Source organism: Sebastes umbrosus, chromosome 9 (genome assembly GCF_015220745.1).
Source record: "Sebastes umbrosus isolate fSebUmb1 chromosome 9, fSebUmb1.pri, whole genome shotgun sequence".
Lineage (NCBI taxonomy): Eukaryota > Metazoa > Chordata > Actinopteri > Perciformes > Sebastidae > Sebastes > Sebastes umbrosus.
The window spans coordinates 24,128,487-24,269,625 of NC_051277.1; the positions used below are offsets into that span (position 1 = coordinate 24,128,487).

Consider the following 141,139-nt stretch of genomic DNA (forward strand, 5'->3'; position numbering starts at 1 on the left):
TATGTTAGAGCCAACCCCTCATTATTTTGAACAAAGGCGAAGAAAATTGACCATTTTGCCTGTATTTATAGCACATCCATCATTCATAGATTAGATAACCTTTCAGCCAACTTCCTGCATTTCCACTGCTCAAGTGTGTAAAGCGCCGGCGGTTAGAGTCATATAGTTTTTTATCAAAAATGTTTCTGCTCGATTGGAAACACTGGAAATTCACCATAAGCTTCTTATCTTCTAAATTTCATTTTCAGGGAGAAATGTGTTAATGGCTGCCGTTGTGTTGTGGAAACAATAAGTGGGGAAAGTGATTTTAACTAAAGAAAGAACCCTGTCTTGGTCTGATAAGTGAGCTCATCCCTATAATCCTAATTGTGTCAAAGGCAGGATTTACCACTTCATTTTCTAAACAAGCACGGGGGCATCGCACCATAGTGTGGCTTGCTATCAATCTCATGTGAATATCGGCAGCGTTGATTAATTTTTCAGTGTGTACAAAAGCACGGGGGCTTGTACCTTTTCTTTGGGAAATAATTGGCTGTAGCTGTCTGTAAATACATGGTTTAAATCATAACCCTCCTTATCAGCTGCTCGCCAGTCCTGTGCTGTGTGAGAGGGAGGGGGAGCGTGCAAAGCAAAAGCAAAACGTCCTCTTTCACATTCAGAATTCTAAATTTTTATATCAAACCTGCCAGTTTAAAAATATAAATCCTGGCAATATTAAGCCCATTACATCCCCATTCTAAAACTTCTGATTTTTTTTTTTTACTTGCAATGCAAAATGGCCATGTGCCTTTAGCTCCCGGTGATATCAAAGTGCAGTAATCCCATGGTGGAGATGCTTCCAACCATCTATTGTTTTTATTTTCTAATCATATTACCGACCAAGCAAAGGCAAGAATGACTCATCTAAGCTTCCTCATGCTAGGTCTTAGAACCAAGAGCAGATTTTAAAAACAGGAAAATCATATTTGGTCTTTCTGATCTCATAAAAACATAAATAAATAGATATACATTAAAATGGTGTACAGTAACCTGTCAATCACCATAGCTTTAAGTATTTGGATGTAAATAATTGTACATAAGCCTCCCTTGATGCTAGAAATGCTAAATTAAAGCCGTCCTGTTGAAAATTATGCAGAGAATTTGCATCAAATGTTTTCCAATGCAACAAAGATTAGACTTTGTTCTCTTTGCAATGGGAGATAAAAAAATTGATGTTCAAAGGTTACTTTTGATTTTGGAAACAGCAGTTGAAAAAACAGTCTCACCTGAGGGGTTGTGGCTAGAAGGGCGCCAGCAAACTGGGGAAACTCTTGCGAGATTGTTAAGGTTAGGCATTGATCTGTAATAGTTAAAGGGACTACTTGTAAGAATCAGAAATTGCTTGTTAACAGCGACACCTGTGGCCATTAAGTCAACGAAAGTCAGCGTCCTGTTGATCGCGCTCGTGCTTGTGTTCGCTCTACACAGACATGAACGAGCATCGCTCAAAACAGTGAGGCGACACACGTCAGCTAAAACCACAATATCACTCTATATTTCACCTGCTTGGCAGTAATGTTACGTCCTCCGACCGCGGCCAACACTGTTTTGCAAGACGGGCTTCACGAGATATAACTTTGCGGTTTTGGTGCTTCTGTGTTGTTTGTGTTGCAGTCGTGTCTGAACAGCGTAGCCACACACGAGCACGCATGGGACACCGACACGGATTGATTTATACGTGTAAGAAGTTACAAACAGTCTCTTTACAGTTAGGCATTGATCTTGAATAGTTAAGGTTAGGATAGGTCGTCTGGCGAGAGTTTTTGCAAGTTTTTGCAGATCAGATCAGATTTCGCAATTTGTGGGCTAATTTCTAGACACAACCCACCAGAGGGTCCATTTTAGTAGCTCTTCTGGAGCTTTCAGTCATGTCACATGATCTTGATCAGCAGATGGATTTTGCCCAGTTATCGTGGAATTGTCTGTGAATAAAATTGTCCATTTTCTCCCAACTGAACATTAAGAATCTCCCATCCATGTTGGCTTGAAAAGGGAGGTTCAAAAATTCTTTCTTGACCTTGAAAACATCTGGAAACTTTTTTAAAAAATTGATTTGTTTAAGATCATGTAATGAAATTTGGGAATTTACATCTGGATTACAACAACTTTGCACCGCTGCTCTATACCCATAGTTGTACCACTTGTTTTAGCTACAGGGGGGTGGTTTTAATTGTTTCAATATTTATTTATAATATTTCCACTATGCAAGATAGTACAAAACCTATATTTACCTACATTGTATCCTTGAAATCACTTCTGGGTAATTGTGTCACTGTTAGAACAGATTCAAAATGCAGGATACAGGCAAAAATTGAACACCTTTTTTCTTTTGAATTATTTGAAAAATGCAAAAAAATAATTCACTAGAAAATAAAAGCGCATTAGAATATAGATAGAAAGGTGACTAGTTTTGCAGTGCAGGAAAGTGAATGGATATCCATGAAATCCTGTGTGCGTCTCTCCAGAGGGACCTGTGGGTGCGCTCTGAGGGTGCACACTGCAAAAAATATCAACCCCCGCAAGTCAATTAGTGACATATTGAATGTGAAAGTGTTATTTTGTTGTGTTTTTAGAGGTGAATACATCCTTCATTAAGGTGACATAATGTTTTCTGTGCAAAATTGAGGATGTTTGTCATTTTGTCGATATGTCATTTCCTTTATGAGCGATCTGTTGCATTGACGCGTAAAACAAGAAACAAGTGAAATCATCTCTGCGCATTGTGGGGGGAAAAAATCCTCTGTTTTTAACAAAAAATACATTGAAATCATCATCTTTTTCCATATTTTTTGCAGTGCATCTCCTGCTGAAGTCATTCTCCTTCTCATACAACAGCAGCAGCCGAGGACGAGAGAGCATCAGCAGAGAGAGAGAAGGAAGGAAGGAAGGAAGCAGAGGAAGGAGAGGAGAGAGAAAAAGGTGCCCCCCCATCATCATCATCATCCTCTCTCTCTCTCTCTCTCGCCATTTGCGATCACCGTCTCGGTGTTGAATCCATGTCGGTGTGCTGCTGCTGCTGCTGCTCTAACGGAGAGCCGATCACATAGAAACAGGAGGATTTAACTTCACACACACACACACGGACAAACACCAACCCTATGCTTGGATATTTCGGCTCTTTTTCCCCTTCGCCAATGCAAACGGAAATATGCAGCGAAGCTTCACCATCCTCTACACCAGTTTACTGGGGATGTGCTTGGGATCCAGCTCAAGTTTCCCAAGTAACATTAATATAGGTGAGAAGAAGAAGAAGACCCTTTTGTCTGAAAACATGTCTTTTTTTTTTTTTGATGTGTGTTTTTTCAACTGTGTGTCCGACATTATTAACTCCTGCTTCTTCTTCTTCTTCTTCTTCTTCTTCTTTCTGCTGCTCAACAGGAGGATTGTTCCCCACAGAATCGCACGAATATGAGGTTTTTCGCTTCGCCCTCTCTCACCACCAGGACATCCCCAAACTGGTGCCGCAGGTGGATCAGGTCAAGGTGGGGAATAGCTTCTCCATGACATATGCCTGTAAGTATAGCCCATTATCTCACTGTGATGCAGATCAGACTATTGTGCTCCACATTATGCCTGTTTTTTTCCATCATCAACCTGTTCACCCACTTCCTAAAAGAGCGCTTGGAACTCCACGGGTATAAAAAAACCTGCGCATGTTATAATCGCATACATTATTATAGGGCCTATAATAAAGACTCGTAGGTTATATTATAGTAACTGTTGCGTGGGACTGAGAAGGACTTCTTTTCTGCATGATTGCAGTGTGATTTTGCGCTCTGGAGAAGCCACGATGGGGATTTAAAAAACCAACCTCTGCAGCAGCAGCAGCAGCAGCATTAGAGATCCTACAGTCATATATATATATATATATATATATATAGCATCAGGTTTTTACAGCTATATGCATTTGGAAAAAAACACTGATCCCTGTTGTGCGCATTTCCTTCTTTAGAAAACAAAGAGCCAGAGCGCATAGATCAGGCGATGTGAACAAAAGAGGAAAAAACGACTCTATAAGTGCATTTCTAATTAGCCACAAATCACAATCTGATTATGTTTTTTTCTGGCAGAACACACACTATTATACCCTCCCTCTAAAAATCTTAACAAAGACATGCACACACTGTACGCACAATGGTTATTTGAACTTTTAGGACTTAAGGATTACCTGCCTGTGTTTTTGATTGCTATTAATTTTGTAACAGAGAGAGCTGGGAGTATATTTAATTAGTTTAAGTGAGGAATAAGTGTTGAATTTTAGATAAAGATAATAACACGCTGTCCACAAGGAAGTTAAAAAAAAAAAATCATTACTCTGAGTCCTTGGTCAGAGCAGCACCATTCTCCTTTAGGTGATAATGTGTACCATTATGCCAGCCAAACAAAAACTCCATGTCTTAGCTTGACAAAAGAGATGGCAGTCTAAATTGTTTCCTCTTTGTTAACCCTGCACTTATCCCTCCTTTGTATTCTGACAAGATTTCGTCGCCCTTGAGGCTTTTCAGCCATGCTTTTTTCCTCATTCCATCATCGACTCCTCTGAATTTGCCTGTGGCTCATTCACACTCGCTGTTGAGCGAAGTTGCACGCTTCCAGGAGAGGTACCCTTTTGACAACTGCGCCTTCCTGACTGTGCCAGGTGTGTGCCTCGGTGACAGACATTTGATTACTTCTTTCAGACACTGATTTTAGCATTTCCACTTTGAAACGTGTCTGGAATTTTAGAAATAAAAAAGGTCTTTATTCCATTTCCGCTGGCTTGGATGGCAGTCGCAGATATCAGTCGTATAGCTCAGAGAATAAACAAAGGAGTGGAAAAAAAACATGATGCAGTTTTTTATAAAGACACAAAATAAGAGCGTGATGACGTTCTGACTCAGAGTGAAGGGAAGTCTCAGGAACGGACTCTATAACCTTTTACATTTTCTGGTTCGGTATGTTGAATAGTCACAGATGTCTGATCATGGACGAGAATAGTTTTCTAGTATTGTCAATACTGTCAACACACCAGTCTCAACACACTCCACTTGTGCACTGGTTGGTTAGTTTAGGGTTATATATCAAAGAACAGATAAGCAAAGCTATTTTTTTGAGTTTTCAGCCTTAATTGTGAGCAAATCCCTATAACTACATACTAAATAAACATTATCAGTAGCAAATTAATGGACAATATGGAATATTAAAATGGAATAAATGCAGCATTTGGTAATCTACACATGCTCTAACAGATCGCTATATAAGTTCTTATTTAAACTACTATACTAAACTGCGAGGAACAGCATGCTGGTGGACACCATAGAAGGTAGGTTGCTTGAGTTGGGCATTATGGGTATTATAGGCATTGCTGGCCACTCCTCAGGTGACTGCCAGAGAAACTTGGACCTGTGTGACCACCTACATGGAATTGACAGCTCGTCTCTTGCCGTGAGTGATGTCGTCCGCAGGGTTGTTCTTTTGCCTCCATGTAATGCCAGTCCTCGTGATTCGTCAGCTCCTGGATCTCGGCCAACCGGGTGTCAACAAACAACTCGTTAAGCTCTGTCTTCAGCACCTGAGCCAACCGGGCGCCAGTTATAACGTCACACCGTTCTAGCCGCGGAATTGACTGCTGCTTTTTTTGGGTGCCACCCTAGGCCTTCCTGCAAGGAATGCGACCTCAATCCGTCCATCAGGGCTCTCTGTGACTGGAAAAGCAACTGAGCACTCTCTGATGCAATGCAAAAGACACAAATGTCTCTCTTGTTCTCTGACGTGTCATGTCGTGTTTGGGCTCAAATAGCATCGTGGCAGTGATGTATTCTCGGGGTCAGGTGACCCTGCTCGCTGGGTCTGCCGTGCATGTAGGAGGAAGAGCCTTGGATATGGATAGTCCCACTCTCTTTTCTTGTCCCACAGATGTTGGATCAAGATCTTAGCCTGGTTGGTAAAGGGGACAATATACCCTAAGGGGTCATATTAGCTAGCTAAAGTCTTGTTCTTGTTGATACTCTGCATGGTAAGATAACATGTCCGTTGGACAATGCCAATGCGAGCTGAGTGTGGATTCATGGTTCTGCTGGTGGTCCCAAATGGGACCCTCATCCTAGCCCTCTGCAGTGGCTTCAGGACTGAAACCTGTGTTGGGTTTAATTCCTGCTCTGTCGGTTTTGAAACCCTCAGCTGATCATCAGCCTTGCTTCCATAATCTCTCTCCTCATGTCATCGTTGCTCCTATACAAGTCATCCCTGTCGCTGGTCAGCTGTCCGATGGCATGGCGATGATTCTCAAGGCATAAAAACATTTTCTCTTTGAACGTCCTGGATGGGATCCCGCTGATCCACCACTGATGGGTGCACTGGAAACTGAAGGGTCCTCATCATCTGATTCACTAGCTTCACAATGTAGAGTGTGTGACCTGGTGGGTGACGAACTGCATTACCTCTCAATAAGGCCATAGTTTGCTAAATAACTGGGATATCTACAGATATTGGGTCTTGGACAGACTGTAGGCTCCTCTGCAGGCTCATCTTGATTATTCTGATTACTAGGAAACATCTTCACTGTGATAATCCCCAATATGTGACTTAAAGGACCAATCCAAAGAAAGACGGAGGAGCTCTATAACCTTTACATTATCTGGTTTAGTATATTGAATAGCCAACATGATTTGTATTGAATACTGTCACCACACCACCACCACCAAAAGAACAGCTAAGCAAAGCTATAAACCAAGAATATTCAGTCTAAAGTAAATAAACCCTAATAATAAGTAAATCTACATATCTACAAAATGACTACATAAACATTATCAGCAGCAAATTAATTGACAACTCAAAATTTTTATATTTAAATATATGACAGCAATTACTCTCATTAACAGCATTTGGAAAATGTGAAATATTAGAATGGAATAAATGCAGTATTTGTTAAACTACACAACAGATCACAAACTATACTACTACTGGTGTGACAGCATACTAAACATTGTTAGCCTTCCAAAAACAGATAATAAAACATATAGTTAGTAAAAGAAAGGTTTGGCACTTACAAACTGCACGTACAAAAAGCAACAACTAAGAGTCACGGAATTGCTCCAACCTGATTGGTAGACACTGAAAGGTGATTATTTAGACTGACGGAGGCTAGTGAACATTCGCATCAGGGAATCTAAGAGCTTTTTTATGAGATTTAGTTATTATTGGAAATAAAGCATTATGTACAACAGCACTCGCGCAGATTTATTGACATTCAGTGCTGGCTGCTGCCGAATGTTTAACACTATCACAAAAAAGGAAATTAGCTGTCCTCTGGCAGAGTATAGGGACGATATCCCTACACTTTACACACAATACACATGATTTAGTATATAATTCTCCTACCTGTTCATAAAAACAGACTTTATGAAGTTCATTCTGTACACAGTTGGCTTCATATTGTGTGTATATTTTTGCAGAGATGCATTTAAAAACCACAGCAAGAGGGACATTTAAAAACCACAGCAAGAGGGACATTTAAAAACCACAGTAAGAGCTGCAGAAAATATTTGGAAACCTGAACAATCCCCCCCCCCCAGCCATTTAGGTCCAGGGAGCCAGGCAGAGCTGTGTAATGAAATGTAAACACACCCAAGATGCCCTCATTAATGAGATGGTCCTGTGCTCAGAAGGGAATGTGATGTGAATATGAGGGTCAGACTGCAGCTGAACATTTCCAGGGATGTTGCTAGTGGAAAAAACATGGCGCCTTTAGCAGTGGAGAGGGATGAGGGGGTACAATAATGTCTTAGGCTACATCCACACTAATAGATTTTCATTTTAAAACAAGAACGACGTCCGTACATGCGAGCGTTTTTGCACCGTTTTAGAATTACATCTTTGTGAACTTCACAATAGTTGTGCAGAACAAACCCACAAACCGAGCCCGTAGGACTGATAACACCGCTCGCAAATTGCTCGAATAATAGCTTGCCTCCTGCGCATGCAGGCAGTAGTAGCATTATAAAATGCAGGATTTAACACAACAGTTGCTAGCATAGACAACAAGGTCAGCTATGCCTGTAATTAATTATCCATGTTGAATTAACCACTGGTAGTCGCACGCTAATCCCGACTGATGTTTGTTTTCTTCCGGAAAAGTGCCACGTGATAGGGGTGTGGTGAATCATGCTCGCGCTCGTTTTGGAACGATGTCGAATGTCCGCTTGGCGTTACGCCTCACTATATCTGTTTTTCCGGTGCTGTCTCCGTCATTTCCGTAGCTTCCTCTTGGAATGCGCGCTTACAATCTGGCACCTAGTTGTTTTTATAGAGGTTGACGCCCAGAAACGGCCTGAACACAGCAGAATGAGAAAATCCAGGCAGAGGGCTGCTGGGTCTCTGCAGATACAGACACCGTCGCACACTTCTAGTGTGGCATAAGTGATGATTGAGAGGGATTTTTTTGTTTGTATGAGTCTATACATTGTTTTTTTAGGAAAATCCTACTCAGTCTGCCTTTAAAGAACAATATGGCGATTTGGACTCAAATGGCTAAAATGCAGCATGGCGTACCTTCTGTTGTGTCTTTTTTCTACTGTCTTTTTATTCAGTTAATCCATTTAAATATTAGTTAAAGTGTAAAAAAGCATATCTTTTGCAAAATAAATACTTGAATTAAATACCCTTAGAGATCAAATATCCTGGTCTGAAATATCTCAGGGAACTACTTGAAACTGATTATTTGATCAAGGCTCACCGCCAATATTCAGGTTTTACAAGAGCTTAACTAGATCCAGGCGCTGTCAGCAGCACTACAGGATATCCACACATTTCTCCCTCCATCCAGTCACCCCTCTCAGTCTTCCGCGCGATGCCATCAAATATGACATCTTTTCTTCAATGTGTCACGCGTATCACTGCGGTCCATGGGTATGATGGTGGGCCGTGGAACAAGCGTGTCAGAAAGATTCACAGTGGAGGGAGACGGCAAAAATGAAAGTGACACCTCTTCCTGCTGTGTGTCACTCGTTCTGAAAGAGATTTGGGATGTGGAGGCTGTGGAGACGTGTTTGTTACGGGGAGAAAAAAAAAAGAAAAGCAGGGCTCCGGGGCCTGCTTATAATGAGTCAGATGAGAAAAGCAGCCTATTCCTGGCTTTCTATTTAGTATGCCTGTGTGTAGGAGTGCGTATGTACATGTGTATGTATATGTATGCATTTGCATCTGGGTGCCCATGCTGGCATCTGTGTAGGATGTCTTGAGTTGAGTGACAGTTCACCTCTGTAAGCGCATGTGAGTGTGGGAACGTGCCCGGGGGCTCTTGGGGTCCGCGAGTGTGAAAAGCAGCGGGTGAATGGGCCCTTGTGCACGGAGATGAATGGAGCTCCGGATGAGGGTGATACTCATCAGCTGGCTCTTATGACTTGCCACTTCCTCCAGAAGCAAGCCCTCCCACCACTCACACATACAAACACACACACACACACACACACTTGCTGGCACCTGCCTAAAGAGCAGGAGAACAGGGGCAGGAGGTTGGGGGAGGTTGTGTGGACTAGGGCAAAGGTGAAAAAAGAGAAAACAAAGAGGAGAGAGACGGAAAAAACATAATGGAGACATTGAATGTTAATGGCGAAGTGATTCATTTTCTTTCCCGCCTGTGGAGTCATTGGGGAAGTAATGACGGTGGCAACGCTGTCGGCATAATGTGAGACAGGATACTGGAGCTAATTTGCATTTCTGTGTCTTCTCTCTTCCGCTCACATACACAAACCATCATGGAGTGGTAGAACACCTGTATTTTTAGCTTTTATTATTATGCATCATGGCTCTTTTTCTACACGTGCCCTTGTTTTCACATTCTAAGCGAAAACGCTTGCTGGACCGGCTCATTTTACATGTTTCCAGTGGTTAAAAATAACTGCCAGGGATTCTGTGTGTGTGTACATGGAGAATATTAGTCACTGTTCCCCCTCAGTTAGATATCACATTACCATAATCTGCCATTGACTTGGTTTGTAATAAGGACGTCACCGAATCGCTAGCTTCATGTCAAATCCCCCGCAGGCTCACGCCTATATTATCTACTTTTCTCTTTGATATCCTCCGTGTGTGTGTGGTGAGATTTAGGTTAAGCTTTTGGCTATTTTTGGTCTGCGGGATATTGCACCTAGCAACAAAATGTAACATTTCAGACTGTGGAATTGTTGAATTAGATGCACATTTAGCTTCACGAGTCACTAACTCGCATTTGATTTTGTGTCCAGTTCAGCCGTCCTGATAATAAACCTTTCATTAAGACTAATTAGTGTTCATGGAAAAGACGATTTGGGTTGTCACTGGGATGTATAGGCGGCAGTATCTCCCCCAGTCTCTGTGGGTCGGTTAAAGAGGACTGGAAGAGGATCTATGAGGCAGCCATGATCAATGAACTGAGCACCGCACAGAGGCCTGCCCAGCCGATCAATACTGCACAGATGAGAGGAGGAGGGGAGGGGGTGCTTCCTTCCCTTCAGGCAGGCCTAGAGGACAGATATGAATTGCTGTTGGGTGATGACTATAGGTCTATGTCACAGAGAGAGTTCACAGGTAGAGGTCAAGTACAGGGGTGGTCGAACGTTTATCATAAATCAAGACTATAATGTCAGTGGTGCCAGTGATATTCACTGTCAATAATGAGTATAAACTAAGGCTGTCAAAGTTAACATGCTAATAATGCGTTAACGTAAATTTGTTTTAATGCCACTAGTTTCTTTAACACATTAACGCAACTTTCAATTTTTAGGTAATAGCAGGTTCAGCGAGCTGATATCAAATGAAACTAGAAAACCTAAAGAATCCATTGGTTCCAACCGTGTCATACTAGCCTGTTGTCAAGGAGGTTAAATAACGCTCCAAACTCACACTAAATTTTGGGGAGGAAAAACTGTCATGGCCATTTTCAAAGGGGTCCCTTGACCTCTGACCTCAAGATATGTGAATGAAAATGGGTTCTATGGGTACCCACGAGTCTCCCCTTTACAGACATGCCCACTTTATGATAATCACATGCAGTTTGGGGCAAGTCATAGTCAAGTCAGCACACTGACACACTGACAGCTGCTGTTGCCTGTTGGGCTTGAGTTTGCCATGTTATGATTTGAGCATATTTCTTTATGCTAAATGCAGTACCTGTGAGGGTTTCCGGGCAATTTGTCATTGTTTTGTATTGTTAATTGATTTCCAGTAACAAATATATACATACATTTGCTTAAAGCAGCATATTTGTCATTTTAAACCAATAAAAAATGTGTGATTAATTTGCACTTAATCAAGATTAATCATGGACAATCATGTAATTAATCATGATTAAATATTTAATCGATTGACAGCCCTACTATAAATGTTATAGTTATAGCAATATTTTTATGGTGCTGGATGTATTTATTAAATAATTTATGAAATTGGATGGTGCAAGGCTGCAAGTTTTGCTTTAAGATCCCAACGAAACAGGATGTGATGTCACAGGTCTGATGTAGATCATCAGGAAATGAGCAAAGCAATACTGTAGGTTTTAGTCTGATAGGGTAACGTTCTATTTGTTATTGACACCGGTAGAATAAATCACTCAATAAGAAACATCAGGACAGAAAGCTTGGTGTTTGCAATGGAAGTAAGTGTGTGGATGTTTTATTTTCGCGCACCATGCCAAGTTGCAAGTCAGAGTTTCTGAAATACATTTTTAAATGTATCACTAGCAGTGGCTTCAGTGGCTATGACTGAGAGGCAGAGTGAATATTTACAGACTGGTGCAAGGGTGACTCAACATGAAAGGGTAATTGCGGGTTATTACAATTTATTTTTGTAGTTTTGCCAATCGTTCTTATCAGTAATAATATCATTGTACTCATCAAGTTAATTGCAAATTTAATCTGGGAACGCTGTGTCATCCATAAAAAGAAGTCCGACAGCAAAAAAACATGACCAGCCAGGTTAACCAAACAGATTTGAAAGAGTAAATTAATGAAAATTGTAAACACTATTCCCCAAACTGACTCCCTGATTCAACTTTGACATACCATACACCAGGTGTATTCACCTCAATGGTGGGTTATGACCACGTCAACCAAAGAGGGATATTTTTTTCCTGCTTTAATCAAATTGTTTGAGTCCGTCTACTGCAACATTCACCTGGCTTTTTTTCCCTCATCAGAATACTTTTTCGCTCTGACTGCTAAACAGAAATGTGTGCGAGCATGTGAGACTGCTTTGTGAAGTTCTGTGGTCACACACTTGCACTCGCACAATAGCTAACAAGAGACAGAGCTCGAGCAGATGCATTTTAATGTATTATTCAGTGCGGCACATCCAATGCTATCACTTCACGGAGTTATGAGCATAAATATGTAATAATAACTCAGCAGGAGAGAAAAAGACAATTGAACTGACTCTGTTAAGCACTGTAATGCTTAAAAATACTTCTCTGCCAGGAGAAACCAAAAAAGTATTTCTCATATTCACCCTTTTTGCTCCAATCTTTCCCCACCCTATCGGGGCAAACAACACCCCAGAAAGGAGAGTCTCAGCTGGGGTGTGAGTGTTAAGAAGAAGAGGGTGGGGGGTTGGAGGTTAAGCTGTAATTTCAGACACGCTGGCTCGTGTCACCGAGGCTCTGGGGTGTTGTATTCTATTGTGTAGCTACTGTGTCAGTCATTGAGGTACAGCTGTGGTGACTGACTTCCACAGTGCATGCATGTTCAGAGGGATTACCCAGCGTTCAATGCGTTATTGAAAAAGGCGGACGAATAGCAGATCACCGCTCCCTCCTGACTGTCCGCGACATGACAGTTATTTGTCGAGGAGAAAAACGAAGAGAATGGGGGGTAGAAGAAAAAGTAAAAAAAAGAAAAGAAACTGATGGTTGTTCTCTTGGGCTAGAGTCTGGCAGGTGCTGGTTTGATGAATGAGAAGGCTTGGATTTTTTTGCTCCGGAGCGCCAGGGATAGAGAATGGCCCATAGCAATCAATGTAGATCAGCCAAAACTGCTCCCCGAGCAGCCGAGTGATAGAGTGAGGGAGCAGAAGGGGGATAGAGATTGTTTCTGTGTGTTGTGTGCGCCTTGCAAAAAGAAAGGAAGAGGAATGGGCCAAGGGGTGAGGGGAAGAGAGAAAATGGTTAGGAAGGAGAAAAATAAGCAACCTGTCATTTAATCTCCTCACCCACCATATGATCGTTTTCTAAGAACCACATAAAAGTTACCCCAACGGCCATCCAGTGCCCTGAGGTTTGAGAATTCGTTTGTCCTCATCACACATCCACTATTCATTCACCACAAAAACACGCACACTTCACTGACGACTGCGTCTGCTCCGTTTTCTATTTGCTCCCCTCATTTGTCTTTCTAAGCCTGCTCCGAATCCTTCTCTGTATTCATACTGGCCTCACCAAGTATTTAAAACAAATCTGTCGTCTCTGAAGGTAATGGCAGCTGGGACGTGGAGGTCTGAGCCGAGACGTGTGGGGCTGGCAATTAGAAAACAATGTGTTCGCCGATGAGGACCAGGAATCGGTGCTGCGGGGTGGAGGGGACGAGCGGCGGATGGTGGCAGCTGTCATGTTTTCGCGGCGAAGACAGAAGCGAGACCCTCTTTTGTCACGCAGTACATCTCAGGAGCTTCTGTGTACTTTAATGAGGAACAAAGCCTACAAGCATATTAAACACTGTGACATAGTGTAACTGCTCTTACAATGACAGCACGAGACTGCTGTTTGTGCGCGTGATGCTTGCAGTAATAAGTGACTTGCCTTGCCGTGACACCAGACCTGTAACAGTTGCTGAAAGTTGTGGAAGCAAACTAAACAAAAAACAATTGATTAGAGAATGAGAAAATGTATATTATGAGACAATATAAATGTGTCTATCACAACAGACTTTAATATCTGTGGGTCTATTAGACTTTTGAGGCTAATGTTACAAATCAGTGAGCAGCACTAATGCAAGAAGATATTGGGTTTATGCTGCATATAATTGACTGTTCACTAAGTTAGCCACTTAGTTACTGTTGCTATGCCTGTCAAGCTTTTTTGTTCTTGCACAGGACATAGTTTACAATAATAACTGGCAGATTTACTTGAAATTTACCCTTTCCTAAGCCCCGCCCCCCCGTTGCTACTCCGTCAAGCTGTCAGAGCTACCACGGAGCCCACACTGTCACGAACTGCATAAATATCTTGCTAATTTTTGGAAAAAGGGAAAAATGATTTTGGAGAGAAGCAGACAGAAGGGTTTACAGTATGTGTTTGAAGGATACAGTATATTAAGATGTTGAACTGACTCAGCAGCAAAAACAGGTTCAAAAGATAAAGATAGAAGCTAAAGCCTACAGATCACAGTGTATAAGTGAACCATCATCACGTGGCGATCGAGACAGTACTAATCCTAATGTTAGCTCCACCGGTTCTACGTCGAAACGTAACGTTTTAGAAACGTATATCTCTTTTTAACCCCTCCGGGTAACGAGTATCACTATTACACGTGCCACAGGCACAACGTTAAACCATGACTATAGCTCCAAATCCACAAAACCATCCTGAAAATGAAGAAAATCTGAAACGATGGAGCAGAGCCGGATAGTTGTCGGATCCTGGTCAGAGCTAGCCGATGATTGGCCAGTCTGCGTTGAAGGGGCGGGACTAAACAAAGGGTCAATTCTAGGACATTTTTGAAAGAAAAAGGTCCTTGACTTCAGACAAAGGTGGACAAAAGCAGGCTGCTCAATTCTAGCTGGTGACCGTCAATTTTTTTTCCCCTGAAATGACATTTTCCCGATTATTGTTAGCTCCATGAGAGCTTTTGACTCGTTTTGAAAGGAGAACTCTATAAGAGACTTAAATCCTCTAACTTAGTAATGCTACTTGGCTTTGGAAATAATGATGTGTTGCATTACTAGGTAGTAAGCTAGGTAGCCGTACAACTTATATTATAGCAGATAAACACACTGTTTAATTAATTTTGTACACTTTTGCTCTTGTGTTTTTGGTTTTGGAAAGGCTAAAAAAAAAAAAGACAACACCCTTGCACACCATTTCAACCTGAAAAGCAATCCAGAGATTGGCAGGCCTGCAGTTCCTGGTTAAGCTATGATTGGACATTTGCTGCTCAGGGGGAGGGTTTTAGCAAACTGTCAATTCTTACATGAATAGGATGAAGTACCTTTGTCAAATGTTTAATTCACTGTGTTAACCAAAAGATACTCCTGTCTGGTCATTGCATCTATACACAGTTTCTCAAGTGACTGAACATAAATTGACAACAATAATCAATTATTCATTCATCAAGCAAAAGTGATAAATGTTCGCTTCTCAAAAGAAAGCTGCTTTTAGTTAAAGACGTTTAATTATGATGAAATTTTGATGATCATTTTTCAGTATTCTATTACATTGGATAGATTTTTCGGATTAGTTGCCAAAAGAATCAGCAGATTATCAGCAATAACAGTAATTGTTACTTGCAGCTCTAGTTAGTTGTTGTAAGAACATGAATACAACATTTTTCTGGTTGTATTCATAGATTCTGCTCAAGTCTATTATGAAAACTTCATTTCCCAGCGGCTCGGCAGGAATTTGTTGAAGCAGTTCCTAATGAATTAGCATGCCGGTTGTGTGTTTGCCTCTTCTTGCTCCAACATATCTACCTCCATCACTTCGTCTGTCAGAGGAAGTGTGTGAGCGGGACTGTCCCCCTGCACCTGTCGACACTGATACACAGATGGGGAGATAATTGCTAGGGGATGATTGTTAAGGAGATAATTGGAGTTTCCATACCCCCTGACAGGAGTTGGTCTGGGCTGGGTTTCTGACCCGCTGCCCAGGTAAGCATTTATTCAGCGGGCGGCAGGGCTCTGCAGCAAACCAGATTGGAAACGTGGCGAGAAACAGCAAGGAGGAAGAGACAATGGCCTAGCGTGAAAGAGGTTAGAGACTGAGACACAGGAAGCGAGAGAGATGTGCTCGGAGCTGAGGGGAGTGCTCTCACACCCTCGATTACCCATTTAATGAGGCGACGCGGCGCCATTGTTTTATTACTTAGAGGAAATAGGAGAAATCTAGATTTCGCCGTGTGGTCCCTGTGTTTCCCACTGCTAGGCTGGCATCTGTTCCCTGTGTTCGCAGCAGTCTCCCTATCATCTCCTCTCTCAGACACTAATGCTTCTGTTTCTTCTCCTCTCCTGATCTGCCTTCTGTCTGCCCTCACCTACATTTTCAAGACACGCTTGCTTTTTGGCTCATCCTTATTAACCTTCCATTACCCCCATTTCGACTAATGTAATCTCTCATGAGTATCCAACGCTTCCCGCCATTAATCTAAGATCTATTTGGCTGGTCAGCCGCTCTGATCACTGCTATTCCCAGCGGTGGAAGCTTAAGAGTTTAAAGTGGTCCTGTCTGCCATCTTTCTCTATTTTCTTTCCATCTTCACTTCACCTCCTCATCTGTCTTTTCTTTCCTTTTCTCTATTATTGTGCCTCATTTTTTTTTTTCCACACACACCACCAGTAACAACAGTGACATAAACACAATTTTATTGCTCTAGCAGAGGCAGTAAATCTCCCTTAAGCTTGAGGAGCTAAAGCTGTTTATACCGGGGGATAGCAAGCGCACCTCTCTGGGGCGTAACTCTCCATGGGGCACATGGATGCTCTAGAGAGGTAGGAAGGCAGTGAGCCAAAGCCCACCCCCGTCCTAAAAAAAACCTTAAACCTGTTTTGCATTTCTTGACATGGTATTACAGAGTATGCATGGATGAAATAATCTCTTAGGTAGTAGCCTACATTGACACATTATCATGGAATGAATCATTTTCCGAGCAGATTTCAAGTCGTTTATAGGAGATCTCAGAGAAAAATGTCCTTCCAGTAAAACCCTCCTACTCAGTCATGTGTGGAGATATTCATACAGATCCATGTCGGTGCTGCGTTTCGGTCCCCTGGGTCCCCATCCTCTGAATAGAAAGAGATGTATTGCGCTGTGTAGGGCTGAACGATTTATCGCATTCAAATCGACACCGCCTAACGCTCCACGCGACATTTGGGAATGAGAGTAGAAGAAAACAACTTGTAAAATACCACGCCATGCACAAGCTTAGATGCAATCCACATGTCTGCATATTACATCGCTATAAGAGTAGCGTAGCTCCTTTGGGGAACAGCTCATTACGTCGCGAGTGTGTGGTCGAGCGAGAGAGAGAGTGTGACGTGAATGCGCTGAGAGCAGACTGGTGTTACCGATCGGAGCAGAAGAAAAATTAGCAGTAAAGTTGTCAAGTGGTAGTTAATGTAGAGTGTGGGTTTCAGTTTGTTTTCAGTCCTCGAGATCCGATTAAAGTCCCCATGTCTTGCTTCCCTGTTTCTGGGTGAAGTGGCGACAGTCTTGGCCGGAGGTATTATGTTGTCCATCCGTTTATCCCATTCTGTGGAACGTGATATCTCAGAACGCCTGGAGGAAGGTCGACTTGGATGAACTGATTAGATTTCGGTGGTCAAAGGTCACTGTGACATCACAAAACATGTGGCCATAATCCAATAATTCATATGCTAATTATAACAATATCACACAAATGTCTAATTGGATAAAATTGATGGCAGTTTGGACAGACATTAATTTAAACTGCAACTTGGATCTTTAAAAAAAAAAAAAAAAAAATCACATACTGAGTCACAATCTCAATAATGGTCTAAAAAAAGTCACAATTAGTCGCAATAAATTTAGGCATTTTGTGATTCTCGCAATGTCATTAGATCACGCGAGATTACGTGACCATATATCACACGGAAATCCATCTTGTCAGGCTTCAAGTAATGCGGTTGTGTCCGACCAACCAGATCACGGCGTTCTGTGAGGAGCTGCTGGCAGCTACGGTCGTGGCTTAGGTGTGCGAGACCATAGTGTGAGATGACACTGAGCGACTGTTCATTCTATACAACAATGGCAGCTCCTGAAGAGGTCAGTGTAGATGCTGCAATAGCATCAGTTATATCAGAACTGGAGAGTATATCTTCATTGAAAGAAGAGCAAAGAACGGCACTGAAGGCGACGTTTTCGCTCTTCTCCTGACTGGCATCGGCAGGAGTTTGATTGACAGATGGTTCATCCAATCACCTGCTAAGTATTTTTTTGAAAGAGCCTGCCCTTTTTCCAAACAGTATCCGATGACGGCTTCTCAGATGGTTCTGTGTAACAAACCATCTGGCGAATCGGGTTACCCCCACCCAACACCTGAGGGATTCTTCACAAGCTGTGTGCGAGACGCGAGACATATTTTTTGGGTTGAGGGGTGCAGCAGGGAGCATGTGCAGGTCCTGAATGCATGCGTAGGTGCCCGCGTGTGAATCGGATATCGACTTCCTTTGCCCTGCCTCTCATTAAGGTAGCTGATTAGCTCTCCAGAAGATGGATGGGACGAGAGGGACCACAACATGCTCTCTGTTTTTATTACACACATCATCTGACAGTTATTAGCCATGGGTGGCTGAGTGGAGGATGATTGTGTGCGTCTTCCAGTGTCTAGTGTCAGATGTGTTTATCTCCCCTCAAGTGCTCTATGGTTGATTTAGCGACCCTTCACCCTTATGTAGGTGGTGTATATCACCGCCTGATGTGACAGACACCTCCCTGCTCCTGTCATCCCTCTCATCTTTCGAAAGGATACTTTAAACCAAGTATGGAAATGATAGTATAGCGTACCTTGCGAATATATGACTCTTAACCAGTCGAGTAAAGGAAATGGGGAATGACATGCAACAAAGGTGCCCAAGCAGATACGATCCAAGGACCTTCAGGTTTCACAGTCAGCACCATAACCCTTTAGGCCCACAGCTGCAATGGTTAATATAAACACCTATAAGAGTAGTTTGGCAGCACAGGGATGGGCTTCATGCTGAAAAGCCTTTTGTGCTGAAAGATTTGTGATAAAACATTTTTACATCATGGTGTACCTTGATAAAATATATTTCATCAACAAACAATTGATTAATATTCAAGAAGTTGATTGATAGTTATTTTTGATAATCAATTATCAAGCAACAGGACTAAAAGTCCACAGCCATGCTAGCTGCTCTGTGAGGCTGCACTTAGATAAAACAATTATTTTGAGCAGAATGATAATGCAAGGCCAGTGTTGATATTAAGGTATAATGTTTACCATGTTCACCATCTTAGATGAGCATATTAGAATGCTAACATCAGTTGATTAGCACCAAACACAAAGTACAGCTGAGGCTGATGGGAATGTCATTTGTTTTGCACATAATTGGTGAGGATAAGTGGAAACTTTGACCTGCTGGTGGCGCTACAGGAAAAGTCAGATGGCTTCATCGGCTGAGCACCATGAATGTCTCTCTACTACGTTTGTACAGTGAAAATGACACTGAATGTTGTGAACATGGGACACAAACAACGGCTTCCTAGATGAAAGCCTTGTGTTTGTTGGACCCATCCACCTCCCCTACCGCCCGCCTGATGTGTGTCTTTTCACTCTTTAAGCTACACTCCTGGCGAACTTTCTCAGAGCGTTTAATGTTGCCACTACTTTACATTAGAGTTAATGTAACTCCCGGGCTCGTTTCATACCGGCGCTAAAGGGTGCCCTGTGCAGCGGTACCGAACGCCGACAGCCGTGACGAAGCCTAGGTATTTAACACCCTGGGAATGAGAACGGGCTGCCATGCCGCTAGCATGGCTAAACAACAAAATGTTATGAATTCTCTGGTTCTAGCCTCTCAGACGTGAGGATTTGCTGTTTTCCTCTCTTATATATCATGATTATATCTCTGGGTTTTGGACTGGTGGTCGGAAAAAAGCATTTTATTGACTAAGTGTTTAATTGAACACACAAAAAAATCGGATTAACTGATGATGGATAATAATATAATAATAATGATAGAAAATATGTTTTATATGATATAGTGTCTTCGCTTATCTTTGTTGTTTCCCATTTTGCTATCATTTTAGAGCGAAAAAGCAAACAGACTTGACCTCCTCAGGCATCAGTGTGAAATCTGCGGTCTCGTGGTGTTAAGGTGACATTGGATGAACAACATAAACCCGGGTGTAGTAGTAGGATTGAGGCTCACTGAATGAAGGTGGTGTGTGTGACTCTGGGAGTCAATCTGGCAGGGTTATGCTGAGGTGGAGGAAAGCTGAGCTGGATTCAGCTGCTCACTCTTCCATTCCACGCTCTTTGTTCATCGATGCCCAGAGGGGGGAGAAAAAACAACAACATGATTTCTTTGGACTGTCACGGTACAAAATACACGGAACAGAGAATGGTATATAGTTGATCAGTGGATAAGATGGGCTACTTAATTGGATGTCCTATTTTGTGGAGTCCCCTGACATGTCAGTCTTCAGTAGTGAGGCTCTTTTTTTTTTTTAAAAAGGACCTTTACGGATGGCTGAACATGAACCCTCCAATCAGTACGCTCTCTCCAGCTGAACCCAGCTTCCTGCTGTGAAATTCCTTCTGTACCGCTGACCTTAATGTTGCACAGGATAATGGCATGCAAGTCCCAGGGGAGGAAAATAGTAGAAGCCCCGCGTTCCTTCTGTGTGGGTTTGTGGAGGCGTATAATGTATGTAACATCCTTATCAGAATTTGTGGTTTGCATGCGGTCACGGTAAACCCATGAGTCCGGGGAACATGTGTTTACCGAGCCAACGCGCTCGAAAGACGTTCCTCATATTGATTCTGGCAAACCTGGTTGTGGCTTCCCCTAAAAATACATTTGAAGAATTGTTTTGCAACTGCACCCGGTACAATTCAATTCAACCGTATTGATTTTTTTGACATATCGAGCAATGCAGAGCGATTGAAAAAAGAATCACACACACCCACACAAAGGAGCTGCTCTGCAATACCACAATCCTACACGGGTTAGTGTGCAGCTCCAGTGGAGCAGCTGGGAGGCAGGTACCATGCACAAGGGCACCTTGACAACAGTTTTCCATCAACGAATTACCTGTGTTTACATTAGGGCTGTCAATGGATTTAAATATTTAATCGTGATTAATCGCATGATGTCTATAGTTAATCGTGATTAATCGCACATTTTTTTATCTGTTCAAAATGTACCTTAAAGGAAGATTTGTCAAGTATTTAATACTCTAAATATGCTTGCTTTTTACAAATGTATGTATATATTTATTAATATGCTCAAATCATAACATGGCAAACTCAAGCCCAACAGGCAAAAACAGCTGTCAGTGTGTCAGTGTGCTGACTTGACTTCATTCACATATCTTGAGGTCAGAGGTCAGAGGTCAAGGGACCCCTTTGAAAATAGCCAGGCGAGTTTTTCCTTGCCGAAATTTAGCATGGGCTTGGAGCATTATTTAGCCGCCTTCTTGACAAGCTAGTATGACATGGTTTGTACAAATGGATTCCTTATGTTATCATATATCATACAACCTAAAAATTGCAAGTTGCGTTAATGCGTTAAAGACATTAGTGGCGTAAAAACTAATGTGCGTTGACATGTTATTATCGCGTTAACTTTGACATCCATAGTTTACATAGTGTCCATTCAAATGGTCTCATTTTGATATCAGGATAATTTCCCCATCAACAACTTTAAAAAAATCCGTCTTTATTTCATAGATTCTATTTCTTTTATGTCTGAACATCCGTCACATGATGTTCAGGCTGCAAACTAAGCGGGGCCGTCTGAAGGATGCAGCGTTGCCTACCTCCCTCTAGCATCACCCATCCCCATCATCCACAACTTCAGATGCAGAAACAACTGTCACTAACACGCCCTCTTTGTGCAGCCGGCGCAGACACATCTGTCATTTGATATTTGGCTCATGCTAAGCAGAGGAACAGCTGCAGGGCACAGGAAACAGAGAACAGGGAAGACAGTAGCTGCGTGAGTCGTCTCTGACAGCTCCTCCTGTTGTGCGAGTACCAGTCCCTTCAGGATTTGAGTTTTTCCCTCTCTTTTCCTGCGGCTCAAAACTCTTTGACCACGCCAAATGCAAATCAGCTTATTGTTCATTCATAGGAAAAGTTTAGAAGGGGTGAAAATATAACATCAGCAGACAGTTCCAGCGAGCTTTTCCTGCATCATCTGTATGCGTAATGCTGAGGAGTTCTGTTGACTCGGTTTGTTTTGAGCGTAAATAGAAATGCGATGCTGTGGAAAATGGGCTGCAAATCTTCCATTATTTCAGAAATTATCTGAGGATTCTGCAAAGCCAAGTCAGTTTTGCAAATTTGCTAATTCCTTGAGGGGGGAACCTAATTATGACAAAATGTCCAAACACTCACAATTCCCACTTCATCTTCCAAAAGTCCTTTAGCGACTCTGAGCTATACTGTAATCCCTGCCAGAGAAACAGACCGTTGCCTGGGCAACCTCAGCTCTGCCGCCATGGCAGCTGTAACTGTGGCGAGGAGACACGGAGTGCCAGGGTGGACAGGTGTTGCTGGGGTCTTCGAGATCACTTTGGGTCTCTCGGCCCTGCCTCCAATGTCGTTACACATGTGGAGCGGCGCTAACAAGCCCCTCGTACACAAACACTCAATACGCCGCTCCTCTATACTGCTATCAGAACAGGACCGCTGAGTTACACTAATATTCTGTGTCATGCTCTTGTCGAATTAGACGAGCACATGCTTCTCTTGCCAGCTCGGAGCAGGAGGTCCGTGCCACATGGCTGTTTCCTTTTTGTCAGACACGCATACTGTAGGTATGAGAAATGACTCATATTCAGTGAAACATGGTAACCTGCTGCAGGGCAGCGTAATGGGACACTGCACAAAAAGTCAAACAAGCTCTCATTACCTTTCATCCAGGCAGAACATGGAGGCCACCGCTGAAATTGGTCCTAGAAAATTGTAAGGGGGGAAATTTAATGTGTGCTAGTGGAAAGCAATAGCTGGGAGAGTGTCGATTTAATAGCGACGGCGTGTGCAGACCATGAAGGAAAGATAGTTCTGTTACTGAGTCAGTCAGTGTGGCGAGGCTCAAAATGTCTATTTCAGGGCTTGCTTTAAGTAGGGTGACTCACCAGGCTTTTGGAGCACCAGAGACTACATATGTGTGTGTGTGTTCATGCGTGCGTGCACATGTATTTTTATGTGATACCGCTGAATTTCTCACTCTCCCTTCTATCTCCGTCACACACACGTGCTTGCCCGGCGGGTGCAGGTCTGTGACGGGTTAGGCGTTTTGGGTACGGGCCATCCTCTCGCTGTCTTGCCCTCAGCTCCTAGCGGCGAGCTGGCCCTCGCGTGAGGACAAGCAGCAATCTGTTTGGTAAATACTGAGATAAGTAAGGCCCGGGCCACCGCCGTGGCAGAAAATAGCCCAGGCCAGACCTGCGAGGGCAAAGATAGCCCGCTATGCTGCAAGCATGGAGAGGACATACCTTCCAAAAGACAAGGCTGTGAACATAAATTAGCTATTTTAAGATATTAGAGGGTGTGAAGGAAGTCAGAGTGACAAACAGACAATGGAGAGACTGGGGGGAAAGCAAATGAGAGATGCAAACCGCCTCCTGTTGCCAGTAAAATGTCAATGGAACCCTGGGGATGCATTGATTAACCTCTCTCCTCCTAATCTGCCTTCACCCGCTGCACCTCTCACTGAAGGCTAACACACAGACTGGTGGTGTACAGACGGACAAACTGGCCAGCTCTGCAAAAATATGCCACAGAGTAGTTGAAAGGAGGCAAGGACAAGGCTATTAGAGCTATTTTCAATTGGAAATTCAAAAGCACTCTGCGGTGACTCAGGTTTTAATTGCGACCAATGACAAATATCTCTTATTCTCTCTCTTTTCAGATTTTTTTCCCCTTTCTTAACGTCAGACATAGCTTCTTTTCATGCATTTGGGTATTTAGGTGATACAATGAAAACAAAAGCGCGACGAGAGCTTCCATACTAACTAGAATTTAGTTTAATTCAGTTTAGCTCGATTCAGTTCATTAAATAATTAATTCAGTACAGGGCTGCACGATTATGAAAAAATATGTAATTGCGATTATTTTGACTGATATTGCAATTGCGATATGATTTGCGATATTAGATGGAATGATCATTTTTACATCCTTTTTTCCTATTTTCATTGATAAACATATTAAACTGATTATGGTGTAATTTTTGCGGGGATCTGTACCAAACAAAGATGTTTTCTTAAGTCTGTAGAATATGATGAGTGGGCCAGGACATCTCTGCAGCACGACACATTTCACCTTTAACAAATACTGCACATTTAACAAATACTGCTTTTTGAAAATTACTGTAGGCCACTTTGCGATTTCAATAAAATCTTGATTAATTGTGCAGCCTTAGCTGCCACTACCGACTATTTCCATTATCAGTTAATTGATTAATTATAATAAAAAAATAGTGGAACTGAACATTGTAATTTCCCAGAGGCAACGGGGATGTCTTCAAATAACTTTTTTCTGTTTGACCAAAAGTCCAAAACTCAAAAGTGTTCAATTCACTGTAATGTAAGACGGGGAAAAGCAGCAAATGTCCATATTGGAAAAGCTTGAATCGATTGTCTAATTGATTATTTGACTAATCGTTTTAGCTTTAATTCAATATGTCTTTTGTGTTTCCCACATGAGGAAACCTGTAGAACATAATTTAAAGTACAAACAGTACAAGACTACATCGAATGTAGGTGTCATGTAGCAATAAGAGACAAGATGGTACAGATAATCAGATCATTTGAGTGTAAATTGGTTTATGCAGTTTATGTTTTTTATGCAATCAGAACAGTGGGTTCTGCATTTGCAGTTATTACAGTCTCTGTAACATCCAACATCATAGCACTACTTTGAGAGGGCACATCTCTTTGCAAATAAAATAAAATATTGACTGAGTTAATATTTGCATGTAAACTATTAATTAAAAACAAATACAGTGTTTTTGAGAATTGATACAATATCACAAAACATAATATCGCAATGCTCGGTATTTCAGATATTTTCTTACACCCCTATTACTTTCAGGGGTTCTTCTCAGTTTAATACAAATATTCCATAATCCTCTAATTGGTCCAGAGTCTAATTCTCTCCATGTCCCATCTCCCTGTTTTCTCTTTTTCTCTCTGGCAGTTTGTTCCCAGTTCTCCAAAGGTGTGTACGCCATCATCGGCCTGTACGACAGGAAGACGGTCAACATGCTCATGTCCTTCTGCGGAGCGCTGCACGTCTGCTTCGTCACGCCGTCCTTCCCCATCGAGACGGCCAACCAGTTTGTCATCCAGCTGAGGCCCGAGCTCCAGGACGCTCTGGTGGGAGTGATCGACCACTACAAATGGAACAAGTTTGTCTACATGTACAGCTCTGACTCCGGTAGGAACTATTTAATTTCACACACACCATAATATATATTTGGCATAATCATTTTTGGTGGACACCTTTTTTTTGCTACATCATTATAAAAAAACAACAACATGTGACTGTGAATCGGGCTAAGACACTTGGAGTATACATGTAGGTCATTCTCTAAAATATTTCATATAAAGGTTTTCAGTTATGTACAGATACTTATCTTAAATGGGTTATCATCCTCATTCATGTTTGAATACCAACATTTTTCACCACAGGACTTTTTTTAAAAAATGCAGTTAAAGTACACACACATGGTTAGAGGCAAAACCAGTCGTTAAACCAACTACCATTAGTCGTCTTCATATTGCCATGGCGACAGCAATGGGGTCAATCGTAGCCATTATGCAGCAATGAGCAGCCATCAGAAGATGTTTTTTCAGTCCACCGTCTTTGTGCAGACGGAGAACGCTGAAAAGAGACATTGACCTGCACAAATGAGCAGATAAATGGAACAAAAGATTAAGCTTCTTATTGAGCGGTCCTCAGCAGTAACCCGTGTTGCAACAGTGCCTTTGTCAGTAGCATGCGAAAGTGCTGTAGCATACAATTTAAACATCTTAATAACATTCCTGCAGAAATAAAGTGGCCCACCTGTCCCCCTCCTCCTCTCCCTCCCCTCTCTAGTCAATCAGCTATACCCTTCCCATAATGCCGTGCCATCTGTCCCAGGTGTTGTGGGTTTTAGAGCATGACTATGAAGGGTGTAATTTCTTTTACTTTTCTTTTTATCGGTGTTTTCAGGTTAAAGAAAGTAAAGAAAAGAACAAGGGTTGGTATGAGCTACACGTTGGTACAGAGCAGGGTTTTTCAACTATCCAGACAATAGGTTACATCCCTTACACTAAGTAGTCAATTCTTTCAGTATTTTATTGTATTGATCAAATCGTAGTCTTAAGGAGAAGGTCAATTTCTCCATACAGTGTATTTCATTGACAATTGCAATCGGATCGACCTTTCATGGTGGGTTTGCCTGCAGCAAACACTTCCGTGTAATGGCTTTATTGCTCGCAACTAACAGTACTTTGTAGAGATATTCATTCGGAGTATGTGAAGGATTTTTCCCAGGTATAATATAACAAAAGAGAAATCAACTTCTATCCCAAAAAATGTTCCTTATTTCTTTGGCAACATGAATGGATTTGACAGCAGCCCCAAAATATAAAAAAAAGTATCTGCCATTGGTTTACCTACCACACTACTTCCAACATTCATCCTTTTCCCGAGAATCCGACTGCATGAATTTCAATTTCTGAGTCACAGAATATCGAACTGTATTATATTCTTCAAGCTGAATTCCCGCCAGGATCTTGAGTTGCTAGTTCTAGCCTGACACTCCCAAATATCACTCCAACCATCCTCAGATATCTCCAAGCCTGATTCCCTCTCCCATTTCTGTTTCACCTGGACAGTAGAATAATTAGGGCTGTCAATTAACTGTCAATTAAAATCGCGAAATTTGTATCTGTACAAAATGTACCTTAAAGGGAGATTTGTCAAGTATTTAATACTCTTATCGACATGGGAGTGGTCAAATATGCTTGTTTTATGCAAATGTATGTGTATATTTATTATTGGATATCAATTAACAACACAAAACAATGAAAAATATTGTCCAGAAACCCTCACAGGTACTACATTTAGCATAAAAATATGGTCAAATAATAACATGGCAAACTGCAGCTCAACAGGCAACAACATCTGTCAGTGTGTCAGTGTGCTGACTTGACTATGACTTGCCCCAAACTGCATGCGATTATCATAAAGTGGGCATGTCTGTAAAGGGGAGACTCGTGGGTACCCATAGAACTCATTTTCATTCACATATCTTGAGGTCAGAGGTCAAAGAACCCCTTTGAAAATGGCCATGCCAGTTTTTCCTCACCAAAATTTTGCGTAAGTTTGTAGCGTTATTTAACCTCCTTCGCGACAAGCTAGTATGACATGGATTCCTTAGGTTTTCTGTTTCATATGATACCAGTATCATCGGTCAAGCTTTAAAACTGAGCCCGGTACAACCTCTGAAAGATTGATTGCGTTAATGTGTTAAAGAAATTAGTGGCGCTAAAACAAATTTGTGTTAACGTGTTATTATCACGTTAAATTGGCACATGTTGTACATGCAAATCATTGCAACTTTTATCCGCCCACGTTTTTGAGTTGTGTCGGAGACATGAGCAGGATTAAGTCAGCTTTAAGAGACAGATGCCATCATGTCACTCTGCAGAGCACACTACTATCAAGCAGTGACAGGGGGGATTTCACAGTGGTCTCTTAGCTCTATTGATTCATGATGGCCGTAGCAACACACATGTCCAACAGATTTTTTTTTATCTTCTGTGATCCCTTCATTACAGTACCAACCCACAAACTGTTGGGTATTGCATGAGTGTATGTATGTGTGTGTGTGCAGGGTCACCCCTTTGATTGAGTGGTGGGATGGAGCCAGTGGTATCCATATCAGTAGTCCTCTGTTGCCTGGATACGACGCTGTAGTCACCCTTTCTACAGGGTTATTTTAAGCCTTTAAGAAAAATTGTCTGTTATGTGCGCATGTGTGTGTGCATGCAGTGTGCGTGTGTGTGCTTTTCCCAAATATTATATCAAAGCATCTTTTTTTAAGGACTGTTAGGTGATATTGCCTGTAAAAAAGCTCTCTCATGTCTATTCTAATATATTTATATTAGATATGTATTATACGTCAGTGTTTTAATCCATTATCTGAAGTGTCCAATGACATATAGATATACCGTATGCATGCAGTCACATGTCACTTTCTTAACACTTGAGGAGCTTTAATATTTCTTGAAGCCTTGTGGGGGTTTCTGGCACAACTTCATCTGCTTCCAAGCTGCATGGAGAAGGGTCAAAACTCCAGCAACACTTGCAGTATATAAAACAACTTTCCCCTTTTTTTCTATTAACATCTGTCTGCTAATAAAAATGTCTCTCGTTTTTATTTTCAAACGCCAAGAACGGGAGAACAAATTTAATAGCCCATTAAACCTAACATAAACAATATTCAGGAAATGGTTTCCCCAAAGTGTTATTTTCTCTACTGTCGATTGCCTGGTGCCCGGGTCTCTCTGTATTGCCTCCGGCCAGAATGATGCTTATGACAGCCAGATTCCATTATGATATTATTCTCTTCCAGGATGCCTTTGGAGGACCAGTTTTACCTTGGCCAGTCCACACGAGCCTGCCTGTCAGGCTGGCTCTGATTTATAGGGGTGCAGCCGCCACACAGCTACATTTGAAAAGGCGAGAGGATATTCAATGCAAACATTAGTGAGACTAAAAAGGGAAGAATGGAGAATAGATGGAAGATAAGAAAAAGATAAGGAAGGTAATAGTCCAGAAACACTGATAGCATTGGAGAAAAGTTTACTCCAGGTCTTTCTGTAATACATCACAGTACAGAACATTCTCAGCACGAAGCGTTAATGAATAATGCACTAATTTTAGCTTGAGTGGAACATAATATACATAAGGCAAAACCAGATTAACAAATTTATACACTAGGGCTGTCAAGGTTAAGGCGTTAACACAAATTCATTTTAATGACACTAATTTCTTTAACGGATTAACACAACTTGCAATTTTTATGTTGCAGCCGGCTCGGTTTTAATGCTAGAGAGGCATCATATGAAACTAGACAAACCTAAGGAATCCATTAGTACCAACCATACTAGCTTGTCAAGAAGAAGGCTAAATAACGCTAAAAGGAAAAACTGGCATGGCCATTTTCAAAGGGTTTCCTTGACCTCTGACCTCAACATATGTGAATGAAATTGGGTTCTATGGGTACCCACGAGTCTCCCCTTTACAGACATGCCCACTTTATGATAATCGCATGCAGTTTGGGGCAAGTCATAGTCAAGTCAGCACACTGACACACTGACAGCTGTTGTTGTCTGTTAGGCTTGAGTTTGCCATATTATGATTTGAGCATATTTTTTATGCTAAATGCAGTACCTGTGAGGGTTTCTGGACAATATTTATCATTGTTTTGTGTTGTTAATTGATTTCCAATAATAAATAGATACATACATTTGTATAAAGCAAGCATATTTGCCCACTCCCATGTTGATAAGAGTGACAAATCTCCCTTTAAGGTACATTTTGAACAGATACAAAATGTGCGATTAATTTGCGATTATTGTGATTAAATATTTGAATTGATTGGCAGCCCTAAAGAAAAATAAGAAACGTAATAGTCCAACCACACTGATAGCACTGAAAAAATGTTGACTCCAGGTCTTCTTGTAATACAGTACAGAACATTCTCAGCACGAAGCATAAATGAATAATGCACTCATTTTAGTTCATCTGTAACATAATGTGTACATAAGGCAAAACCAGACTAACAAATATATACACACATAAAAACATTAGGAAAGTAAGATAATTAAAAAAGAAGGAGTAAAAGATTGAAAAGATAAAAGGAAGTGCTGTTTTAGTGTGACAAAGCCTCCTTTTCAAACTACTGGGTCAGATTATGTTGCATGGTGCTGTCCATGGTGCTGAAACCAGCACAGGACTCCATTCAAAGACAGTTGTCCCTTCTCCTCACGATCTACTGGCCTTATTCATGGTCATGATTAAGTGCCCCCTGTGTTCCCATGCCTATCATCAGTTTCACAGCTACTACTGAATCTGTCACCACCAAGGACCACAATTATTCACCCATGAGCGACAGTGAATGGATAGAGACACCATGAAAGGTCCCCACGTGCATGCTTACATGTCATCTTTTTAGGAGGTTGTCTAATTTATTTACATGTACTGTATCGTGGTCATATGTGGAGGTGAAACAGCATCCATCTTTTCGTTTCTTAATGACCTGGTGTCACACAGGCAGCATGGATTCCCTTGAGAGCAGCTGGCGTGCATTTTAATAAGGCCAGGCAATCATCTGTCAGAGGCTGTGACTGCCTTTCTCATTCTTCTTTAGACAGGCTCTGTGTTGCTGTTGTTGTGGATAAGACATATTTACATTTGCTCAATATGCATAAAATGCCTGTATGAACAAGCACGGAAGATATACACAACACATTATGTATAGGCCCACGGTGGCTCTAACAGCGTTTGCCAGCTTAGTGGAGGAAAAGCAAATAGAGCATGTATTAGTTTACATTTTCTAAATTTTGTAATTGCCATAATTCATTTGGGTAATGTCTTGCCAGTCTGCTGCGGGTGAAATTACTTTATTTACTCTGTGGAACAACTGTGGCTGCCAGCTCGAGAGGAATCTGATTGGTCTGCCGCCAGCAGCAGAGGAGTACAACAGTGAGTCAGATTGTAAATCAGAGCTCAAGATCAATGTGTTCCCTAATCGCCTTTTATTTCCTGTCTTAGCATGAGCCTTTAGCTCATTGGCTTGCTCTACCTCTGCCTCTACTGAGCCCAAGTGTCTCCGCGACGCACCGGCGACAGTGTAATTGAGTAACGCCACCTGTAATTGGTGCTCGGAGGACGTAAAGTTGGCTGTGTCGTCTGCGATGATGCACGGGCGGGTTATTTGTTACAGTGGAAGCGATGATTATTTAGCCCCGGCGCTGTACGCACTGGAAAAGCACACCTGTACGTGTCAGAGTGCTTAATGGGCTGTCCTCCTCGTTACACTTTATCACTGGAGCTACAGGGGAGGTTCTGATGGATAAGCTTATCAAGTGCAGTTTGGCTTTCTGCACAGCTTCTGTTTTGTTCCCAAATTGTTTTAATTTATCTCTCAGCTCATGATATAACTGCACACATCCGTTGGTCCCTGCTGCTATTGGTCTGTTGAATAACTTTATGTAATTGGTGTGAATTGTTTGCGTGCTGATTGGTGTGATGATTGTATTACTGCTGGCTGTGCAACAAATTGCCTCTCGGGGATAATAAAGATTACCTTGCTTTACCTTACCTTACACTGTATAAGATTAACATGCACATAAATTATGTCACCTAATAGAGTAAAGACACTTATGGATCGCTCTCGGTAGAATACCAACTACTGTAGTCATTCATCACTTCATTCATCTTGCACATCTTTGCAGAAATTTTTCCTGTAAAATGCTCATACAGTTTCTCTTTTTCCAGTTCAGTCACTTAACTTCCTTTCTCCACTCTTCCCCCTCCTAGGCCTGTCAGTGCTGCAGAAGGTTCTGGACACGGCAGCGGAGAGGAACTGGCTGGTGACCTCGGTCAACGTGGAGACCATGACGGAGGCCTCCTTCTTGAAAGTTTTCCAGGATTTGGACAAGAGGAAGGAGGGCCAGATCATCATCGACTGTGAGACCGAGAGGCTCACCGGCATCCTCAAAAAGGTAAAGAGCTTTTCTCTGTTTTTGCAATGAGACGGGGATTATGTAATTATGTTGCAATATGTAATGCAATTTCAGCTGGAAGACTGCAACCTCATAACATAATGAAACCACACTGTATGTCATGCATCAGCTCCAAATAGATCAAGTAGGAATTTAACATGTGCATTTTCTTTTTGGACACATATCAAGCTTATTATAAACTGAATTATTAGCCTGCATGTCAAGTTTTAAAGGACTTCTTTAGAAAAATATACATATTTTTTTTAAAAACACACTCAGAGAATGAGAATGGGCATGTTTTAATGAGATGAACAAAGAAGAAAGGAAGGGATATTAACGGAGAGTGGGGGTTGGTCCATGGTGGCTGTGGTGTTTAGTCTCCTGGAGCATCAAGGACAGAAGAAATAAATAACACAGCATTGGCATTTGGAGTCGGCAGTTCTTCTGTGATAGGATCATCACTTACTCACCTCTGCGCGAGTGAAAAGAAAAGGATCTTGGCATCACAATTCACTGTTCACTAAACCTCTTCCCCAAACAGAGATTGCCTAATCACAGCTTAGCTCTCATGACTAGTCATGGCACGTCCGTCAAGTTTTGGATTTCACTGCACATTGAAGTACATGGGGCTGTAGTAAGAGTTATACTCAGCATTTAAATAGTTTGGATGGTGGTTTTCTTTTTAGTTGCTTTTCCAAAAGCAAAAGCATGAGAGGAAAAGTGAAAGAAATGGATTAAACAGTTTGTGTCTCTAATGTAAGCTGCAAGCATTAGCATGTCTGGTTAACTAGGTTACTAGCCTACTTACAGTAGTAAACAAGCGTTACTTCCAAGTCCAAGGAGTATATCACTACATTAGTTTGTGGGGTAACAGGTTACATTATAAAAAAAGACCAGTTCTTGACTATCACAACCACAGTTTGGAATCCGGTCCTGGATGCTATTAGAGTTTAGAGTAACGTCCGCAACTCTGTCCTGCAAGCATTCCCACCCAGACTCATTACCAGAGATACAGTCGTTAGCAAACAATACTAAACTGTACCGTTAGTCCTCAACCTAAAAGCCCTTTCTCTTGTAAATTTGTAACATACTGTTTAAAAATGCAAAAAAAAGTATGCCAGCTATGAAGCCCAAGAACAAAATAACAGAATCATCAACTGGTGAGGATGCTCACTTTTTATGTTGACTTTTTTGCCTGAGACACGTACTGCAACTGCCTCGTTTCTACATAGCTCTGTGTATGTATGCAAGTCAACCGGAAGTTCATTCATTCCTATGGGAACCTCTGTGATCTCCAATGTGTTTGCGAAACTCCTCCTTCCATTTTTTTGTAGGGAGGGATTTTCCCAGAACGTAATTTGCCTCAAGTACGTTGAAAAAAAGGAACTTTTACAGCAGATTACGGACAGACCGTATGCATAACAGTAGCATAACATGCAGGAAGTTAGCATGTTATTCTAACTTCCTGCACATTATGTGGAATTGGTGAAATAATAAACTGATTTATGAGTGTAATACAGTCCTAGTCATACAATTTTTCTTAGTGGGAAGTTTGCTGGCATATTTAGCAGTTTTGTGAACTATTTTGTTAAAAGACCACTATGAACCACTATATGCACTCTATGTTACACAGCTAGCATGCTGCCAATGTTATGCTAAATATGCCCTCGAACTTTTCACTCAGAAAAAATGTAACGTTATAAATGTGACTTGTCAAACATCGAAACAGCGAAAAAAAGACAGTAACTCATAGATATAAAACACTGTTGCAGTAACTTCTCTCCCATATCTGCGGTGACGTTTCTGTCCGTAAAGAAAAGGGGTCGTAATCTGCATACTCTACAGATTTACGGACATAAAACGAAACCCTGTGGAAAGGAGGCGTTAGCCTCAGTCTTTAAGCACAATATCATGCATGCAGCCATCAAGTGCCCTTAGAAGACCCCTCTTAAGCTTCTTGTTTAAAACGAGTCAGCTGGAAACATTAAAATGTCAGCCGGAGACAGCTTTTTCAACAAACTCATTTAGCTATTATTAGCTCAATTAGCTAGCTACAGCTGATAAATTCTGCTAGGGACAGTTGTCTTTCCAGCTGGTTGGATGGACGGCCGCTAGATAAAAAGGAGAAGCCTGCAATTATCGACCTCTGTCTGAAATAGGGAATTACGAAGTACCCATTGTTAAAAACAACACTAAAAACGTTGAGTGGTAAACATGCTACTGTGATTATAGACCATTTTCACAGCGGACATTTTGGCATGTCATAGTAAAATCAAAGGTGTAATTAATAACCAGTGCATTTAACATTTAGTGCGCTAGTTCCAGGACTCTGGTATTTTGCATTCTGGCTCACTGTCATGGCTTACCGGAACACTTAATGGAACTGAGCCATTGTGAACAAAATGTGTTTCACCTGTGCTTCTCCTGCTATGAAACGTCAAAAATGTTGTGCTGTGTATAAGGTGAATATGTGACACATTTGTCATATTTGTATTGTTCTGCTTGTTGATGTCACTTGTATGATTTATGACTTTTCAGTCAGATTGTAATCGGGTTTTTTCTTCTTTTTCAGTACATTGTTGTTTATAAGAAGAAGAAAAAAAACGCACAGACATGCACTTTAATGATGTTTGTAACACACACACACACACACACACACACGGTTCCCATCTATATGTGTAGGCTGTAGCTGCTCTGTGTGACTGTTATTGATGGCCCAGTGTCTACAGTTAAGGTTATTGCATCAGTTCTCACCAGTTTACAGGAGCTGAGCCTGAGAAGTTCTCCATTCAGACGGCCACCATCAATCACCCACATCTGCTCGCTGCCTCCGCGCTGCCCCGCCTGCGCATCCAAACAATAGCAAACGCACACTCGTACACACACGCAGCCTCTTTTGCCCTTTAAACTCCCTCCCATGTTCATCTCATTCATCTCATACAGCACACAGATTCTCCTACGATAATGTCACTGACAGTTTCCTGAGAGCGACGTTCTCACATAAACTGCATGTTGATGTAGTCTCCTCAGAGAACATTCATGGTGACAGAAGAGCTACCTCAAAAACGTTTCAGAGCGCGTTTTTTTTTTTTTTTTTTTCGAACAGAGAGACAAAAGAAGTGACCCGTTTCTCTTGGGGATGAACTCTGAATGACTCTTAAATCTGCATGCATAATTAAAAAGCTACACGCATCCAAAACATTCCCATTTCGACGGCCCACTGTGGCAGTAATGTGTGTTTTGGAGTGTATTGGTGTCAGCTCTGGTGTGTGTCTCTCTCTCCTCCTTGCCTTCGGTTTTTCCTCGCCCGGGACTGTGCCGCGGGGCCCGCCTTGTGCTGGGGTCACCATTAATAACAAATGCCACCTTCTGTCATGACCTACAGCATCATTAGACACACATAACACACAAACAAATGAGTACACTCTCCCCCGCATATACGCGAGGGAAAACGCTCACAGAGAGGGAGAGAGGAGTGAAAAATGCGTGAGGTCATGCATGGTGGCTGAACAGAGACAGTGGAGCGAGCCTCTTATCTGCTGTCCTGAGGCTATTAATTGGATGGTGCATGGCTTTGAATAAGTGCTGCCCACTCAGGCTTATCTTATGTGACTGCCCAGTATGCTCTGATGACACATATATATACACACACCAGCGTTTGTTGTACAGTACAGAAGGCTCTTTATTTAGGTGAACTAGACAGTTGCCATGAGTGCCACCAGCAGAGACGGGGGATTTTTTTTTTTTTATCTCTACACATCTACATTCAGACGTCAGTCAAATGTGCCTATTTCACTTATAAATAAACCCGTTCTGGCGCTACGCTACACACTCCTCACTGTGATGTTCAAACCGCCCCGACCCCTCGGTGCTCGGCTGACCTGCGACGCCTGCAGTTAGAGAATGACAGCGGCGCAGGCAGGGGAGAGATGTAGGCGAGGGGGCTCGTTGTGCACAGTTCTGCACTGACAGACTTCATTATTTGATGATGTTATTGTTAGACGACGGCGGAGTTCCAGGAAACTAGAATATTGTACGTTATTTAAATATTAGATCAAAGATCAAATCAGAGCTCTCAGGGGAGCACTATTGAAACAGATGAAGAGGAGGAGGGAAGCAAACATAGTACAGTATACAGTATTATTTCACAAATTGGCTGATTTTACAACACGTAAAAGCTTAGAGGATCTGGAGTGCGATATGTTATGTGCAGTTTACTTTCATTAAAGAGTTGAATATTCATTTATTTATTCATTCATTTTCTACGTCTTTTAAGTTAACTGTATTACTTATTTTCTCTTTTAAGGGCCTGATTTGCCTTTATTTGTGGTTACACAGAATTATAATGTTTAAGTGAATTCATTAATTCAGTTTCTTTTCTTTAACATTTGATTAGAATTGGTGGTGGTTTTGTCTGTTTCCGTGGGAGTGGGTGTCAAAGGCAAAAATGTTGTAAGAAACAGCCCTGCAGTACAGAGGAGAGGAGAGGAGAGGAGAGGAGAGGAGAGGAGAGGAAATGAGATGGGAGAGAACAGTTGGAAACAAAAGAGGAGATGGGAGGAGAGGAGGAAAGCATAGAGGAGAGAAAACAAGAGTGAAGGGAAGGGAGGAGAGGATGAATTAAGAGAAGAGAGGAGAGGAGGAACCGAAAGAGTAGAGGAAAAAAGATGGGAGAGGAGAGGAGGAAACAAGAAAGGAGAGGAAATGAGATGGGAGAGGACAGCAGGAAACGAGAGAGGAAAGAGGAAATGAGAGCAAAGGGAAGAGAAAAGAGGAGTAATTAAGAGAGGAGAGGAAGAATCAAAAGAGGAGATGAAAGGAGGAAACAAGAGGAGAAGAGGAATCAAAAGAGGAGAGGAGAGGAGAGGAAACGAGAGAGAAGAGAGGAAATGAGATTGGAGGGAAGAGAGAAGAGGAGGAATTAAGAAAGGAGAGGAAAGGAAGAATAAAAAGAAGAGAGGAGAGGAGGAATTAAGAGAGGAGAGGAAAGGAAGAATCCAAAGAAGAAAGGAGAGTAGGTATTAAAAGAGTAAAGGAAAGGAGATAGGAGAGGAGGAAAAGAGAGAGGAGAGGAGAGGAGGAATCGAAAGGGTAGAGGAAAGGAGATGGGAGAGGAGAGGGCATTTTTTATTCATAGTTGTTTCTAACTGACTGCAGAGCTGTCATTTTGCTAAAGCTACTTTGATGACTTTTATTATAGGAGTAGCAGCGCTGTATGGGAGGAGTCTGTTGATATGTTGACTTTTTACTCAGGTATTAAAGCTGATCTTTGTTAAGTTACTCACCTTTTGCTATACCCAGTGTTAAGTGTTTAGTCCCTTTTCTCTTATGTATTGTGAATCTACTTTCTGTCCTGCACAAGGTCAGCTACTCTGCACTCTACCAGGTCTACTGCTGAGACACTGTCAAAACCTCTCTCTCAGCTGTACACACACACACACACACACACACACACACACACACACACACACACACACACGTACACACCAACCGTCTTGTTTTTCCACACAGACATTTTATTCTCTGTATCTCCTCTGACCTTGTCTTTCAGATTGTTGAACAAGGCAAGAATGCAAAGAGCTACCACTACATCCTGGCCAACCTGGTAAGAAATCAGCATTATATCGCTGCATTTTTATCTATTTAGATTTCTTTGAAACATTTCCAAATACTTTTATGCCTCAATGAATGAATTTGCATTTCTATTAAATGTGTCTTTTAGCAGGATTCCAGACTTTCGGTGCTTTATTGCCAGTTTAATAGACTTGCATGTGCTGAATGATTTAGCCTAAAACTATCTGTTTTTTTATGGTCTCTCAGCCCATTTTCCTCTTCAGCTACTTCATATATTCTTTCAATGGGCCGTCAAACCTGCAGACATAACGGCAGCACAGTAGTAGACTCACAGTAAAGCACGAGCGGGAAACGTGTGACAGGCAGAAATCTATGCAGACTGGCAGAAAAAGGTCAGGCGGCGAATGTATGCAAGCTTATATCCATTAGCTCTCTTTGTGTGCTGCCATTTGCTCAGTGCAAATGGTGCGTAGACCCCTTCAGCCCCGTTCAGACTCACTAAACGCAACCAAATGAAGAGAAAATCGACATCAACCGAAGGCGTAGTAATAACAGCATTAATATGCAGCGGCTGGCTCGAACAATTTCTCACTACTTTGGCTTTAAGATTGGCTCAATCTCTTGTCTGACCGGTTTGCCAGATTTAATTTTGAATGATAAGGCTCGGACAGTAATAACTGCTGATACGCAAAGTGGCCACAGTCATTTATAATGGGCCCATTAAAAGGTCTGTGCAAAAAAAATTACTTTTTCTGTGTCCTTGCACCTTTTCAGAATTTTCTTACTTCACTTGTATGTCTGTCTGCAGCTGAGACGATAGAGAGAAAAGAAAGTTTGAGTGGTTAAAATATGGATACAATATGTCAGAAACACCCCCCTCCATGTCCTGTGCTAGCAAAGGCTAGTTTCTATAGTAACCTCTCCAGCTCACTGCACTGCATTAGCTCATACATGGAGCAGAAAAAAGACACTAGTCTGTCTGCTCAGCTGAGAAATATGGACACCTGGAAACACACACATTAGGGAGGTGGTGTGTGGGAGGAAAGGGAGGAGAAGGAGGGGGTGGGGGAGCTGAACACTACTGCTCCTCTTTGCTTGATTTGTCTCCTGAAGCCATCATTTTGTACCCACCGCTAAATGCTAGTTGATGCGGCAGTAGGCAGAATATTTTTGGCATCATTGGGCAAAAATTCCATAATAACCTTTCAGCATATTGTAATTCAAGTGTTCTGAGAGAAAACTAGACTACTGCACCTCCTCATGGCTCTGTTTTCAGGCTTTGGAAAATTTAGATTGTGACGGAAGACTTTGGCCAATCACATGTCATTTAAGAGAGAGAGCATTCCTATTGGCTGTTCATTCAACGGAGGCAGCTGTCAATCACTCGCAAACTCCGATCAAACGGTCAAACTAGGCAGCGCTGATCAAATATGAATCCATATTATGTTACTGTAATGCCTATTTCTCACGTAAAATGTTAACAGAATCATCTTGTAGTGTACTGTTTAGCTGTAAAATTAGAAAGTTTGCTCCAGCTGGTGGGCGGTGCTTAATATTTCCTCAACTGATCTCAACATGGCGGCCGGGTCACAAGCTTTCTCATTTTACAGCTAAACATTACACTACAAGATGTTTCTGAACACATTTTATGTGAGAAATAGGCATTACAGTAACAGAATATTGATTCATATTTGATCAGCGCTGCCTAGTTTCACTATTTGATCAGAGTTTTTGAGTGATTGACAGCTGCTCAGTGACGGCAAGGCTCCAGCTCGGCTCTGATTGGTTGTTTTCCTCCGGTTTGTGAAATCTTGCAGATGCCATTAGGAGCACCGGAGGACACAGAGGCACATTCTTTTTTTTTTTTCAGATTACCTGTCTCATGCACTACTACTGCGATACCACTACCACTTTATAAATATAACTTTTTTTTAATCATATTTGCCTACCCCAGCTTTAACAGCACGCCACTTCTTTTGTCTTTTACTGTACGGCTGTGAAGATCTGAGAAAGTAAACAAGCCCGAGTTTGAGATAGACGCATGGCCAAGAGAGAGCCGTAGCTTCAAATGACATGAAAACAAATAACATCAGAGCAAGAGAAGAAAGAGAACGGATAGAGAGCTACGTGTTGTCAGGCAGACGCCTGGTGAGCAGGAGACACCAGAGAGACGCCTTTTCTTTTCATCAGTCAAAACTTTGCTCTTAAATCTTAGACAAATCACAGACAAATCTTCTCTCCCCCTCTCCTGATCCGTCTCCACTCCCACCCATTCCCACTCGTCTGCCTCTTCTTCTCCCCGCGCTGACAGGCAGCCTGCTGAGAGACCGAATCTGCCTCTCCGCCTCTCTCCCGCTCTGAAAAAGCAGCCTTCTCCACATAATAGTCAGGGGAAAGAAAATACATGTAGGAGATACCATTACAGTAAATCGCTTCTCTCTCTTCATTCCGCTCTGCCCGAGGCATCCGTTGCATTGTTAGTAGCCTATGAGGTTTTGATCCTGCCATTGTTAGCAGTAGCCTGTGAGGACTCAGTCTATCAGAGATTAGCTCCGGACTGAACACAGACATGAAATGAGGTTTTTCTATTTTCTTTCTCACTTCTCTTGCCCCCTCAGGAAAGACGGGGATGAAGTATGTCAATGGGATAACCTCTCTAAGTAAAAAAAGGAAGGATTTGTCATTTTCATTATGCTTTTAACCCTTGCACTTTTGATGGTAGGGTTAAAAACAGCCACTACGAAGTAGTGCACTCTGCAGAATTACCCTCTAATGCCGGGTGCACACTAGACCACTGGTTCTCAACCTTTTAGGCTTGTGAAATGAAGCATCACCGGAGGATTGCACATTTGACCAATTCAAGTTTTCAATTCAAGTTTTTTTGTTTTATTTGAATAATCTTTAGAGTGAAAATCATCCGTCAATTCGCAACAAATAAAAGCAAATGCCAAAGTAGGGATGCACGAAATGGATTTTTTTTCAGACGATACCGATAACCGATGATTACCTGCTTCTCATATAACCGATAATTACACATTTCTGTATTTTAAAAATACGTTCTTTACCCGTAGTTTTTGCACACCTGAGGGCAAGAAAGGCTGAGATGTAGTGAGCAAAGTTGGCTGATTTAATATTCCATATCTCTGACTTGACCAAATCTAACTGACATCACTATTTTTTAAAAACTTGTACTGCAAATTGCAATCGTGTTGTCTTCCTTTGAAACTGTGAAAAACATCCACAGCGGCGATGACATGTTTTGCTCTCTAGTCAGCGTGCTGCGCTTCTTCTTCTTCTTCTTCTTCTTCTTCTTCTATGTTTATTGGTGGATCGCAAACCAACTTTAAAGGTGCATACCGCAACCTGCTGTATCTGAGTGTGTGGATGCTGCACTTTTGAAGTCAAACAAAGCAATTTGGCTTTGTGTTATCAGCCGATAAGTTATCAGCTATAATTTAATTATTGGAATAATAGATAATCATATAAATTTCTCTTTATCGGGCCCGAATTAATTTATATCGTGCATCCCTATGTCAAAGGAATGTCTGCAAAATGAAGCAGCATAAATAAATCTTTTCCTGATGTTCTATCTTGTGATTCCTATCCTCCTATGATTCACAACCTGGGGGGTTGAATCTGAGGTGTCACAAGAGGATTAAATAAAAAGAAAGAAAATAAAACATGTCTGTCACAAACAATTATGTTAATATTTGTATGGTTTGTAAGCCCTGATCTAGTGACCCCCAGATTAGGTATTGTCAGCAAGTATGGTTCAATGTCCACTGCCAGTAAATTCCTGAGGACTCTGCTAATTTTTCTTTGCATATACAGTACGTCGTAGAGTATATCTCTTTTCCTACCTGTATGCCTCAGTTCACCTTTCTTCCTGTCCACTTCCTGTCTCAGGGTTTCCTGGACATCGACCTGACAGATCTGAGGAAAGGCGGGGCGAACATCACCGGCTTCCAGCTCGTCAACAACTCCGAGCCCGTCGTCAGCCGCGTCGTCCAGCAGTGGCTGGAGTTTGACAACAAAGACTCCAAAGTGCCCAAGAGTGGACTCAAGGTACGACTGCTTTGCTCTCTGATCCCTCCTCCTTTTCTTCCGTCTTTGATGCGTTAATACAGAAAGTCGTAAGGCAGCGCAGGATATGCTAAGATGTCACGTTTAAAGTAAACTAAATCATGATGGTCTTTTTTTTTTTCAGGAGTTGTGATCAGATTTTCTGTGTGAGGTTATGGTTACCTCGGCCAAGAAGGTTATTTCCCCTGTCAGTTAGTTAGTTTGTTTCTGACTGTCAGCAGCATATTGCAAAAAAGCTATGAAAGGGTTTCTATTAAATTTGCTGGACAGATAATCCTTGGTCTTATCTGTGTTAGTTAGATGATTCAGATCTGGGAATTCTGTTATTATTATTAAAGGATTATTGATTTTTAACCTTAACAGCTGAGATAGTGGATTGATTCCAAATCCAAAAGTCTGTGTTTTAACAGGGCCAAGAAATAAACTGCAAATTTAAGTAATAGTCCTTGGGTATAAACGCAAAGCTAGTGGAGACTTTTTTCCTTTCCTCAGCCAAGACCTTTATCGTTTTTTACCACTGTGTTTGCTTCAGTTTGAATCGTCTGCTCTCTCTTTACAGTACACAGGCGCTCTGACCTATGACGGGGTGAAAGTCATGTCCACGGCCTTCCAGAATTTAAGGAGACAGAGGATAGACATCTCTCGCAGGGGCAACGCCGGAGAGTGTCTCGCCAACCCACCAGCTCCCTGGGGACAGGGCATAGACATCCAGAGAGCCTTGCAGCAGGTCTGTGCACATAAATAGGAACATGCTAATGTGTGCCCATACATACTGTAGACCCACATGCACACACTCGTGCAAATCCTTGAGTGGCACATTGGCTAACGGCTCCTGAGTCGGGGCTGGCTGAACAAATTAGGTCTCATTCTGTCGTGTAAAGTTCACATTAAGTCGTAGGGGAGCTCTCCAGTATCAAATGTGACATCACGGCTAGTAAACAAAACCTGCCGGCAATAACACTCGGGCGTGATCGTCATGAAATATGACATCAGCAATTGAGTTTAGAAATGTAATATTTGGCATGGAAATAAAAATGTTGGGCTGGCCTTTGAGACTTCACGTTGTCTCATGGAGACACTCATGCATGTAATAGCATTGAGGAACAAGGACAATAATTTTATTATATTTAAAATTACATTTTGCAAAAATGCAGTTTGCCATTTAAAGACACAATGAAATATGTTATTTATGTGCTCTGGAACACCATTGAGTATGGGGGTATAATAAATGCTTGTGTTTGTGAGGGCAAACATGTAATTGTATGTGCGTGTGTGTGTGTGTGTGTGTGTGTGTGCAGCCCGAGGCTCTGTCTGCAGAGTGACTGTGCAGAGGCCTGCTCGGTGTCAATCTAGCCATCTGCCTGTGCACGGACTGGAGATTGAAGCCGCGTTCGCTCAATTAACTCCATCACACAGCCAAGACAAACACACTGCACTGTACACAGACACGCACTCCGTCTGTCATTCACTTCCACAGGGACCAGGCACCGTGGACTTTCACGAATGAATACTATACAAACACATGCAGGCTATGCTTAACATGCATCGCGTGTAAGCGTGACATGCGAATGCTTGCCGCCAGCGCAGACGTGGAGAAAATGGAGTGTATGAATATCACGCTTCACGGCAGCCATTATTTACCCATCTGCCAGGCAAGTCGGAGTCTGTGAATTACTTATTCAATATGTGTGACTCCATTACAGGTCCGTATAGATGGATTGACTGGTCACATTCAGTTCAATGAGAAAGGCCGCAGAACTAACTACACTGTTAGCGTCATGGAGCTGGCCCCGTCTGGACCAAAGAAGGTAAGTCTGCAGCCTGACGACCCCATTTAACATATTTATTCTTGCTCAAGGACCCTGTAACAACACACTTTATTGTCCATGATGATGTCAGTGCACTAACACAGTAAACTTAATATATATGAATATATAAGAATGGTTTCAGAACTCCCTACACTTGTATTTTGAGTGTAATCCATTTGCCAAAAAAGAGACAAAACGCACAATAAACAAAGACTGATAGCATTATTTTTTTTTCCCCCCAAATCTTCTATAGCTCTTCGCGTTTATGTCGTATTGTGAATTCTTTTGGCCACGTGTCAATAAATAAGTAGGGATGAAATAATAAGAAATTGTCTGACTTTGAAAGAAATCAAACTGTAAAAATGCTGCTGCTGGTGGAAAAGTTACATCAGAGAAATTCTTTATTAATAACAATTTAGTACCACATTGATAAATTGACAAAAAAGTGAGGTTGCATGGAAAGTGTATTTGTGTTGTTAGTTGTCAAACATCAACATGCTATCAAATATTAAAAATCAAATGCAAATAGTGACTAAAACTACCCTATTCTGAATTATACATACAGTACGGTATTGCTTCATTTAACTTATTTATATTTTAGATGTCTTAAGAACTTAAATAGCTTTTACTCTTAAGTATTTGACTAGGAGTAAAAGTGAATAATTTTCAATTCGATGTTTCACTTAAAGGACCAGTGTGTAACAATTAGGGGGATCTATTTGCAGAAATTGAATATAATATTAATAAGTATGTTTTCTTTAGTGTATAACCACCTGAAAATAAGAATCGTTGTGTTTTTGTTACCTCAGAATGAGCCGTCTATATCTACATAGGGAGTGGGTCCCCTCTCATTGGAGTCCTCCATGTTGCACCACCATGTTTGTACAGTAGTCCAGAACGGACAAACCAAACACCGTTAACTTTTACTGCTTGGGCCGGAGTCAATACCGTTACTCACTCCCGTTGCTGCCGCTCTCTCTCTCTCTCGCTTTACTACTCACTTCCCACATACACACACACTCTACGCACTTTACTCTCAACAACAACTGGCTCTAGAGAGGGCCATTCGCTTTTTCACGTCGTCCACCGTAGCAATCCTACACGCTTGGCACACGGGAAAATAATCTGCAACCTTATCGCTAGATACCGCCAGATCCCTCACATTGTTCCCTTAAGTCCAAAATGTTTTCGCATTTTTGACATTTTCACATTCTCCTTGTCTTAGGTTGGCTACTGGAATGAAGATGAAAAGTATGTGACGACCGCCAGCTTCGTGAGACTCAGCAATGAAACCTACGGCCTGCAGAACAGAACCTACATAGTCACCACGATCTTGGTGAGTAAAATAGAGAGGTTGAGGGATTTCAAGGGGGGGGGGGACTGAGACGTAGAAAAGCAGGGTAACATTTTTAATTTTCTTTTATGATAGAGTTCCTAAAAGTTCAGGCCCCTGAAAGAATTCAGCAGACATCTGTGATTGTATCTCTTCCCCCCCTTCCCTTACCAACTCTATTCTGCTAACTTCTCTCCGTCTGACTCAAGCCTGCTCAGAATCACAATCACAATCACTTCATTTGGCAAGTACAGACTTTTATCTTGAGGACACAGGCTTACTGACTCGCAGAGTTCCATTACAAGACAGCACAAGGACAACACAACCTCACGTTTGACAGACACAAAGTGTGCATTCATCATTATAGTTAGTATACAGCAATAAATAGCACTGGAGAACACTCACTTTCTGAGTGTCATTTGTGTCATTTCTTTGTCATCCCATGTTATTGATATTATTTTATTTGGCTCAGCTTTCACCATCAGGCTGTTCAACACGTGGTTGTGTCAGGTTGTGTCCAGTGTCCTGACATTATAGAGATGGAGCTGCCGTGGTCTGGGAATGAGGTTGGATTTGAGAATAGGGCAGCAAAGGTTCAATCTGACCAGCTCTCGTGCCAGCTAGGTTATCATGACATTTTCCTCAAAAGAAAGGGAAATAGCTGGCAATACCTGGCCCATATACAGTAGAGGATAATAAAGATCGTAGAATATCTTTGCAGGGAACAGGATGTCCTCAGTGTCTGCATCATGTTGAAAATTTAATATCAGAGAACACTCCATGTCTGTGGATGCCTGGAGCTCTGCGCTGGTTCTTTTTGTACTTTTTCTTTTCAAGTGGAAATGTCTTTTATCTCGGCAAATCACTGCCTCCATGTTATTTTGTTGGATTGTTATGGATGAAATGTGTAAAAAAAAAAAAAAAAAAAAACACACGCTAGCGGATTTTTGGAATTCTGCAGCAGACTTCAGGTCTAGGTAATGTGTGTGCAGCTGATCTCCACTGTGAGGGTTAATGGGGTAACGGATTTCAACTATGCGCCTCCCTGAAGAGAAACTCACTGCTCACCAGATAAAGGCTTGGTGGAGTTGATGGAGCTGAGAAACAATGTAGAAAAATAGAGGAAAAACACTCCAATCTGTGCAATCTTGTTATAGAGGCAGCTTCCAGTCAGGGACCTTGTGGCATCAGCAGGAAGCAGCTGAACACAACAATATATAGTGACATTACCAATGAGAATCATCTGGTAATGCTGCATTCATGTCATATCATACAGACCGTAAACACAAGCACCCAAGTGGGGAAAACACATCAGCCTCTTTGATGTATTTAAGATATGGGGTATTTCAACTGTATTTCCCACTTGGGGGGAAAGAATTGCTTAAGCGTCAACAAATTGGTGCTAAAATAGCTGCAATAGTGAGCATTTCAATCTAAATAAACCCAAACATTAACGCCATTACAATCAATTCAGCTAATTATAATGGAGCTACATAGCTTACACACTTTGTCTATACCTGACTTAACTCAATAAAAAAAGGGCTGGAAATATGCTACGCAAATATAACCAGCTAATTTTACATGAAGCATTTGAATAAGGCATTAATACTCCAAAGCCATACCAACATTTTCTCACTCTTTTTCCATTCTGCCAGCATGCATAAGTCCTGATGCTAAACGTCCTGTGCAATTTGAAAATGTGACTGCACCGAAGATGTACTTGGAGAGACATAGAGTAGATCAATTAAAGAGGACCTATTATGCTCATTTTCAAGTGCGTATTTTGAGTTTCTACTACAACATATTTAAATGCTTTAATGTTCAAAAAATGCGTTATATTTCTTATACCGGCTGTGCTGCAGCACCTCTTCTGAAAAGCCCAGTCTGCTCTGATTGGTCAGCTGGCCCACTCTGTTGTGAACCAAACTCTTCGGACTCCGCTACAGCTCTGCTATAACTAGCTTTGTTTGAGGGCGTGCCAAACTAGCTGCTAGGCAGGTATTATGCAAATGTGTTACTTGGTGACATCACCACGTTACGGAAGAAAAGACGGGACTTTAAGCAAGGCGTTTCAGGCAGTTCAGGAACAGTGTTTCTGTGGGGGAGAGGAACTCCCTTTGGTGTGCACTTTGGGCTTAGTAAATTTTCAGATCGTTTACATTCACAAAAAAACACAAAAACACAATAGGTCTCCTTTAATTAGAAAATATAGAAATCAAGATTTAATAAAAGGAGAATATCCACATATTGATACACATATTGTTGCAATTGTGTAAAAACTAGCCAACAAGCAGTGAGCTAAGATTAATGTCCAAATGGTTAAAATAGGTAGCTAAAACGAATGAACCAATGAAACAGTTCAATAATTAATTAGTAAATGTAGTGGATGAATGGTTGAAATATTTAACTAATAGTAATAGATAAACGGTTTAAAGAGATACATATAAGTAATGAATGAATGGTTGAAATAGCTTCTGCCTCAAGTGGTAGTAGTACGTTTGCAAACTAATCTTAACATTGACACCTCAATTGTGTGAACATTTAATTCTAACAATAGCATCCACTTTAAAATCAATTCAGGTAATTTGGGAAACAACAAGTGGTGTTGATGAAGCGGTACTTCACAGAACTGTGGAGGAACATTAGACAAAACAAAAGATTGGGAGCTAATGTAGAGCATCGGGTATACTATGCAAAACTTAGCATGTAGTATATTGGCATCTAATTTAAAAACCGTGAACATCCTCATTTAAACCCGGAGGTTGCAGACTCCCGAGAGAACAGACCTAAAATAAGTCTCCCTGACATAATCTGCTATCAGTGTCCCCTTTTCTAGGAAGATAAATTGGTTCTCTGTCTCGGAACCTAAGAGAAAGATAAGGTGTGAACAGTCATTGGGCTGCGGGGTAGCGGTGGAGTTTTTACACCGTATAACTTTTGTGCTCGCTGATTCGTTGCTTGAGGGAGTGAGTTGTTTTGCCAATGTGAAGGTATCACTTTGTGCTTTCCCACAATGCCTACTGTCCCAGCATGTGCAGTGCACACAGACCAGGCCGGGGGTTAACTGGAGATCTGGAGGAGTGAAGCAGAGCGGCCAGAGAGGCCATGAATGGGATTTTAAGATTTAATGTTAGCATGCTAGGAGCTGGTTATTCATGGAATACTCGCTGCGTGCAGCTATTAAAATCAATACGGTTATAATAACAGGCTTTCAGCAAGAAATGGTAGCATGCAAGAGCAAATTATGTAAATTTCAAAATTCCCTCGAGGTCTGTTTAAATTGGTCTCCGAGGAATAAAATAAGTTGATTTTTACTATTTTACCAACAGCAAAACTAATCAAACATACTCATTCCCATGCATGTTTTACGTTGTGTTTGCATTTGTAGACATAATATGCGTTTAAAACGTCTTCTTGTGTGTGTGTCTGTATTATATTGAACACGGTTGAGTGACGGCGGATCTCAGTGGAACTGTTCTAGGTCAATGAGAAAGAATCCTGGAGGACCTTCTGTATGCCATGTCATGTGTCAAGCGCGAGTGTGTCTGTGTGTGTGTGTGTGTGAGGGCACGCGTGCATACTCGCATGTGTGTATCTGTCTTTGTCTGTGACTGCGAGTAACCCGTCCAAGCGCTGCACGCCAGACCTTTCTCACCACTATCTCCCTGGGGTGCCGTTTCTCTGCCACTGGGCCTCGGGGTTTCCATGTGTAACAATGATTACCTTCACCTCAACCATAAAGAGCAGGAGAACCCAGATAACTGTAACACACAGAGGAACACCCCCCCACCCCCCACCACCACCCCCACATCTCTAGACCCCGATGAAATATGATGGCAGGATTTGCTCCGCTCAGCACAGCCTTAGCCGGAAGCAGGCACACATAACAACTTGTGGGAATTGAGGCCCCTCCAAGTGCTGCTGGACAGTTCAGACTGGAATTCTATGTGAAATACATTTTTCTTGAGGTTAAGTGGGGCCCCAGGTGTCACGTCAGCTGTTCTCAGGACACCCAATCAGTGTGAGATGTACAGATGTCGGAACAATATAACAAGAAGAACAGCCTGGCCCCGGAGCAGAGGTCAGCAATGCCTGCTTCACCGTCACACACACAGATACTTCTCGCTCTCAGATCCGTTGTCTTCTCAGCTTCAATAACCCTGTCCCAATTCCTCCTCTTCTTCATCACCTGCTTCATGTTATCAACCCTCCTTTCGACGTGGCAATGCTGTCCTAATGATCATACTTAGGTACCTTTTGTGTTTGAATTATACACCGTACCTTTAAGGAACAAAGCCACAATAATACCTTATAATTTCATATAATTATCTTTTCTTTTGTTCACAACGAGATTTTTTTTCTCTCCAAAGCCTCAGCTACGAGCAAAGGGGTAAAAAGATAAGTGATGCACTGAAGCATAAAACGCATCCATAACATCCCTTCCCAAATTTTTAAATAGTAATATAAAACTTAACTACATGCTAAAGCTTTATTATCATCCATAACGCTGTCGTCTCCGACTTAATTAGCTTAACAAATTATCCCGCTGTAAAAGGTATGCAAGTCACAAGAGCTTGTGTCAAGAAATGATGCATATCGGTGTACATTTTGTTTCCACGTCAGCGAAATTCATAATTATTTCAGTAACCGTTCAGTGATTTCCTGTATGTTTTTTCTGACAGCGGGTGTAATTGACTTTAAATTGATGATTGTATGGTCGCCCCTTACATCCAACAGGAGTCTCCGTATGTGATGCTGAAGAAGAACCACGAGGGGCTTGTAGGAAACGACAAGTACGAGGGCTACATAGTCGAGCTGGCTGCAGAGATAGCCAAACATGTGGGCTACCAGTACAAACTGAAGGTGGTTTCAGACGGCAAATATGGAGCCAGGGATCCGGAAACCAAGATGTGGAACGGCATGGTGGGAGAACTGGTGTATGGGGTGAGTGGACAGAGTTTTGTGTTGAATTATTATTCTCCATTTAAAACTGGAAAACAGACATAAGTTACTAAAAGTCTGATGTGAATGCTGTTTAGCCTTAACATGCAAAAATCCAGCTGGTTAGACTGTTATCAGCTCATCAAATGGGCGTTATCAGTGGTTATAAGGCTCATAGATGTGGATCAGTAGGGCCCACCAGTAGGTTTTATCATCTATTCACATGGGCGTTCACCGAAAGAAGGAATAACAGAAAAAAAACAGCGACAGGAGCAAAAGAAGTCAGGCGCTGTAGCATATACTGGGTCGATACCCATATGGGGTGAAGGTAGAGGGTGATGGATGGGACACAAGAGGGTTTTCGCGCAGGATAGCTGGGTTTGCATCCTGTGTGAAACCAACAACGTGTAGTTGCCGCGGTGTCTTTGTGTTCACTTCACTTTTCAAATGTAGTTATTTTAAGCCAAAACACAATGTTTTTACCTAAACTCAACAAAGTGTTTTTGTTGCCTAAACCTAAAGAAGTTGTAGTTTTGTTGCCTAAACCCAAAGAAGCTGTTTTGTTTGATTTCAAAACGTAACGTTTCATTCAGTTTGACGTGGTAGAACAGTGGTTCTCCACCTTTTTCGTGTCAAGGACCCCTAAATTGATACACATTAGGTCACAAACCCCCATTTGATAATATCTTGCTTCAGGGAACTCCATCGAAAAAGATGTTGGTTGTTATGATTAAGACCAGAGTTCTGTAGTTGTCAACTACAGCTGAGGCGATAACTGTGGAGGAAGTGAAACCTAAGATCAGAATAGTCACTGATTCACTGAATTAAATAGTGAAAATAAACTATTCCCTATTTGTCTGGGGACCACCTGGGACTCCCTCAAAGACCCCTGGGGGTCCCAAGACCCCAGGTTGAGAACCACTGTGTTAGAACATGTTGCTTTTAAGTTTCCCTTTCATTTTTACAACGTAGGTGTAGGCGTAGGTGTAGCAGGCCCCTACTGACCCACATGTATGAGGCTTATAACGACTGATAACTCACATTTAATGAGCTGATAACAGTCAAACTGGATGCAAAACCAATCAATTCAAGTTATTTTAACTTTATTTTAGCAGTCTGCCTTGATGTATTTGCAGTATGTAAAGACAGAAAATCTCCAACTTTGTCAAACCCCCAATGATTTTTGGTAATTGGCACAAAACCCAAATATAGCTAAGGCCCACTGAATGAATGATATTGCTGACATTGCCATAGGACAGTGGCTTTACTTAGATTTTGTGTAATAGGTGTTTTGATAAAGTACTTTTCTCATTGACAAACACATTGTATGCATAAGAGACAGATTAATGCCACTTTGTACTTCTGTTTACATGCCTGTCTGTCTCTGTGTCCCTCCCTCAGAAAGCAGATGTGGCTGTGGCTCCTCTGACCATCACCCTGGTCCGCGAAGAAGTGATCGACTTCTCCAAGCCCTTCATGTCCCTGGGTATCTCCATCATGATAAAGAAACCCACCAAATCCAAACCTGGCGTGTTTTCCTTCCTGGACCCGCTGGCTTACGAGATCTGGATGTGCATCGTGTTCGCCTACATTGGCGTCAGCGTCGTCCTGTTCCTCGTCAGTCGATTCAGCCCGTACGAGTGGCACGCCGAGGACTACGAGGAGGGAGCTGAGCCGCAGACTCCCACCCAAACATCAGCCTCCAACGGGGTGCAGCAGGGCCAGACACAGACGCAACAAAACACCAACCAGCAGAGCCCCGAGCAGACCAACGAGTTCGGCATTTTCAATTCCCTTTGGTTCTCGCTGGGGGCCTTCATGCAGCAGGGCTGCGATATCTCACCACGGTAAGGCCACAAGTTTTGATGTAGTGTATCCACAGTGTGCTTTGAGTCTCTGCTTTTGTTTGTTGGTACACAAAGAGACACTAAGCGCCACCTACGTACAATATATTTCTGTCTGCCACACCAACGCTTCAACATGCTGTGTTGCTTTCTTGTTCAACTCAGTTGGGCTTTGTTTATTGAGATTTTGTTCCTTGCCTTTGTCACTTGTCATACAGAGCGACAATAAAAGTTTGATGAAGAGCAGCATAGGGAGTTTATGATGTGGTCATGTTGCAGTGTTGTGTTTTCCTTCTCCTGTTTCCAGATACTTTCCGTGGTGGTATAAACATGCCATGAACTTCTAGCACTAGAAAAACCTGTTGGTACCTCCCTTCAGTCTGTCGGCCTGTGTATCGATCACTCAATCTGTGGGTAAAAGTACATATTAGACCCTTTAGAGACTATTACGAAGGCTCCTGGTGTGAGTATTGAGTGGTATGTGTTGGCTTCCCCTCAAGTGCTCTCATGGAGCTGGGGTATGAAACCATTCTCAAAAGGTCACCAATTAAAAATCTCATTAAGTGTCTGAAATTAGAGACTCTGAGGTCGACTTTCTGAGCTTTCCAGAGGGACTAGCAGGAGGAGAAGAGAGGATAATGTCAGTATTATCACCGTTAGCTCTGAACCAGCTGAGACAGGTTAGGTCATGGACAGACACAGAGCTTCGTGTCTCTTTAAACATTAAACTACATACATTATGTATACGTGCAGTGTGGTGGTGCACATATGCATAATACATCTGTACTGTGGTAACTATACTGTGAGGATGGAGAGGCCGAGGCTGTTGCTTCGCAGAATAATTGTAAGCAGACTGGGATGATCTGCTATTCTTGCCCAGGCTTTGAGATATCTATATCTAGGGTTTCTGCCTCCAGCCCAACACAATGGAAGTGAATAAAATTAGTTTGTGGTGCTCACGGGACTGAAAATGATTTTTAAAGGTGCTAAATTTGAATTCCAGAGCATAAATATAGCAGCAAAAAACGATTTTCTATATAAAGATAGTGGAATACTGGATAGAAGATAGTGGAGTAATGGCATCCTGAGCAGAGAATGAAGTCACACTCCCTCTAGGCTTCCTGCGGTAGTCGGAGTTGCCGGTGTTACACGGTTTTTGGACATACACCATTTATTACAAGGCCCCTACCATTGTTGTGCTTTTTTTTGTAACAGAAATATACATTTTTGTGTATCAGCACCCACGTTCAAATGTAAGATACTCAGCATGTTATCAGTACATAATCAGATGGTGGGCGCTTCAATTTTAGACTGAACTTGAAAGTGTCTGCTCCGTATGGAGTCTCAGCACAGAGTAGCAGGAGTCAGATTTCACACACACGGTACGAGAGTGTTGACAGGGTATTGCGGAGAATTTGGTGTCAAAACGAAAAGCAAAAGCGCATATTTGGTAATATTTTGGATTTAAACCCAATGCTCATAGGGTACCTGATAACGTCAATGAGGATATCTGTAAAGTTTTGGTATGAAGCCGTGTGGAGGACGGAGCGGTCGCAGTCGGAATGCACTGTTCGTGCTGTTAGCATCGTTAGCTGTTAGCTGCCGGCTCAGCCGTTGCCATGTTGAGAGCTGTGTGGAGGCAATCCCTCAATCATAGATATGATCTAAAGTTTGAATTTAGCACCTTTAATAAGAATTTAGTAGCCTCGCCTGTTTCCAGAAACAATGTGTGGTTACTCTGGATAATCGACACTCAAGGTTAAAAAAGTAGTCCTTATAAAGAAATTTGAAAAGTAGTTCCTCTTCACAGTAACATCTGAGACAAAGTATTTAGGAAACTGAGTAACGTGACTGTTGAACTTTCTTATTGTTATTTTTGAACACTGTTAGCACCACAAATTAAGTTTCATTCACCTTCATTGTATTGGGGAATATTTCAGAGATGGATTTCTCGAAGCCTGAGCAAATAAAACAACAACGCAACACAACTATCTGCGTGGCTAGATAGATACCATTAGAGGTAGGTTAGAAACCATGTTTTCTTGTATTTTCGGTGAACCGATCGCTGCATCTTCTAAGCTGATCGGTGACCGACAACCGGAGACGTGTTGCGTTGCGAGGCTCTCCGCTCTGAATGTCATTATTTGTTTTAGAGAATTGTTACTGAGAAATCGCAGCAGCGTTCAGTCAACCTCCCCCGGTTGAGCGGCTGAAGGTTAAAGAAATTACAGCAGTGCGTGTAACAGCCCATTTTTATCTCGCCTTCCATCTTGTGACATTTCCAAAATGTATTTTCGCATTGCTCTTACCTTACACAAATATCAAAAAGGGAGAAAATCTCTGCACCTCACAGGCTGCAGGTGCTCAGCAGTACATGATGTAGGTACTGGATCCCTACTCCCACGGGCCCTCACCTGACATTTACCGTTTTCTGCCTGGAGACTCCGCTGTGCTTCGTGCAGGATGAAGCCCATTGTCTGAGCGTTCTTCTCTTACAGCCAGAAAATGCATCTCCAATAACTATTGATTTCCTCGTACGCCTCACAGAGAGAGAGAATGTCACCGTGCATCCGCAAATTGTCCGTTCCCCGTGGTCTCTCTTTGTATGCACTTACAAACACACACTCGTTTTTTTTGTGAGTGTGCATTCGTGTGTATGTCCCTGTGTGTGTGCTTGACCACACATGGATTCACGCACATTTGCACAGTATTTGCATTTGTTTTGCTTGGGGGGAAAGCAAGCTCTGCTGATGCAAGACGTTTCACAGACTGTTTAAGAGGATAAAACAGATTGTTTCTTGACTTGCAGCCATTCTGCTGATGCCACGTTTGACTGCAAATTAACCAGATGTAAGACATATTGCATTTCATCTCCAGTTGTGAAAACTGAAACGAGACTTTTGGCCTGAGCCTAGCAATTTAAATTGTTGCGTTGTGTTTTTTTGCCTGGTAACAGGAACAAGTTGGTACTTTTGTATGATCTCTTTAAATAGGTGTCATGTAGAGCAGAAGATTTCCTTAGTGTCATGGTAGCTTTAAGGGCTCCTATCCTCCAAGGACTTGAGTCAAATGTCTCCCGCTTCTTACAATATCCTTCCAAGGTGACACAAAAACTGTTCAAGAGTCAGTATGGTTGCATAAAAAAAAAGCCACCACAAGTCGGTTAGCGTGTGCAGCGGTGCACGGTGTAGCGATCAGCCTGGTGGAGTCTGCTCGGTGTCTTGAAAACCAACACAGTGAATGTTTCACCCCACTGAATACTGCCCTGGAGGAAACATCCTCCCCTTGAATATTTGGGTGACCTAGTTGCTCTAGTTAGCGCAGCTCGTATTCACACACGAAGGTGTGTGCTGATGTATCTCCTAAAGCATTGTGAGCTCCTGCTAGATTTAAAAGGACATGTAATGTTATTGCTTGTTTTTTGTCAGAGGAAAACAATGGGACTCGTAACTTCACATATTCTGGGTTTCACATGAACAAAGTGTACTTTTGCATTTTGGCTATTGGGATTTGACAGAATGAGTTTTTTTTTTTTATCCAGAGAGGCTTTTGTGAGAACATTGTCTGTTCTTGTTGTATGCCCGTGAGCATGTGCTCATTTCTTTGGATTTTTTTTGCCTAAACTCATTTACAGAGTGTTAATGCACTTTCTTTTAATCCATAGTATGCAATTAGACATATATCTTTATAATATCAGACGTGCTAGGTGCGTTTTTGTAAAGGCTGGTTTTCTGTTTCAGTCTTCTGTTTACTGGATTCTTATTTTGCTGTTATGTTTTACAGAACAGTGTGTAGGATCTGGCAGTATCTAGCGGTGAGGTTGCAGATTGCAACCCCCTGAAGCCTCTCCCATGTGCCAAGCGTGTAGGAGAGCTATGGTGGCTGATGCAAAAACGTGAATATCTCTCTCTAGAGCCAGTTGTTGTAAGAGTAGCGTAGGTCATTTGGAGCAGAGCCAGTGTTTAGAGTGTGTGTGTATGAGTATTGAGTGGTGAAGCAAGAGAGAGAGAGCTAGTGGGAAAAGTTAACAGTGTTTGGTTTGTCCGTGTCTGGGCTACTGTAGAAATATGGCGGTGCAACATGGCGGACTCTGTTGAGAGGACCCGCTCCCTATGTAGATATGAAGGGCTCATTCTGAGGTAACGGAAACACAACGATTCTTATTATCAGGTGATTACACACTGAAGAAAGCAAACTTATTAATATTATATTCCATTTCTGCCAATGGATCCCCCTAATTGTTACACATTAAGTGTTACACATTTGTCCTTTAAGTCAAAAACCTTCAAATGTTCTTGGGGGTGGACCCCCAAACCCGGTATCTCGTAGTATCTTTTATTCATTGTAGAAATTCCGAATGGGTTTCTTTATCCTGCTGTATAATATGTATGAGCATCCTAACTGGGACACTGCCCCTAAAACTTGAATGATACCCTACTATAGGCTACAAATAACACAGGAAAGCACTTTAACTATTAACACTATGGGTAAATATACAAATACACCACCTTGACCCTGTAATGTTCCAGTTGTAATATTATTGGAGTATTATAGGCCCACTATAGAAGATGCATAACCCAAGTATAATAATATAAAATCACAACTGATTATGACTTGTATAGCATATTGTTATGTTCTGGTTTAGACCACAGCGTGGACTCAAATGCAGCACACCACAAGAGTTTTAAAGTATGAACAAAAGAATATTTATTCCAAAACCAGGTTCCAGGTTGAACATAGAACAGAGTGCAGGAGTAGGCAGGCAGGCAGGAAGCAGCCACAGCTGGCAGACGAAACAGACCTGAGCACAGAGCAAAAACGAGGTCCGTCCAAACAATCCAAAAATGAGAGCAACAGCAAAACAAGAGCAAAGATCCTAGGGAGCCTGATTAAGTCAAATACCACTGAGGGCGACGGAACGATCTGGCGATGAGTAGCAGGAAAGCCGGGGTATATATACTGCAGGTGTGATGATTGGTAGCAGCTGCTCCAGCCGAGCCCGCCCAGAGGAGGAGGAGGAGGAAGGCCACACCTCCCGACACACTGACAAACTAGACAAACCAGGGGAAAACACACAAGAGACAAAAGGACAGGGAAACATAGGAAACAAAAGGAACTCCTAGACTAAAGGTAGTGAACATGACACATATAGCACAGTATAACATGCTACGCCGGCGAGCGATTGTGGAGCTTTTCAACTCCAAAAAGGCAGATAAACACAGGTTCCCGTTAATTTATAATGGACATTTGTGATGTGATATTTAAACAAATTATCTGTCAACAAGGAAATAAAAGCCCCTCCTGTGAGCGTGACTGCCCGGCAGTTTGTGGAGCTTCTAAACTCTGAAAACGTTGGAGCAAATTTTTGATTCGCCATCTAATATTGTAAAACTGTAAACATTAAAAATCTAAACAGTTGATTTCTCATCTCAAATATTTTCAGAAGTGAGTTTAGTGATGAAATAGCTACGAAAAATGTAAAAAAACAAGCCATTTTTGGCTGCTGTTGTTGTTGTAACCGTGGTCTGTTCCAGCGCTTTGCATTATGGGATACAGTATGTGAGGTAGACTGGTCCGATGCATACTGGAGATTTTTCCCAGTATATTTGGCGTACTGTAGATTTTGCTTTTGTTCGCATACTGTATACTACAATGCTTCATTTTGGCCAAACCAGTATGTACTACTAGTATAGTATGCGGTTTCAGATACAGCCTAAGAGAGTAATGGCCCTTTTTTTCCACTTCAAGCACTGCTGATAGTGTATTATTGTCTTATTTTTATAAAACATTCAAGAACAAAAACGTGAAAGACATTCGGTCTACTCTGCATTTGCTGACATTTCTGAGCAGATGCTTGTAAAGCGCTCGTTACTGTGCCTTTTGTCACTAATAGGTGAGAACAGAATGTTCTAGAGGTGCGTTCAGCTCTGATGTAGGCAGCAGCAGCTCAAAGCGCCTCACTCTTTATGCTTCTCCATTTAATCAGAGGCACAAAGGCCAAGGAACGACGCAGACGATCCACTCTGTCCTGGATTAATCAGTAGGCGTGTTTAATTTCCCTGTCTGGCCGTATCTGCATGTGTGTGTGAGTGTGTTTATAGGCTGGCTCTATTAAAAGAAAGCACTTATTCCCATTTTCTTTGTCTGCTGCCTAACAGTATATCTGATGGACCGGTCTGAAGGTATCTCAAGCTTTACAGGCAGCTCTGTGTGTGTGTGTGTGTGTGTATACATGCTTATAGGCATGTATTCACACATTGATGTGATGCATTAATGTGTACAGTACTTAAGTGTGTGTGTGTGTGTGTGTGTATTAGCCCCCTGCTCCTCCTGCTATTTATTCTCGGTGAGACCTTGTTTACTGTGCTCTTTCTAAATGTCAGCACTGTCAGTCAGGCCCTCCCATAAGACCCAGTCCGTGCTGTTGGGCCCTCCCCATGTTTATCTCTGCAGACAGGTGGACTCTGAGAGTGATCCCCACCCCCACACACACACACACCACTCCATCCATCCATCCATCCGTACGCCCATTTACTTCCTATCCTATCACCTCTTTTCAGTCTTCCTCTCCTCTCCTCTCATCTTCTCTGCTCTCCATCCTTTATAGATCTCTCTTTCTCTTCCAGTGGTTGTGTTTGGTTAAGAATTTATCATGTGTGGCTTATTCCCTCTCATCTCATGGCTTCACTGATGATGCTTCCTGTTTCACCTGGCTCACCTCACACACTGGGAGATTTAAAGGGCAACTTCGGTATTTTTCAACCTGTACCCTATTTTTACCATGTTTTTGATTCTAAGTGACTAATTGGGACAACAGTTTTGGAAATTCAGTATTGAGGGATAACACTGTAACCGGCAGCCACGAAACGGGCTGCGAGGGCAGCATCAATGTCATGCTACATTCACTAAAGGTGCTTGTTTTTTGCATTATGGAAAGGACCTCACAGAGAGTTAAAATGAAAGGTTTTTCTTACCTTTTGATTGATCTGGTTTGTTCCCGCTCAATTATAAGTCCTCATACTGAAATTTGAATATCCGTATACAAATAAATACGGGTGGACATCGAATTTAAAGACCTCATCCACATTGTTGAAATCATTGAAATATTCAGCCATAACATTGTAAATCGTCCAACACAACAACCTCTGTCTGGCTGCCACTCGCGTTTCCACCATAGACTGTATATAAGAAGTGGATGGAGTCACCGTGATGTCACCCATTGGTTTATTAACTGCCGTTTTGAAGCCTTGAGTTTGGCATTTTGGCCGTCGCCATGTTGGTTTTTTGCAATCAAAAGTGACACAAAGAGGGTGGAGCAAAGTGCAACTGAATGCTGAGTAAGACATTTTTAGACGACCAAAATGTTACAATTAACTTTCATGAACTGAAAACTCACTGTGACAGAGTTAAAGTTGTAAGACAAAAACACAGACAACTTCCAGACCGGAGAACGCCGTGGTAGTGACCTGTCAATCACAAGGTAGCCACGCCCTAAAGCATCCCCTGCTTTATGGTCTATTTGACTCTAAATGGGACCATAATTTACTAAATGAACATCATGCTGTATTGAAGAAGACTTGAAACTAGTGATTGAGACCATAAACTCATGTTTACAATGTTTACTGAGGTAATAAATCAAGTGGGAAGTAGGGTCATTTTCTCATAGACTTCTATACAATCAGACCTCTTTTTGCAACCAGAGGAGTCGCCCCCTGCTGGATATTAGAAATAATGCAAGTTTAAGGCACTTCTGCATTGGCTTCACTTCTCAGACCCGGAGGTTGCCCACTGGTTTCCACCATAGATGTATTCCAATATTCCACCTTCCAGCAACACGTCACCTCACCAGATTTCAGAACGAGACTTCTCCTTGAGCGAGACTCTTTCCATGTAAGACACTTATAATAATATCAGAGCCTGTCATGGAAAAAAACAGTACTTCTAGTGGACGTAAATAACGGTGCCAGCTTGCCCCAATAGGAATACATCACAGCTCGCTTCGTGGCTGCCATCTGCAGCACTCTCCCTCAATACTGGACCAATTTCAGGAATTGTTGTTAGTCAGTTAGACACAAAAACATGGGAAAATGGGCTCCAGGTTGAAAAATACCAAAGTTATTCTTCAAGAGTGTGATTTGATCTTTTTTTCACAGTAGTGTGTGCTTTTGTTTGGCTGTAGGCAGTAGTCGTTTCACGCAACTTCTTGAATCAGAATCATGAATACTAATCACATCCGGACAGATTTTAAGGCATGATCAAATGCTGACTTAAAGATTTTTAACCTTGGGCACGGATTTCATGAGTTTGTGCAATATATTTTTGTCCCAATTAATTCACATGGATGTGAAGTTTCTGCTTTATATTCCAAAATCTGATCCGACTATTGCTAGTTAAAGCACCATGCTGGTGGAGTGTTTTTACTGTGAAGCAGATGCAGGACAGAAGGTGGGGTAAATCCAGGTGTATTAAACATTGCAAGTGAGGAATTTACTTTCATACAGCACCAACAAATCATGGCAAAGGGGAGCAAATCAGAAAACAGGCTCCTGTCTGTCAGCTGAAGGCAAGACAGTCTAAAAGTACAGGAAAAGCAGCAGCATATACATTCAGCAGTACCTGTATTGAACTCGACCTTGCGGATTTAAACTTCTGTATGAAGCTGCCCCGGTGGGAGCTATAGGCAGGAGGAGAACTCGAGTAAAAGGGCGTGGGTTCATAATGTTCCTCCAGTGAATGTGTTGTGAGATGTTTATGTCTGCGTCTGATGTCTGTGTGTGTGTGTGTGTCCCTAGGTGTGTGTTTGTGTGTGTCTGATGGCCCCGTGGAGTTGTCTCCTCTGCTCTCCTCAGCGCCTGTGCTGCTCTCGTTACATGATTGTAGACTGAAATAAATCAGCTCTGTCACTCACGCCCCGCCCGCCACAACAGCAATTTCTCAGGTTGGCGGTCAGAATCATTCAATAATGGATGGAGTACACAGCGTGTTATGGTAACCCGGGGAGGGTCACTATTTCTCAAACTGAGTTTTTTGTCATACTTGTTGTTTATTTTTCGTCAATATTGCCTTGTAGTAATTCTACTCTGAACAGATGCCGTCTTGAAAACAGTGGTATTTAAGATGTCAGAGTGTCCTCGAACACGCCACCGTGGAGAGCTTTCAAAATGGTCCCTGCTTGCAGCTGCATTAGCGCTGGATGATAATGGGACTTTGACAAATAAAGAAAGACCTCAAAATGTTCACCGTGGGAGAGTTTCTATCTCAAACACAATTTCAATTCTTTTCATCTTGATATTCATTGTGCACTTGAAGTGAATGGAAACCACTGGCTGTCTGAATAATGTCAAATCTAAAAAATGTTGACTTATTACAGTCGAGCATGCATGATATGTAGTTTAATAAGCAAAATCATGCATATGGGCTGTGCAATTAATTGAATTGCCATTACAATTACAATTACGTCTTCTAACAATTATGAAAACAAGATAGTTGACATAAAAATATTATTGTGCCACATTCCGTTTCGCAACGCCGCTCTCGTTTTCGCTTGTGTTATAAAACCAGCACACCTGTATGGGGGGATCCCCTTTTGGGAACTCTCCCCGCAGGCATATTGGTGGTGGGCCACGACCGGCTATAGATTGGCTTGGAAACGCCCGAGGAAAGGTTGCGCCTCCGTCTTTTCCACGGTTCTCATTCTTTGTCTATGTAAGTAGCCGTGCAATGCATTCTGGTAGTGTGGCGGCACAATTCGAGAGACAGGGCCTCACATTTGCCGCTTTTCATTTGCATAAAGTTGAGGTCTAGGCTACTTTATGCAAATAACGGGCGTCTGCCGCGACCCGCCGCCTCTGGAAACTCCCGAGAAACTTTTAAACTAAGCGTTGATCCAAATAAAGACAGATTCAGCAACGGCATAGCTTAATTTTTGCATAAAAATGTTTTCAGAAACACATTTTCACACTATTTTCGTTCAATACGAGAAGAAAGTTTCCAAAAGAGCCACCATGTTGTTTCCGGTTTGGAAGCTGGGAGCAGCAGCCCACGAGGGAAAACGTTCGTCCAATCAGGTGCCTAGTGCCAAGTGTCTAGTGGCAACCCATAAAGCGTCCGATGCTGGGAAGCGAGGTGTCCCCTCGCAATAAAAAACTCCCCTGTGGACATGAACCATAACAGCACCTTTTGCTGCTTAGTGCTCGTTGTGCCCTCTTTCCCTGCGGAAGCGACGGAGCTCCCTGCTCCCGGTGGGACTGTCAACCAGGACGGACTGTGAGTTTATGATTAAATTGCTTAGAAGAGCACAAAGTTCTTCATAGATCTAGCTTCTTAATTTTGCTCTCAAAGTGCACCAGATTGATGCATTCAACTTTAAAATGTAGCCTTAAAATGTTCTTTCTAAATACATGATGTTCAAAAAGTCAATGAGTAATCATGTTAAATAATTGTGATCTCAATATTGACCAAAATAATCAGGGTTATGATTTTTGCCATAACCACCAGCCCTAATCATGCATGTTGTCTCTCATAACTTGGCATCACCATGGCTGCTACAATTTTAATCCATTTTATTTGTGCAGATTTCTCTTCTTGATGCTGTATATATGTGTTTGTGTTTATTTCAAGATGCTCACCTTTTTGCACAGCAGATGTTTCTCTTTCTTTTACATATAGCACAATGTACTTTTCACATCCCTGCATCCATGCATGTGTCTGTAACGCAGCCAAACCCTGCTTTACAAGGCTGATAAAATCATTAATGTAGTGTTTGTATGGTATGTTATATGATCAGATGTACAGTAAGTGGCTGTTTAGCTGCTAATCAATCCCTCGGGGAGGAGATTTTTTGTGATCCAGGGAATTATTGATCTTAACGCATTATGTTATATTATCACTTTGCGTTATTGTTGTTATTATTAGCGTTAACAACGAGAAATCAGATCGCGTTGCAAGCCACTGGGTTACATAATTGTGTTGTTAAAGTGAGTTGCTGTCAAAGCAGTTGGGGAAGACTTGGTAGGAGGGAATGACTTATTCATGAAGAGACGGTTCAGTTTAGTTCACGGCATCACTTATGTTTTATTTATCTGGAGATTGCATGAAGGAGACTTTTGATCATACATGCATGCACACTCACTAGCAGGAACTAGTGAGACACACGCAACCGTACACACTCCCAGAGGATCTCACTGGGGTATCACACTTTGTACACAGACACAGATCCCCTCAGAGGCGTACACTCCGTCAAATCTGCATTTAAAACGCAGTCGCACAGAGGCGCACATGTTTTTCCAAGCAGAGACGGGTTTGCTGTAATCACGCTGTGACAGCGTATGAATGTCTTTCCTGCAACCATGAATTATACACCAGGCCCCGAGGCCACATGGGAAATCTACCTGGACCAAAGTAAACATTGTCGATAGTTTGACTGGAAAGATGCACGCTGTGATGCTTAGAGGCTTATCAGTCAGCCTTGCGTTTGCCGCCCTGTAGATTGCCACGAGCCCTAATGAGAGCTTTCACTCTGTAATAGCGATTCTATCCTACTATAGGGGTGGTTGCCCTTATAGAGAGGAAGACAGGCAGCGGGAGAGGGAGGAGGAGGAGGAGTGAGATGACTAAAGTCTCTCTCAGCTCAGCTGTACTGTTTAGAGTGCAGAGTGTGCTGCCATGGCAACCGTAAAGAGACGCAGATTTTTGTGTCAGAGCGGTGCAGCTTCACATCAAGTGTCTGTGAAACTGCAGTTGAGTGCACACATACATGTCACAGTCTCTTTGTGTTATTATACGTCCAAAGTGAACGCATTACAAGTCAGCTGTGTTGACGGTATTGATTTTTCAGTTGTGATGTATCTGGTGTTTGGAGTCCTGTTTTTCTGGCTGGAGTGACTAAGAGGCTGTGCGTATGCGCGTGGGCGCGGATGTGTGTGTGGGCGCGCAAGCGGAGCGCTCTCACAGCTCGCCAGCACTGACTTATCTCAGGTTGCATGTGGCTAAGGAGACAGCATCCGTGATATCAGTCGGCGCCCCCCCGTGTACAGCCGACGGATACAATGATTGCAGCCATATCTCAATCATATCGATTCCTCTGATGCAACTGACGCTGGAAAACGGCCAGGAGCTTGAATTTGTTGTGTTTTCATGCACCGCCACTCAAGCGAGCCATGTCGCAAAGCAGCACTTAACTCTGCTGCTTCTTAATGAAACAAACATGCATTAAACAATTACATAGCATTTTGGATCATAATGCTTTTTGTCAAATTTTCCATTGCACACTTGAATGAGTGTGATTACCATCTTTTGGTGCGGTTGCTGCAGGCTGGTAACAACATTATTATAATATTCTCTTTTCAACTCCATGGCATGGTAATACTGACCTTTAGAGAAAGAAAGAGAAAGGGGGAGAGAAAGATTAATAAATCATTATTTTCTTGCTCCCTGCTTAAAGCTTGCATGTTAGTTTGGCCCTGAAGATGAAAGCGCTCCGAAAATATACAATCTAACAATCGTTGCTATCAAAACAAAAGCAGCCGAGCAAACAAAAAAAATCCGAAGTAAACCCACCACTTTGCAGCAATATTGGCCATAACACATTCTAATCCCCCGGAGTCTCATTTAGCAATATCGACACAGAGAGAGAGAGAGTGAAGTGGTGGAAAGACACTGTAAGCGTCAGATAACTGCATTTTCAAAAATAAAAAGTGTCTTGTTTCTTGTGGCCCGGTGTGCACTAAAAGCATTGTGTGTTGCACATCAAACCAATTTGCTGTGTCTGCTCAGAGCTTAGTTCAATTTTGAAGCCACAGCGGAGGACCGAAATTGCCCTTTTGCGTGTGGTTTCGGGAGCCACGGTGACCTATATGGCGGCAGAGTTGCATATAAAGGTAATCCCGTTTAATAAATACTTTATTCTGGTTAATTATCCGGACATGCCCACATTATTATGCATGTATTTTAACAGGCTGTTTTTCTGCTGAGGAGGCTATAGGGAATCGAAAGCTTAATGAAACTTTTATCAACTCGTAACATTTACAAGCAGCTAAGGCATAGTTGAGGAGACGCTAATTAACAAAAGCCCTGCGATATAAGTCAGCAGATTGAAAGGGGCTGTTAAACTGGTAGAATGCAGCTGAGATGTATGGGCAAACTATGAGTACAATAATTAATGTTTTACCCTCAAATCATGTGCATTATGCGGAATAATTTATGAAACATGTTGGCTGTAATTGCATCCAAAAATGATGAGGCAGCAGTTTAACATTCTCTGTGCAATAAACACACCAAATTAGGTTATTCTAATGGTTCCATACAGACTCTGTGTACGTGCAACTTATGTTGGCCGTACATGCAGAAGATCGTTGGAAGATCCGGGTACTTTATCACTCGGCAGTCGAGCCATTTTGGTTCATGCGGCACTGAGCAACTCTCATAGGAATGAACGGGCGCCCGCCTCCAACGCTGTATCCAGTTCTCTTTATACACCCATGACCCCGCGGACAGCCGATAACACAGTCACGTGGGAAAGAACAATAGCCAATTGAGACTGAAGTGATAGGACAACCACTGCTGTCATGGCGGCTGCGGCTACTGCACAAGCTGATGCAAAACGCGAAACATAAAGTAGTAGTAAGATGGACCTCAGAAATGGAGGACCAACTTGTTCATTTTTTGGCAACAACGCAAGTGTTTATTTAACGTGTCTCCATGACTTCATCCATCTTTCCTGAATTTTCAGTACATAGTAGTGTAACAACTAACATCACTAATTCTTCTTGCTTGTCGTCCGCCATGTTTGTTTACACTAAAGTCACTTAATGGAATCTGTTAGTGTGTGGTGTGCTGTTTTTTGGCCAAATCGTTGCTCTCCACACACTATAGGAACAAAACTGTTAAATTTAACACAACATGTCGTTCTGTGTGGGGTCTCTCACATTTTCAAAATCTGTTAAGATTTGAAAAATCTTTTAGAGTGGGCCAGCCTTAAGAAAGACGAATGCAGAGCTGAGTATGGTATATCCCTCCAGAGATAACTAATGGAGTAGCCCTTGACTTAGTTGTCATTATATTTCAGGGAAAATGCTTTTATTTTGGAGAAATAACTGCCCAGCAATACAGAATAACAATATTTACTTCAACTTGTATTTATTTGGCTGAACCTCCAGACAAGGTCTTTGTGTGAGGGCACATACAGAGTCTCTCTTTATCGGCTGCAATCTCGTTGTGTTGATTAGTGGATGCTCTCTGGTATAAATAATGCTCCGGTGTTATGTCTTTTTTTATTCATATCTGTCATCTTTTTCACCTCTAGTGAGCTGTGGTTGCTAAGGACGTTTCCTGCAAATTCACCACAGCAGTCGCCAATTAGTCAGCACATATGCACTGACACTTAAGACTGTGTTATTACACCGAGTCTAAATGTGTATGTCTCTCTGTCTGCTGCATGTGAAGCTTTTTTATGCTTATATGCATGCTTCTTTTGCGTGCAGGCTCCACTTTGCCAGCCTGTCACTCTCATTCCATCTTTTCTATCGACTTGCACAAAACAAGTCACGTCCATCCAGACACGACATCGGGAGTGGCAGCGCCCAGTGATTTAGAACACATACAGCTGTCTCGCTAATTTTTAGGAAGCAAAAAAAAAGCAGTGTTGCATAAAACTCCCTTTCCATCCCTGATTTGTCTTAGAATCACACCATAATTAGGGACCATTTTCTTTCTCATTTAAACCTCTGTAATTCCTAATCCATTGTAATGTGGCCATTACTGGCTCATTTTTTACACTTGCTAAAGTCATTAGTCATTGCTAATTACCATATCGAATAGAGGGAGGCCAGCCGGGGGAATTCTAATGAGAGTTTAGTGCTACAGCAGATTCTCGGGGAGCTGTGGGTGGAGATCATATAGCGAAGGATGAAGATCTGGATCTGACATACTGTAGAGAGGTGGTCGAATTCGTTTTGCTGTCCATCATCGCAGACACACACGTGAAAGAAGGAGTGTTGGTCTCTCTTATGTGTGAGCACATAAGCATGCACTACTTATAATGGTTATAATACCGTACATGCTCACACACTCTTTTGCTAGGGTTGGATTTGTCATTCCCAAGTTTAGAAAAATACCTGAATTCATTAAAGCTGCTGTAATATATATATATATATCTCTCTCTATATATAGAGAGAGATATATATATATATATTTTTTTTTATATTAAAAATGGATCAAATGACTATGTGCATGTAAAATAGCTCACGTGTTGTGACAAACCAACAGATAATAATCACCTGACTGCACTTTCCTTCAGCTCTACAGAGTTTTAGCATTTTTCAGCTCATTGTTTTGGTTTTTCAATCCACAACTTAACTGTTTTGATTCGGTCTCACAGCTCCCCATTTCCAGACGCAGCAGTGGCTTTTCTCACTATTGGATACGCCCCCTCATAGTGGGACATTTCACTCATGTTACTCAGAGAACTAGAGTTTCGTAAGTAACCTAAAGTTTTCAGCAAAAAACTCTGATAAACCCACTGTACACTACCTGCCCAGCACCAAACAGATGGCAAACAAAGTTAGCGTCTGGCTGGTGAACATAGTGGAGCATTTATCAGCTAAAGAGACATATATTTCCCTTAGGAGTTGGTGGAGACCAAAAACAGAGCCAGAAGGGGAGTGAAACTTCCAGTGTGGCTCCTTTGCTTTCATATTTGCTGGATGTGTGAATAAGTAGTTGTTTGCTAAAACTCAATATGAGTTCCAATACCCATACTACCATACTATTTAGTATGAAAGAAAAGGATTTAGTATGTCCCAATACATAGTATGTCAAATGAAGTATGCCAAAAATACCAGGATGTCATACTACATCCGGTCATAATTTGCAGTATGACAGCCAGCATGCTTTTCTGGCTATTCATTTTTTATAGAGCACAGACAGATCTTAGCTGTTGACAGCGTATTGACAGAAGCCACAATGACAGACAGCATTTTCAAGTGTAAGTAGGCTACTAACGTTATATACATATTTTTGTGATTTTAACATCAATTAATACATTAATATAGGCTGTGTCCCAAATCTAGTACTTTCTCTTTGTACTTCAAATTTTGCGCTACGGAGTGCAACCGATATGAGAAAGAGGGTCAAAGTTTAGTAAGTAGTACATCCCAGTTTTATGCATGCTGCATGCAACAGAAAGTACTTTGTTTTTAATAATATTGACCTCCATTTGGGTAGCCAACCAATTTTGTTTTCTCAATGGAGCAGTAAAGGGGTGCACACTCTTGGTGACATCTATGGTCCTCAGGGCCTACAAGCATTCCAAGACATCCAGAAACATTTTAATTTAACTGGCACATCATTCCTTTTATATCTTCAACTCCGCAAAGCGATGCGCATTTATGGTGTGCCTTGGAACGTATCTCTTCCCATACATGCATTTCACACAGCTCTGACCAGCCCTGGTGGACTAGTCTCGAAAATATACTCTATCTTACATAAGGCCTCCTGTAAGCCACTAACTATTGACAGACTGTGGAAGACGGACCTCTCTCCAAATAACTCCAACCTAAATTGGAAACTAATCTGGCAGAACATCCAACTATCTTCCAGGAACCCCAACCATCAAGTTATACATTTCAATTTCATACACAGAACATATTTCACCCCCTACATATTGCATAAATTTAAAGCTTTACCATCACCAAACTGCACCTTATGCAATCAAAATGCATTAAGTACCTTTTTCCATATGGTTTGGGGGTGTCCAAGGGTTGCAGAGGTCTGGAAGAAGGTTGCAGAGATGCTATCAAACATATTGTCAAATACAATTCCTTATTCACCTGAAGTCCTGTTACTTAATGACAGCTCCAACCTGGAACTCTGTGTTAAGCAGAGACGTCTCTGGTTAGCTGGCCTTACAGCTGCAAAACGACTTATAGCTTGCAGATGGAAAGCTCCACATTCTGTCAATATACAAAGATGGCTTCTTGTCTTCTTAGATATAGCAGGTATGGAACACTGAGCTGCAAACATGCACTTGGCAAAAAGAGAAAATATATCACATTGAAAACAAGCAATCACTATAATTAAATCCTTCATGTAATTGTTCTCCGTGTCCCAAAGGTCTAGGGTGGGTGGGATGGGAGGGAACCAAAAGGGAGGGATTTGGGGGTGGGGGGAGTGGGGTGCAGAAAGTTTTATTTAAATGACTTTTTGTTGTTGTTTGTTGTTATTTTTCTTCTTCCTGTTTTTTTTTGTTTTTTTTCTTTTTCTTTTTTTCTGTAGCTGCTTGCCAATTCTGTATTGATTAGTACATGGACATTTGTGATTATATATATATATATATGTTTTTTTTTTACTCTATTGGTGATCTATCAATTTGTAACCCCACCCTAAATAATTTTGCTTTAATACCAATAAAAAATGTATCACAAAAAAAAAGTACTTTGTAAGGGCAGCTGCAGTACGTACTGAAGTAGAAAAAAAAAAAAAAGTATGCAATTTGTAACGCAACCTTAATGACATAATGATATGTCAGTGTTGCTTGTGGCGCTGCCCCCAAGTGGCCAAAAAATAAATCAATGCAGGTTTGATATCTGAGGTCTTGATCTCTCTTTTTCTCTTGAGAAGGTTCAGAACATTTCTTAAATTGTCACTCTTTGTGTTCCAAACCTAAATATGTTTCCACTTTTACCTTTTGTTATCTAAAGTTGTTAACAACTAAACCTAAATGGATTCAAATTTGAGAAAATGATATCAAGTCAAAACCCTATTATAAACTTATTTTTCATAATCCATTGAACAACAGATTAATTAATACTTTAAAGGGGCAGTGTGTAGGATTTGGCGTCATCTAGCGGTGAGGTTGCAGATTGCAACCAACTTAAACCATGTGCCAAGTGTGTAGAAGAACTACGATACTGTAGAAACATGGCGGCCGGCTCCTTGAAGAGGACCCACTCCATTTGTAGATATAAACGGTTCATTCTAAGCTAACTAAAACACAGTGATTCTTACTTTCAGGTGATCATACACTAAAGAAAACATACTTATTATTATATTCCATTTCTGCCAAGATCCCCCAAAATGCTACAAACTGGTCCTTTAATCACTCAGTATTTATCCTATAGACATGTCCCCAGAGCATATAGTGATGTCTTGAAATGTTATTCTGATAGAAAAAGAGAAAAACTGGCAGCTCTTTGAGTTGTAGAAGCTGTAGCTGGTAAATCTTTAGTACAGTTTGTTGTTAAATAACTTCAACAATCAATTTTCCAAAAATCATTTCAGCTCTAATGATGTGCATATTGCATTCCTGTATACATCGCTGCTGCCTTGGAGCTAGTGCAATCGCTGCTCCCTTTACTATTCCTTTTTATTCGTAATGCAATAAAAGGGGCCGAGTGAATAATTGATTAATCATTGCCTTAACAAGGACTATGAAATTACAGTGGTACTTGGAAAGATTTCCCTTACTGTAATAAGACAGCTGAGTTAATGTTTTACCGAGGCACCAAGGTTGGCTGCTGTGCAATAATGTATGAGGAGCGGAAAGGAGGCTCAAAGGAAGCGAGTTCAAAAGGAGACAAACAGAGACAAACAGGTCTGTGTTTGCCAGTCGCTCTGCTCAACTAGGGAGGAGGACTGCTGCAGGAGAACCAACACACACACACACACACACACACACACACATCTCTCTCTGCCAGTCACACAGTAAACGGTGACCTGGTTGTTCTCTTGCACAGACAAACTCACACACACAAACTCACACATTGTCTTCAGGAAGAAAGAGTATGCATATGTGTGTGTGTGCATGCATAGTTGAATGCGTCAGTGTCAGTGCCAAGGTGTAGGCCATTGTTCAAACAAGCTCCTGTCAGCCCCCCCCAGCACATGAAGAGACCGGAGGGAGCACAGTGGAGACGAAGGCGGGATGGAAGCGAAAGGAAAAAGAAAGAAGAGGAAGGGAAGAGAGAAAGCGAGGGAAAGAAAAAAGGGCGATTGAAGGAGAAGGATTAGACAGCTGTTTACTGCCATCTCTGGAGGCCAGCAGCAGTCAAAGCTAGGAGTTTGTCAGCCTCTGGTGGTACCATCCAGTTTACTTTTCATCTTTGCCATTTCTGTCTCTCTCTCTTTTTCCCCCTCTCCCTCTCCCTCTCTCTCGCTCTTGTATGCTGTTTCAACCTAACTCTCTCTCTCTCTCCCCCCTCAATCGTAGTCTTTGTTTCCTCAATGTTTCCGTCCTCAAACCTCGAGGTAAAATTCATAAGCGATCTCCTCCTGAAAAGATGAGAAGCAATCATGATGGATCAGTAACACTTGAGCCCAAAGGTCTCATTATCACTTCTTCTCTCTCAGTGTGCGATGCTGTGATATTGTGTCAGGCGAGATGACACAATAAAGTTTTTTGTTACGTAAAGAAAACTGATAGGAAACAGTTTTGATAGTTCATTAATTATGTCATTCTTTTTTTCCCCCAAGCAAAAATGCACTAATTCAAGCAGCTCAAATGTGAGGATGTTCTGCTGTTCTTCGTCACATATGATAGTAAACTGAACATTTGGGGGTATTGGACTGTTGGTTGTGCAAAACAAGCACATTTTATAGACAAATGAATTGAGAGCATAATCAGTAGATTGATCAATAATGAACATATTTTTTAGATGCAGCTAGGGCTGCACGATGTGGAGAAAAAAAAATATCACAATGTTTTTGACCAAATACCTCAATATTGATATTGCAAAGATATTGTTGGGTTTGATTGTTGGTGCTTTTCCAAAATATTTACACAATGCGATTTTTGATAAATAATCATCAGTAATGTGGATATGATGACAAAGTGGGTAAAGGCAAATAATAGAACAGCTAGAACAGTCTGGTGAGAAAATGACATCACTTTACTGTAATGCAGCCTTTAAAACCAGGAAAAGAACTTAGCCATATTAGGATATCCAAAATCTAAGAGGAGATCTAGTCTCATATCCCAATATCTGTATAATATTGATATATTGTCCAGCCCTAGACCTCTGATTGTCTTGATTGATCATTATGTTCTTGTTTTCACAATTAGATTTCAGACAATATTGACCTGTCCTTTTAACCTCTACTAATAGTGACTATTTTTTATAATGTGATTAAACTTAGCCACTTTTGATCTTTTAGGAACCTTAATAAAATGTTCTTGAAATTTTATGATATTGATACATTTGATCCAATTCCCCGTTGGATGATGTGTACCTATTTGATTCAACGTTTGGCCCATGTATTTCCTATGGTATTATTAGTATCTATTTGATTACTCCTTGTATATGGAATTAGTGTATGTAGTTTATCTTTTTTCACATTTCTAGATGTGCAATTCTTGTTTACAGTTTGAAGGATAAATTAACATTGAATTTTATTTATCCCAAGGGAAATTGTTGTGCAGCAGTTGCAGTACAAAGTAGGAAAGAGAGCAAAGATAAAGCAGTAGTGAAGAGCTCAGTATGGGGTTTCGTTTACAATTAATAGAGCTCATTGATCTTAAAGCTAGGATTGGTAATCTTCTTCAAAAACATTTTTTGTTATATTTGTTGAAATTCTCATTACATCCCGACAGCAATCAATAAATCAAATGTTCTGACAAAAAAGATAAAAATCTGGTACCTGTGGCTGTCACCGGAGTCTTGACAGCTGTGAGTATTAACAATAGCAATGTTCGTTGTTTACGTTCATTATGATAATTTTGTGGGAGTGGCTTTGGAGGGAGGCCTGATGGTACGGACTGTCATAGTTGTCGACTAGGTGACTTTCTTGCTAGATTTAGGGACTTTTGGAACTAGTGCTGATAGCTCCATTCATAATAAAGGAGTTGGTAACTCTGGGCTAGGTTTTCAGTAGGAGAACTTCTAAAATCTTGCTAGTTTCTTAATATTAACAACCCTATCTTTAATGTATTTGGATGCTGGGAGGTGCTGCTGGCGCCCTATGATCTGGTGGGTTTTTCTTGGGCTATGTTTACACAACTGTATATGATATAAGATTTTTACTCACAGAATGTCTGGGGACTCAGATGTCATAAAGTCGAGAGTCACAACATTTTGTTTACTTCTATAACTGTACAGAGCTGAAACGGAGAGTTTTGACACAGGAGAATTGTGAATTGTTTGCTGCAGTGCTAAATATGCACTGAGCTATCTAAAGAAGCATGTTGCTTTCCCCCACTGCACAGAAAAAAGCTTAACCTTACCCACACCCTTTTGAACAGTGATCAGTGAACAAGTCACAAAAAACACACACACAAACACACACACAAACACACACACCCCGCAGACAGCTCTGCATTTTCCCAACTGATTTTCAAAGGCTCGGCATCCATTCTGTGTTTGCTCTCTGCTCGCTCCCCGACTGCTCTTTCATCATCCACCCGTCATCTGAAAAGCATCTTAAATGATTATGTTTTAGCTTCTCCCTCTTTTTTTTGTCATACTTAATCTCGCCTTCATGTTCACGCTCCATTTGGCTTGACGGCACAAAGGTGAATCATGAGAGCCTTTTTTTGTTTCAGATTTGTGTCATTTTCATTGCGTAAGCTCCGCCGCTCTGTGCCTCGGCGCTTGTCGGGGGACCCGATATGTAACGCAACATGATTTCTGCTGTTGCTGTTCGAGCTGGCTTCTCTTGAGGTGGAGAGAGAGGGAGAGAGGAAAGACGGGGATTTGACTTAGGGGATTTTGCTCTCAAATCATCCAGTTGTTTTTTTGGTTGTTGTTCTTTTTCTAAAGTGCAATTAGAGCTGTGGCTAAGTGTTCTCCTCTGCCTATTAATCCCCAACAATTAACGCGCGTGTTTCCATGAAACATATTGGCAACTTTCTTAAAGTGAGATTAATTTGGCGGGCAGGAAGCTGAGTGGGTCTTTGTGGAACTGGTTATCTTTCCTTAGCACATTGGTCTAAGCTCTCCAAGCCTGGTGGAACGACGAGTGTGTGCAGAGGGAGTGTGATGCAATGTAGGTCACTTGGATGGTGTGAACATCACAAGGCTTTTAGATTGCTTTTCTTGATTATGTGCAAAAAATTGGCCAGGAAGAAAAAAATAGAGTGATGCTATTTCATTTTCCAAGTCTTTACATTTACATGTAATTGATTCTTGATTGTCTTCTATAGTGACCAACCAAATATCCTGTCCTTCTGTTTTTAGCTCTCTGTCTGGCCGCATCGTTGGAGGCGTCTGGTGGTTCTTCACCCTCATCATCATCTCATCCTATACTGCCAACCTGGCTGCCTTCCTCACAGTGGAGAGGATGGTGTCTCCTATAGAGAGCGCCGAGGATTTGGCCAAGCAGACGGAGATCGCCTATGGAACGCTGGATGCCGGCTCCACCAAAGAGTTCTTCAGGGTGAGAAACAGAGATTCAAAAATGCATTAATCGATCAACGTTAATGCATTGCATTTCCTGCAAATTGCTTCACAATAAAAATCCACCCTGTGTTTCACCAGTTGAATGCTTTTAATGTGAAGCAGCAGCGGTAGGGAATGTTGGGTTTGCATTAACTTAATACAGCTCTCCTACAGCGAGAGAATGTACAGTAAAGCTGACATCAATGAGATCAAATTACAAACAGTTAGGCTGGATTACACGCATGCATCATTTTCTGTTGAATATAGCGTGGGAATGACAAACTCCGCCACTAAAAAATTGAAACAACAAAATTGTTTTGAAGTGGGGTTGTATGAGTTACTCATCCATAGTCTGTGTATTACCTACAGTAGATGACGGTCAGCATGCCCCCAGTTTGGAGAAGCAGACAGGAGTTACCGAATGGAAGCAAAGCAATGTACTTCTGTGGACGGAGCCGGCAGCAAAATGTATTTTAGCCACCTAAAAAAAAGGCTCACCTAAAAAGATCAACATCTGTTTAAGTGTACGCTATATTTAGATTTTTTTCACTGCTTTACATTGCTGTCAGGCAGCCCTTTCAGTTGTGTCCATCTATGCTCCCGCCAAAGCCATCAGACTCTATTGAAAAAACCTGTAATTTTACCTTGCAGAACATGGGAGTTGCTGGTCTACGGCTGCCTTGATCGGTTAGTTTGTTTGTGTTATTGTGTGACTTTGGTGAATCTGAAGTCACACAATAACACAAACTAGCCAATCGAGGCAGCGGTAGACCAGCAACTCCCGTGTTCATGTATGGTAAAATTACTGTTTTTTTCAATGGAGTCTGGTTGCTTTGGCGGGAGCATAGATAATAGTTTCAGTTCCCTGTCAAACATAGACTGTATAGCTGTCTCACAGCCAGGTAAACCGCCGAAAATATTCCAAATATAGCATATAATTAAACTGATATTAATCTTTTTAAGTAAGCCTTTTTTTTAGGTGCTTTTTTGCTGAAGCCCCCGTCCACAACCGTACATTACTTTGCTTCCGCGCGGTAACTCCTGTCTGCCTCTCCAAACTTGCCGCGCGTCGACCGTCATCTACTGTAGGTAATACACTAACTATGGACAAGTACTGTCATACAACTCCACTTGAAAACACCCAAACTATCCCTTTTAAGAGAGATGATAAAGTATTCACACTGATACCGTCTCTCTCTCTGTCTTCCCATCTCTCTCGTTAACAATTCTGGCTGGTCAGAGGTCGAAGATCGCCGTGTTTGAGAAGATGTGGTCCTACATGAAGGCGGCCGACCCGTCCGTGTTTGTCAAGACCACAGACGAGGGCGTGATGAGAGTCAGGAAGTCCAAGGGCAAGTATGCCTACCTGTTGGAGTCCACGATGAACGAGTACATAGAGCAGAGGAAGCCGTGCGACACTATGAAGGTGGGAGGAAACCTGGATTCTAAAGGTTACGGCATCGCCACGCCCAAGGGCTCCCCTCTCAGGTAAGCCCATGCCACTGCAGCGTGGCTGGATAAAAGCCTCCAAGGGCTTTTATTGGAGCTCGTGCATGAGCATCATCTCTGACACCTGTTGATTTGTCCATCGAGCTCAGTTCAAACTCATTTATTCATGCATCTTTTTATCATAATAACACAACATATCCGTATTCTTTTCTACATACTTTTCTAATCAGACATAGAGCGCATGACATTCATTTTTACAATACTTCATTAAACTTTTTCCTTCTTTTGCACACTGTCACAAAGACATTTACAACTTCATCATGCTCATTTTCACTACTGAAGACACTTTGTTTTGTGTCTGCATATGTACTTATGCAGCTAGCCTATCCATAGCTGACTTGTGAGCACTGGCAGAAGTGTAAAGTAGGACCATGAGACCTCTTTAAGCAACACTTGTTTTCCTGCTGCCCTCTAATTACATTCTAAACCTTCTTCATGAGCGTTTGTGGTGGCTGGTTTCACATTCGCTCTGACACTGAAGCATTCCTCTCAAACAAACAGAAAATGCTCGTACAAAATGCAAATGCACCTCTCAAAAAACCAACAGGGCCCTTGAAAGCAGAATTACAGCTTAAAAGTACCTCATCCCCATATGGCTACTTTTCCACTTACGCCAAGGCTCACACCTTGAATGTGAAGTCAGCAGAGTTGAATTTCTACTTGCCACATTCAATGTGATAATTGATGCAATGAACACTGATAATTCATACTGGATGTACTTTTCTGCCGTCGATGTCCAAGACCAGCAGCTGTCTTTTCATACTGCATTAACACCCTTAACCAACTTCTCATTCATATTATTCTTCGACCCCAAGAGAGAGAGAGAGAGAGAGAGAGAGAGAGAGAGAGCAGTAGCTGGTGGCATCTGAAGCTTTTAATCTATCTCTAATAGGCCTCATTCGTTTTAATGAAAGGAGCCATATGGGGAGATTTCATTCAAACTCGCTGAGGATTCAGTAGGGGGTTCCACCTTGGTTGACAGCCAAAGGTCAGAACATGCTGACTAGAAGTGTTGCTTATGTCTTATTCAGAGGCTCCGTTTAAATTCAACCTAAATTACATTTCATACAGCAAGTAAGTGCTGCATTAGTGACAAGACAACTGAAATTAATCAGCTCCCATGTCATGTAGTCAGATTGGTCCAAACCTACAACGTAGCAATGGGATGCAGCGGTGAACTGCTGAGGATGGCCCCGTTATCTCTCTCTCTGTGTTACTTATTAACAGTGTGATGTTTGTTATTCTCTGGCCATTCACAGATGTCTGATACTGACTTTCATCAACAGATAAAAAGCATTCAGGACTGGAAGTGTTGTATTAAAGAAAGGAAATTTTGAATAATTCAAATGTTTTTATGGTTGAAGTAGAAATTGGGTATCTGGGGAAACTGGGATCAGACATCAGTGAATGTCCATTGAATTCAAAGAGCTGAGTTCAATCAGACCTGCAGTGCATTGTTTATGCATCAGAGTGCTGAATATTAGGGGATGCACTGTTTCAACTTTTTCTCTCTCTATGCCAAATTTGATTCCTAAACTCGGAGTATCTGTTGATACCAATGCTTTTGTTTTAATTTCTTAGTCTTGATACCATGTTGGGAACTGAGGATAGACACACTATCGAGTTGATCTTTTCTAATATATGTAACATGCACAGTTCTTACTATAAAATGACTGGTGATGTGTACAGATACAGACCTTACAAACAGCACAAATGTTACTTCCCGACAAAAAGTGCACTTTAAAGGAACAGTATGTAACATTTCGGGGATCTAATAGCAGAAATGGAATATAATATCCATAACTATGTTTTCATTAGTGTTTAATCACCTGAAACTAAGAATCATTGTGTTTTCGTTAGCTTAGAATGAGCCCTTCATATCTACATAGGGAGCGGGTCTTCTTCACGGAGTCTGCCATGTTCAACTGCCGTGTTCCAAACATTGGCTGTAGAGAGAGACTTCTTATATTTTTAGGTTACCTGAAGCCCACCATAGTTCCCCGAAACAATTGAAACTGCGGTAACATGAGCCGCAGAGTGCAAAACCGTGGTACTGCCAGCAGCCGTCTGACTTCATTTGCTCCTAAAGTAGTGTTATTATGGTAAGGATGGCCTCTGAGCGAGGCGAACGACGTTACCATGGTTTTGCACTCGGCGGCTCACATTACCACGGTCTTGCAAAGGGAGGAGTGAGCGGAGAGGTATTCAGTTGGTTGCAATCTGCAACCACATGACTAGATGCCACCAAATCCTACACACTGTCCCTTTAAGAAAACTATATTGCATCCATTTTTGGTTACATTAGCTAACTGGGAATGACACTGTCAACGCAGTTAAAGCTCACCACTGTCTTCACATTAAGATGCATTTATTGTGCTTCACAACTGGAAAGAAACAGTAGCACCATAACGCATCAAAATTAGCTCACCGCAGCAAATAAACAGAGCAGAAATAAAATATTTAAGTATTTAATGTGATACTTGATCTGCTTACTAAGGTATCTGACAGATCTGAGCATCCCTATATGAAAATGTATATATTCATATTGCATTGCAGGCCTCTTTGAAAGTAGCACTTTGAAAATAAAGATACTAAAATGACATTTTATTTTACAGGATGTACTGACGGCCTGTCTTCAAACTACACTCTGTGATCAGTCTGTGAAATGTTCATTTCTTACATGTATGACGTCAAGCCACTCCCATGCCTGTCTGACTGTTTGCCCCATCCCACCTAACATATAGTCCAGTAGCCTCCCTGACATCTGCTCGCCTCGATCCAACTGACCAAACTAACCAGCGACCTGCAGGTCTCCATGTCCACACACTTTGACTTCTTTCATTCCGCTCGCTCCCATCGGGCTGAGAAAGAATTCAGAGGTTTTACCAGCTCTCTGAGGATACCTGTGTTCCCTACAGCTGCGTTGTACACTTCAGGGTTGGGGACAAAGACTCTCCTGCGTCTGCTGGCGAGAAAGGCAGAATATCACACTGAAGAATTGACACTGATTTGAGGGAGAAGACGGTCATCTCCGCTTCTTTTATGTAAATTCTGATTGCAGATCGTGCCTCTCTGTGATTCGTGGATGGAGAGAGTCTTTGTCCGCAGCCTGTCAGCTATAGGAAATACACACAATCACTCACCAGAGAGAGAGAGAGCAAGCCTTGGGGAGATGCTTTGGATGAGCTGCTTCATATAGATTCACGGTCAGGACTCCGTCTATAGTTGGTCACACAGTTTCCTCTCAGCCTGCCTGAGAAATAGACTTGTTGTGGAATCGAACCTGACAGTTAAAACATTGAAAGCCTATGTCTGCATTTGACTCTGCTGATAGCTCTAAATTAATCAACACAGGCTTCAATTCGCCGCGACGCAGTTATGGGTTGAATATTGATAGGTTAGTTACCATAGTGATCTGTATGCTGGTGCCACCGAGAGGAAATTACCATCTGTAGACAGACTTCCGCATCCAATGCATCTCCATTTATAGCGTCTGCTCTGCCTCCTTCTGAGGCCCCTGCTTGGTAAAACCTGACTCTACTATTGCTGTATGGGCGCTCAGCATTTCAGCCCATCGCAGAACTAACTAACATGTGCATCTAAAGCCAGCACTCCTGCTCCATTATATCAGTAGCTATATGCAGGAGTTTCTAGTCACTGTTGTCATAATCACCACCACCATGCGACCAATCTCTTTATATATATATATATACATATATATATCTGTCCCATAGAGTGTCTCCTAATGGCTATCGTTTTACATTATCTTCAAGAAACCCAGTAAACCTGGCAGTTTTAAAACTGAACGAGCAGGGCCTCTTGGACAAATTGAAAAACAAGTGGTGGTACGACAAGGGAGAGTGCGGCAGCGGGGGCGGGGACTCCAAGGTCAGAGCCAGTTTGATAAACCCTGCGGGTAACCCACCACCACTGGGAGTGGGGTGGGGGGGTTGTGGGGAGGGGGGTAACCGGCAGACCCACGCTGCACGGCCACTCCGGCAACACTTAATACCTCTGTGGTATGGCGAAGGGCAAAGGAAAAGTGCCAAGAGGGGGGTGATTATTTAGCCTGCGGTGGCTGAATTCGGAAACCACAGAGGGGGACATTTGGTATCATCTCTCCTGCTCAAACAAAACGAACATCGATGATTTGAAATTGATCAGCGTGTCGTAATTAAACCAGCTGCATCCCTGGTGCTCGATGATGTTTTAAGAGCCCGTGCAGGCTTTGGAATCTGTTCAGTACACCTTTACGTTTGACAAAAGATACAATTGAGACATCCGCGTTGCACAAGCGAGGGTCAGCAGTGTGCCGGTTACCCAAAGTGATATAGTAATACACATCTACTTCCTTAGGGAGCCAGCCAACCAAGATAGATGGAGTATTAATGCATATCACTTTGACTCTGATGTTTCTAATGATGTTTATGCTTATATATTTGTGTGCGTGTGTGTGTGCGGTGTGTGTGAAAAGTTGCTTTTTTTATATCTTTAAGCAAGCATTATTGTTTGTATGTATTTGCTGCTCTGTGTCTCTGAATGAATAACATAAAATAACATGGTATAATATGTTATTTATGTTATTTCCTTATGGTTGGAAGAATCCCAGTAAACCTAGCGGTGTTGAAACTCAATGAGCAAGCCGTCTTAGACAAACTGAAAAACAAATGGTGGTACGATAAAGGGGAGTGTGGCAGCAAGGACTCCGGAAGAAAGGTCAGTCTCCAAACCGAACCTGTCACCTCACAGCACCTCCCAGCACAACCCCCGCCCTGATCCTAGACCAGCTCCCAAGTCCAGCCCTCAGCCTCTATTACACTGAGCAATACTCCCCGTGTGGTTATGGGAGCACTGCTGTATTGGCCCGAACATAAGACACACTCCCATTTTTGTTTTTGGATAAAAGACTTAAAAGATGAGAAACACTGAATGTAATAATGTAGGCAGATACACTGTGTTTAACATGTTTTAAATGTGTTGCACATTTAAATAAAGACGCAGTAAATAATCCTAAAAAAACTAAATAATTAACAGTCAGATCAAGATATTTATGCAGCAAAATACTCTGTTGGGTGAATCGATTCATTCAATTGTGGAAAATGAATGTATCAATCTACTAAAACAAATAATTTGATCAATTCACTTTGGCCTCAGCTTTAATCACTAAAAACTACTTAAATTAGTTTTTTAATTTTTTACTATCTTTCTGTGCAAGTCATGACTGTCACATATTTTTTCTGCTGTAACATTAACATGAGACAGCAGAAAATAAAAAAGGGTTGAAACAGGGGAAATTTGCCACTTCTTATGTGGATGTCAAATCAGTGTTGACGGTAAATGTAGTACATTGAAACAATAAATTCCTCACAGTGTGCTATATTGACCGAGAAAGCGGAGTTCTCCTGCTCGCGCAGCCGCGCCGATAGTGACGACATGTACCAGGATGCCATGCGTGCAAGCTACTGATGCCCAGCCAAAACGTACAGAAGTGTACTCGAGCTGCGCCTTTACTTATGCTGGTAATAGAATAAAAACACGGAGGCCAATGTGGAAGTACCTTAAACTTGCATTCTCTCTAATAGCCAGCAGGGGGCGACTCCTCTGGTTGCAAAAAGAAGTCTGATTGTATAGAAGTCTATGAGAAAATTACCCTACCTCTCACTTGATTTATTACCTCAGTAAACATTGTAAACATGAGTTTATGGTCTCAATCGCTAGTTTCAAGTCTTCTTCAATACAGCATGATGTTCATTTAGTAAATTATGGTCCCATTTAGAGTCAATTAGACCATAAAGCAGGGTATGCTTTAGGGCGTGGCTACCTTGTGATTGACAGGTCGCTACCACGGCGTTGTCAGGTCTCGGAGTTGTCCGTGTTTTCGTCTTACAACTTTAACCCTTTCACACTGTGTGTTACGTTAATCGTAACAGTTTGGTCGCCGAAAAATGTCTTATTCAGCGTTCGGTTGTACTTAGCTCCACCCTCTCGAGTCACTTGTTGTAGTTCCTCCTTGCCTCCAACTACGTCACTGGATGCAGGAAGAACAACAGATTTTGCAGCAGGAGAACTCGACTTCCTCCGTCAATATAGTGCGCACTGAGGAATTTATTGCTCCAATCAACTACATTTAGCATCAACACTGATTGGACATCCACCTGGCAAATTTCTCTTTTAAGGGAGCCTATGAAACTGTTTGCTGAACAGCCGCCACTGTGGCCAGTGTACATTAAAAAACCATGGTAAATGCTAGAGCATATAGAAACAGAGCAGGGTCATAAAGTCAGCAAACTGACTCCGTAATAATAATTACATAGCAATATTATCTGGGAATTGCTAACATGAGTCATCAAAAGCTAAACACATTGTCTTATATTCGGGCCAGTACTCTGGTGGAACTCTTGTGTCTATTTCTTCCCAATGAGTTTGTGTTGTCAGAGATTTAATGTTCATTACCAGCAGTGTAAATAAATCTGTGGTGGATTAGTCAGGATTGTTAGACAATGATTTGTTATATATATATATATATAGACTACAGTTAACATCTAGTGGAAGTGTTTTCCAATTCCAATCTTTTAAAATAGATTTCCCAAACACACACACAGACACACGGATCAAGTGTGATGATAACCTTGAGTTTGTACTGTAGATTGAATATGAATCAGTCTGAAAGTATCTCCTTCCCAAGGAGAAAGAATAAGAAAAGGAAACAGAGAAGGACGTGAGGGAGACAGATGATGACATTAGACCATTGCTGAACCCTTCGTGAACGTGTTGAGCCGTAACCTTTAATAACCCCTATAATAACCCTGTCCCTAACTCTCTCACCGTAGACTGTGCATGTGTGGATGCAAACCCTGTCAATCTGCTAGATGGACCCCGAGTCACACCAAGTCTGCCACTGTGCTTGCATGCATTTACAGTTTATGTCATCCACTGTTTCAAGAAATAGTTCCCGCTGACAGAAACACTTTCTGCTCTTTAGCTCAGACACCTCTGTATGTGTTTGTCAGCTGGCCTTCTGATCCTGTAGCTACACTACAAGTGCCAAGATTGTTTTTCTTCCTTTCCCTTGCTTATATTTCGATAGCGCGGGAGTGTCAAACCATGTGCCATGACGGGCTGAGCATCCAGGGAACACAGTGATTTTAACTTAGCTATACAGACTCATAGCAAAGAGCTCCATTTAAAAGAGAGATTTGGTAGAATACGCTGCCGTCGGACGGACAGGAACATCTCTGCAGTACAGTCACACAAGTCTATATTTAAATGTGGTTTACTGTGGAATTTTAAATCCCTCTATAGTAAATATTTATGTGTTTGGGAACATTAAAGGAATAATTTCACAGTTTGGGAAATATGCTTATTTGCTTGCTCAGAGAAAGTTAGAGAAAATTGATACCACTCTCATGCAACCCTCGGGAAGAGGAGAATAAGCAATTCTTTGAATATTTGGGCGGCACTCACAACCTGAATATGTGATGCTTTTTATTAGCAGCAATTTTCTCATCTGTTTAAAAATCTAAAAAATATAAATGGTAAATTGATAGTTAATTAAACTTAGTTAATAGTTATTTTACTGATAGAAAACAACGAAATGATAATTAATTTTTACTAATTATTAGTAATGCTATAATTTATGTTATTTTAACAGTTTATTGTTTCACAAATTATAACATTTTATGTACTATATATGTATATATATATATATATAAGTATTTGTTAATGATTAAGATATTATTTGTAAACCTTAAAGAAATTAAGGTTAAACCTTAAAGAAATTGTAAACCACCTATAAATATTACATTGACAGATACAGTATTTGTAGCACTTTGTTAATGGTTTATAATTGGTTTGTAAACTGTCTATAAATATTATTAAGATAGATAGTTAATACTTTGTCATTGGTTAATAATTGGTTTCTGGTCCATCTGTCCATGTATTGTTTATAGATGTTTTACAAACGATCATTTGGTAAACACTAACAAATACTTAATATAGTATATAAAATGTTATAATGTGTGCAACAATAAACTGTTAATAGATACTGTATTAATGTAATCAGAATGTAATTGTCATCGCTTCTTATCAGCTATGATACAATATATAATAACCTAATTATTTCATATTACACAAACTAATGATAAAATATGAGAAATGATAGCATTAATAATAATTAATTAACATTATTAATTCATTGAATTGTTATTTAACAGTAAAATAACTATTAATTAAGTTTAATTAACTATCAATTTACCATTTATAAATGATGGTTATTATAAAGTGTTTCCAAAATATCTCCCAAGCTCTCTAAAACAACTCACTACTCTAAACAGTTATTAGCTGTGTGAAGGGCGAAGACAAAGCTTTTTTCTTTGGTTAGTTTTAATGAGTTTAGACACGCACACATAGACTATTTATTTTAAACATTTCTAAGGATTTGGCCTCTAGGACCAACTCTGGGAAGCAAATACAGCTTCAGGGGATAAACATAAATTCAACCGGAGAGAAGGAAATGTTTTTTGTCCGTGTTTGATGCAAAAACCTGCAAACTCTCAGTCCTCCATAGCACATAGTTTGACACACACACCGCGGTATAAAAACCTCATTTACATTACATAATGCTTCTAAATAACAGGGTGCATCTCAATAATATTTGGCCAAACTACAGACTAAACGTATTCAAATGCAAATTTGCCCTTGGGGTTAAACAGTATTTATTAAAGTGAATAGACTAAATAATAGCCTGAATGTCGAGGTGAAGTAGAGGCATAATAAAGTGTAACCCATTCTAACACAACTATAGCTTTCCATTAATCTCCTCACGTGACACAAAGGTATCCTCCAAACGGATTCACATGAAACCTCGTTAGACATGAGAGCCCTTTAGGTTGACTCATTTAAGTCTGAATGATTTCATTACAGACTATAAATAGGCATACGTGTAAGTAAGTGGCATTGCGATAGCGAATAATGACCTATAATATGAGATGCGATGTTAGACTAAAGACTTGTTTGTGCTGTTGCTGCATGAATGCATGTGTTGTGGACACTTTACCTGTCCCCTCCCAAAATGTCATTTTGAGAAAACAGACATGTGTATAGAGAATGTTGACTGAAAAGGTTAATATAGGTGTTGTTTATGAATGTTTAGAATTATATAAATAAGTCATAGAAATGTTTCTGTTGTCATTATGTGTGGCCTGTCTCACAAAGCGAGTCCACTACAGTCAGTCTTTTAAATAGGCCTCAATAATATGGTTGACATTTAATTATGCTGGAAATAATAATTATAGAATGAATGAATATAAGGAAAAAACATTGAACTGTTTCATTAATGCTGCTTGTGTTGATGTGGAGAGGAGCACTGCGGGAGTATGATTTGTTAAATTAAAAAAGGGCTTGATAAAGGCCTGTGACCGACATGTAGCTCGAATAAATCACTGGGAGCTAATTTTCAGTGCGAAGACGTTCTTCCCTTTTTTAAATTAAAAAAGGCTGATCGCTGCTCGTCATTAAGGCGCTGTCAGAATACTTTTTAGAGTACTATTTATACGACAGTGTCATCATGAAGTCGCCTCACATTCTCCAGCAGTCGACATTTAACCAAAGAACAGTACATTTTATTAATGGCTTCTCCAACTACCCACTGTGCTTACTGTCCTGTTAGACGCCCTGTTTTATAGCCAGAGAGGAATGCTGACTACACTACAAATCTTAAATATATTTCTGATATATCTAATTATCTTAAAAGGAATAAAGGAAAAGACATTGTACTAGCTTGAATAGAGTTACTCAGTGCTCTTTAGTATCTGTCATTTTAACGTTAATGCAGTATTTTGTCCCTACTTGGATCCTGTACGGATGTTATGAGCTTTGACTCTAGCTATTTTTGTGAATCTTAAAAGCCAGCGTTGGATCCAAAGTTATCCAGCTAACATATTAAAGGTGCTCTATACCAGTGGTTCCAAACCTGGGGTCAGGGCCCCCTTTAGGGGGGCAATAAAGATCACAGGTGGTGTGCCAGGATTTGTCTTCTCTGAGGTTGTCAAAAGTAGATTTGCACGTGTATAACTAAAATCATAATAACACACTTACTGGATAATGTATACAACAGTTTTTATTTAAAACTATTTAAAAAGATGTGTTTTTTTGCTATTTAGCAGGCCACATTCTGTTAAACCCAGTATTTCTGCACAGTTGAATAAATAAAGTTAGGTTCGAAAGTCAACGTTTATTTAAAAAAGATAGATGTAATCATTTCCTAAATTCACAACATGTTTTTATCTAATGAAATATTCTGCTTCAATACATATTTGTTGGCATTTAGCTGACGAGTTCTATTCAGAACTCAGCTCAGCTTTTCTTAGATACAAGTAGGGGGGGCTTCGAGGAAAATAGGTTGGGAACCACAGCTCTATATGATATCCAGAGCATTAACATAGCAGCAAACAACTATTAGCTATGCAAAGATATAGAGGAGTAATGTCTACCTGAGCAGAGGATGAAGTCTCTCTTCCTCTATGTGTGTTGTTATTCGAAATTCGACACGGTTTGTTGACATAGTTGGGCCAACCGCGCATGCTTTTAGTGCATGTGAGTGTGCCCCACTGGCTAGCTCTCGGCCACCACTCTGCACTGTGCTCATATGGCGGTTATAGATGATAACGCCGTCCCAACAGACATAATAGAAGCATAACACCCATCCTGCGGTTCCCTCTCAGGTAAACAACTTGAGAGGGTTTACCGACGTTTGCACTGTTAGCGCTGTTAGCACCGGCTAACCTGCACCATTTTGAGAGCCATTGAGAGGCAATTGAAATGCTCCCAATAATGAAATGTAGCACCTTTAAAGTCTACTTTGTGAGACAGGCCTCCAAAATATGTTTTTATTGTTAATGTTTGGTTTGTGTGTTTTTGAGTTACGTGTGTGTGTTGTCCTCTGGTCTTTTACTATTCATGTTCTTTGTCTCTTTGTGGGTTTAATTAGTCAGGCTCATCTGTATACAGTATGAGTGTGTACTGTGTGTGTACTCTTAAGTGTGTATGGGTTTGAGTGTGTGTATATTTGCTGTAATGCATTTGAGTCCTGCCCTTGTGATTCCTGTTTGTGAAGCTAATGTTTGTCTATAAGTACACGTGTGTGAATCTGTCTTCAGTTTTTGGTCCTATGTGTGTGTGTGTGTGTGTAAAGCTGTAGAGTGTGTTCTGTCGCCACTATCGCTCCTCACCACCTGGCTCTGCCCTTCCCCCTCCCTCTCCTCCAGGACAAGACGAGCGCTCTGAGCCTCAGCAATGTGGCGGGAGTCTTCTACATCCTGATCGGCGGCCTGGGCCTGGCCATGCTGGTGGCGCTGGTGGAGTTCTGCTACAAGTCCAGGACCGAGTCGCGCCGAATGAAGGTGTCCACCGCGCGAGCCGCTGCCGCCTCAGCCGCTCAGGCCTTTCACTGCTCAGCCTTAGACAGTGGTGCTAGCGCCCCCTACACAGAGCTGCAGAGCTACGGCCTGTACGCCAACAACACTGTTAAGATATAAGGGCAGAGCACAGCCACGGGGTAGGAAAACGCTGTGATTCAAACCATGATGATGATGATGATGATGATGATGATGATGATGATGATGATGATGATGACATCCGCCTCCTCACCCTCCCGCCCATCTAACCGTGATCACAGTAGGGCCTCTCACGGCTTCCACCGCAGTGCAAACGCTGTCCTGTACCTCTCTCTCCCTCTGCCGCTACCTCGCTCAGTCTTTACGTCACTGATCTCCTGCAGTGTTGTTCAATCACTTGATTCCAAAATTGCCATTATGCCTGTTTCTACACCATCTAAAGTTGACATTTTACCACAGTCAGGATTCCCGTTAGTATCACAGGGTTATTTGCATATAGCATCTTTAGCATAGTTTGTCTTTGTCTTCTAATCTGACAGTAGAGCATGAGGCATAGATAGTGAGTAATCCCACACCATCAGGCTGTTATATATAGTCACTAGCGCACCAAATGTGTATTAATCCGCTGCTGAAAATAGTCCCTAACAAATGCACTATTTACTCCTGTTTGAGTAACATTTGCTAAAAACTACAGTGCCCAGTCATTTTAGATACAAATAACATGTGACAAAAATCATACTCCTTTGTGTCCTCTTGAAGGAAAACAACCAATCAGAGCAAGTCAATCACTGATCGCGAAAACTTGCAAACTCCGATCAAACTATCAAACTAGGCAGCGCTGATCAAATATGAATCAAGATTCTGTTACTGCAACCCCAGCATGAGCCAGCCTTGCCTCTCGCAGCTGCAGACAGCACAGAGCAGAACGCTGCCTGTCAGACTGGGCCTATCTAATACTTTTAATATTGAAGGGGGGTATAAAAGCGGCCCCTCCTAATTTGGACTGATATTCATTTTTGTTGACATCTGATTGGCTCAGCACCGGTAAATAGTGTTTAGTCAGGGTTAATCCGTCCCTCATTCACACAATCAAACACAAGTTACTATTACTAAACAAAACGACTGCGCCACTATCCATCTGCAGCCATTCTGCATTTCTACTAGTGGAAGTATTGGTAGGGACATTTCCCTCCCGTCCATATGCAAACCTGTGTACCACAAAGACTGTATTAGTGTTAAAATTACTGCCAAAAACGTTCTTATTTTACAGCTAAATAGTAGCTACACTTAAATATGTTTCTTAAAAAATTCAAATTTGATTAGCACTGCCTAGTTTGACAGTGTAATCGGAGTTTGCAAGTTTCGTGAGCAGTGACTGACAGCTTGCCCAGAGACTTTTCGGCTCTGAATGGTTGTTTTCCTTCGGGCACGGTGAAATCTTGTAAATGTCATTACGAACACTAGGAGGAGGCAGAGCAATTGATTTAATTTCACAGATTATCTCTCTCATGCATTACTGTCAGGATATAGTGACTGTTTTATAAAAATAACTTTTTTATCATATTTGCTCAAAGTTACCTACTGCAGCTTTAATGATGGATAATATAAAATCTAAACTCAGTACTTAAATACACATCACACTTTTTAATTCAGTTTACAAAACTATTCATTCTAGTTAAATCCTATTACTACACTCATGACAATAATCTGGTAGCACACATTCACAAATGAAGAACTGTCACTTTGCAGCACAGGTATAAAGGCAATTTGAATTACAGTGGTACATCTATCTACGTCTGTCGCTCTGAGCAAATCTCTCCCCTGCTCCTTCTTCCTCTCTTTTTGCTGACTGTCTCGCAAACGCAGGGCCCATTGTGGTGAACATCCTTTATATGTATACCATAAGGCAGGCCTGGTTGCGGCTCACATGTGTTCCATCACTGCTTTAATCTAGTCTAACTCAAACTGCTGTATGTTCACAAATCTGAGAGCAAGGACTTGTTGCTTGTAGTACTTCTATTGGTAGACGTTAGGCTTCTCTCCTCCGACAGCAGCGATATCGTAGCTGTTACTCATCAGCTTCGTGGATCAATCTGCAACAAAACAACCTTTGATTCATTCTTCCAACATCAAAGCCACCGCGCTGATGTACTCCACGTGTAAACAGCGAAAAAAGCAAGGCTGGGCCAAGACGAGGAGTGATCTTCTACACGAATCTCTTATGTTTTAATCAGCCCACGACGAGGCACCTGATCAGTATGCTGATGAGACTGGCGAGCAGCCTATTAGTGCAGCGCTGCCTTTATGCAGTTTGGCTTGAAAGAAACAACAACGCCGTTCCAATTACGGGCCGGTGTAATTCTCCAATCCCCACACAGCACTCACCGGTTGCTCCAAATCTCGCTCGCCCAATTTAATCAGCCATATAGAATAGGGGATGCAGGGACGCACACACACACGTGAACCGCACATCATTAGGTCGCCTTTCGAGCCCAGTGGCTTTTATTGCGCTAGACTGGAGAATGGAGCTATTAAACCAATGAGTGAAGCCTCAGCTCCTGTCTTACTACCCACACTTTGCTCTGCTCCTCCTGTTACAAAGTAGGACACATCGGCCAGCATCACTCAGGCCCAGATAAAGAGGGCGAGAACTAGCACCCTATGACTCCTAACAGCTCATTCTGCTCCTGAATTTCTTGACGTGCCAGCACCACATTCACATAGTGACATAAACAGCTGCTTATGCGCATATATTTATGTAATAAAAGGAAGAGAAATTGCATAATTTATATCTTTATTCTCCTATAGCTGAAAGAGCTTTTAACCCTCTGAGACCCGCAATCCCGACCGACTTTACTGTCTTTCAGAGGCTGTTGCAGGTTGAGTTTTATAGATAGAGATAAAGATCATATGAAACATATCAACACATCATATGACTAAAAAAACGAAGGTATCCATTGGTACCAACAATGTCATACTAGCTCGTCAGGAAGGAGGCCAAATAATGCTACAAACTTACGCAAAATTTTGGCGAGGAAAAACTGGCATGGCTATTTTCGAAGGGGTCCCTTGACCTCTGACCTCAAGATATGTGAATGAGAATGGGTTCCATGGGTACCCACGAGTCTCCCCTTTACAGACATGCCCACTTTATGATAATCACATGCAGTTTGGGGCAAAGAACATGCAGTTTTTGAATGCAGTATAAATGTGTTATTTTTGCCTATTCTAAAATTATGTTTTTGAATATTTCTGGATACTGGGGTCCCTAAACAGTCTTGGAATTACATAAATTGGGTATCACTGTAAAGTTGAGACTCTTGTGGATCCAATGAGCCCAATTGTATTCATGTGTGATGATGTTAGTCCCCATAGTAGCCATTTTATTGTATTGTGGCCATTTTTTGAAACTTGACCTCACTGTAGGAAATGACCTGTGGTGACCTCTAGGATAATCACAGCCTCATAAAACTTTACAACCACAAACTAGAGACCTAGGGCATTCAGAGGATGGATGGCTTTCCTAGCTAGATTGACAATAAGGGGGTTTCTGAGCAGTTTCCAGAACAGAAGTGCTCGCCATCCAGTCGCCGAAAAATGCAATTCTTGCAGAAATCTCCAAATGTCAAAAGTTTTTGATAACAAATCACAGCATGGCTTTTTCTATGATGTTCCTCAAGGCCTTGGTGTCTTAATGTGGTATTTTGGAGGGATTATTGATCATTTTTTGGTATCAACCCAAAAATTGCTGCAACAACTTATGAGACATAATAGAGCATGGGAATGACCACCATATACTTCAATCATAATTATCTAAACCCTAATACACTTCTACAATTTATTTTAATTAATTAAGTAATTAATTAACTGATTTATGACTAGAACAACTTGGCACCCAGTGCTGAGTTGCATCTCAAATTAATCTTCAGGTTCCCAGGTTTCAGATGATGTACACCGCTTCTATGTGACATCTACTGTTGACCTGCTATCTCCCCCTAAAGACCCCCTGTACCCCCCTAAACAAGACAAAAACAGGTCTATTGTGGGTCTCAGAGGGTTAAAGTACTGTGCGCTGCGCTGCTACTCTAACTGTTGCATACGCTTTCTCTGCCCTGATTAGGATATGATGCATGCATGTGACTGAAATCTGGCGTGCAGACTAACTGTAATCCTTTTATTTGTCCCTGACAGCAATCCATCAACGACGCCATGCGCTGCTCCTCCCTGACCAGGATGAGCGGCAACGGGAGCGGCGGCGAGAACGGACGAATCCTCACCCACGACTTCCCCAAGACCGTTCAGACGCTGCCCTGCATGAGCCACACCGCCAGCATGGGATTGGGCGCCTCCGGCATGTGATCTCGTCACGTGACTGGTGCTGGCGGCGAGGAATAGGCAGGGCAGGGCGGGGCAGAAGAAGAGCACAAGACTCTTAATGACCTCAAAAATCATGGCCGTCTGGTTTGACCCATCTATCCTCCTGGCTGTCGACGCTCTCCGACTTGAACTTAACCTACTGCCAAAATGCACTCTCGAAACCGCTCCTCACAAACTACGAACACAAGACTCGCAACATTTTTTTTAAATCAGTGGATGTTTGAAAAAGAGATTAAAAAGAAGGGAAATGTGCTGCAATAAAGAAGCCGTCAACGCGGGCGTGTTTTTGAATTTTTTTACCGTGTTCGTTTGTGTGAAAAAAAACAAAAAAAACTTTATTCTTCAGTGTGACGCCTGCGCTGTGCCATTTCGACGGAGCTGTTGACGTTAGTCCACGTGTGCAATATCTTCACCTCCACTGCTGACCTTGTACTACCTAGATGCTTTCTGATGGCCGACGGTCTTTGCACAGATGTGGCAGAGGGAGGACAAACACTTGTGACTGCGAACAATGATTTAATATTGTTTTGGGACATTCCCGCTCTCTTTCACTCCCACATTTACACGCCATTTTTGGAAGGACAGAGTGCTCTGTGTAGCATAGCCAGTTTTTATGATATATTATATGGTTTACACTGTCGTTATAGCGCAAAGAGCTTTGTCAGAAGTAGTTTGATTTCTCCTCGACTGAAGGTTAACGCTGTTTATATCAGCGGTTGACGACAACAAACATGCATTGCTGCTACACCTCATTTAACACATCATGCCTTGTCTTTGTGCCATACGACCATTCTCATACAGATACACTTGTTGCTACAGGGGTCATATGTTTGACCAACCGATTGATAGAGTTTTACTATTTAATGATCACAAAAACAGTCGGACGGCAGATTCAGAAATGCTCACTTTGACCTGAGAAAGGTTACAGAATAGAGAAAACACACGACACATTACTCTGTGGCTATGTACAGTACTGAGTGACCTTACACTGTATTCTACTGTTGTGACATTCATAGCATATCCATTGATATACTAGGGAGTCTGTTTGCAGCACACGTTAAAGAGCAGAGATCGACAAATTCAGATATAATCTGGAGAAGATGTTCCTCAAACTATTGTTGGAGCTGCATATTTCACTCCCTCCTCCTGTGATGTGTTTCCAGCTGTATTCAGTTTTAATGAAATGGGCAGCGCGGCTGTTCACTCTCAATTTATTGAGATCCCCCGCAGATCGTGCGTGGCCTATAAAAAGAAAAGTTGACCTCCTCTGGCTAGCTCAGGAAGGAGGCGGGCGGGGTTGAAACACTTGGTTTGACTGACAGATTCGCAGCCACTTTTATCTGTGTTTGGTTGGATGTCAAGGTTACGCTGGTCACCGCGGCGCTCGGCTGCAGAGTTCTCCCTTTCAGATCACGTCGAGTAAACAGAAATCGGAGTGGCAGGCCCTGAACAGTCGAGGGCAAAAACGGCAAAGGGCAGACAGCCTTGGTTTGGTATGAAGGCCTTAAAAGAAAATTCCACCTGAAAACATTTCATTACTCAAAATGACTATTAGTGATGAACTTTGCATTTCTTGACCCGTTGTGTCGATTAGTGGTGTATTTTATGAGTGACTGACCAACATTGACAACAACAGAAATCAGACTTAAGGTCAGGTTCTGATTTAGGATGAAAGGACAATTTAAAGAACAGAAAAAGAATAAGGCTGGCATGATTATATATTTTTCTTATTGTCAACAAATCCCACGAAAGGACATACAACAATACGCTGTCATGTATTTCTGTGAAGCAGAGAGGATTTAACAACATTTGACACAGTTGTGGGGTTGTTGTCGATGTTGTTGATCAAACCGCACCCATGCAGTCCTGATAAAGCGGATTACTTTGTTTTAAAACTCTTAATAAATAACATTTAAAGGTTCTCTATATGATATTCAGACCATTGATACAGCAGCAAACAACTATTTGCTATGTAAAGATATACAGGAGTAATGTCTACCTGAGCAGCAAATGAAGTCGCTGTCCCTCTTTGTGTGTTGTAATCTGAGTTTCTCGCTTTGTTGACATCGCCGGGCCGGCTGCGCATGCTTTTAGTGCATGTTCGTGCATGTGAACGTGTCCCATTGGCTAGCTCACGGCCGCCGCTCTGCACTGCTGTCATACGATTGTTGCAGATGATAACACCGTCCCGACTGATGGCGCCATTGCAGAAGCATTGCACTCACCCTGTGGTTCCCCCCTAACACTGTTAGCTCTGTCAGCAGTGTTGCTGTTGTTTTCACGTTTAACGCTGTTAGCAACGTTAGCTACGTCGCCATGTTGAGAGCCGTGCGGAGGCAATAGAAATGCTTCTATCCTTGCATTTAGCACCTTTAAAAACGTTTCCGGACTTAAAATTTCTTAATGAATATATTATGTTCTGATGGGATTTAATACTTTCTTATCTCCCTGACCGGTCTGTGACGCTCAGCCATAAGCCCATTTATTCCTACAGAAGTACATATTTAAAACAGCTCATAAATCTATAGTTTAACTTTTAAAATTTGCTCAGTATTTTTCTAAAACGACTGGGCACTGTAGTTTTTAGCAAACGTTGCTCAAACAGGAGTAAATAGTGCATTTGCTGGGGACTATTTTCAGTAGTGGATTAATACACATTTGGTGCGCTAGTGACTATATATAGCAGCCTGACTGTGTGGGATTTACTTAAAATAAACTACAGTGCCCGTGTTCATAAGGTGATGACGGAAAATGTCAGCAAAGGATTAAGTTACAGTATATCAGGCTTTGATTACACTGGCAGTACTTGTTTTGTAAAAATCGATTCATTCTTGGTTTCGGTCTTTTCATGGGAAATGTTGACAACAACAAAAACATTGAATGTCGCCAGCGTTATCCTTTAAACTCAACAGGGTTGCAGGTGAAAACTGCCAAAGCAGGAAAGAAACCAATAACAGCTTTTTCACAGTGCATCACAGCCAGAGGCGATGTAAAGGGTACGTTCTGTGCCTTCTTCTAACTCTAGCATCTTTTCCTCTCACCTCTCACTTTCCCTCTCTACACCTCCAAAAATATTCCACTGCAGAGTACAGACATTTCAGATACCTGGGTGATCAGAAATATAGGAAATTATCAGGTTAAATCGAAGCAGATGAAGCATGTTGAGGGAAAAAATAGCAGTAATTCATCACAACATACGTCCTGAAATGCACTGAACATCATCATCATCATCATCACACTAAGAGTCCAACAGTGTCCAAAGGTGTGATTTTACTTTAAGGTGACTGGAAGGTTGTTGCTTGAAATGGGATTTTCACTGCTGTTGGACGCCAGAGGTCAGCTTTAGATTATGTACCACACACTCTAGCTGACCTCTCGCTTCCCAGCAGAGGCCAAGCGCCTGTACAAAGGCAGCACTCATCCCCTGCTTCCACAGCTGGTCGTCGTGTATTATTTTTCTTCTCCTCTGAGTTTCTGCTTTAAAGAATACGGTACCAAATCTAATGTATGACCTATCTCTTTCTCTACATCGTCATACAAGCGGGAAAAATGGGCAGTCAGAGTTTACTGAAATCATACATATCTCCACCTATTATGTATATAAAAGGCTTTTCTCTTCCCCCAGTGAAAATATTCGTTCCGCTCCCGATCATGCCTCCGTGTACCTGAATTAGTTACCCACTGTACCGCGTGAGTACTTTTCCTTTCTTCCCTCATCTACGCGTCTTCTTTTGCTGATGTTGTACTAATTAGAACACGACACAGCACTCTTCAGCGGAGGCTTTACCTTCAGACAGATGTTTTATATGCCATAACAGATTTGTAAAAAAGAAAAAAAAATGAATAAAAAAGACACTCAATGTTTGTATTATAAGGAGAACTGGGGTGCCGGAAAAGTGTTATACACTTTGAAGAGTGTAAAAAATAAAACACACACACACACACACACTGGTGTTGAATAATCTGTAGACGCTAATGTTGTTTAAAGACAGTTTTGAGTTCATTTAATTTTATTCTTTTTTTTGCAATTTCAAAAAGGATTTCCTGTTGGTGTTTTTTAAGTGCTTGAGATTTAACACCATTTGAATATTTCTTTGTCGTTTTCCTTTTTCACAGTATTTTACTACTGGAATCTAATCACCAGTTCACCAGAAACATCATTATTGTTGTTTTTTTAAACTATGGAAAGGATGTTGCTCAGTTTTAAAAATTAAGACGGTGGTCAATAAATGGGTTCACAGTTTAAAAAAAAAAAAAAAAAAAGTAAAAGAATACAACTAGGAATCAGACTTTTGGGAAATAAACTTTTTTTTCTAACCAAAGTGTCCTGGAAGGAAGTCATCATGCTTTTGTAACCGAATAAAGGAATAAACTATGTATATTTGTTCGGTTTTATTTCCACGGGAGTCATATATCTCACTCGGGCCTCGGGCGAATGGGATATGACTTTAGATATTATGAGCAGAGAAGAAGAAAGCGCTGCCTGGCTCAGAGAGGAATGCAGTGATCCAAATAATAATCCATCTTATTTTTATTTTACCAAGAAGAAATCAAAAATCGCTTTTACAAGAGAATCCTGGTCAAGGCAGCGGCCACACAAAATCACAACACATTAAAAAATAACATAATATACAAACATTCACAATAAAACATAAGAGCAGCTGTTTAACTCAGTGGCCTCTCAAGAAAAACAACCAAATGCCTCCATCACCACATTCTTTATGATGCCCTTAAGTTCACCAATGGACATAAATGTTTCTATTGCATGAATAAAAGCAGGTAAATAGACCTGCATAGTCAATATAAAAAGAAAGCAGAGAGGTACATACAGTAGGTTATTTCAGATTATATTTTGCTTTTTTTTTTTCCTTTATCTGATAGCACAGAGAGATGCAGACAAGAAATGTTTGGAGAGAGAGAGACAGGAGGGTGATGTCATACAACAAGGTTCTTGGCCGGGTTCAGATTGGGGGCATTGCTGTTTGTGGTACCTGTCTTAGACCAAGAGGCCATCATATTATTTTTTGTCATTACAATTCACATTTTGGAGACAACAGCACTGTCCCTTTCGTGCCCTTATTACTTTGATCTTTCACTTTATCCTTAATGTTTGAAGAATGGCAGTACAGTCAAGTTTCTATATTCTGCTCCATTTCTGCCACTTAATTCAGCCACCAGTTTGGGTTTTGACTAATACACATCTTTAGCCTTTTCTCTTACAAACTTGATCCGGCCTTCTTCATACTGCAATCCCTCTAATGTTGCCGCCACCAGGAAAGAGTTAAGGCCACTTTGGGGCATTGCAACAAGCTGTAAACACAGCACTGACATTTTATCACCTTATGAAGTTGATTTGCAACATTCATTTAGCCATTTTTTTTCTAAACACCTGATGAATTGTACAATATTAACTATTTTTTTAGCTCTGATTTTGGTCCCCACCAACTCCTGTGTGAAATATCTGGCTCTTTAACCACTAAAGGCTCCAATTTGTTCTCCAGCTAGCTGCTAACTTTGTCTGCCTGAAAATAGCCTGCTACATCTCAAAACAATGAGAGTAAAGTTGCAGGCTGGAAAACCAAAACAACGAGCTGAAAGACACCAATTTGCTCCATTTTCAATATACAAATATTGAGCAGCTTTAAGTGTTTCATCCTTAACAAACTTTATTGGGTCAAATTAAAAAGGACTTTTTATGCTTTTGTGCTTTTTTCCCTTTCCTTTAGTGTGATATATTTCTTTTGTGCATATAAAAGGTCTGCAAAGTTACAAAGCCCAAAGTCCAGGAGCTCAAACAGAGCGTTTCAGACATAGGGTGAAAAGAGGTGCTGCAGCACAGCCAGTATGAGAAAAATAAAGCATTTTTTGAACAGTAAAGCATGTAAACATGTTCTAGTAGAAACCCAAAATACAAGTATGAACCTGGAAAGGAGCGTAATAGCTTCTCTTTAAGATCAACAAAATTGTCTGCTTTAATGTTTCTTTGAAAACACATTTGTTGCTTCTTCCTCTATAATGTAACCCATCTTCACCATTTTTGACATAAATATCTGTCAACATTTCTGTTCAACACAATATTAATACTCAGCTATGATGCATGAATTTCTTTAATTCAGTCAGGCAACTCATTTGGGATAGATTATTATGTAAATGTAGAATATGTACAGCATTAACGTCCTCTTCACTCCCCACAAGGAGCAGCGAGCTCAGCACAGCAGGGAGCGGGGACTGATGATAATCACCTCTCCCCTGGGGGAATGTAAACTCAGAGCCTTACAGGTGGATGCTGGGGTGGAGGTGGAGATTCTTGTATTTTGTTTTGGTCAGTAATTTTCAAAATTGTACTTCAAACTCGGTGTAACACATTTAGAACATATATAAAGACAAGTCAAAGGAATATGACCTTGTCAATTTGAGCCAGTTATATATTAGTCTTAACACAAATGAACACAAACTCTTCTTAATGATTAATTAATATGTTTGTAATTAATTTATTTTCTTGCATACATTCAGCTTTGGAAATTGCACTGTGCATGGATAAGGGATGAAACGAAACTTACCATTCATTGCTTGGAAGAAACATTTCATGCAACAGTCGTTTCTCATATTATTGTTCAGCCTGGAAGGCATTATTATTATGATGAAGATGCAAAGATAGAAAGTGTCATTGTGTAGTGCTCATTGTGTACATTTGTATCTATGTGTGCGTGTGTGTGTGTGTGTGTGTTACATAGAGATAGCAGGGTGTCATGCTGTCACTAACCCATGATTAGTGACATCAACAACCGAAGAGGCCCCGCTCTTTCTCACTCTGACAGCTGAAGGCCTACCGTATAATTAACATCTCTCTCTTTCTCTTTTGCAAGCTAGGTGTTGCAACAGGATGTTTGCATTTTTTGTTCTCTCACCAAGTTCAGAACATACTCATTTATAACTTTGAAACAAGGTGACTTGTCATCTTACTTAAATGTGATTTCCAGCACCATTTATTGTCTGATACGACATCAGGCATATAGCACTGTCCTAACTTCCTGTCCTCGCTATAGATCCAGTATGTGATTGTAAATGTCCAGGGGCCTGCATGCTGGACTTCAGGAATCACGACACACTGGCGCTCTGAGGTAGCACCTCCGATGACATCTATATCCTGGGAGAATGAAATCATGTCCCCCAGGTTTTAAGTAATCAGTCCTTATCTAAAATTAAATCTGGATGCATCACCAGTCCTGGATCATCTCAGGGCCATTAAATCACATCCTAAAGTTACAACGTCGTTTAAAACTGTACTATCTTCAGGACTACAATAAAAACAAAAGTGAAATAATGAAGATTCTCAGGAACACCTGCAGGTGTACTGATGATGGTGAACTAGGCAGCAGCAGATATCGTATGTAGGAGTGAAGGAGACATTTTGATGAGAAAACAGAAAGCATGCAAACATAGAGGCGTAAAGTACAGGGAGAGATCTTGTTCCAGCCCGGAGAGTCATTGAAAGTGAATGCCGGTTAATTGTGTCCAGGTGCAGATTGCTCACACACACTCTGTCTCTCTTTGATGAGCAGCAGCATCATACCTTCACAAGTGGACACACACACACACACACACACACACACACACACACACACACTAATAGGCCTATTCACTGATCCTCTAAAAGGGACAGCTGATTAGCTACTGGGACAGTTTCCAAGAGACCTAGACTAACACAGGTGTGGACTGACACATTTGTGTTAGCCTTGTGGATGGATCTGCTATAGACAGTTCATGTCACCTAAAGTAAAGATGTACTTTACACAACAAATTTTACTTTTTGTATCAATTGCTCTTAATGTTGCTACACCTGTCAAGCTTTCCATTCTCACAAGAAAACTATGCAGTTTACAGCGATAAAGGTGGCTGATTTTCCAGTCTCAATTTTTAGTAATTTTCAAAACAAAGGGTTCTTGATTTCGCACAGATGCAGACAAATTACTAACTGTCAATTTTGCCAGGTAAAATGACAAATGTCACTAGCAGATTTCATCAACTGTAACTATCTAGCTAATTAAAGCGATGGTAGGTATAATGTTTTGGCATCATTGGGCAAAAATTCCATAATAACCTTTCAGCATATTGTAATTCAATTGTTCTGAGAGAAAACTAGACTTCTGCTCCTCCTCATGGCTCTGTTTTCAGACTTTAAAAAATCTAGCCCGTGACGGGAGACTTTGGCCAATCACAGGTCATTTCCGAGAAAGAGCGTTCCTATTGGCTGTTCATTCAACAGAGGCAGCTGTCAGTCGCTTGCGAACTCTGATCAATCGGTAAAACTAGGCAGCGCTGATCAAATATGAATCAATATTCTGTTACTGTAATGCCTATTTCTCACCTCAAATGTTTTCAGAAACATCTTGTAATGTACTGTTTAGCTGTAAAATGAGAAAGTTTGCTCCGGCTGGTGGGCGGTGCTTGGTATTTCCTCAGCAGATCTCAACATGGCTGCTAAACAGTACACTACAACAGCTATTTTCAACCAGTGGGCCGGGGCCCACCTCAGAGAGCCACCTAGGGGCCGCAAAGGTGCTGCCAAATGGTTAGATTTACCGCTATTCTGTATTTCAGAGGTTGTAGCGGGCTCACTTTTAAAGCTAGAGTGAAGATACTGGCATCATATGAAACTACAAAAAACTGATGAATCGATTGGTACCAACCATGTCATGCTAGCTTGTCGGGAAGGAGGCTAAATAACGCTGCAAAATTACGCTAAATTTTGGTGAGGAAAAACTGCCATGGCCATTTTCAAAGGGGTCCCTTGACCTCTGACCTCAAGATATGTGAATGAAAATAGGTTCAATGGGTACCCACGAGTCTCCCCTTTACAGATATATATGTCACATATGCAGTGACACAAAAAACAGTAAAAGTGTGTGGTGAGGAAATATGACCCTGAATACTTTGGATTCATAATGGCAGGCAGTGATGGGTGAGGGTAAGCTGAATATTTATGTGGGTCATTACACCTGACAGTGGCATCACACATATTTATAGCCCAGTTTGTCATTTATTTGGGAAGGTGGTCCTTGGAAATTTTTTAACAATCAGAAGTGGGCCTCAAGTTTCAAAAGGTTGAGAACCCCTGCACTACAAGATGTTTCTGAAAACATTTGACGTGAGAAATAGGCATTACAGTAACAAAATATTGATTCATATTTGATCAGCGCTGCCTAGTTTGACAGTTTGATCGGAGTTCGCGAGTGATTGACAGCTGCTCAGAGACGGCAAGGTTCCAGCTCGGCTCTGATTGGTTGTTTTCCTCCGGTCTGTGAAATCTTGCAGACGCCGTTAGGAGCACCGGAGGACACAGAGCCACATGACTATTTTCAGATTACCTGTCTCATGCACTACTGTCAGGATATAGTGACCGTTTTACAAAAATAACTTTATTATAGAGCTATTTAGTCATTTATTATAAGTCGAAGGTCCATTGCTCCGAAAATACACTCTCAAACAGAAACCCATGAGTAATTATAATGCAGAATGACGTCATAGGACCTAGTAAAGAGGCTGGTTAAGTTGTGTGTTGATATATATAACTACGTCACTGCCAGGTGCGCACATGCACTGGAGTTCTCCAGCTAATGAGGTGTCAGGGCCCAGGTGTGTAATGAGGTGTCAGGGCCCAGGTGTGAGAGTAAGCAGCAGGTGAATGAGTGCTGCAGGTCCAGTCAGTACAGGAGACACCAGAGTTTGAAATTGCTAGCCTACTCCGGACACACTAAAAACCTTCCCACCTTATGAACTTTTGTGTGAGACCAGCACAGTTGAATTTGAAATGAAGTAACTTAACACCAAGACGGAGCTTGTAGCCCCAAGTGCAGAGACCAGCGCCGGCTAGGCCATCAGAGAGACCAGCTAACTGGTAGCCCGCCGATGGGCCTGCTAACACCGTAAGCTAACTCACCTCTCTAGCCTTTGAAATCAGTAACATTGTTTCCCTCTTTTTCTACACACTCCAGGTTAAGACTAGTATTGGATAAATAGCTAGCACTTAACCCCTAGACCTGACTAGTCCATAACATAAGTAGGCTAGCCTATGATATGGAAAAATGTAAATAGGTTATGTCATTCTAAAGTAACTATTTGGCTGCTTAGCTTACATACTTAGACAAGCAGGTCAGAGGTCAAGACTTTATTGTTAGTATTTTTTAACAGTATGTGTCATTTTTAAGAGCCAACAAGAGCTTTGGATGACTAGAGAGATGGGGACATAATACTAGGGCTGCAACTAACAATTATTTTCATTGTCAATTCATCTCTAGATTATTTTCTTGATAAATGGATTAGTTGTTTGGTCTATACAATTGTGAAAAATGTCAATCAGTGTTTCCCAAAAAGCCCAAGATGACATCCTCAAATGTCTTGTTTTTTGTCCACAGCTCAAAAATCTTCCATTTACTGTCTTAGAGGAGTAAATAAACCAGAAAATATTCACATTTAAGAAGCTAGAATCAGAGAATTGTGACTTTTTTTTTCTTTAAAAAATGATTCAAACTGATTAATCGACTATCAAAGTAGTTGCCAATTCATTTAATAGTTGACAATTAATGGAGCTCTACATGTTACTGTCTGAGATAAACACATTCTGGCGTTGCGGAAATGTGAAAACTAGGCCTAAACAGTGGATGTGTTATTATGAATGTTTTTTTTTTTTATTTACACAATAATAATGTTGGGTTATCTTAGTTACGTGGACATTCTAACAGTTGTAGCTTACATTAAAGCAGATAAACACACTGTTTCGAATGAATGTCCTGATCTTGCTCTTGAATTTTTGACTTTGGATAGGAGAAAAAGTGGCACCACCCTCCAAACTCTTTGTCCATGGACTATTGCTCTTACTACAGACCACTGAAGCATATGGAGAAATCCCAGGAAATCCACAGCTTGACAGGTCTGCTGTGCCTAGTTAGCTTTCTAAGCTATGATTGGACAACTGCTGCTGCAGCGAACGGTCAATTAAACCAGTAGCCTTTTCATTCTTTTATAAAAGAGTGTGATTTAGCTGCACAAGGAGGTTTTGATATTATGCCCATTAACACGTCAACACCAAATATTGTTGGTATTCCATTACCCTTTGACCTTTCATTAGATGTTGTCCTGTATGGTTGTGTGTGTGTTGTTCCCTGGTGCCAGTGCTTGGGAGAATATTTTCATTTAGTCATAATTTTGTTGGAAATATTGTTTGCGTGTGTCACGGCGGTGATTGATTTGTGCTGTGGGCGTTCTATTTTATAAATGAGGTCCATTACAGAACTCTCCTCTTCTCTTCCTTTTGCATTTCAATAATGCTGTTATGAAGAGAGGTGGTCTAACTTTGTTGCGGTGTCTGCTGCCATGTGAGCCATGTTTTTCCAAATAGAGGAGGAAAGGAAATCAATAGTGGGGAAGACGCTGCTGCCAGCTCGTGTTGGGGGGGACGGAGTAAAGTCCCGCAGCCATCAGGGAGGAAATGCTCGCTCCTCTTTGGAACAGCTTGAGTAAACTGCTTCAGTCTGTAGCAAAAGGGCAGAGGCGCACACACACATCCTCATAGATGTCGACTCTTCCTCATTACTTTTATCTTAGAAGTCACTTGCAATTCAACTGTCTCTCTTTTCTGTCCTCTCTCTTGTCCCGGCTCCATGTTCCAATCCATGTGTGCTGCATACACCCACAAGCAGCTGCAGGCAGTGGCTGCACACATTTCTGTGTGGGAGTTTATCTTGCACACATATACATGAGCATAGACACAGACACAGACATGGGTGCACATAAAGCCCGAGCACGCACACACTGTCCGCCCACGGAGATGCTGCAAGACTGAGTTCAATGGCATGTAGCACCTCTCGTCTCCCATCCATCCAGCCCTCAGGCCATTCCTCTCGGTGTGAGAGACTGGCGCTCACAACAAGGATGAGATCTGAGGACGGTATCTAACGGCACATTGACAATACACAGAAACCGCCTCAGGACAGTCTTAGTGCTTGCTTGGTTTCCAAACATGCATACTGGCATATAGACGTGCATGTCTTTCTAACCACACACACACACAGTACATTCAAAAAATATTTAGAAAGTGATGTTATTGCTATACTTGTGCATTGGAATACTTCTTTCACTGGCCAAAGACTGCTCTTGATTGGCCAAGTCAGTCACCTGACTTCAGTCCAAATGAACCGTACACTGTATATACGAACCATGATACTGTGTCACCCATTGGTTTGTGGACTGCTGTTTTGAAGCCTCGAGTTCAGCATTTTGGCCGGCGCTATCTTGGTTTTTTTAAACCATTTTTTTGCGACCTGTCAATCACAAGTAGCTACGCCCTAAATCATACCCTGCTTTATGGTCTATTTGACTCTAAATGGGATCATAATTTACTAAATGAACATCATGCTGTATTGAAGAAGACTTGAAACTATCGATTGAGACCATCAACTCATGTTTACAATGTTTACTGAGGTAATAAATCAAGTGAGAAGTAGGCTCATTGTCTCAAAAGCTGCGTTCCGATCCACAGTGAACAGAAACTCTACTCCCTGCTCCCTGGTCAGGGAATGTCAGTTGAGGGAACTTCCCTCAACAAAAATTCCTCCATTCGATACACCCTGCAACGTCGCCAATGTAGACACTTCACTTCCTCCGTGCGTTGGTGACGTAAACACCTCAGATACCTGTTGCTGCTACTGTGGAATTTTACACTACTGAAATATGTATTGAATATCTTCTGCTGGGACACAGAATTATAAGTTAGATATCAATAACATTATCGTTAAACTCAGCTGGAGCATTGAACTGCTAGACGATCAGAACGCACCCTATAGACTTCTATACAATCAGACTTCTTTTTGCAACCAGAGGAGTCGCCCCCTGCTGGCTATTAGAAAGAATGCAAGTTTAATACACTTCCGCATTGGCTTCACTTTTCAGACCTGAACATGTGTTTCATTTGCTAAAGACTAGACCTGCAGCCCTGTTTAAATCCCACATATACTGGCTTTAAGTTGTGTTAATTTGTAAATTGCTTTCTCTCCCTAAAGCACTAAGCTAAAAGTCAGAACTATAACCCCATTTTTCAATTCAAATGCATTGTGCTGCACTACAGAGCCAACACAACGGGTCACTTTGTGACCACACCGTACAGGTGGATAGACACAGATACTCCACTGGCCTGAGGCAGGACACTAAATTAAATATTGCTCCAGCTCTTCAGTGGTCAGCACACACATCAAGGCTCACAGTTTGAAGCTTCACGTATCCCATTAGCTGCTGATTTATAACTCATAATGCGCTTCTATTGCTCTGTAAATGAAAACGTATGAGCTTATGATGAGTTATTATCCAGTCGGCGCTTTATTGGTCCTGCCACGTCTCTGTGGCATTGAGGGTCACCCGGGGACCGCCTGAAAGGGACAGTCAATCACGAGACAGAGCCAGTTAGTCCGATGCTCTCAAGATTAACTGTCCCTGTGTGAGATATGTGCTTCCTCATTGTTGTGGGCAACGGAAAAGTTGCCCTGCTTGCCAGACCGCCTGAAGTTAAGGGAAAGCTGGCGCCCTGAACCCAACTTCTCTTCCCCTGCTTCCCATCTGTCCATCTCGGTGGACGGAGGCCGACGACGGCCTCGAGGGGAAGATGGATGGAGGTAGTAAACAGGCGTTGGATACAGAGAGAACAGGAGAGGCGCTGAGGGAGAGATGTATGGCAGCAAACATCGCCTCAGACAGAATGACAGATGAGGAGATTATGGAACAGGGCTTCTTTCCACAGTGATCAAAGTTAGGGAGGCTCTCCGCACAACCCAGGTAGACTCCCAGCCAATCACTCTGGTGGGTAGGGTCAGAATCCAGGCAGCAGGAAATACCCTCCATTCCAATGTAATATTTCACTTAATAGGCCAGAATTCCCTACTTAAATCTCCTCACTGCAAAGCTTCAATTGCTATTTCCATTTGTTGGAAAGGAACAGTTTTTTTTTGACAATAGGAGACATTTTTCATTCTACCAGTCGGTGCACAGTGGTGTATTTGCTGGGAGCTGTGAGTGGGCAATCTCTTCAGTTTTAGCGGGCAGCTTTTCTGTTCTCACTCTCAATGTCAGAGTTCACTTGAGAGACACTCACATCACTATAGAAACACTCTCAACTCTGAAATTCAGCCTTCAATACCCGATGCATATGTAGTAGGCACACAAATCAAATTTGCCAAGACAGACACATTACCTTAAAATGCAGTAATGGCGCATTCAGACTAAATGCATTTTATTTGTATAACTCTGTGTGTGGGTGTCCGGAGGGAGCGTGCATATATGCATGTATGGATGCATGTGCAGGTGTATATGCATCAGCGTGTGAAGCGTACAGGTGTGATTGTGATTTTGGTAAACACGCGGTGTGTGAAGTAAACCCTGAATAATGGATTCAGCCCCAGTAAGAGTAATCAGTGAACCCTGAGCTCAGCCTATTGAAGTTTAATAACATTCTGAATGTCAGAACACATGGCAGCAGAGGAACATAATCCCCTCTCCCTGTAGAGAGAGAGAGAGAGAGAGGCCACAAACTAACTCGCTCTCTATCCTTCTCCCACCTCTCTCCCTCTCTGTCACAAACACACACACATCAACGCTGGTAAAGCCTTTCAGATTAGCTGGTGTGATTTAAACAGAATTTAAAGAGCAGTAAATAAGGGAGAGTTCCAGTTGAGCAGAGTTCACATATCCCTATCCCCCCACAGGGGAGGGAGATACGTTTGTTGAAATGAAAGTAACACAACGCCCTCTGTGGCGTCTTTGTGTTTTAGGCTGTGTGACTGTGTGGCCTGTATCAATGTTAAACACCTTTCTAATGTGAAATCAACCGAAACCTTGAAATCCCTGTCCAGTTTCTGCTCAGATCTTAATGACACTGAAGCTAGCATGGATATTAATGACAAATCAGATTGGGAAAAGGTCACACGTTCTCATCCCAGCTTCTGCATCACTTTTCGGTCGCAGTAAACACTAGGGATGAGGGAAAAAAATGGATTCACCTATGTATCGCGATTTTTCTTTCATTACAATTTTGAAATCGATTTTTTAATGCCAGAATCGATATATTTGCTTCATTTGAGTCTATGCGGAGGTAGAAGGAAGTCACCGCTTATATTGTTGGGTTTCACACATTGCCAGGAAAGGCAAAGCTAGACATGATGGCTAAAGCTGCATGCTAACTCTGTCATGGACAGGAAACGTTATCGTATTGTGGTAGCATGCGGTCAAGCCAACTGTCACTCTCATCTCTGTAGTCAAATAATAATAATAATAATAATAATAATAATAATAATAATAACTTAATAATAACTTTAATGGAGGTATGAAGAGAACGGAACTGACGGGAGGGCTAGCAACGTTAATTAAAACGAAAATACCACCTATTTGTGAGGTCAAATTCTTTGATTTTTGGGTTGCTGGAAATCTTTTTATAAATAATTCCTGACAATGACTGATATATTTGACTTCAGTACATCTCTGACTACATACATGCTGAAAATCAAACATTTTTACTGTATTCATTTAGATATTTTCCAAAATAAATGTCCCTAGAAGTGTATGATTCAACCTTTTACGCAATAAATCGTAATATCAAATCGCAATACTTAAAACTGAAGTATCGTGATAGTATTGAATCGGGAGATAGGTATATCATCCCAGCCCTAGTAAACACATGCTTAATGTTGTCAATTAAACAAAAACACTTTAGGCAACAAAACCACTATAGTTACATTTAGGAAAAAACAACAAGGATTGGGCTTAAAATTACTATTTTCTACAGTGAAAGTGTGACTTGAGGTTGTGAACACAGGACACGAACGAACAGCTGATTGTAACATGAAAGTGAAACTCAACCCACGGGACGTGACCAGCAGTCTCCTGGCAGAAAGCCTCGTGTTTGTTGGGCCCATCCACCTCCTGTCCCACCGGCCCTGTGTGTCTCTTTCGCTCTTTAAAATACGCCACCACCACAGCACTTTCCCCTGTGCATTTTCTGTTGCCCAGATGGGTTTACATTGTAGTTAATGGGGTATCAAAAGCCGACGGCCGTGACAAAGCCTCGGAATTTGACGCCCTGGGAATGAGAATGGGCTGGAAAAGGACACATGCATGGTGATGGAGATGTTACTCTACTGTATTTAACAGCAGAAGCTTGCAGACACCTCTTGAACTTTCACTCCCGCACACACACACACACACACACACAGAAGGTAATCACATAATAATATTCACACACTTCATCCCACACAAGCTCTCCACATAAAGTGGTGAGGTGGGTTTTTTTCAGGATCTCGAGTACAGGTTCAGCTTCTCTTTGGGAGTATTTATCAATAATTAAGCTGCGGCAAAGTTGGGGAGGTTTGTTTATTTCCCGTTTGGGCTTCCACAGGAGTAACTTTACTTAAAATCTCCACTCCAGCTTTGTTACCATCAAACCAGAGAGATCATTACCATGTTCCTCTTTTTGCCTCCACCTTTATTTCACCCCAAATTTACTCTGCTGTCTGAGAAACAAGTCACAATTTATACTTTATGAGCCCCTGCAGTATATCATTCACACATGAGAGCTGTGAGAAGTTGCAATGCACACATTCAGTCTGCTCCCATTGTATTCTACTAACTCCAAGCTCATTCTGGTCTAATTTGACATGTTTGAGATAGAATTAGGCTCAAGATAAACTTGCTTATAACAATGACTACCCTGTGTCCTGCATTGGTCATGCTCATACCCACAAATTAAGGCTATGCATCGGCAAGATTCAGTTCAAGCATGGTGGGGGTTAGTATGTCAGGACGGGAAGTAATGTCAGACAATACAGAGCATTTTAACATCTTTCAGCTCATTGTTTTGGTTTTACTACCTGCAACTTTAGTTTAATTGTATTGCTCTCATTAACCTGGTTTCAAGTATCAGACAGCTGTTTTCAGCTAAAAAGCTCTCATAAACCCACTCCACACTACTGTACCCGACCAGCACCAAACGGCAAAAAGACAAAGTTAGCAACTAGCTACTGAACATAGTGGAGTATTTAGCAGCTAAAATGTTCTCAGGAGTTGGTGGAAAGCAAAACAGAGACGCGATATATTGGGATTTTTAAAATTAAAATTTTAGGAAAACTGTCATAGTATAAAGAACACACCAGAAATAAACCATTTTAGAATGGGCAAAAATAACACATTTATACTGCACGGTTTTTGCCCAAAAACCCATAAAGTGGGCATGTCTGTAAAGGGGAGAGTCGTGGGTACCCAGAGAACCCATTTTCATTCACATATTTTGAGGTCAGAGGTCAAAGGACCCCTTTGACTATGGCCATGCCAGTTTTACCTCGCTTAAATTTAGTGTAACTTTGGAGCGTTATTAAGCCTCCTTTGCAACAAGCTAGTATGACATGGTTGGTACCAATGGATTCCTTAGGATTTTCTAGTTTAATGTGATGCCAGTACCTTCACTCTAGCTTTAAACTGAGCCTGAACCTTAACCTCCGAAAGTTTGAATAGCGGGCCATCAGATTTTTAAGGTTAATTAAAAATCAATAAATTGTTTTGTAGAATCAATACAGTATCACAACACATAATATCGCGTTACTCATGTATCGATATTTTCTTACACCTCTAGCAGAAAGGACAGAAAGGAGAGTGAATATTGGACTTATATTCATCAGGTGGCAGAAATACGACTAGAAATGAATGCTAATGTTGCTCTGTATCTGCTTGACGTTTAAATGAGCCTGTTTTTGTCAACAAGTTCGCCATATCAACCTTATAAGGTGATAATATATCAGTGTTGCTTTCTGCTGCCCCAAGTGGCAAAAAAAATCACTTCATGCAAGTTTGTTTCCATGAGTGACCCTTGCACAAAATCAGAAGCTGATCTATTCCCCAGTGGACGTACTTTTTAATCCTCCATGTACACAGCCAAGTATACGAACAACACTGTTGCGTCACAGTCTACAGTATGCATATCACAAGTCTTAATGTCACATTAACATGTGACATTTATAGGTAACCTAAATGAAAAGCACTATGATTATATTCATCACACTCACACTGGTGATTTCCATCATGCAATGCCAGTAGCTGATTGTTGACATTAAATGGGGAACATGTAAATACAGTTTACACAGGAAGACAGGAACACTGAAATCACGACGGCTAATGATGCTGCTTGTACCTGAATGCCTCATTATCATGAGTTTGCATTAATTCGGTACTTGAATGCCTCTTTATCTCTCTCCATCTCCCTCCCTCTCTCTCTCCCTCTCTCACATGTATCTCATCTTTCCCCACACCACCTCCCATCTTCTTCACGTTTTCTCACCGTCCACCTCTAATCTGTAAAACCGCACATTTGGCTCGGTACGGAGGGCGATGAGAGGAAATGTCACATTCCACCGCGAGCAGCAGACCATCGCACCGGAATGTCAATTGGCCGACTGGTGTCAGGGTGGAAGGATGGAGAGATGGAGGGATGAATGGGCGGAGGAGTGGAGGATGACAGGAGCGGCCCTGTTCCATTGTGTGTTTTTTAAAGACATGGCGTTTTTTGATGATTATTCTAATCCCACCAAGGACCTCTCAGCCCGAACTGGGTGCCTTATCTCCCCTCTGCAGTCATTCTCTCATTAAAACACAATCACAGGCCACCAACTCTAATAAACCTTCAACTTCCTCTTTGAAAGAGGACGGGGGAGGGTGGTGGTGGTGGTGAAAATGCAGATTACAGTAAGTCTGCCAGTCCCTCTGTACGCGACACGGGGAACAGGAATGCTGTTTCTAATCACTTCTAGTGCAAAAAGGCCATTTAAAAATCATTGGATTTGGTGATTTTTTTTTTTCTTCCAAATCCACGTTGGAAAAGGTCACTCTTTAATAAAGGCTAGGGGGATTATAGAGGGCCTAGTGGGATTTAGGCTGTATGTACCTTGATTGTTTTTTGGTTGCCTTGGAGAAGTGGCGTGGAACAGACTTCTGAAGTCACTGCTCTTGGGGCAAGTTAAAAAGTTAAAATCAAGCCAAACACCGACAGGCATCGATGCTGCAGGCTGCAATCCTTTCTGACTACTGCATCCCACCTTCTCTCTCTGTGACACACACACACACACACACACACACACATACACACTCCAGACAGGGTTTTAAACCCTCTTTAATCATGAGCTCAAGTGAATATTTCAAACCCTGCAGCTTTGCTTAAATTCAAACGTGGTGCAGTGAAGAGCAGTTTGTCGCCTCCCTCACAAATTTTGGATAGCCTCTATATTATGTGTGTATGTACTAGGACTGGACAACATGTCCTCATCCCAACTCGTCATATACTCGTGCTTTGTCAGACCCTTTGGTGTCACTTTTTGGCAATAAAGTAAATTCACTGACATTGTGAATCTCTAACAGAGACTATCAAAGCAGTTTTCAATCAATAGTCTGTCGCCTATATAATTAACCAGAACATAACTCAACTAGTGACATCTCCTTGGACATTCAACCCAAAGTCAAGAAGTCTAGAATCTTGAAAGCTTCAGTAGCAACCCGTTTTTGGCATCATTGGGCAAAGATTTCATAATAACCTTTCAGCATATTGTTATTCAAGTGTTCTGGGAGAAAACTAGATTTCTGCACCTCCTCATGGCTCTGTTTGCAGGCTTTAAATAATCGAGCTCGTGACGGGAGACTTTGACTAATCACAGGTCATTTCAGAGAGAGCGTTCCTATTGGCTGTATTCCAGCTGGTGGGCGGTGCTTGGCATTTCCTCAGCAGATCTCAATTTGGCTGCCGGGTCATAAACTTTTTCATTTTACAGCTAAACAGTTCACTACAAGATGTTTCCTGAAAACATTTGAGACGAGTAATAGGCATTACAGTAACAGAATATTGATTCATATTTGATCAGTGCCGCCTAGTTTGACCGTTTGATCGCGGGTGATTGCCTCGTGGCTCAGACCAGCTCTGATTGGTTGTTGCACTACTGTCAAGATATAATGACCGTTTTATAAATCGTATTTGCTCCATTTCTACCCACTGCAGCTTTAACTGCTCATATTGGAATTAATCAAGATAAACAAAACTAAGCTAGCACAGGAAAAGAAATGTCATGCATTAGTATAAAAAGATACTTGTTGTGAGATCTCTTGTCACTGATAAACGCAGTGCGATGGAAGAAGTATTCAGATCCTTTACTTAAAGTACCATCAGCAAATTGTAATTGTAAATCATATGCTTTATAAAATAATCTGCAAAGTAACTGGTAAGTATAACTGTCATTTTGTCATAAATGTAACAGAGTAAAAGCACAATATTGTCCTTAGAAATGTAGTGGAGTAGAAGTATAAAATTGGATACTTAATGCCTGGTTCACACTACATCACTTTAGCCCAGATTTTCCGCTCCCCGACAGTTTCTGGAGCTCCCTGACAAAAGCCTCAGATCAGAGGCAAATCGGCGTTGCTGATGCCTCACAGACACATTCCAGATCTCTAGCGTGCTAAATATCTGGACCTGTTAGGGAGTCTGTCAGGGAGCTACAGCCAATGAGAGCACAAAACGGATTGAGGGGAAACCTGGATGAGGAGGGGTCGCCTGTAACAATAGGAACTTACTGCATGGGTTGCATTTCCAACACTGAGCAAATAACGTGTATTTCTCGCTTGTGTTTTCGGGGATTCCTCCCGTTGAAAGATCTAGTAATGTGTAACCCCCTGTCACCGGTCAGTCACACAAAAGACAGCAAGTTGTGTAGTGTGAACAGTACAGCGATCTGACGACTTTGAAAGTAGTGTGAACTTAGCATTACTATTGCCTCCACATGGCTCTCAACATGCACTGCTAACAGAGCTAACAGTGTTAACCTGGTGGGAACCGGAGGTTGGGCGCTACGCTTCCGCGATGACGCCATGGATTTACAGCAGTTATATCAGCTGTAACTGCTGTATGAGCAAGTGCAGAGCACTGGCCATTAGCTAGCGAGTGGGGAACAAAAGAGAGACTCAAATGCGCTGAGATGCACGCATGTGATCCCAAGAAAAATAAGGCTCATCAAAGTAGCTTATGTAGAAAGTTTTGCTCAGAGTTGCAAAGTACTTCCGCTGGCCAAAAAAAACTACATGATAAACAAAGTTATTGTTCCTGAGTTGTGATGATTATGCAAATGTATATAATGACTTGGCATAACTACTGTAACAAGCTTTTCTTTTTTTTGTCTCTGCTGATGACAGTGATGGGGCAACACAGAGATGGTAGATTAGTAAAACATCTGGAGTTCAGACAACATCTGCTTCTTTAAAAGTTTTAAACACACTACTGATGTGTAGCTTGTTTTTGACTGACACTGGACCTCTGCAATGCAGCAACTAGTTCTCAAACATTTTCCACTAGCTTTCTTTTCCTTCGCCCCCTCCAGCTCTTTTCTCCTCCTCCTCCTCCTCCTCCTCCTCCTTCTCCTTCTCCTGAAATCTACAGGGCCACTAATCACCATCCCCCAATTATATCTGACAGAATATTGCAAATCAATAAAGACTGTCTCTGCCCTTTCCAAAATGCTGATGATCTAAGTGTGAATCTCTTAGAGATCATTTTGTAATTTATCATCTACAGTAACTTTGTAATATTTATCTGCAGTCCAGGTCCTCTACACGTCCTCCTTTAGCCGAGGAGGTGAACCGCTTTGGGTTTAATTACTTCAGGTAAACTACGAGTGAAATCTTGCAGTGCTATTGTTTGCAAAAGTCATCTTGCTTTGTCCCTCAGGTTAGCCCCAGAGATTCACCACTGTTGCTCTTTGCGTCCGGACACAACTTAGAGATGTAAAGAGAGGAATTTATGGAAATAATATGCATTAAAAAAGATGAGAGAGGAACCAAAGTCAGAGCAGGCAGCTGTCATTGGTAGTGATTCAGAGGTCTATGAGGCCTCTCACTTTGTTCTTAAATTATTCATGCAATCTGTCAATGCTGCTGTCTAGGCAGACTCCTCTCCCCATGTGTTCAATGATGACAGAAATCCCGCGCTATGTTCACTGCTATCCTCTGCAAATCCCTCGCAGGAGACGCACACCACACCCGCAAAGCCCCAGCACATGTTTTTGTGTGTGAGTGTACATGTGAGAGTGTGTATACTCCCACTCGTATATGATATGATACATATGCCAACATATGTGCTTGAATGTCTCCTCGCTAGCTTCATTTTCATCTTTGTTATGCACTTTAAAGTCTTTGTGAGTGTTGTCATAAGGCTCTGTAAGTGTTCCCTCATGCAAAACAGATGCAAAACACACAGTTGCATATGAATATTCAAACAGAAATGCACACACACACACACACACACACCACGCTTACATTCACACTGAGTGTACTTCCTCTTTCTCTCTCATCCCAGTGAGAAGTAGCTTTGCCGCAGTTCCACTTCTCTTTGTGGGGGACTATAAAAGACAGATATTCCTCAGATGTTGGAAAGCATGTATTATTGAAACTGTACCTCAAAATAACCTCCTAAAGTTCCCTCCTCCATGTGATACAACTCTTGAAATATATCAGGGCTGTCGAAGTTAACGTATTAATAACGCGTTAACACAAATTCTTTTAAACGCCACTAATTTCTTTAATGCATTAATGTAACTTGTGATTTTTAGGTTGTAGCAGGCTCAGTTTTAAAGCCAGAATGAAGATACTGGCATCATATGAAACTAGAAAACCTGAGGAATCCCTTTGGTACCAACCATGTCATATCAGCTAAAACTGGCATGGGTACCCACGAGTGTCCCCTTTACACACACACTTTGCCCACTTTATGATAATCACATGCAGTTTGGGGCAAGTCATAGTCAAGTCAGCACACTGACACTCTGACAGCTGTTGTTGCCTGTTTGGCTGCAGTTTACCGTGTTATGATTTGAGCATATTTTTTATGCTACATGTAGTACCTGTGAGGGTTTCTGGACAATATTTTTCATTGTTTTTTGTTGTTCTGCTACTTGTGTGTGTGAATTGTGTATGGTGTGTAGACAAAATGAACCCTGTTTTCAAAATCGGGCTTAAGCAACGGTAAAAAACTGTAATGTTCAGCTCAATACAGACACAGGCCCAAACCACTTCACATCAGGGCATCCAAACACCTTAAAATTCGCTCTGTCAAAGTTAATGCAATAATAACGCGATAATAATGCATTAACGCTAACGCATTAATGCTGTTAATGCTTAACTAATTTTTTTAACACATTAACGCAACTTACAATTTTTAGGTTGTATTGGGCTCAGCTGATACTGGTGTCATATGAAACTAGAAAACCTATGGAAGCCATTGATATTGTTGTTAATTGATTTACAATAATAAATATTTACATACATTTGCATAAAGCAGCATTTTTGTCCACTCCCATGTTGATAAGATACTTGACAAATCTCCCTTTTAAGGTACATTTTGAACAGATAACATTTTTTTTATTAATTTGCGATTAATCACAATTAACTATGGACAATCATGCGATCATTTATAATACATAGTATATAAAATGTTATAATGTGTGCAACAATAAACTGATAATAGATAGTGTACTAATGTAAGCAGATTGTACATGCGTACTCTTCGATTGGATCGGACAACACGGGCCAGCCTTCGCTTCCCACGTGCATCAATGAGCCTCGGGTCTGACCCTTTCGCCGGTTCGCCGGCTTTCCTTCCTTGGACCACTTTTGGTAGGTCCTGATCACTGCAGACCGAGAACATCCCACAAGAGCTGCAGCTTTAGAGATGCTCTGACCCAGTTGTCTAGACATCACAATTTGGCCCTTGTCAAAGTCGCTCACATCCTGACGCTTGCCCATTTTTTCTGTTTCTAACACATCAACTTCAAGGACAAAATGTTCACTTGCTGTCTGATATATCCCACCCACTGCCAGGTGCCATAGTAACGAGATAATCAATGTTATTCACTTCACCTCTCAGTGGTCATAATGTTATAGCTGATCAGTGTGTATATATATATATAGTATATATAAGTATTTGTTAATGATTAAGACATTATTTGTAAACCTTAAAAAAACTTGTTGGTAAAACATTATAAACATTATTTGGATGGCTATTATAACATTGCAACTAATGATTATAATACCTTATTAAATGGTTAATAAATACTTTGTAAAACGTCTATAAACATTATTTGGATGGTTATTATAAAGTTTCAACTGATTATTATAATACCTTATTAAATGGTTAAAGGGACTATTTGTAACTTTCAGAAATGCTTGTTAACAGCGACACCTGTGGCCGTGAAATCAACGAAAGTCAGCGTCGAGCTCGCGCTTGCTCGCTCTAAATATACCTGAACGATCATCGCTCAAAACAGTGAGGCGACACACGTCAGCTAAAACCACAATATCACTCTATATTTCAGCTGCTTGGCAGTAATGTTAGCTGACCAGACGAAGGTCTCTCCATGAACATGATTTAGATCTGATTTTAGTGTTGGCTTTTCCTGCCTCAGCGCAGGCTGATGCAGCGGGGCTCTGCAGCGTGTCTCCCTGCTCTCTCCGCCCGCAGCCGGAGAGAGCAGGGAGACACCGGCATCCGGTCGGTAACGAGACGATAACGTAACTCGCTGAGGAGCCCTGTCATTTCACAAGACACGGGAAACCTCTGTTGGTCTGGAGGAACTGCAGCATTTATTTCTGCACAAACGTCCCCTGTACATTCACTAGATATTCTCAGAGCTAAACTAACTCTTCTGCAGTGTGGAGTGTGCGCGCGTTCATGTCTAGAGGTGGAGCGAGCTGAGCGAGAACGCGCGCGCTGTCTGAGTGAAGGCAGGCAGGCAGGCAGAGGAGAAGAGGCAGCGGCCACACGTGAACGCGCATATGCGAGCGCGCATGTGTGACGACCCGCTACATTTATACGCTTAAAAAGTTACAAACAGTCCCTTTAATAAAGCATCTATAAACCTTATTTAGATGGATAGTTAATACTTTGTCAATGGTTAATAATTGGTTTCTGGTCCATCTGTCTATGTAATGTTTATAGATGTTTTACAAATGATTTCTTAAAGGTTTACAAATCATTTGGTAATCACTAACAAATACTTAATATACAGTATATATATATGTGTGTATGTATATACACACTGAGTGCACTGCGGTCACTTGTCGGGACGTGTAGATCTAATGAAGTATATCCAGCCCTATAACTTTGGGCCTGCTGTGTTTTTGAGTGCTCAAACTGAGACGGAGAGGACTGTGCGTCATGGTGATCCGGACCACCGTCACTCAGCATTAGGACGGATTGTGTCTCATTTATCAACGATGACCACATTTTTTATTTTATTTTTTAATGTTGACTCTTGAGTCTTAAAAACTTTACATAAACTCATGAATTTAGTGAAGTGTCTTTGGCTTCACATTGGGGCGTTTTCAGCATTCTAAACAAATATTGATAAATGAGTCTCATTGCGAGCACTAAGTGGCTATTTAAGAAATGGAAGCACTGTTTGTTTCTATAGATGCTGACGTCAAGTGTTTGTGCAGCAGCCTCAGGGAGGATATAGGCCGAATACACACCACACACACACACACTCACATCATGCACACACACACTGATGGATGTATGTATGCAGATGTAGAGGCACACATTAATGATAATCTATTTTAATGCACACACACACACACACACACACACACCTTTTAAATATTGTCCCTGAGTACAAAGGATGTCTCTGCGTCCAACAGTGATCTAATTAAGAAATGCCCAGTGAGCAGATTATCAATGTAACGGTAACTAAGGCCGACCGCTTTGCCTCCATGACAACCAGACATCAAAATCTGAGAAAGTCCCTGTGCTCAGTGATGCTGAGCTGCTTCGAATCAAAGCAGTTAGTCACTGGGCTGATGGTGTCTATATTTCATGTTTCAGGGGGGAAAAAAAGACTTATTTTTTTTCTTTCATCCACATCACATCTGACTTTTCACTGCTCCTTGTAGCTATAGCTATATAGGCCTATATGGTTCCTTTATCTCAGGAGTTACTGTAAGGATAAGACTCAAAGGCTGAACAGTAAATATGATCTCATCCACACACGGGTGGGATTTTGATTTCAAAGGTTGGGTTTTTTTTTTTTTATCATTTTGATGATGATGGTTGTAACACCAATATTTAACACCTCAAAACATGATGGAAATGATCGATATATTGACTCACCCTATAGGAGACAGTGCAGAATAAAACCACACCGGAGTTGGTGGGGTACCTACTCAATCTCATGTCATTTTTCACCTATTGCTTGGATTTCGCACTAATAGTGCCCTGATATTGGCCTTATACCTCAAAGCAATACTAATATCAAAATATGTATTTAATATAAAACAGCAATAATCATGTTCATCCTATTAATATAAGCAATGATAACCAATATTCACCATTACTTATTAAAACAACAAAAATAAACATTGTATTTATTGTTGCTTTAGTCAAATGTAGCCTGTTTCATAATGAAAATCCCCTCTCCTGAAAACGGTACAAGTTTTTTTTTGTATGCTTTAAATGGTACAAGTTTTTTGTTTTGTACGCTGGACAATTGTCAAATTTACATCTTCGAAGAGAGGATGTAGCTGAAAAAAACAAACACCATGAGAGTGAATTACGTAAACAGCAATTAGGTAAACTTGTGTTCTCTCCTCTTCAGTTTGATGTCGGCAAATAACACTAAGGTTAGGTTGATGTAGCTTGCAGCGAGAAAGTCTCTCTCAGTTTACATGTATGTGTTGTAGTAGGAGAAAGAGAGCATGCACATGCGTTGATATGAGTAAATCAGATCTGGGGAGGGCCCTTTCACTGGACCTTTTTGCATCATGGGATAAATCTTGCCCTCAGTAGGCTTCAGATAACAGCTAATGACAACAAATCTCCTTTCAACATGGATAAATGGATAACTAATCACAGAAGGCATTCATTGTTGTATTTATTCATTTGATAAAGTCTCTTTACAAAGCTTCTGAAAGGGACGCGATCGCACCTGAGCCCTCATTGGAAAGCTACAATGGTGACGGAGCGAAGGTCATTTAAAGTGAACTCAGTTTCTAGACCACAGTGTTCCAGAGATATTATGAGAAAAAAAAAAGGATTAGAGTACTTTGATGTCATATACGACATCGCCGAACTTGGCGGGTTTTAGTAGATTTTGCCTGAAGACGTCACACCTTTTGTCCTCCGTCTTCTGTAGTTTGAGGGGGGGTTTGGACATTGCTAACATTATGTTTCTGCTGAGCTGCTGGTTGGCCGTTTGACTTGGTTTGAATGATAGCACGAGAGGAGAGGTGAAGGGACCTGGGAGTTTGAGCGGCCCTTGTTTCCTCGTGGTTCTCGTTCGTGTGGTATCTCCTGTTTTATATTTGGGTTTTTTTATAGGCTATATATATAACGTTACATTTCAGACTGCTAAAAGTGGGGGGGACCCTGTGTCCCCGTAAAACACCCTTCTCCACACAGCTTTGGCTTCTGCTGTTTCTATTCACATATCGCCTTATCTTCAGACACACCTTTACTTTGCAATAAAAACTTAAATCCAAACTCACCCGAGGAGAGGCACGCTCTCCCGTGAGAACGCTGTGATGACTTGCCGCTGGGGAAATTATGACCACTAGGTGAGGAGATGAAATGGACTGAACTGATATCACTGTATTTACTGAAATGTGCATATTTGTCAGATGGAGCCGGCCTCTAAATCACTCTGTCCTCTTATCTAGTTTTCCACTCCGAATGCCTTCTCCCCACTCCTTCTGCATCCCCTCACTTTTCTTTCCAACTACTTATTTCCTTCTTTCATCATCTTTATCTCGACCGTTATCCTCTCTGATGTCTTGGAACTTGTAGATATGATCTTACGCGCTGTTTTTCATGATTCAGATGGTCATTATTCAAAAGTTAGCCCTCCCGTATGTCTCCCAGCTTCCTGTAATCCTTTTATTTAAGCAAAAATGCCTTCTCTACATTATGCTGAACTATAAAACTATAAAGCTCTCTTGCAAATGTAAAGATACGCTACTTTACTGTGACTTGTAGTCTGTCGATTCAATTTAACCACTTGACATGCAGTATTTCCCTTGAAGCAGTAATCTTTATTTTTCACTTGAGAGCAGCAGAACAAGTTGTAAACACAACATTCACCTTATAAAGTTGATATGACTAACATGTTAGCAAACAGCCAGCAGACACAGAGCAACATTAGCATTGATTTGGAGTTGTGTTTCAGGCGACCTGATAATTTGATCCCCAACATTCACTCAGATTTTCTGTTTTGGTCTCCATCAGTTCCTGAGGGAAATATCTTGCTCTATTGCTGCTGCTACAATAAGTTAGTTGCTAACTTTGCCTGCTTGCTGATAATTGTTGCTGGGCAGGTAGTGTACAGTAGGTTAGAGGTTTGACCAGGCGGCAACCTCCAGGTCTGTGGAAGTGCCTTAAACTTGCATTCTTTCTAATAGCCAGGAGGGGGCGACTCCTCTGGTTGCAAAAAGAAGTCTGATTGTATAGAAGTCTATGAGAAAATGAGCCTACTTCTCACTTGATTTATTACGACCAAAAATTAAGGCCGAGCTTGAGGCTTCAAAATGGCAATCCACAAACCAAAGCGTGACGTTACGGTGACTTCATCCACTCCATCAGCTCGGGGAAATATCTGGCTCTTTATCTGCTGCTACAATAAGTCGCTTACTTTGTCTGTCTGCTGTTTATTGATGCTGGGCAGGTAGCGTACAGTAAGTTAGAGGTTTGACATTAAAAACCGTTACCTGCTACGTCAGGAAACTGGGTCAATGTTCAAACTTTAGGTTCAGGTAATTTAGCTCGGAGCATGCAGCTGTCCTCGGACACACATGAAAACACACCTACAAACATGTATAGTTTGTACAATACAACATCCAGATGGAGAATCAGGACATTTAAATAGCTTTTTAAAACTCTGGGAATGACCTCTCATTATTACATCTTTCTCTCTCCGTCCTTCAGATACATAAATGTACACAACACACTATGCGTGCAGTTCACTTTGCACAACTGTGAGAACCATAAGAAAGCAGCCCCACAGCCAGGTGTGTGTCTCCACAGGCGGCGACTACGAATCAGTGAGCAAGTTGCGTGACATCATGTCTCCCGCAGCGCCCCCCTGCTTCCTGTTTCTCCTGTCCTTCATCTCCCAGCAGGCGATTCCTATCTGCTTCATTTGTTTTGTCCTTTTTTTATTTATTTTTTTACAAGGAATCATAAGAATATAAAAGGACTCCCATGTTTTTTTTTCTCTCCCTCTAACCCACTCAATCTGTGCCAGTGTTGCCTTCTTTGTAGTGGGGCAAAGAGATATCTCATCCATCTTTTTTTGAGGTGTTGAACAGTCAGTCATGCGACGTGGAAGGTCAAATATCTTTTTGTTCGCCTCACACATCATAAGTTTAAGGCTCGAATCATCAAGTGTCGTATTTTGGAAGGAAAGCAAAGAGCTTTCAGAAGAAGAAAGGAAAGAGTTGTGTCGGCTAATCCCGCGACACAATGCTCCTTTCTGGGCGTTTTTTTGTTTTTTTTCGATGACTGTGTTTCTTTATATCAGAGTATTTATGATGCGTCCCGTGGTGCTAACGGAGGCAGGTGGCCAACATGTTTACCTTGGTTCTCAGAGGCACTGTCACACAAGAGCGTACTCATGGGTTTATCATCGTGTTGACACTCAAGGGGATTATACAAAGACAGAAACAAGCAAGGTTTATCAGCCTCAGACCCACAGGAGAAAACACACACAACACACACACCATGAAAAAACTCCAATCCTCCAAAGAAGAGGGGCATTGAGCACTGCAGAAAACACACACACACACACACTCTCACACACAAATTTGGCAACTTGAGCTCTTCCACTATCTCCCTCTCTCCTTCTCTCTGCTTCAATTTCACCACCCTTATATCTACGGGAATTAACTCCCTGCATGTTGTCTTTCAGGCTGAGTAAGGTAAACAAAACGCTTTTCACTTCAAAGACAAAGTTTCTCAATTTCCTAATTGATAATCCCGCTCTTGACAGGCTGGGTTTTGTTCCTATGACAACAACATCCTCTGATGATGCTCTCTCTGTGGCTCTCTCTCTGTTGTTCTAATGTAGCATATATTGCACAGACAAGTCTATTTTAGTGGGGCCCCCGGCGAGTTGTTCCATAATTATGAGGGATCGTTATTAAAGAATCACACGCGCTCATTTTGTATCAATATTAGGGCTGTCAATCAATTCAAATATTTAATTAATTGCACAAGTGCACATTGTGTATCCGTTCAAAATGTACTTTAAAGTGGATTTTTCAAATGTTTAATACTCATATCAACATGGGAATGGACCAATATACTTGCTTTATGTAAACAAATGTATATATTTTTTATTGGAAATCAATTAACAACATGAAGCAATGACAAATATTGTCCAGAAACCCTCACAGGTTCTGCATTTAGCATGAAAAATATGCTCAAATCATAACATGGCAAACTCAAGCCCAACAGGCAACAACAGCTGTCAGTGTGTCAGTGTGCTGACTTCACTATAACTTGCCCCAAACTGCATGTGATTATCAGAAAGTGGGCAAGTCTGTAAAGGGGAGACTCGTGGGTACCCATAGAACCCATTTTCATTCACATGTCTTGAGGTCAGAGGTCAAGGGACCCCTTTGAAAATGACCATGCCAGTTTTTCCTTGCAGAATTTAGCACAAGTTTGGAGCGTTATTTAACCTGCGACAAGCTAGCATGACATGGTTGGTTAGGATTCCTTAGGTTTTCTAGTTTCCCATGATCCCAGTATCTTCACTCTAACTTTAAAACTGAGCCCGCTACAACCTCCAAAAGATCGATTAATGCGTCAAAGAAATTAGTGGCGTTAAAATGTTCTCTCTGTTGCATGTCTCACCTTGACCCTCACCTAACATTAATCCCAACTTTAATCCTAAATTCTAGCTCTAGCCAAAATATCCTTTCTTCACATGATTTTCTTCTTCATCTTTCAATCCCTGTGAGGGAATTTGGTCCTCTTAACAGCAGAAATACAAGAACACGCACACATCCAAACACACACACACACACACAGCCACAGCCGGTTCCCCCTTTGCGATAACTCCTACAAAACGCCTGTCATCCTTACTCAGTCATACACACGCGGGGAGTCAGCGCAAGCCGATGGATCAATTTAGTACAGAAAAGCTGTGGCATTCTTCAAATGTAATGGGCTTTGATGTAGACGCTGAGCTGCATTACAGAACCCTGCTGAAGCCACTGAAACCTCTTTTCATCTGCCTGCTTCCTATGCAGAGGACGCTGGCAGGAAACGTGCCTCACTTCTGCTAGGCAGTTTTTTTCTTCTCATGCTTTAGAGGAGTGCAGTTTGTGGCGTGCACACCTACACTTGCACATCCGTCTTTCACTTTCACTAATTTCTGTCCTTTTCATGGGAAATAACTACTTCCTTCCAGCTTGTTTCATATGATTGGTTCCTCCCCGCCGCCAGCCAAAGATCTCACTTTTGACCCTATTTGTGACACTAACATGATAATTTTGAGTCCTTTATGAAATGTAAAAAGCCATACTCTTATGAGATTTCTCCTTGTTTATAAAGTATGACTCCATCTGTGCAACACTGTGCTATCCTTCCGCAGCTACAGACTGCCCCCTGGTGGAAGGTTTGTTCATAGCATTGTGTTGTTTTCCTGTATAGAAAAGTTTGCTCACATTTTTGGATTGTGTTGTAGTGAGGATGACACTTTGCAGCGGCATGCTCTCAGATTACATTTGGATTGGATAAAACAGTAGTAACTGTTTAAATATTTTAAACTAACATACATCAGAAAGATAATATTTCACATATGTTTCCCATGATGGAACATAACAAAGATCATGATTCAAAAAAATTAGGGCTGTCAATCAATTAAAATAGTTAATCGCATATTTTTATCTGTTCAAAATGTACCTTAAAGGGAGATTTGTCAAGTATTTAATACTCTTATCAACATGGGAGTGGGAAAATATGCTTGCTTTAAGCAAATGTATGTATATATTTATTATTGGAAATCAATTAACAACACAAATATTGTCTAGAAACCCTCACAGGTACTGCATTTAGCATAAAAAATATGCTCAAATCATAACATGGCAAACTGCAGCCCAACAGGCAACAACAGCTGTCAGTGTGTCAGTGTGCTGACTTGACTATGACTTGCCCCAAACTGCATGTGATTATCATAAAGTGGGCATGTCTGTAAAGGGGAGACTCGTGGGTACCCATAAAACCCATTTTCATTCACATATCTTGAGGTCAGAGGTCAAGGGACCCTTTTGGCAAATGACATCTTCAACGTCTTCATCTTAACTAGGGGTGGGAATCACCAGAGGCCCCATGATACGATATTATCACGATACTTAAATAACGATATGATCATATTGCGATAAGATATATTGCGATTTATTACCTTTTTTCAACTGCAAATTTGTTTGTCAACATCTGTTTTATCTAAAAGTATACAGTTTTCACTCTGTTTATCTCAGTTTTCATTGATATTTCTTGAGGTCAGAGGTCAAGGGATCCCTTTGAAAATGGCCATGCCAGTTTTTCCTCGCCAAAATTTAGCATAAATCTGGAGCGTTATTTAGCCTCCTTCATGACAAGCTAGTATGACATGGTTGGTGCCAACTAGGTTTTAGTTTCATATGATACCAGTATCTCCACTCTAGCTTTAGAACTGAGCCCTCTACAAACTTAAAAATGCATTTGAGAAATTAGTGGCGTTAAAACATTATTAATGCGTTAACTTTGACAGCTCTAAAAAGTATGTAACTTTTACACAATACAGTCAGTGTTAAATATAAGCATCCGATTGGACATTCATAGGAAAAACCCATTCTATCTATTCTAATTTTCATTTCTAACCACCAGAGTAAACCCACGGCTTCTTTCACTCTGCTGCAGCTGCAGCACTTCACAGTTCTCTCAGTAATTATAACTGTTTCAATGCCAAAGTGTCTTGCTGTCAGCATGTGAGGCACGATTCACTTCCATATACCCCCCCCCCCCCCTCCCTTTTTACCAATTTCTGTCATGCTGTGAATTGCAATAGATCCCCGCCACTTCCATTTGGCTTGTAATGCCACCTTAATGACTGAAAAAAATTGGTCGAATGACATTCAAATCACTCTAGACACTAAACAGGCCCATTAAATGAAGATAATGCAGAATTTGCTTTGAAAAGCTTTATTTATTATAACATTTAAAAAGTCATCCAGGGGGCAAGCAAATAAACAATAATAAGATCAAGATAATTTACCGCTCTTGGCTTGGAGGTGGAGGACTGAATACAAATGAATCCGACAGAAATTGCTTTAGTTTCAGTCGGTTTAAATGTACTTGTTGCTAAACATCGAGGTCTTTGAGCACAGAGTGTAGAGAATGAGAATGCGTGTCTCTCGTTCATACTGCCCGCAGACCACTGACCACATCAACCAACATTTTGCTGCGAGCTGCAGCACATAGCAAGAACACGCCACCATGGTGCTTTTCACGGCCTTTCCCCAAGCACACAAGTGTTAGACTCGTTCTCACGGGGGAATCGCTGCCAAGAACGGGTCACTTATTATGCTTCTGCGTTAGAGACAAATGTGGATTTGGTGCAAATTGTGTTAACTGCGTTGGAGGACATTTTCTGATAGCCCAATTATACTGAAACTAAAGCTAATGGACATCTGCCAGGGTGCGTAGGGGCAAAGAGCTGCAGTCTAAGTGAGATGAAAAGTCATGACTGTGCTGCAATACATTTGTTGAACCCATTAAAAGATGATATGGAAAATTAAACATTAAATTGGCTAGTAGTTGGATCAAAATATGTGGGGTACAATCATTAATTTTTCTAATGTATTTAACATTTTACCATGAAGTAAAATCGCACCCTGGTGCAGAGATTAAGTTCTGTTTCAAACAGAGTAAACTGTGATCGACAGACATCAACATTGTATTCAATAAAAGGCGGCATCTATAAGTATTAAAAGAGACGCACACAAATATGCAGGATTTGATAGAGAGAGAAAACAAACTGCAGCCAAGCATCAGAAAACAAAACACACAAAATGATTTCACTGTGCAAAAATATTTTCTTCTCCGATAAGATGGCGAACAGGGGAGTGGAATTCACCTCAGTGGCTGTGGGCTCGTAGACATGCAGTTACCACGAAGGCTCATGAGGCTGTTCGTTCAAAAAAATTCTATAAGAATCTCAATCCCTTTTTATTTGTGAGTGAGCTTTAATCATGACTGGTAGCAGCAAGAATCTGACCTTTATCATACATCAGTGAAATCAACAATACTAGCTTTGGAGACACGTTGTGATAACTGGCACATTAAAGGACCAGTGTGTAGGATTTAGGGGGATCTATTAGCTGAAATGGAATATAATATTCATAACTATCATTAGTGAAGAATCGTTCTGTTTTCAGGTTAGGTGTTCAGCGATCTACCCCAGTAAGAAGTAAACCACCGTTGTAGGACGGAAAACCCAGGGTTAACCCTGAAGTTATCTCGCTAACCTCAAATCCTGCTTCGTAGCACAGGCCTCTGAAGGCCAACGCAGTTCTCTGACGTGCTTGGAAAGGGAGGGGTGAGCAAAGGGGTATTCAGTTGGTTGCAATCTGCAACCTCACCACTATATGCCACTAAATCCTACATACTGGACTTTCAATACTGGATGGCTTCAGAAACATCAGTATATTAACTGAGGTCCCAAGGTAAAAAAAAAAACCTTTGCTGCCCCAGTATCCACCAGTATATCCATCGGTTCCCCCTTAAGTGTGACATTTTTTGTGCGTATCAAGTCTCACGATTCCCCCTTTTATTCTAAACTATATCTACAATATCACACTAGCAGGGCTGCTCTTCCGTATCACACAAACTGCATCAATGAGTGTGTTTGCTGGACTAATTCTGACAGAGGTGATATGTTGGCCATGTAATAAAGATGACAGTTCAATGTCCACCATACAAAAGGCATGAAGACTAACTTCAGAGTCCATGATGTAGACGAACATAAACACAGTGACTATCTAGCTTCACTATTCCTTTAAAACACATAACAGAAATATCTATGGCACATTTATTAAAGTAAAAAAAAGCTCGTAAGCTTCACCCAGCCTGTATTTGTTAGTTAATTAACTATACGTAACGTGGCAGATTCAACATTCCATGGAATGTAGCACTATATCAATAGAAATCAATGGCAAAAAAAGAAAAAAAATCACACAGTCCATCATATATGTGGTGTAGGAACTCTAAGACTTGCAGGTCTCCTGGTGAGTTGGCCCAGGCACTCAAAGGCACCATGACTGGTGGTAAAGGGGCCAGACAGACAGGGAGACGCAGCGGTGGCCGGATGTGGGTGACGTGGCCTACACGGAGGCACCACAGGGAGGACTCAGCCCTAGTCAGACCCCAGCTAAATTATTATCAAGAGATGTTAAACACTGTGTCCTGGACTGATGCTTCATTCATAACCACTGCACTTCAAGTACAGTAGCTGTTATCAGTGCCGACACCACACCACCGTATGAAATTTAAAACATAATAATCAGCTAATGAAGATGGCAAGAAAAACAACTTCTTATTTACAGCTGACACACATACACACAGTGCTGCATCCATCACCATAAATAATCACACAGGTTCACACTGTAAAACAAAGCGGGTACGCCTCCCATTCACTGACCCCCCGTCTCCTCATTGTTACAAATTCACAGAAGACTCTTCCCACCAGATGATGACAAACAGCATCCAGCATCCAGCAGCCACAGCAGCAGCTTTCATTCATTAAAAAAAGGATTTGCTGCCATTCGATGTGAAACTATAAATTATTATTGCAATATCTAATACTAAATAGGGAACTTTTAAGATTATTCAATAGTATAAAATGAGCCATAGTCAATGGCTGCAAAGGCCAATAGATGATAGAAGATAAAATGTAAGCAATATCCAAATAACTCTAATCCTCTGATATGCATAGTCCTGAAAAAAACTCTACAGATGATGTGTGCTATTAATGTTTATCCCCACTCCAAACTAAGAGGAAAAACAGTGACACCTAGTGTTTATTATTTGAAATGATTAAGTTGCTCAACAAATAGTACTTTACCACTTTTGATGGACCTAAATAAGAAGCATCTTTGGTCATCCCTGTAGTTCTTGTTGTTGCAGTAAGTAAACGTATGTTTGTGTATTCGGAAACTACTCTGAACTCTTGAATTCCCGGGGAAAAAAACGGTGTAAGAAAGATAACACATGCAAACTCAAACAGCAAAAAACCCAACTCTGTACAACTGCACTGTTTTGTAATAAAATCAATTCCTTTCTGCTATTGACCTGATGATTTGGCCTCAAGCTGTGACTTTAAGATTCAGAGTAGTAGACCCAACCCCAAACTCTGTGGTGTGGATGCATTCATTGGTTTTCATTGACTCTCTGCTAAATTGTGTTCACAATACCACTGGACTGTGGGGTCTAGCTCTGAGAGAAGTACTCCAGGACGAGGCGGAGGTGTCCCAAGCGGTCTTTGAGTGAGGTCAGGGACAGGACAGTGGTTTGATAGGCAGGGTCCAGCTGGAGGACAGACAGCAGCCACCAGCACCAGGCAGGACCGTTGGACGAGGCCTAGAGGACAGTAACAAAGGATTAGAATAGAATCATGTTTATCATGAACATGCATTAAGTACCTCACCAGCACATTAACCCTTTTAGTACAAATCACTTGACATTACTGCTTCCCTACTCAAGTAGAAAATGCTTTTTATCTTGGCGCTCATGTTAACAGGTTAGAGCAGCCACACAGCCCATGTGAGCAGCGCTGCTCGGCTGCGGCTCGGCTGCGTATCAGCTGTCTCTCTTCTAGAGATTCGAAGTCTAACCTATTTTTTCTGCGTGCCCCGCACGTTTCACAGCAACAACAGACAGTGAAAATGATCTTTTGACAGTACATTGACATCATATCAGCAACATTAATACAGTTTCAATGTCTATATCTGTAGAATATGTCACGGACATGAAAAAAATAAAATGTTTAACTATATTTTTAACTAAATTTTTCCTATTTATGTTTCAAAATAAAAGCTCTGTAGCATTTTTTCTGTGGACAGAATTCCTTCATTTGTTAACACAAGGCTTTTATTCTGAAAATATGTGCTCAAAAATGCCGTGACTTGCAGTGAGTGCCGGCTTTTAATTGTGGATTATTATTATTATTATTTACAAATGAGCACACACTTTCTAACCTTTTTCTGTCTAAGATAAATATAAATGACATTTATAATGAAATGAAATGGCCATTATTATTATGAAAACTCTATGTAGAAAGAAAGGGTTGGCAGCAGCAGCCCAGCAGCAGAAACGCTGCCAGTGTGGACACCACATGCGTGAGGCACGCAGGAGTTTAGTGAGGTAGCTGACACGCGCTGCTCAAGCGGCCTGTGTGGCCCGGGCTTAGATATGAAGACATGTATGGTTTGTGTGTTGTCATGGTTTGGTTTATTGAGAGGCCTTCACACTTGGCTTGCTTTATGTGAGGAGGCTCTGGATGTCCAGAGGCTAAGATGAGATGAAGATGTTCCAGACATCATTCCATGGTAAATAGTCTGGACTAAGGGTTATAATACACACATTGTTTTGCCTCCTCCCTGGTGGCGTGATTATATGCAATTCTATGTCATGTGGGACTTGCTGTATGAAGCTGAGTGAATATGTTCAAGTACGGCCAACTGGGGCTCATCAAGTTATTTTATTATTTCATCTCAGTGAAGAATTACCTGAAATACAAGTTTTCCACATCTCCGTCTTTTCACGCATACTGTAATGTTTTGGGTTTCTACATTGTGTATTTCTCGCCTTCCAACTACCTAATGTTTTCTATTCATTCAACTGAAACTATTATCCCCATGAACATAATGTCTGTTTTTATTGTTGTCAAAGTTAATGTTACCACTGTGCAGTAATGGAGCTCCAAGTACAGTTTGATTGTAAAACTCAGCACTGCATTAGCAAAAAACAATAACTGAACTTTGAGAAAAACAAAAGCAATTGTTATTTTTTCTGTGAAGACTTACTCAGCTCGTTGGAAATCATTTTTCATTCCATCCTGAAATTAATAGATGAATGGAGCATATATAAAACAGAGTAAAATAAAAAAAAAAAAAAAATGAAAAGCTTTGGTTTGCAGTAATATTTAGTATACATTATTTGGAGTAAGTGGACATACTAATTAGCCACTACATGTGTTTGATGACGGTGGAAACTACTGTATGTGGATTGCCTCCGCACGGCTTGCAACATGGCGACGGGTGAGCCGGCAGCTTGAAGCTAACGGTGCTAACAGCGCTGACAGTGAAAACAACGGCAAACTCTGCTGACAGAGTTCACCGTGTTAACCCGGGGGGGGAAGAACCAAAGGGTGGGCGCTACGCTTCTGCAACGGCGCCGTCAGTTGGGACGGCGTTATCAGCTGTAACCGCCGTAAGAGAGCAGTGCAGAGAATTAGAGCCACAGTAAGAACCACACTTGTGCTAAGGCCCAAACCTGAATGTTTTCTTCCTTATCTGGCATAGTGCCATACTGTTTGTTGATCTGCTCGCGAATGCGGGTGCCAAGGCGCTGGTACCAGTCCTGAGCCTGCTGGTACACGCTGTCATGGAGATGCTCCAAAAGCTCCAACTCGCTACCATCAACCTAGAAGAGAGAGGACACATAGACAATGAAAAAAAGTCAAGAGAGAGAAGAGGTTGTAATATTTCCAGTGTGTATCTTCTCTAAGTGTTGCTGTAGTTGGTGATCTCTGCGACCCTGACCTTGAGGTCCTCCAGATACTCTATATCAGCGGTGTGGTAGCCGTCTCGCTGAGCTCTCTTAAGCACCTTGAATCTGCTGTTACCCACCGCATCCACAAAGGACCGTCCATCAGGCAGCAGCTCCAGACTGAGGATCTCTAACATGCAGCCGTAGTCTGCAAACCTGAGGCACATGAGGCAAAACTCAATAAAAAATGCACACATCTTCATTTATTTCTTAATGTGCAGTATGAAAGAATACAAGTAAATACATTTTGGGTCTTATTAGATGCAAAAATCTCATATCAAAATAATTTCAGACATTTTAAACAGTTTAAAAACCCTGATTGATCAAAGACAGGGATACCTCATCAAACTCTCCTTCACCACACATTGAGAGCTAAATAGGGCTACTACCTTCCATTCACAGATTTTGAAAATGGTTAAAAGAGAGATTGGGAGCATTTGTATTTACCTCCACATGGCTCTCAACATGGCGACGGGTGAGCCGGCGGCTCGTAGCTAACGGAGCCAACAGCGCAGCCAACAGTGCAGTGAAAACAACAGCAACAGTGCTGATAGAGCTAACAGTGTAGGTGGGTGCTACGCTTCCGTGACAGCGTCATATTGTACGGGTATCATGGATATCATAGCTAAATTCAACATTCAGAGCATTAATATAGCAGCAAACAACTATTTGCAATGTAAAGATAGTGTGGAGTAATGTCTACCTGAGCAGAGACAGACCGAGCTGAAGATATAAATCCTTGGGCAGGCTTTTGATTTGCGTGAGCAGGCCCAATGTAACACAATAGGTGGTGCCCGCAGGTGATTGTATTGATCAGAGTGATTATACAAGCACATCCTCATTATCTATAGGTTTATGCAGCCTATGAGCATCACGCTGAATTTTCACTGATCTGGGAACAAAATAGGTGTGAAGTCATTGACAGTTAATATATTCAGCAGGTCAGTGGAAATCCTAGTCTAGGAAATAGAACACAGCTATTTTCTGGGGCTCTGCCAAGATGTGGACTCAATTTTGGACCAGAAGAGCAATACAAATAAACATGACACAAACAGTGTGGTCTAGCCTGGACCTCTGCAGGGGAGATGCTTGATGCTTTTTATATAAGCACTCTGGCACCTTATTTACATTTAAAGTAGAGTACATGTATTAATAGGCGAATTAAGAAAAGGAAATGTGTACCTCAAAAACTGTTGTTTACTTTCCAGATTAATTATGAATTGTAAGGTAAAAAATATATGTACACCCTGCCATTTCTCCTGTAACTTGTGTCACTCGGGGCTGACCATCAGACCCACACACAGACACAGAGTTAGTTAAGAGGAGTAGCCTATCTCACATTCAAGCTTCACATTGGCTTACATTTGAAATTATTTTCAGGACTACACTCTAAACGTTCGGGGTTAAGCCGTGACAAAATGACAAGGCGACAACGATGCCTGTAACCATAGTAACACCTTTAGATAATTGGATATTCATCAATAATTACGCTGGTAAATGCAATACCATGACAATATACAATATGTAAAGAGGAACTAGGAACACATATGTGTTGGTGGAGGATGAAAATGTCCAGCAAATCTAACACCAGATTGGTGACCATGCTGCCATTTCCCACCCACTCAGGGTCACTTATGACTGATTTAAACTTTGCCCATTGTGCTGCCTGCTTGAGCGAGCACTGCTGATAATCCCATCAGGCTCCACCTAGCCTGCTGTGTGCTTCACAGTTAGGTAAATGTCAAACACAGTCTCTCCATGCACAGACAGTCTGGTCAAAATAAATGTAGAGGGCCTTTACCTCACTTCAAAACTGGCTATATGTTGATGCTGCTTACATTAGCACATTATTATCTACCCACTTCTTAATTAAATAGGTTGCTTTGGATAATTGAAACAAAATAAGTAAATTGCATACCCTTTCCCATGCTCATAGCTGCACATGCCAAACTTCTTGGTGCCGGTCTCCATGCAGCGACGCATCATCAGCCGATATCGAGGCTCGAAGATGTGCAGGGGGCAGGGCACTCCAGGGTAGGCCACCGTGCAAACAAATATAGGGATGTCCTTAGTGAGACTACAACGGCAGAGACAGAAGAGAAAAAGATGGAGTAAGGGAGAAAAAGATAACAAGAAATAAGGGAGAGGATTGTGAGGACAAGGCGCAACTAAAGTTGCTAGAATGAATCACAAGTGTAGATTGTGTGAGGTGGGTGCCTACTTGGACAGTTCGGCCATCTCAGCATCATGGACCTGTTTCCTCTCAGCTAACTGTGAGGAAAAGAGACGGCTCATGATGTCCTGAAGCTGAACTGTGGGGTTGTACTTCCTGTTTTTCAAGTACTGGGAAGAGAAAAGTGAGAGCAATCAGTCATAATAGTAACATCATGCTGCATACAAAGTAATTTCCACCTAGTAAAAGCATTTGGTCTACTAACGTGGGCCACACCGCCCACCTCTCCCTGTGCGTGACAGCTACCTCGCTGAACTCTTGCGGCTTGCACGAGACACAGACAGTGTTGCTGCTGCGGTGCAGCCTGTCAGCTTTGTGTAAGACTTGTGTTGTGTTCTAATGTGTGCGCATGCATTGTAGCTTCTATCTTCTCCTTTCTCTAAAATGGATTTTAAAGTTGAAATCCTGCAACAAATCAATTTTTACTAAATGTATCAGCAATCTGATTTTTTTTCTGTAACTGTAACGGAATGCAGTTCCCATTTTTGTATCCTTTTTACAGAATGCTGTTCCATGTATTGCGTTACTCGCCAATCCTGCTTATAAGCAATTATACATAACATATGCTACAGTAAAACAATTCACTGTATTGCAACGAAGCATTACATTTTGGTGCAAGAAAGTCCTGCAATGCATTTGTGGATACAAAATATAGATTTATTATTTTAGTATCTTATGTGAATGGGGTCTCAGCTGTGTATGCCAGTAGATAAATACACACGCACAGTTTTTACGACAGTATTATTAATCATAGATGTGATCATTTATCACAAGCCAAACATAGGGATGAGGAACCAGGAAGTTCTCTTGTCCTGTACCTTTATGTGAATTTGTTAGCAGATGAGGTGTATAATTAGTAGCAAATCATTTTTCCCACACTGTCACAGAGCTGCTGATACATCTCACCCCGCCTGAGCTAAATTTGGTGTTATTGCCACAATGCAGAGGCAATAAAATAATAAAGCAGCTTTTAAAGTGGAGATGTTCATGTGCTAAAAACAGGATCTAGCAAACTTTTTTCCCATTAAGTTTAAAATAGAAGTATGAAAGTGTCTGTAGGTGGTTACCTCTTGTAGTGGCTGTTTGCAGAGTGGACAGCGGAGGTTGTGGTCCAGACTTCTCTCTATGCAGTTTTTGCAGAAGGTGTGACCACAGGGAGTAGTGACTGGCTCAAAAAACAACCTTCAGAGGACAGAGACAGACACGAGTTAAAACATCCTAGCTGAGGAAGGATATTCATGCTGTTTGTACAGTAGCTGTAAGTCTATAGAGTCCATAGACTGTATATAAAGATGGATGACATGACAGTTCCCCAAAAGTGAAGCCAGAGCATCTCAATCGCCCCCTGGTGGCTGGCTGCAGTATAGATCACAAATCCCGCCTCCTCCATGTTAGCGAATGGGACATGGAGCAAACTAAAAAGTCAAAGTACACGTCAAATAAATGTTTCCCAAAGATGGTTTTCTGTCATTTTAGGTGTTCATTTTTCTGATAAATTTGGTTTTAATTAGTTATTTGATTCTATAAAAAGGGGTGAGACGTCAGGATTGACAGGAGCTCTGAGTGAAGTAGTTGTGCAGCTGGAGGCTCAGGAATTGTACGAGAGAGGAGAAGTAACTTTAAGTTTCCATAACCGTCAAGAGTCTGTGTAATAGAACGTGTCAATTTGATCATAAATGTAGTTATAGAGATATTATGGTTAGTTGTTGTGTCTTTCAGGCCAAACAGCTACTGTGGTGCTAACGTAGCAGCTAGGTGGCTCATGCTAACAAGCGGCAGCCGTGCTCGGCTCATGATTGGTTTAGGGCAGGCGTGTGGGCGGGACCTCGTTACCGTGGCTTTAGTCCCCTGATCACTACTGCGCAGACTCTGGCTCTAAATGACGTCAAAATCTCGAGATGGCTGCCCCCATATCCAGGATATTTAGGCTTCACTTTTGTTCAGAGGGAGGAAGTGGAGACGTGTCGTCCATCTATATATACAGTCTATGGTGCTAAACATTAACTAGCGAGAGAGGAGAATAGAACTTGATATGTGACACTAAAGTAGACAAGGTACAGACAGCAATGCATTATTGATGAGAGTGAATACTCCAGGACACCGACCTAATGCAGAGAGGGCACTCAAAGTCTGACACAGTGAGAACACCCAGAGTTTTCTCTCTGCTGTGACCACTTTCACCTGAGAGAAAGAGAAAAGACAAGACCGTCCCTTTTAAGCTTTATGGTGAGTGTGCCCCGCTGAGGAAGAACTAGCAATTATTATGCAATTTCAAACCATCTGGTGGGTGTTATGGTAACGCTGTTTGTGGCGCCAGCAACAAAGATGATTCATGGTGAGGACAATGATGATGAAGATGACAGTCAATTTATAATAAATGTGTGCCTGCATGTGTACACTGGTGTGTGCGTACCTCTGCAGTGGCCGTCTTCCTTCCTCATCATCATCTCCTCATCCTCTTCAGCAGCAGGGAGAAAGGAAACAGCTTGGCAGAGGCTGAGGCAGCACTCAGTAGTACCCGTGTCATGCTTCACCTTGGAGCCCTAAACACAGTTTTATCACTTAGTATTTGCAGTATATTTACACTCAAACGCCTCTCACAACCAAGCATTAAAGTGCACATAAGAGCCGTTGTTCGTAATGTCCTTCTCCTCCAATGTGCAGCAGAGCTTACCTGGTGTGCCTCTCTCCTCCCTTTTCCTTCTCCGTCATCCCCACGTGGGTGTCTGAGGCCCTCAGGGTGCCCCTGGGAGCCACTGAGGCTGGTAATAGGGCAGGGCCCTTTCAGGTACTCGGACACCACTTGCAAGATGCAGGACGCCTCGTCCGGCACCGCCATGCCCTCTGCCTCCAGAATCTGCCATTTGAAGTCACAAAAGATGCTAAGATAACCCAGCACTGTAAACTAAAATCAAAAAGTGATAGAAAGCCATTTGGAAGCAAAAGTTAAAGGGATAGTTTGGGTATTTTGAAGTGTAGTAGTATGAGGTAATTATCCAGATATAGTGTACACTAAACTGATATAGATTTTTTTTTAAGTGGGCCTTTCTTTTAGATGACTAAAATCCGTTTTGCTGCCGGCCTCGTCCACAGCAATACATTGCTTTGCTCCCGTGCAGTAACTCATGTCTGCTTCTCCAAACTGGGGGCGTGTCGACTGTCATCTACTGTAGATAATACACTGACTATGTATAAGTACCTCGTACAACCCCACTTTTAAACACCCAAACTATCTTGTTAAGTGTGGTTGTAAACATTGGATACAATTGCATGTAAACTAATTTCTAAAACTAAAGATATATTGTTTGAATGAACTGTCGAAGTTGAACATTTTTAGTTAAGAAGTTAAGAAGTACCAATATTACTACTACTAGAAGAATAAATTCACACTACCAAAACCCCACACAAATTAAAACTAAACACTATTTTTTAAGCAAAGCAAAATTAAAAACGAATGCAAAATATAATAACTATAATAACTATAGTTATTATAGTTTGGCTACAGAATATATGAACCATTATGTGACCTATAATGAACAATCACACATTCATGACATTGACTCATGATATGTTAGCAATGTTATTGGGCAATCTGTTTATACTGCAGTTTTAACTCTACAAGGCCAAAATCTTTCAAGTAAACTTGTTACTTGTCAGTCTGCTTCTCGTTGTGCTCATATTTGTTGTAAAAATATAAAATAAAATATCTATACAAATGCTACCCTCGCCATTTATAAATTAGATTCCACATATTCAAATCCGGGTCTCTGTGTAATATTAAATGACCCTCGGATGAGCACTCAGTGAGATTAACAAACCTTCTTTATCTGACTCTTTGCAGGGACAAAGTCAGCTTGAAGTTTTAGGCAACGGTGGAACTGGATGAGGGCGTCCGTCTGCTGACCCATTTCCAGCAGTACATTCCCTTTACGAAAGAAGCCCTGCACAAACGGAAAGGTGAGTGACATCAGCACATCACTGCCTGTGTGAGTCAGTGAGTGGCACGTCTAAAGCATGTCTCTGTCAGCTAAATGCTTAAATAGTGAAATGTGATATGACATTTGTAAGTGATGTAACAAATATAAATGATTATATACAGTTGGCAATCCTGCACTGACAGTGAGCCACCTGCTGGATGAACGACATTATGACATAAGTAGCTGTTTGCATAACTTTGAAAGTGACATAACATCAATACAAGTGGCTCTAAAGTGGTCAGCTTTGCACGCTAAGATAAAAATCTAAAAATAAAATGAACCGGGCCGGCACCTTTTCTTTGTGGTTACACGTGAGCCATTACATGCATGTTACAAAACCAAGCAGTGGGAGTGCATGTAGGGTGAGCAGAAACTGCAGCACAGGGGTGAACTGTGGCAGCTTTAAATTTGGCATTGTTAATGGATCATTTCTACAGATTCGCTCGTGTTGAAGAAAGACACCGTAAAAGCGAGACACAATGTGTCTGTCCAACATTGTCAATGTCTCTCACCTCAATCCAGTTAGGACGAAGGCAGCAGAGGTAGTCGAGGTCTGTCAGAGCGTCAGAGAAACGCATCAGGCCCCAGTTAGCTTCAGCTCTGTACAGCTTCAAACTCTGATCATCTGGGACTGAGGATGCAAAAAAAATACACAGAAGAGAGCGAGAAAAAGATAGAATTTGAGCTGTTCTTTGAAGAGCAGTGGCTTTAATGCTTAGACTCTATTTACACGCCATTCCACATACAAACATTCAATGTATAATGACAGGCATGGAGCAGCCTGCATAACAAGTGGTTCTGCTTGTTTCGAAACATGAGGGAAATCCAAACGCTGCACGGCAAGATGCATTAAATGCTCTTTCTCCGTCACGTCAGTCATACAATTGTAAAAGTGCAATTTATATAAGCTTTCTAGAACAACGTAGTTAGCATTTGCACAAGCATAAAACAATGGTACAGGTATCGGATTGATACAAAATATCGGTTAATGGTGAGTTTAGGTATTAGGAGATAAAAAGTGAAATTGGTGTAGCCCTACGTACTCTTTGATGAAGCATCAGGTTAGATTTGTATACAGAAAAGTTCAAACTCCACAAAGTTAATAACACTCAATTGTATTGTATCGCTCATACTGCCACATAAATGTTGTATGGGCATAATCACTTCCCACTTCTGTTAATATTTGACTGCGCTTATGCGTCAAGTAAATCAAATACTTAGGTCAAATACACCTCCGACACCAACATGCACACGTGTGCATTCAAGGTTCAAAGAGTCACTCTTACCCTAAAGCTGTTGCTCCAGTCAAGCCAATCAAAATGTTTATTGGTGTAGTGTATAGGCCTTAATTACAGACAGTACTTATGAAATGATAAATTAAAAAGTCAAGGCACCACCTCAAACCTCCAATGACGAGAAAAAAGCTGATGTAAACAAATCTGCCCGGGTATCATTACACAAAAACTGAGAGTGCTGGAGCGAGGGAAGCAGTAATTGGGTTGGCAGAGACGGCAAACATGTATGTAATTCAACAAGTATGCTAATTCAACAAGTATGCTGATTCACTTTAGCACAAACACACCTACATGTACTGACTAGATAATCTCATCTAGGGCAGAAGTTGTCCCTCTTACATCCTCGCTGCTGCTGCTGCATGAGGGAAATAAGGTCAATTGCATATGCAGGAGGGGTGCAGTGCAGAGGATCAGTAACTATAGAGATAAGGTAGTAGAGAAGATCTTTGCAGGGGTGTTTCTAGGAACCCTGTGGAAATATTACGCCACATCCTCTTAACCATTCCCTCCATTTCCAACCAATGATTTGACAGCAGATCTGTACAGAAAGCTTACTCTAACATCAGGAGTTGTGCAGCTGCTATTACTGCTTCCTATACTCTGTGTGATGGCATAGAAAGAGGGGAAATGTTAGACCAGACTAATGCAGGTTAACTTTCTCCAGTGCATATTTCTTATGCAGCACATAACATTAGTTTAAAAGGTACAGTGTGTAGGATTTTGCGGCATCTAGCAGTGTGGTTGCAGATTGCGACCAACTGAGTACCCCTCCGCTCACTCCTCCCTTTCTAAGACTGCGGTAACATGAGCCGCCGAGTACAGGCGCAGTTTGTGTTGGTTCAGGGAGCTTGCTGAAAATGTTTTTTTTTGTAATAACACAGAATTAGTAATTTATTGAACTGATGAATTATGTCAACCTTGTTGTGTCTCGTTATTGACATAATAAGAAACCATCAAGATAGGAAGATAGATTTGTGGTCTTTTTATTTGCTTATAAGACATTCTCTGTCCACACATCGTTAAATATGCACGTTCTGTTACGTTATGTAAACAAACCATGTACCTATCAGCTGTGCGGTCAAGATCAGACTTGAGACGTAACCGCTTAAAAGATGGGTGAGTAGTACTTGCTATCTACTGACGTTTGTGTTTTTTAAACAGAAAACAGGTTTCATACTGCAATATTTACTGAAAATGACATACAATACAGCCAACAGTAGCCTAAGTAAACTTTCAGGTGATCTCCCTCGAGCCAACTGTCACCTTTATTTAGGTGTTTGTAGTAAAATGAGGAGGTATCGTATAGATACAGCCAGTTAGTTCACTCCAATAGAAAACAATGAGATCAACCTGTTTTTGTCACTGACGCTTGCTCGCGTTGCATTCTGTTTGGAGGTTGTAATATGTAGGCTACATGCATCCCAATACATTAGACATCTCTGTGTTGTACACATTACATTCCCTCTAGATTTTTTTTTGTGAACCCCCGACCTTAAAGTTCAAACTACGCCTATGCCGCCAAGTGCAAAAACCACCATTCACCTCACTCGGAGGCCATCCTTACCATGACGACATTACTTTAGGAGCACGGTTTTACACTATGAAAGTCACGTTACCGCAAGTTTCACAAGCGTGTCGGAGAACTACGGTGGCCTTCGGGTAACCAAAAAAACGCAAGAGGCTCTCTCTGGAGCCAGTGTTTCGTTTGTCCATTCTGGGCTACTGTAGAAACACGGCAGACTCCGTGAAGAGGACCCCGCTCCCTATGTAGATATAAACGGAACATTCTAAGCGAACGAAAACACAACGATTCTTAGTTTCAGGTGATTTTACACTAATGAAAACATAGTTATGAATATTTCATTTCTACTAATATATCCCTCAAAATGTTACACACTGTTCCTTTAAAGTGTTTACTGTTTTTTTCCAAAATAGTTCAATATGCACACAGAGAAAAGCTCTTCCTATAAAAGGGAGGAGCATCTGGAGACTTGTTTACTGACCCAGTTATACATTCAGGTCATCAATAGCCTTAGTGGATAGATATATTGTCATCTTGAGACACCAAGTTTCCTCTCCTTTTTTGTCATTAACACCTCCTGTATCTCCCTGCTGCAGCACATTATGACTAGGGAGCAGATTGGGATGCACCATCAGTCACCATCAATGGGCAACCAGCCCAAGCAGTGCGTAAAAGTGGGACTCCAAACTGATCTTAGGTAACTGATCATCCAAGCAGACCTGCAGGCATCCCCTTCAGCACTGAACCTATGTATATAAGCTACACAGAACAGACGCGTGCATTGTGGCTGCTGCTGTGCTGCTGCTGCTGCTGTGGTGTTATGTATGTATGTTACATGTGCGCGCCCCTTACCTAAGTGCAGCCCCTCGTTCGCGATGCGTAAAGCTTCCACGAACTCGTTGGTTTTGAGCTTCTCCTGTACATGGCACTTGGTCTTGGTCTCATCCGGGCAGCACTTCTCCACCACGCTGATGAGCAGCACATTGTTCTTCATGTTCTTCACCTCGCGTTGTTTTAACCTCTCCTTGCACGAGGGGCATTTGGACGGCAGGTAGCCCGTCACGCACCTCCGGCAGAACGTGTGGCCGCACGACATGGTGACCGGCTCGCACATCAGGAAGAGACACAGCGGGCACTCCAGCAGCTCCATGGTTAGATGGCGTTATGTCACCAGGAAAAAAAAATGTCCCACGAGTAAAAAAAAAAAAAAATGTTGTCAAAGCAATGCGGACGGAGAGGCTGCTTGTCTGTGTGAGAGTATTGCATGGAGCATTTAGATAACACACTGACAGCTTCCCTTATTTGAGCACATCTGCTGGAACCTGATCTGTAACTAGGCTACTGCTAATAATGAGCTACAATATGTTTCCAAATTCCAAATTCCGAATTCCAAATTCCAAGTTCCCTTTGCAGATAAAAATGTATTCATTGGCACTGTCCATTTCCAACCCTAACTTAGTCTTTGGTGTTGGACACATAACGCCTTTCTCCTTTAAAAGCAGGTTGAATAATACAACTCCAGCTTTAACGCACCGCTTTCCTCGCCTTTCCTCCAAACGCAACACGAACCACGCCAGAATATTTCTCCATTTAATAATATTCTTTGTTTTTTTTTTTAGTAGTAAGTCCGTGTCCGCTTTTAACCCCTTGTCTTGTCGCGACGTATCCACAGCTCCAGCCACAAAAAGCTGTGTAACAACCATTACATTACATAAATAAAAACCACGTGACTCAGCAGCGCGCAATCCGATTGGACGACGGGGGATGCTTCACGCCCCTGTTGTGAAACCAAAGGATGGCGAGTTTCATAACATAATTCCTGCGACAAAAAAAGTTCTTGGCTTTTTTTTTTTTATTATATTCGGGATAATTACAACATATGGGGCGGGTGGACGTGAGGTGATAATCTCGTGGTGGGTCTAGTCACTCTGGAGTATAAATGATAATTTAACTCAAAGAGTGCAGGATGTGGAGGTTAACCCTGTGGAGGTGTATGTAGGGAATCCCAATCCAGCAGCAGAGGATATAACAACAGCCAGGGGGGGCGGGGTGGCAGAGTCCTGACATAAACCCATGCTTATATAGCATGTTGAAGATACATAAGTCACTGATTTGCCTTATTTAGTCTTCCCAAGCGAAGGTGTTTGTTAAATTCACCCCCTAAAACATTATTTCTAGGGCTGTCAAAGTTAAAAGTGATAGAGCGTCAACGCAAATTCATTTTTAACACCACTAATTTCTTTAATACATTAATGCAAACTCGCTCAGTTTTAAAG

The 141,139-nt window shown here is 41.5% G+C and overlaps 2 protein-coding genes across 5 annotated transcripts; one reads left to right on the top strand and one right to left on the bottom strand.

Annotated features, from left to right (window-relative positions):
* Nucleotides 1–3,139: 3,139 nt before the first annotated feature.
* On the top strand, nt 3,140–95,296 carry gria1a (glutamate receptor, ionotropic, AMPA 1a). Of its 4 annotated transcripts, none has more exons than XR_005208169.1 (16): nt 3,140–3,275; nt 3,418–3,552; nt 25,104–25,343; nt 31,506–31,690; nt 37,242–37,295; nt 41,171–41,329; nt 41,907–42,074; nt 43,051–43,155; nt 44,381–44,491; nt 49,226–49,432; nt 50,831–51,276; nt 73,440–73,638; nt 74,881–75,128; nt 78,923–79,037; nt 86,414–86,822; nt 90,734–90,866. XR_005208169.1 is itself a non-coding variant. In XM_037780101.1 (16 exons), exons 1-16 carry the CDS (start codon nt 3,188–3,190, stop codon nt 90,899–90,901), a joined length of 2,763 nt encoding a protein of 920 aa, XP_037636029.1. In that variant the 5' UTR covers nt 3,140–3,187; the 3' UTR covers nt 90,902–95,296. The 4 variants fall into 4 exon arrangements, 3 of the variants coding, with proteins under 3 accessions (XP_037636029.1, XP_037636031.1, XP_037636030.1); XM_037780101.1 differs by having other exon boundaries at nt 86,414–86,548; nt 90,734–95,296; XM_037780103.1 differs by lacking the exon at nt 78,923–79,037 and adding an exon at nt 79,751–79,865 and having other exon boundaries at nt 86,414–86,548; nt 90,734–95,296.
* Nucleotides 95,297–124,190: 28,894 nt separating this feature from the next.
* Nucleotides 124,191–140,632, bottom strand: lonrf1 (LON peptidase N-terminal domain and ring finger 1). Its single transcript, XM_037780450.1, has 12 exons — nt 139,716–140,632; nt 136,559–136,677; nt 135,888–136,010; nt 134,744–134,926; nt 134,483–134,612; nt 134,175–134,250; nt 133,137–133,251; nt 132,058–132,179; nt 131,755–131,913; nt 129,830–129,992; nt 129,561–129,710; nt 124,191–127,646 (listed from the first exon to the last, which is right to left on the bottom strand). The coding sequence occupies exons 1-12, from the start codon at nt 140,011–140,013 to the stop codon at nt 127,497–127,499; spliced, it is 1,788 nt and encodes a 595-aa protein (XP_037636378.1). The 5' UTR covers nt 140,014–140,632; the 3' UTR covers nt 124,191–127,496.
* Nucleotides 140,633–141,139: the final 507 nt, after the last annotated feature.

Excerpts from the sequence above, each read along its gene's own strand:
- lonrf1 (XM_037780450.1), bottom strand. The coding sequence starts at position 140,013 with ATGGAGCTGCTGGAGTGCCCGCTGTGTCTCTTCCTGATGTGCGAGCCG. Across the intron at positions 136,678-139,715 it reads GAACGAGGGGCTGCACTTAG|TCCCAGATGATCAGAGTTTG; the intron begins GTAAGGGGCGCG and ends TTGCATCCTCAG. Across the intron at positions 134,927-135,887 it reads CAAAGAGTCAGATAAAGAAG|ATTCTGGAGGCAGAGGGCAT; the intron begins GTTTGTTAATCT and ends TTCAAATGGCAG.
- gria1a (XM_037780101.1), top strand. The coding sequence starts at position 3,188 with ATGCAGCGAAGCTTCACCATCCTCTACACCAGTTTACTGGGGATGTGC. Across the intron at positions 31,691-37,241 it reads TCACCGGCATCCTCAAAAAG|ATTGTTGAACAAGGCAAGAA; the intron begins GTAAAGAGCTTT and ends CTTGTCTTTCAG. Across the intron at positions 44,492-49,225 it reads ACATAGTCACCACGATCTTG|GAGTCTCCGTATGTGATGCT; the intron begins GTGAGTAAAATA and ends TACATCCAACAG.